General features: G+C 35.3%; 23 protein-coding genes, 3 long non-coding RNA genes and 1 pseudogene across 38 annotated transcripts; 12 read left to right on the top strand and 15 right to left on the bottom strand.

The window, feature by feature from the left end:
* The first annotated feature begins 2,118 nt into the window (after positions 1–2,118).
* On the top strand, positions 2,119–3,346 carry LOC124441292 (cystatin-A-like). The gene is made up of 3 exons (XM_046991740.1): positions 2,119–2,287; positions 2,674–2,793; positions 2,929–3,346. The coding sequence occupies exons 1-3, from the start codon at positions 2,285–2,287 to the stop codon at positions 3,055–3,057; spliced, it is 252 nt and encodes an 83-aa protein (XP_046847696.1). The 5' UTR covers positions 2,119–2,284; the 3' UTR covers positions 3,058–3,346.
* Positions 3,347–3,672: 326 nt separating this feature from the next.
* On the top strand, positions 3,673–16,044 carry LOC124441288. Its single transcript, XM_046991737.1, has 9 exons — positions 3,673–3,876; positions 12,603–12,788; positions 13,012–13,517; positions 13,604–13,704; positions 13,770–13,923; positions 13,989–14,052; positions 14,165–14,433; positions 15,175–15,331; positions 15,423–16,044. The coding sequence occupies exons 2-9, from the start codon at positions 12,605–12,607 to the stop codon at positions 15,767–15,769; spliced, it is 1,782 nt and encodes a 593-aa protein (XP_046847693.1). The 5' UTR covers positions 3,673–3,876; positions 12,603–12,604; the 3' UTR covers positions 15,770–16,044.
* A 3,234-nt stretch (positions 16,045–19,278) lies between these two features.
* On the top strand, positions 19,279–25,337 carry LOC124443176. Of its 2 annotated transcripts, XM_046993708.1 has the most exons (3): positions 19,279–19,891; positions 21,952–24,992; positions 25,069–25,337. In XM_046993708.1, the coding sequence occupies exons 2-3, from the start codon at positions 21,958–21,960 to the stop codon at positions 25,115–25,117; spliced, it is 3,084 nt and encodes a 1,027-aa protein (XP_046849664.1). In that variant the 5' UTR covers positions 19,279–19,891; positions 21,952–21,957; the 3' UTR covers positions 25,118–25,337. The 2 variants fall into 2 exon arrangements, with proteins under 2 accessions (XP_046849664.1, XP_046849665.1); XM_046993709.1 differs by lacking the exon at positions 19,279–19,891 and having other exon boundaries at positions 21,928–24,992.
* On the bottom strand, positions 25,153–27,163 carry LOC124443178 (protein misato homolog 1-like). Of its 2 annotated transcripts, XM_046993713.1 has the most exons (3): positions 26,526–27,163; positions 26,183–26,458; positions 25,153–26,046 (listed from the first exon to the last, which is right to left on the bottom strand). In XM_046993713.1, the coding sequence occupies exons 1-3, from the start codon at positions 27,117–27,119 to the stop codon at positions 25,345–25,347; spliced, it is 1,572 nt and encodes a 523-aa protein (XP_046849669.1). In that variant the 5' UTR covers positions 27,120–27,163; the 3' UTR covers positions 25,153–25,344. The 2 variants fall into 2 exon arrangements, with proteins under 2 accessions (XP_046849669.1, XP_046849670.1); XM_046993714.1 differs by lacking the exon at positions 26,183–26,458.
* On the top strand, positions 27,152–27,652 carry LOC124443181 (uncharacterized protein C119.18-like). Its single transcript, XM_046993719.1, has 2 exons — positions 27,152–27,336; positions 27,453–27,652. Exons 1-2 carry the CDS (start codon positions 27,190–27,192, stop codon positions 27,552–27,554), a joined length of 249 nt encoding a protein of 82 aa, XP_046849675.1. The 5' UTR covers positions 27,152–27,189; the 3' UTR covers positions 27,555–27,652.
* LOC124443180 (2Fe-2S ferredoxin-like) lies at positions 27,418–29,131 on the bottom strand. Of its 3 annotated transcripts, none has more exons than XM_046993716.1 (5): positions 28,876–29,131; positions 28,317–28,511; positions 28,137–28,243; positions 27,819–27,954; positions 27,418–27,754 (listed from the first exon to the last, which is right to left on the bottom strand). In XM_046993716.1, the coding sequence occupies exons 2-5, from the start codon at positions 28,484–28,486 to the stop codon at positions 27,661–27,663; spliced, it is 507 nt and encodes a 168-aa protein (XP_046849672.1). In that variant the 5' UTR covers positions 28,487–28,511; positions 28,876–29,131; the 3' UTR covers positions 27,418–27,660. The 3 variants fall into 3 exon arrangements, with proteins under 3 accessions (XP_046849672.1, XP_046849674.1, XP_046849673.1); XM_046993718.1 differs by having other exon boundaries at positions 27,819–27,882; XM_046993717.1 differs by lacking the exon at positions 28,876–29,131 and having other exon boundaries at positions 28,317–28,587.
* A 79-nt stretch (positions 29,132–29,210) lies between these two features.
* LOC124443182 lies at positions 29,211–30,215 on the top strand (the record flags this gene model as incomplete). Its single annotated transcript, XM_046993720.1, has 3 exons — positions 29,211–29,215; positions 29,375–29,588; positions 29,656–30,215. Coding segments are annotated over 3 exons (630 nt in total), but the record flags the coding sequence as incomplete, so codon positions are not given.
* Positions 30,046–35,457, bottom strand: LOC124443175. Of its 5 annotated transcripts, none has more exons than XM_046993706.1 (15): positions 35,235–35,359; positions 34,900–35,141; positions 34,725–34,834; positions 34,553–34,638; positions 34,181–34,358; positions 33,883–34,031; positions 33,691–33,821; positions 33,487–33,620; positions 32,192–33,397; positions 31,918–32,102; positions 31,633–31,848; positions 30,959–31,565; positions 30,458–30,751; positions 30,333–30,378; positions 30,046–30,266 (listed from the first exon to the last, which is right to left on the bottom strand). In XM_046993706.1, the coding sequence occupies exons 3-15, from the start codon at positions 34,789–34,791 to the stop codon at positions 30,209–30,211; spliced, it is 3,357 nt and encodes a 1,118-aa protein (XP_046849662.1). In that variant the 5' UTR covers positions 34,792–34,834; positions 34,900–35,141; positions 35,235–35,359; the 3' UTR covers positions 30,046–30,208. The 5 variants fall into 5 exon arrangements, with proteins under 5 accessions (XP_046849662.1, XP_046849663.1, XP_046849660.1 ...); XM_046993707.1 differs by having other exon boundaries at positions 35,003–35,141; XM_046993704.1 differs by having other exon boundaries at positions 34,725–35,109; positions 35,183–35,457.
* On the top strand, positions 35,239–35,673 carry LOC124443184. The gene is made up of 2 exons (XR_006947534.1): positions 35,239–35,326; positions 35,477–35,673. It is a non-coding gene; the product is annotated as an uncharacterized LOC124443184 (long non-coding RNA).
* LOC124443177 (cullin-5-like) lies at positions 35,453–40,937 on the bottom strand. Of its 2 annotated transcripts, none has more exons than XM_046993710.1 (20): positions 40,719–40,937; positions 40,551–40,650; positions 40,100–40,282; positions 39,887–40,028; positions 39,679–39,824; positions 39,522–39,602; positions 39,358–39,451; positions 39,105–39,235; positions 38,873–39,045; positions 38,266–38,395; positions 38,149–38,192; positions 37,863–37,950; positions 37,675–37,795; positions 37,519–37,598; positions 37,352–37,444; positions 36,740–36,855; positions 36,614–36,659; positions 36,425–36,543; positions 36,231–36,354; positions 35,453–35,740 (listed from the first exon to the last, which is right to left on the bottom strand). In XM_046993710.1, exons 1-20 carry the CDS (start codon positions 40,856–40,858, stop codon positions 35,546–35,548), a joined length of 2,346 nt encoding a protein of 781 aa, XP_046849666.1. In that variant the 5' UTR covers positions 40,859–40,937; the 3' UTR covers positions 35,453–35,545. The 2 variants fall into 2 exon arrangements, with proteins under 2 accessions (XP_046849666.1, XP_046849667.1); XM_046993711.1 differs by having other exon boundaries at positions 40,751–40,908.
* LOC124443179 lies at positions 40,937–42,975 on the top strand. The gene is made up of 9 exons (XM_046993715.1): positions 40,937–41,191; positions 41,263–41,367; positions 41,485–41,553; positions 41,632–41,767; positions 41,857–41,990; positions 42,060–42,195; positions 42,277–42,442; positions 42,503–42,555; positions 42,708–42,975. Exons 1-8 carry the CDS (start codon positions 40,937–40,939, stop codon positions 42,519–42,521), a joined length of 1,020 nt encoding a protein of 339 aa, XP_046849671.1. The 3' UTR covers positions 42,522–42,555; positions 42,708–42,975.
* Positions 42,976–46,288: 3,313 nt separating this feature from the next.
* LOC124443208 lies at positions 46,289–47,063 on the bottom strand. Its single transcript, XR_006947539.1, has 3 exons — positions 46,977–47,063; positions 46,690–46,761; positions 46,289–46,411 (listed from the first exon to the last, which is right to left on the bottom strand). It is a non-coding gene; the product is annotated as an uncharacterized LOC124443208 (long non-coding RNA).
* A 6,794-nt stretch (positions 47,064–53,857) lies between these two features.
* Positions 53,858–61,509, bottom strand: LOC124442402 (erythroid differentiation-related factor 1-like). Its single transcript, XM_046992898.1, has 22 exons — positions 61,404–61,509; positions 61,142–61,225; positions 60,961–61,067; positions 60,796–60,859; positions 60,698–60,729; positions 60,538–60,631; positions 60,402–60,467; positions 60,252–60,331; positions 60,067–60,190; positions 59,876–60,000; positions 59,378–59,489; positions 58,556–58,618; positions 58,337–58,421; positions 58,204–58,256; positions 58,041–58,096; positions 57,605–57,854; positions 57,463–57,519; positions 57,328–57,390; positions 56,641–57,215; positions 56,333–56,560; positions 55,109–55,538; positions 53,858–54,684 (listed from the first exon to the last, which is right to left on the bottom strand). Exons 1-22 carry the CDS (start codon positions 61,479–61,481, stop codon positions 54,010–54,012), a joined length of 3,501 nt encoding a protein of 1,166 aa, XP_046848854.1. The 5' UTR covers positions 61,482–61,509; the 3' UTR covers positions 53,858–54,009.
* A 95-nt stretch (positions 61,510–61,604) lies between these two features.
* LOC124442411 (membrane-bound transcription factor site-2 protease-like) lies at positions 61,605–63,974 on the top strand. Its single transcript, XM_046992906.1, has 9 exons — positions 61,605–61,716; positions 61,846–62,216; positions 62,293–62,539; positions 62,614–62,785; positions 62,906–63,003; positions 63,085–63,163; positions 63,234–63,350; positions 63,557–63,632; positions 63,718–63,974. Exons 1-9 carry the CDS (start codon positions 61,642–61,644, stop codon positions 63,941–63,943), a joined length of 1,461 nt encoding a protein of 486 aa, XP_046848862.1. The 5' UTR covers positions 61,605–61,641; the 3' UTR covers positions 63,944–63,974.
* Positions 63,954–66,391, bottom strand: LOC124442410 (radial spoke head protein 3 homolog B-like). The gene is made up of 8 exons (XM_046992905.1): positions 66,028–66,391; positions 65,842–65,929; positions 65,481–65,768; positions 65,118–65,405; positions 64,968–65,046; positions 64,801–64,887; positions 64,579–64,728; positions 63,954–64,512 (listed from the first exon to the last, which is right to left on the bottom strand). Exons 1-8 carry the CDS (start codon positions 66,135–66,137, stop codon positions 64,127–64,129), a joined length of 1,476 nt encoding a protein of 491 aa, XP_046848861.1. The 5' UTR covers positions 66,138–66,391; the 3' UTR covers positions 63,954–64,126.
* LOC124442412 lies at positions 66,309–67,110 on the top strand. Its single transcript, XM_046992908.1, has 2 exons — positions 66,309–66,544; positions 66,607–67,110. Exons 1-2 carry the CDS (start codon positions 66,309–66,311, stop codon positions 66,830–66,832), a joined length of 462 nt encoding a protein of 153 aa, XP_046848864.1. The 3' UTR covers positions 66,833–67,110.
* Positions 67,111–69,122: 2,012 nt separating this feature from the next.
* Positions 69,123–70,544, top strand: LOC124443167 (origin recognition complex subunit 6-like). The gene is made up of 6 exons (XM_046993698.1): positions 69,123–69,438; positions 69,520–69,683; positions 69,879–69,956; positions 70,038–70,150; positions 70,217–70,285; positions 70,363–70,544. Exons 1-6 carry the CDS (start codon positions 69,238–69,240, stop codon positions 70,455–70,457), a joined length of 720 nt encoding a protein of 239 aa, XP_046849654.1. The 5' UTR covers positions 69,123–69,237; the 3' UTR covers positions 70,458–70,544.
* On the bottom strand, positions 70,467–73,063 carry LOC124443164 (cysteine and histidine-rich domain-containing protein 1-like). 3 transcript variants are annotated; one of them, XM_046993692.1, is made up of 12 exons: positions 72,872–73,063; positions 72,671–72,720; positions 72,485–72,541; positions 72,280–72,416; positions 71,939–72,033; positions 71,806–71,867; positions 71,666–71,736; positions 71,255–71,360; positions 71,166–71,191; positions 70,999–71,095; positions 70,861–70,923; positions 70,467–70,780 (listed from the first exon to the last, which is right to left on the bottom strand). In XM_046993692.1, exons 1-12 carry the CDS (start codon positions 72,945–72,947, stop codon positions 70,655–70,657), a joined length of 966 nt encoding a protein of 321 aa, XP_046849648.1. In that variant the 5' UTR covers positions 72,948–73,063; the 3' UTR covers positions 70,467–70,654. The 3 variants fall into 3 exon arrangements, with proteins under 3 accessions (XP_046849648.1, XP_046849650.1, XP_046849651.1); XM_046993694.1 differs by lacking the exon at positions 72,872–73,063 and adding an exon at positions 72,798–72,842; XM_046993695.1 differs by lacking the exons at positions 72,671–72,720; positions 72,872–73,063 and adding an exon at positions 72,749–72,767.
* Positions 73,064–73,594: 531 nt separating this feature from the next.
* LOC124443173 lies at positions 73,595–75,127 on the bottom strand. The gene is made up of 2 exons (XR_006947532.1): positions 74,934–75,127; positions 73,595–73,926 (listed from the first exon to the last, which is right to left on the bottom strand). It is a non-coding gene; the product is annotated as an uncharacterized LOC124443173 (long non-coding RNA).
* Positions 75,128–75,210: 83 nt separating this feature from the next.
* On the top strand, positions 75,211–77,377 carry LOC124443161 (RING finger protein 207-like). The gene is given in 7 exon segments (XM_046993685.1): positions 75,211–75,458; positions 75,550–75,963; positions 76,116–76,418; positions 76,421–76,466; positions 76,518–76,753; positions 76,937–77,065; positions 77,134–77,377. Coding segments are annotated over 7 exon segments (1,473 nt in total). The 5' UTR covers positions 75,211–75,334; the 3' UTR covers positions 77,355–77,377.
* A 20-nt stretch (positions 77,378–77,397) lies between these two features.
* LOC124443157 (glutamate synthase [NADH]-like) lies at positions 77,398–92,201 on the bottom strand. The gene is given in 62 exon segments (XM_046993679.1): positions 77,398–77,757; positions 77,829–77,901; positions 78,009–78,140; positions 78,236–78,301; positions 78,369–78,419; positions 78,487–78,603; positions 78,678–78,778; positions 78,861–78,926; positions 78,992–79,151; positions 79,239–79,328; positions 79,393–79,476; positions 79,544–79,645; positions 79,752–79,838; positions 79,955–80,045; positions 80,990–81,109; positions 81,171–81,316; positions 81,380–81,436; positions 81,525–81,699; positions 81,766–81,881; positions 81,953–82,021; positions 82,098–82,214; positions 82,287–82,363; positions 82,433–82,456; positions 82,459–82,493; positions 82,837–82,961; positions 83,032–83,133; positions 83,216–83,320; positions 83,392–83,466; positions 83,545–83,678; positions 83,785–83,965; positions 84,037–84,135; positions 84,211–84,354; positions 84,514–84,685; positions 84,786–84,849; positions 84,921–85,029; positions 85,100–85,162; positions 85,224–85,292; positions 85,664–85,729; positions 85,818–85,889; positions 86,150–86,188; positions 86,258–86,376; positions 86,447–86,541; positions 86,905–86,997; positions 87,165–87,244; positions 87,322–87,402; positions 87,474–87,608; positions 87,685–87,735; positions 87,855–87,954; positions 88,045–88,349; positions 88,621–88,775; positions 89,119–89,230; positions 89,326–89,422; positions 89,501–89,608; positions 89,681–89,755; positions 89,825–89,886; positions 90,054–90,149; positions 90,223–90,270; positions 90,346–90,426; positions 90,496–90,549; positions 90,761–90,842; positions 90,928–91,058; positions 91,839–92,201. Coding segments are annotated over 62 exon segments (6,216 nt in total). The 5' UTR covers positions 91,962–92,201; the 3' UTR covers positions 77,398–77,599.
* Positions 92,202–92,252: 51 nt separating this feature from the next.
* Positions 92,253–96,531, top strand: LOC124443160 (macoilin-like). Its single transcript, XM_046993683.1, has 10 exons — positions 92,253–92,502; positions 92,626–92,767; positions 92,846–92,972; positions 93,074–93,203; positions 93,728–93,794; positions 93,867–93,957; positions 94,037–94,446; positions 94,512–94,591; positions 95,184–95,369; positions 95,718–96,531. Exons 1-10 carry the CDS (start codon positions 92,420–92,422, stop codon positions 96,397–96,399), a joined length of 1,998 nt encoding a protein of 665 aa, XP_046849639.1. The 5' UTR covers positions 92,253–92,419; the 3' UTR covers positions 96,400–96,531.
* LOC124443162 (E3 ubiquitin-protein ligase parkin-like) lies at positions 94,986–100,545 on the bottom strand. Of its 2 annotated transcripts, none has more exons than XM_046993687.1 (10): positions 99,684–100,545; positions 99,203–99,427; positions 99,040–99,126; positions 98,852–98,964; positions 98,630–98,775; positions 98,483–98,544; positions 97,837–97,974; positions 97,053–97,151; positions 96,863–96,986; positions 94,986–95,212 (listed from the first exon to the last, which is right to left on the bottom strand). In XM_046993687.1, the coding sequence occupies exons 1-10, from the start codon at positions 99,855–99,857 to the stop codon at positions 95,208–95,210; spliced, it is 1,173 nt and encodes a 390-aa protein (XP_046849643.1). In that variant the 5' UTR covers positions 99,858–100,545; the 3' UTR covers positions 94,986–95,207. The 2 variants fall into 2 exon arrangements, with proteins under 2 accessions (XP_046849643.1, XP_046849642.1); XM_046993686.1 differs by lacking the exon at positions 94,986–95,212 and adding an exon at positions 96,367–96,805.
* A 5-nt stretch (positions 100,546–100,550) lies between these two features.
* Positions 100,551–101,627, bottom strand: LOC124443169 (3-hydroxykynurenine transaminase-like). The gene is made up of 6 exons (XM_046993701.1): positions 101,532–101,627; positions 101,193–101,262; positions 101,032–101,127; positions 100,889–100,971; positions 100,769–100,814; positions 100,551–100,687 (listed from the first exon to the last, which is right to left on the bottom strand). The coding sequence occupies exons 3-6, from the start codon at positions 101,059–101,061 to the stop codon at positions 100,577–100,579; spliced, it is 270 nt and encodes an 89-aa protein (XP_046849657.1). The 5' UTR covers positions 101,062–101,127; positions 101,193–101,262; positions 101,532–101,627; the 3' UTR covers positions 100,551–100,576.
* Positions 101,220–102,647, bottom strand: LOC124441699 (serine--pyruvate aminotransferase-like). The gene is made up of 5 exons (XM_046992166.1): positions 102,302–102,647; positions 101,925–102,039; positions 101,701–101,856; positions 101,532–101,627; positions 101,220–101,262 (listed from the first exon to the last, which is right to left on the bottom strand). The coding sequence occupies exons 1-5, from the start codon at positions 102,645–102,647 to the stop codon at positions 101,220–101,222; spliced, it is 756 nt and encodes a 251-aa protein (XP_046848122.1).
* Positions 102,648–102,708: 61 nt separating this feature from the next.
* Positions 102,709–106,402, bottom strand: LOC124443171 (annotated as a pseudogene).
* Positions 106,403–106,674: 272 nt separating this feature from the next.
* Positions 106,675–108,328, bottom strand: LOC124443165. The gene is made up of 6 exons (XM_046993696.1): positions 108,081–108,328; positions 107,804–107,903; positions 107,583–107,731; positions 107,352–107,466; positions 107,210–107,277; positions 106,675–107,138 (listed from the first exon to the last, which is right to left on the bottom strand). Exons 1-6 carry the CDS (start codon positions 108,246–108,248, stop codon positions 106,890–106,892), a joined length of 849 nt encoding a protein of 282 aa, XP_046849652.1. The 5' UTR covers positions 108,249–108,328; the 3' UTR covers positions 106,675–106,889.
* Between the last annotated feature and the right edge of the window lie 4,729 nt (positions 108,329–113,057).

Here is a 113,057-nt window from a genome sequence, read left to right as displayed (position 1 = left end):
CTTGATGATGATGTTATGGAATTTTTAAGTAGCTATCAATGTTTTACCACTCCCAGTGAAAACAATATTGAAAATATTATTTGGCAGTTAGCTCATAAAGAAATCATCCAAAAGCCCCATTATATTGCAAACTGCTGGACCCCAATCTTATCCTTGCTAAAAAGATACATGCCATTTCAGTCACTTGAAAATTTGGTCTCGCTATATAATGAGAAAAAACCTAATGTGAAGAAAGTTGTGAAGCTTCTTGATGCCCATCCTTATACAGATGCAGAAAGGGCATGCTTAGATCACCTGAAAAGATTTATAAGGTCCATTGAAGGAAATATTGGTACTTTTTTGCAGTTTACAACTGGAAGTAATGTACTGGTTTGCGACAAAATAAGCATTTCTTTCAATAAATTGGAAGGCTTAGGCAGGATCCTGTTGCACATACATGCACTCCTACTCTTGAAATTCCCAGCACATATCAAAGCTATAATGAACTTTCAGAGGACTTCTCAAACTTGCTGAGTAATAAAAATGCTTGGGCTTTTGACATTGTTTAAAATATTAAGCATTACATTAAATGTTATTGCTCCATAAACTTAAAACTTGTTCTATTTTGTTATGTTAAAATTTATTTTATAAAGACCAGAATTTTATTCAGGACTGTTACAGAGGAAGACATTTTAAAATATTGTTGTATCTTATATATAAATGAACTTTATCAAACAGGCTGGTTTTTTCTTGTTCTTTTTCTTATGTTGTGTTTTCTAAGTTTCTGATCAACTTTTTTCTATCACCATCACAAAATGTCGGTAAGTGTTTGTAATGCTGCACAATAGAAATTGATACCATAATTACCATCATTTGCCACTGGATTTGGAACAGTATTGTGGACAATGGACCACTGTTCAGGTGACAAAATAATTCTGCCCTCTGGGACTACAATGTTGTTATCTGTTTCAATGTCAGGAATATCTCCATCGAAGTTCACTCCATAAAATGTAAAGTCTGTAACAAGCTCATCCACTTGGTTGGGAATATTGCCAGAGTACCACAGTGCCATTGGTGACCTATGACCCATTGTTCTAAGTCCATGGTAGTTCCACTGACTTTCAAATTCTCGGAGTGATGCATTTATTCTAGGCAAGAACACTATCTCAAGAGCCAACAAATGTGCTTCATTATCTACATCCAGTAAACCACTATTTTCCATTGTAATAAACAAGTCCTTGTATAAAGCTCCCAGTACTCTATTCACTTCTCACCACAACCGTTCAATACGTTGGTTGTGAACACTGGTACCTGCAATAAAGCTTCCTCTTCCTGTGCCTCGAGTTGTAATCATGAACTTTGCAATCTCAACGTTTTCCACTCCGCGGTCTGCTCGAACACGTGAAGGAACGCCAAATTTTTCATTACCTTCGATAAAGAACTGTACAGCAGTAGTTGCTAAGTTGTTAGTAGAACATTTTAAATAAATGATAGCTCGACTGTAGCCATCTATACAACCGTGAACTACAAACCTCCACTGTATAAGTTTGTGGTTGGTATCAACGTGCCATAACTCATTTGAAGCAGCCACATTGTACATTCTTCTTTGGATAGTAACACGCTTTCTTACAGCCCTTCCCACAGGATCAAGTAAACGAAGGCATTCTCTCACTCTGTTCCTTTGTACAAAAATTAGACGAGCAACTAAGTCTCCTCGAATATAAGTTTCGCCAGCATATGGAGTTTGCTGTAGTATACTTTTTATAACTGATTTCAATTCGGCGTCAGTGATTTCAGAAAATGTTTGCGATATGTTTAGCTCTTGGCGGTAGTTGTACAGTGTCCTTTCGTTTATGCCCAGCGTTTCTGCGATTGATTTCCAATTCGTACCCGTTTCTCGTAATGTTTCTATTTGCTCTTTAGAAACAACATATTTAGGCCTTCCCCCAGTGAACTGTCGACTCAAAGTTAACCTATTATATGGAAGTTGTTCACGACATTGCGACTGCACTTCACTAACAAGGATGTGTAACTCTCTGACTAAATTCTCAAATAAACTCTTTAACTCTTCGTGGCCAAATTTGAATTCAATAACTGATTGAAGAGCAAAAACAACATGAAAATGTCCCTCTAACTTTCTACATACATATTCTTTCGCGTTGGCATCTTCACTATCACGCGACGCAATAACTAAACAAGACTGTAGGGAAGTAAAAAACGCTATAATATCTTGAACATCCGCCATTACGCCATTCGTACTATATCAGAGCGCTGCTTAAAGTTGCAAAGAACAGAGCTATGAACCATGGTATAACTATAAATTATGTTGTTACGACTGGCATTTTATTTCTCGACCGAGATTTTTTTCTCGACCGGGATTTTTTCTCGACCGGGAATTTTTTCTCACAATATATTTGCTTTACTGAACTGCCATCTGCAAATTCTCAATGATAAACACGTGTTTCTCAACATCGGTTTGCTTTCTCAACGGAGATTTTTTTCTCGACCACCTTTTTTCCGAAATGGCTTGCCATAAAACACCTCTATCCTATTTTTTGTCATAGGATCTAATAACATACTTGTGCTTTGAAAAAGCATACAGAACTTTAATTTTTCTCTATTAGCGTTTCGTCTTCATAAAACCCAGGTAAAAAAGCCTTTCAATGACGTTTTCATTATATTAATAATGTTAAGGTTAGACCTGTCGCTGAATACACAGCAGAAAAGGCAAAAAAATGCAAAGTTCCATTTCCAAGATTTGTTGCAATTGAATATAAAACACAACTGGAACATGGGACGAAATACTTTGTTAAGGTAAAATGTCGGTCTTAAGTTTCTTTGTCACCTCAATTTCATTGAAAAATATTTAGATATGTCTTAGTTTTCATGTAGCTGGAAGAAAGACCTATGTGGCATAACTTAGCTACTAAAATTTTAAATTATATACAGGTTGATGCTGGAGTGTGTTTTGTTCATCTCTGCATTCATCAAGACTACGAATGTGGCGGAGGAAGGATAAAACTCGAAAAAATGTTAGTGAATTTAGACGAAGATCATCCATTGGAGTATTTCGATTAAAACTTTGCCACAATAGCTATAACAGCACTTAGCTGAAAATATCATCATTATCTTACACCTATTTGCTTTTAATACTTGGACCACCTAACGTCTTTTGTGCATTTTAAGCAGTTTGTCAAAGAAACGATCGATTCAGTGACATATATATGTTTCTCAGTTTTATACTTTTATTTCTAATCATAGTTGCGTGCTCTATATAAATAATATTATAGATAAATGTAAATTGTTTTGTGTCATTTTTACTTCTTTATGACTTGTTTTTCGTTATAAAAGATTTTTTCCTGCCCGAGTTTTGGATGTTTTTGATCTTTCTGTATTTCATTATGTATGCCAATATATTGAATGGTTAACGTTCATGGCCACTTGCCTTCAAATTACAGCTGGAAGATTTCTTACATTTAGTTACAGCAAAAGGAAAGCGACTAATTTATAAAATAAATTACAATAGCATATTTGCAGATAGTTTTTAGCAGTTTTTCGTCTTCGTTTTTTCAACATATGCCAGTTAGACTGCGGTGTTGTTTCCATCTAATCATTTCCAACTGCGACATAAAATAGTCAAAAGATGCCGATGAATCTAATATTTATTGGTTTAACTGCATGTCTTTCATGTTGGTTTGACTGTATTTCTATTTTATCAGTTATATGTGGTTCGTTGTCATTCTGTGTCATTTTCCTCAGAAACTGTCAAACTGACGACACGAGATTATTGTGTTTACGACAAAGATACTTCTAATCGTTAATAAACACAAGTATCATAACAAAAGGATTTAGTTAAACGTTGGAATCTTTACCGTGAATTCACATTTCAACTGAAAGGTATGTCAATACTAAATAGAGATGATTGAGGACTTATTTAATGAAAAGGAAATGAAGATTTAAATACAATATTTCAAAAGAAAGTTTATAATCATACAAGGTTATAGTAGTTCAAGAAAACTATACCAGATGACTTAGAGTTTTCTTTGTAAAAAGAAGATCTGATAAACAGAAGAATCAAACTTGTACTGTATACACTTTGAAAGCGGACAAAAACCAAACCCTGCGAGCTTTCTATCGCCATAAATCATGTAGATCAGAAAATAAATTTAACGCGTTGCTATGGACTCAAGCACAATTCAAACATCATGTGTTAGTAAATATATAGGACCTGTTTCATTCTTGACAAAATTCCAAAACTGTGCACGAAAGAAATTTTTAAGTAGCTAACTGCCAAAGAATACATCTATGTGTGAGTGCTGTACGGGAGAACTTCTACCAAATGAAATGTTTTATTTAATTTCCAATTTGAGGTCTTGAAACTAGCGAAAGGTTTAATGATAAATTGTATTATGTTTTTGATGATATTTTACGACGGAATCAAAAGGAATGCTCATTTATACTATATATACTGACGATAAATTTTACTTTTAAAGAGAAATAAAAAAGGTTTTTAACGTTTTTACCAGCATACAGTTGAAAGATAAGTTACTGTCTGTCCTACTGCAGAAATAATATGCTAATAATGAAAGTATTAAATGTATTCTAGAAATGATATAATAAATCGATAATATGGCTTTTAGACAATTTGGTGTATTACTTATCAATCATTAATTTTCCTCAAGTAGATGCCGTCTGTTCACAGTTAGAACAGTGTGACTTTTTCATTTCATTTTAAGAAGACAGGCAACCTGAATATGATTATGAAACTCAAAGGACTTACATGATTTGCAAGTTGGGATTCATTCTGATTAAATGTAAAGCAGAAGGCATAAAATAGTGTGAAGAATGGTGTTACTATCAAGTCGTCATACAACAAGAATAAACCAAATTACAAATTTATTAATTTCAAATTATTATCTTCAAATTACGGTTTTAAATTACTGTCTTCAAGTTACGTTAAGGACCGTTTGGTCCCACGTACAACTTCAACAACAACAATCTGTCTTTTTACTCTTATTAAATAACAACACCCTTTTTCAAACGTCACTTCCTGCTCCCCATTCCGTCCATAGCGGTAATTCATAGGGTAGCCATACCGGCCCCTAAATGGAAATTTCAACGTAGCAATCCATTTACAACTATATTAAGCTACCGTTAAATCTGGATAACACAACAAGAACATAACTCTCAAATTCTAAATTATTTAGATATGTAAACTTCAATTGTCCATCTCAAGTAGACATAATTTAGTCACGGGACGGATCAAGGTTACCGTGTTCATCTTGTAATCTCCCTTTCGTTGATGTTTGGCTCTGGTCGATACTGTTGAACTAGTTTTTACCTTCACTGTCCGCACATAACCGTCATTACTTGCTATTGCTTCTACAACGAGACCCAACGGCCATTGTCCCCTTGGGTAGTTTACGTCAGCTACAAGTACTAGATCTCCTTTTTTAAGATTCCGTCTCGGTGTGTACCATTTCTTTCTCTCCATTAATGTTGGTAAGTATTCTTTGAGCCATCTACGCAAAAAACATTTGCTAAGTATTGAGCCTGCTTCCAATTCTTCTTACAGCACAAATCATTCTTGTCAAATAATCCTGGGGGTAAACTAGTACTTGCTCGTAAATGCAATAAGTGGTTTGGAGTTAGAGGATCGTCATCTTCAGGACTGTCACTGTTGCGCGTGAGAGGTCTTGAATTCAGGATTAGAACCACCTCTGCAATCACGGTTTGCTGGACTTTGTCTGAAACTACTTGTTCCTTGAGAATTGCTTTGAGGATTTGTCTAACAGATCGTATCATTCTCTCCCATACGCCTCCCATATGGCTCGCTGAAGGCGGGTTAAAGTGCCGCTTAATTCTTCTTTGCGTACAAAATTTGTCCACTTTACCTTGATCCCATTCTTCAATTCCTTTATTCAATTCCTTGTTAGCACTCACAAAATTTGTTCCTCTATCACTCCTGATTTGCTCGGGACATCCTCGCATGCTAATAAATCTCCTGAGAGCGTTGATCATCGAGTCTGTATCCAAGGAATGAGCTATTTCTATATGGATTGCTCGGGTCGTGAAACATGTGAAAAGGCAACCATATCTTTTCACCAACGATCTACCTCTTTTCACCAGCATGGGTCCAAAATAATCGATTCCTACTATAGTAAAAGAAGGTTTTTGAGGTGTCACTCGGCTTTCTGGTAGATCTGACATTAGCTGCTCACCCAAACGAGCCTTTCTTCTTTGACAAGCTAGACAACTTCGTACTACGCGTCGAACTGCTGTTCTTCCTTTAATTATCCAGAATTCCTTTCTTAGTGATGATAAGACAGTTTCTTGACCCATGATGTTGACGAATTATCATATCTGTGACGGGATGCTTGAAGGGTAGAATAATAGAATGTTTTTATTTCCCGTTGATTAGCGCATCACCAAGCCTGCCTCCAACCTTTAGTAAGCCGTTCACCATCATTGGATTTAATTGTCGAATGGAGATTCCTGATTTTCTGAGTAGTGCCTTGTCAAGCTCCTTACTATTTCCTGGAACTGCAAACACTTTCAGTTCTTTAGAGAATGTGGTGTTCTGTTCATGTGCGAAGATCTCCCTTTCGGCGACATCCAATTCTTCTATTGTTAGTCATCCAACTTTAAATTCCGACTCCCAATGAGGACCAGAAATAACTTTCCTTTGTCTCGCCTTGCTAAACAGATAATCCTTAAAACGTAACAACCAAGGAACAGAACACCTCAACTTCCACCAAATGGAATGGCGTGAAATCAACATATCCAACAAGTGAGGCTGTTTTGCAGTCACGTAAATTTGGGCTTCCTTCCTTACCTCTTGGTATTCATCCTTTAGTTGAGGAATTGTTACCCCCTTCAGCCAATGGCTTTCATCCTCCCAAAGGAATGCAGGACCTTTTAACCATTGGCCTTTATTTCTCAACACGTCCAATTTAACGCCCTTGGAGCCTTCATCGGCGGGATTGTCGTCCCGGTTCACGTAATTCCACTCGGATGGGTGCGATCCACTACGAATCACTGACAAACGGTTGGACTCGAATGGGTGAAGTCTTTTGCTTTCGTTGTCAATACATTTCAGGACTGACATCGAATCTGTCCAGTAACAAACTCTTTGCACTACCATATCCAATTCTTCTCGAACAAAGTTCGAAAGTCTTACGGAAATGACGGCAACCGTTAATTCCAGTCTTGGTATAGAAATCTCCCTTAATGGAGCGAGTCTAGCCTTTCCAATTACAAATGAGCAGTGCATTTCGTTGTTTGCATTCTTTAGACGCAAATATGCCACCGCCGAATAGCCAAGTGGAGAGGCGTCGGAGAAAATATGTAGACTCACATTTTTAACTTCTTTTAATCCTGCAGGTTTAAAAGAGCGGCGAACCCGAATTTCTTGTAGCTTTGGGAGATCAGCTACCCAACGTTTCCATTGCGAAAGTTTGTTCGCCTGATTGTGATCATCCCATCCAAGTCCCTTTCTACAAAGCATTTGCAGTATTAACTACGCCTTCATAACAAACGGAGCAATAAAGTCTAAGGGATTGAAAAGCGAATATACTGCTGACACTATCTTCCGTCGATTGACGGGACCTTTGTTTTCTAACTGCAACCTTTTTCCGCAACAACCCACAAAAACATGTCCTATTCTGTGTTCCATTTTATTCCAAGAGTACTTTCTGTGAGAAGCTTATCCAATTTTAAATTCTTTACGGATTTTGTTCTCTCAGTTTTGGGAATCGTTGCTAGCGAGCTCCTACATGGCAGAGCAACTTGAAAATTATTATCCACTACTGTCAGCGTCTCTTCCATTATTTGAAGCGCTTTCTCGTCTTCAAGCAACGGACACACTTTAGTTTCAACTAGGGAGCCCTAAAAGTTGGTCTTCCACAGTCTTTCCAGTTGATACTTGAGGAATTCATTTTCTGCTTCATCAACTTCATTGTTAGTAGCATAGTCAGGGGCATCGAATTCCACTCGTGCAAGATTAGCCGACGCACACCGTTCATTTTGGTTCATTTGGACCAATCACTGTCCATCCTAAACTGTATTTAATTGCCACTGGATCCTTCTCCTCTCCAATTTATATTCCAAAGGTAGAAACAACTTAAAATTTTCGCACAGTCCGATAACCAGCATAACTTCACAAGTTTCTAACTCTTGCAACGGAAGATTGCGTAAGTGCGTCCATTTTCTTATATGACCTCTTTTTGCTACACAAGACTCTGAAATTGGTATTTGGTTCACCGTTCTGACATTTGGTAATTCAACCACTGTGCTGTCATCCATAGAACGTACTACGATATCCACTAATTCACTCTTTAGTTCAGTCGATCCAGTCATCCAAGTCAATGTGAAGTCAAGCTTTTGCCCAGTTATTCCAAGTTGATTTTGCAAACGTTTATGACAAAGTGTTACTTCTGAACCGCTATCAATTAGTGCGTAAGTCCTGACTGACGGTCGATGATTCCCCTTTGCTTTTACTTTCAGTGGGACAACGCTAAGGCACACGCGGTCTCCGGCCCCAGTTGCAACTGCTACCTTTACTTCATCTGGACTTCCCTCTTTGTACGGTTCCCTCTTCTTGTTTGTGTTATTTCCTTCACACAGTTTGTCCTTTGGATCCTCCTTGCTGGACGTATTCGTTTGTAGTGGATGTAACAACGTATTGTGGCCCTTTCCGCATCCTTCTACTCGACATTTGAGATCAATCTTGGGACAAGATCTGGCATAATGCCCTCTAGTAAGGCACCTGAAACAAAGTTCGTGTTCTTGAACAAACTTCATCTTTTCGTGATAAGGAAGTTTCTTAAACTTATCGCATTTCCATATCCTATGGCCTTCTTGACAAATGAGGCATTTCATGTTTGATGTTCTCCTTTCTTTAAAGTTTCCATCTCTACCGTTCTCTCGTTTGTACGCTCCAGCTGCAAACGAACTAGTTCTCGCACAGGGACCCTTTTCCCTTCTAATCTCCCTCCTGTTCCTTACCACGCCGGAACAGAGATCTTCTCAATTCATTGTTCACGAGTTTGGCTCTTTTCTTCACAAACAAAAGGAAATCTCTAAATTTAGGTCTAGAACCAGATTCGATAATAGAGCCCGCACATTCTGTCCACCTAACTCTCATAAATAGTGGTAGCTTACGATTTAATTTGCGTAGGGTGTTCATATGGTCCAGCTCGCTTTCATATTCTGGCCCCATACTAGCAAGGGTTCTGTTTGCCACTTCCAGATGTCGAGTTGACTCCAACAAACTTGGTCCATCTGCTTGCTTCAATAGCGGCAAATTCATCAACTTTAGAACGTGAGCCTTTGCAATTATGTGCGGTTTGCCAAATTTTTCATACAGTGTGTTCTTCGCGATATTATAACTTTCCTGGGCAGGTAAGTTAACACAACTCTCAATAGCATCACAAGCTTTACCAGTGCAATGTTGTATTAGGAGTTGAAGTCTAGTAGAATTATCTGGATTGTCCTTTTCTAAGCAAGTCTCGAAATTATGCATGAAGGAGGCATAATTTATTGCATCACCCTCAAAGTGCATATATTTGATTTTTGGCATGGAAACTACTTGTCTCAAGGCTTTTACTATCTCGTCTCCTCCTCCACCTTCCTTTAAATGGATCTGTTCGGCTTTTTGTTAAATTAAGTTCGTCATAGGAGCTGATTGTGTTATGTCTTCCGACGATCTTACAGTCTGATCTGGATTAGTTTGAGTTTTCTGCGTTGGTACCTCCGACTGTTTTATTTGTGGTTCGGATTGATCTACTTCAATAATTTTCTCCAAGTCCCCCACATTCCTTGGCTGGGAGGGCATGTCCTTTGTTTGTACTAGCGAACTTTGCGGAACATACTCCTTTGCAAACGGTGACAGGTTTTTTGTTATTTTTGATACCGTTACCCCTGTGGTCTTACCGTGGTCTTCTTCGAGTTCGATCTCTGCCTTTTTGCGGCAAGCGTTAAGGCTCACCAACGCTCGCTCTTCTTCCATTTTGGCTTCCATAGCCTCCTTTTCAAATCTTAATTCTGCCATTTTCCTTTCAAGTTCATGTTGTTTCGCTAACTGATCTCTCTTCAGCTGTGCAAGAGCTAACTTTTCTTTCCTTCTGGACACTGTTGAAGACTTGGAACTATGGCTCCATGACTTACTTGTTGAGCTTCTACTTGTTAGTTATGAAGGCGAACTAACCTCTTCTCCGCCTTGCTTTGCTTCTAATTTGGCATTCCTTTACCAAGATCTGACCATTTCGTCCAGATGCACCTTTTTTGCCATCTGTTCTTTGTAGCTACGATTTGCTATTTCTCTTTCTTCATCCTGGACGACTAATTCAAGGTATTGTTCGTGAATGTCAACGAACGTCTTCCAATTATCATCATATTGTTTTTTGCGTCTCTTGATTTCGCGCAATGTTGCACCAGCATGAATGCCTTCTTTTAACCATCCCTGATTGGTTATTAAAGTGTTTATTAACCCGATACGAGTCTTAAACAAAACGTTGATTGTTTCGTTTACGGTCTTTCCTATATTTGATTCCGATATTGGAGTATTTAGTTCATTGTCGAACACTGTGAAACCTACGTGTCTGAAGCCACTCTCAGATCTTGTTTTCTGTTCGACAATCCGCTCATCTTGCAACACTATCGGCCAAGATTTTACCGACATAATCGAACTCCCGAAATAGAAATGACTTCCCAAGCAGCCCTAGCAACTGTCAATCATTCCATGTGATAATCCCAAAGGTTTTGTTGCGATATCCCGTCCCGAATAAGCAAGTATATTCAGATAGCCGTTTCCTTCGAGCAATTAAATACGTCGACTGTAACGATCGAACATAAATGAAAAACACCGTCCCTGACGCAAGAATATAGTTGAGATACACGAATATGGATGAAATTCACCGTCCCTGACGCGAGAATATAGTTGAGATACACGAATATAGATGAGATTCACCGTCCCTGACGCGAGAATATAGTTGAGACACACGAATATAGATGAGATTCACCGTCCCTGACGCGAGAATATAGTTGAGATACACGAATATAGATGAGATTCACCGTCCCTGACAAGCGAATATAGATGAAATACACGAATATCAATGAGATTCACCGTCCCTGACGCGCGAATATATTGTTTACCAATTAACAATCGTGGTGTTTAGGTCCTTGTTAAGCCCGCCGCACACTAGCGTACTGGCCGCGCGTACTTGTTATTCGTGACAAGTTGGATCGACAAAAATTCCTAGTGTGCGCGGAAGTTTCGAACAACAGATATTTCAAATTTGTGACAGATATTTCAAATAACATGTTTGATATTTGAAATATCTGTCACGAATGACAAATGTTGTTCGAAACTCCGCACACTAGGAATTTTATCGATAACTGCCTAATACACGCAGCTCTAATTGTGCATCAAAGTCGTCATACAACAAGAATAAACCAAATTACAAATTTATTACTTTCAAATTATTATCTTCAAATTACGGTTTTAAATTACTGTCTTCAAGTTACGTTAAGGACCGTTTGGTCCCACGTACAACTTCAACAACAACAATCTATCTTTTTACTCTTATTAAATAACAACACCCTTTTTTAAACGATACTTCCTGCTCCCCATTCCGTCCAAAGCGGTAATTCATACGGTAGCCGCAAATGGTTTCATGTTTTTAACTCATAATTTGATTAAAACTGAGGGTTTGCTTCAAGGTTGCGGTATGTTAGTTTAATTAGCTATGTCAGTTGTCGAGTTAATATAGTTATAAATATTTACTAGTTGTAAATTGCTGGCGCAGTGTGCAAGCGTTGAGACGTATTGCACTTGCAGCGTTACTTTGCAAATTGCAATATGTTTTAATTCCTATTTCTCAACAACATAGCACCATACTATTTTTTAAGTAAATCAACTATGTTAGGTAAATGAAGCTTTGATTTGTAAATTGTTCATCAATCAAATCTATGGAGCAAAGAGATTCAGATATATATATATATATATATGTATTCAGTTCCTCGACAATTGGAGCAATATTCATATATGCATGTTATCATCGGCAGAAAGCAATTGGTTTGAAAGGAACTTAATATGCGGCAGGGCATGAAGTATGAATATTGCCCACCCTCCAATTATCGAGCCAACTAGTAGCTAAAGCCTTGGATTTTGGAAATATTAAGAAGGTGATGCCTTATATATATTATTGTATAAATAGCCTGTATAATATACTATAGTCAGAATAATATTATCTAGCTACTAATCAGTGTGATCACCATAGTTAAGAAATAAAAGATGTTTACTGTGTTTGCACAGGCTTATGCAAACCGAGGAGCCTTTTGGGGGGACTCAAGAACAGATCAGTGCAAGACAGTGATCGAAGATTGGGAGTTTCGCCAGTTCAAGAATTTTTACAAGTCACAAGCGTCACCAAAGTTTTCGTAAGCCAGTGCAAATACAAAAAAACATCTGTTATTACTTTTATAAAATAACAACAAAGCGAAACAGACAAATTGGTTGGATCGATTTAATGAAAACACGACTATCCACCAATAAGCGCACGCGTTTTACTGTATAATATTACAGATAACCACAATGAAAACGATTGCCTTTCATCTTTTAGAGATGAGAAATTTGGTGATTTTGCAGTTTGTACAATGGCTTTACTTTGTTGTTCATGTTGTTGCTGCCTTAAACACGCCATCTCTAAAAGAGGAAATTAGCAAAAATCATATACTGCTCGATTTGAACAATGTCCAAGCTGTAGAACAACCGGACGAATTTCAAGAATTGAATGTCAGTTTTACAGGTAAGATACATTTATAAAAATTCCATAATGAAAATTAAGTATAGTTGATCCATAAATATGATGAATTTTTCCGAAAAAGGCAATTAAGTCGATTTACATCATTGATATTCGGTCAACCTCAATTTTATTACTATCTAGAGTTACAAACCTACATCTTATTTGTCTTTTGTAGCTGGTAATGGTTTTGTAATTTTTTCGATGAACGTTTTTTTTCACATTTTAGGAAAAAGTTTTAATCCGACACTGTCTCTAGATGAGCGGTGTGAACAAGGTCTACCATTGTCGGTTCGTTGGACTAACTATGGACCTTATAGCTCTTTGGTAAACTGTTCCAACAATGGTTCCAACACAACTTCGTTAAAAGATGTGGCACTAATAGGAATAATCGCTGATGTCATTAATGATATGTTACCAACATGTTGTCACAAAGATTCTAAAGTAGTTTATGGTCGTTATATTCGAACGTTTGAAGAGCTCGTTAGTTTAGAATCGAAATACCAGCATGAAGACATAATGTTTCCAATCAGCTTTCAGAACACAGAAATTTCAGAATTCAAAGGACTTCCGGTGGTGCAATTACTGACAGCTCCTAAGACGACCTTGCTTGTACCAGAAATAAACAAAAAAGGAAAGACATTTGTTTTGTTTCGGACAGTTGCTCTAGCTTGGCCTATATTGATATTTATATTTCTTGCTGCCATAATATCTGGCATGTCAATGTGGCTTTTGGTATGTGCTCTATAAGTGATTGCCGGCCACCATATACATAAAGGGAATGACAGAAGGAAGTTAAGATACATTAATTTTTATTTAAGGATCTCATTCGATTTACAAGACCGCTTGAATTTCCAACAAAATTCACAGATGGCGTATGGGAAGGATTTTGGTGGGCAGTCTTTTCTATGATAACCGTGGGGTAAGAATTTGGATGATTATTGTAATAAACACCAAAGTGTTCGTTCTATATATTTGTTGCTTAAGGTACGGTGATCGCGCACCTCGCTTCTTCATTGGTCGAGTGTTCAGTATCATATGGATACTTACAGGAATGAGCATTATTGCAATCTTTACTTCTATGGTAACTTCATCTTTATATGCATCTATTCAGTATCAGCTAATCATACACGGATCAGTGGTAAGTCTGCTTACTGGCTTAAGAAGCTGTTTAACAAAAGATAAGATGAAATTCCGTGCATTTAGATGGGTGCTGTTGGTGGTAGCCAAGAGGAAATGATAGGGACAGGAATGAACGCCGAAGTAAAAAGTAAAAGCTTTCTGTACCATCCTACCATTTTTTAATAACTTTACCTTTTCTTTGCGGGACGTTACAAACTCAATACGCCAATATATTCAACCGTCAAGAATTTATATTTCAGGATTCAAAACACCAAACGAAGTCATCGAAACTCTAGTGGAGAAATCAGAACTGGATATGGTTATCATGGACAGCTATCTTTTGTCATTCTATCATGAAATTATAAAGGAAAAACCAGTGAGAATTAAGGATCGTCTGGAACAGCCAATCAACTACGGTTTTGTTTTAAGTAAAGGCTCCGAGAATTTTACACAATGTTTCAGGGCATACGTCAAAAACTATCCACAAAAAATATTCAAAAGCATACGAGATAACATTCACCCTCTGAAGGTAGGTTCATCAAGCCATCATTAGCATTAGTTTGTACAAGAGAGAAGAGTGGCTTTCTCGCCAGAGCCGTTCTTATAAAGTTTATCAGGGGTGTGTATAATCCTTTCAACAGAATGGCCAACGAACTTGTACCGAATACATTGGAGCATTTGGAGGACAAAACCTCAATAATTTTCAAGCTCTACTAAATGACACCTTTTAATTGAAATGCGTTAATTTATTAATGAAGATCGCAGTAATCTATTTCAACTACATAGAAGTAATATTATGAAGACAGTCATGAACTATCATGCATTATCTACTTCATGTTAGTCCCCAATTTTATATCACCGTACTGTGACACTGTTCAAACTGCGCATGTTTTACCGACTAACTGTCTTGCTCTTAATGTTACCCTTGATTTGTACCAAAATTTCAGTCTCTTAAGTCTTATTTAAGTTTAATCCAAACTATCCACAATGTTGTTGTTTAGTCGTCAAAATGCTTTTTTCTGCCGACTAATACAGTACTTTTACCGACTGCATTTCCAAAGAAAATTTTGTGGGTGTGACCCCGCCATACGTACGGCCTGGGCTCTCGCGACGTTTAGCTGCAATACAATGAAAAAGGAAGAACTTTGTGTGGCTCTTTCATAAAAATCCATGCATAGCATGCATAACAAATCGCACGAACCACTATGCATAGTTCATAATGTAAAATGGTTGAAATCAAACGAATCAAGTGTTATGAAATGTTGTGTAGAACCCGACAGACGAAACAAGTGAAGAACTCCTCGCATCTAAAGATTTACTTCGTGAAGGCACGTTCAAGAAAATCCTCGGCATCATGGCAGGAGTAACAGGCGCCATATTTATCGCTGGAATTGTTTGGGAGTTCATCATTTCTAAATTTTTATACAGTTAGTGAAGGGTCTTGTTTTTCTGGTGTTAGCATATGGACAATGACTTTCAAATGAAAAAAGTTAATTTTCATATTATTTTGATTAACAGAAAACGCGAATAATCAAAAGAAAAAAAACAGGTCTCGAATCCTTCAAGCATTGGTCGGTTTTCGTTTGGCACAATATACTAATAAACGGCGGGAAAATGAAATGCAACAAATTGAAGTGATAAGACAAAAAACGACAAAAATACGACAACTTATTGCAGACTTTGATGATTTTTACAAGACATGGGTCGAACAACTAAAAGAAGTAACAGAAGATGACGAAATAGAGTGGGGAGATTTGGGTGAAAAATCAAAAGATAGCAACATGTTAACGATCGCATATGATGGTAACAAAAACGGGTCTCCTTCAAGCGTATTGGTAAATAATGATGACGTAGAACTTGGCTAAGAATCACGTGACATAAAAACCGTAAATCCTTCTTTAAAAATTTGACTCTTAACTATTATGATAATACGATTTTGTAGACAGCGCCATAGGCAGCCAACACGTTTTGTCGGTGTTGACTTACAGTAAAGACAACACATTTCTAAGAAACAAGTTGTGCCAATGATCTTAAATAACATATCATTAACAGACTTGCACGCCGGCCATGTCATTGATTGTACATTGGTGAATTAAGATAAATGTGGCCATAAGATAAATAAAATTTTTAAAGAGGTAAATTACAATTGCAATCATTTGCTCAAATCATTTTGCACTGGCTAATGCAAATACGGCTATAGACCAATCGGCGCACGACTTTTATTGTTCTTATTTTATATATAGCAGTTATAGTTTATAGCAATTACCTGTGTTGGCCATCATGAATGCAAAATGCTTGCATCTTCAGATTGTCCGGATGTGCTGTGGTATAAGCGTTATGTGGATGACACCTTTTCTTTGTTTCATAACGATAAAAATCGTGAACTTTTTCTTAATAAACTTTGCTCTCTTCACCCTGCATTAAATTACACCTCTGAAAAAGAGTCAAACAATCTATTAGCTTTTTTAGATGTTCTTGTACACAAACGCAATGGTCAGCTCTTAACAAGCATCCATCGCAAAGCAACTTTCACTGGTCTGTACACACGCTTTGACTCTTTCCCTTCGCATAGAGAAAAGATTTCTTTAGTGAAGTGTTTGATAAAGCGAACGCATAGATTGTCCTCAAAAGAGTTTATTGATAGTGATCTTATCTCACTGAAGAATATTTTTGTGTTAAATGGATATCCGGAAAAGTTGCTCGGTTTTCTTATCCACTAACAATGAACGGAATAAACTTTTCGGACCGGCCAAGTGCCCTGTTTTCCTTAAACTTCCCTGGATGGGTAAGGCCTCTAATGGCATCGAGAAGGAGACTAAAAATATCACTGAGAGTTTGTTCTTTGCATGCAATGTGGTCTTTATATTCTCAAAAAGAACTATTCTTCCACCCACTTCCAAAGAGTCACTCCCTGCTCAAATATCAAGCAATGTAGTATACGAGTTTAAATGTGAGTGTGATGCTCGCTATGTAGGTAGGACTTCTCAAAGGTTGAGGGAAAGAATAAAACAGCATGTACCAGCTTCTGTCAGGAATAAAACTGTTCCTTTACGACAACTACCAAAACGTGGGTGTAAAAGTGAAAATCCGATTCTATGTGATTCAGCGATTGGAAAACATCTTTTAAGCAACACTCGCTGTGCCAATGCTTATTCTGATGAAAACTTTAAAATTATTAAATAATGTCGCTCGTTATTCCAGCTACGCGTCATGGAGTCGGTATTAATTAAATTGACTAATACTGTCCTTTGCCGACAAAAGGATTACGTGTTTAATCTGTCTCTGTTTTAAGTGTCATCTCTAAAAATAGGGGTGACATTGACCTTTTGTAACATTATAAGTATAGCATGATTTGGAGGTTCTCATTTACCAGACGTTGACACCTGACGAGTAGTCTGCCGAAATGCACAGTGTCTCTTTCTAGCTGTAAATAACGGTTCCTTTGAATTGTTGGGTTAGTGTTCTGGTTAAAACAGTTCTTTTAAGAACTATTACATTGTTATTATCACCATTCACCATGGTATTTGCTATTTTGAAATCCATCTTTAAGTTTGTCACCGCGACAAAGTCTCTGTTGACGTCACGGCGGCCACGCGAAATCACGACATCACGATCACAACATCACAACCTGTCTTTTGCAAAAATACTAGAAGCACCTGAATAAAACTTATAAAAGAGACTTTTTAAGGTGAAGAATAAAACAGGAATACGGAATAACAAAGAACAGAAGTAATAACAAAAACGATTCTATTTATATCAATTCTAAAACATCAGTTGGAGGTAAGTATCTCAGCTTTTCTAAAAGATAGCTCATGACATCTAAAAAAATTCTCAAAATTTCTTCAAAACAACGTCTGCCTTGTAATCGTAAATTGAAAAGTAGGCCATCGTGAAAAATAGGTAGCTTTTAGCTTATAAATGGATTAAAGCATTAAGATAAAAGGTCGGAGCCTCAGGCAGCTTTAAAAAATGCGTTTTTACTTCTGGTGATTATTGTCGTGGACATTTGCGAAACACGTGCTTCAATGACTTTTATTATTGCACTTAAAGGATTTACTTAATCCAATTTCAAAATATATGACTGAGATCAAACTGGTTATAACATACGATTGTTATAAATTACTATACACAAACAATTCAGTTCTTTCTGTCATTAAGAGTTTACGTAATTTATTACACAATAAGGTATCACTTATAGAAATGAGTATAAAGCTTTTTATCTCAAATGTTTGCGTGCAGACGCTGGCATTTTGGGCAAGCTTTGTTCGTTTGTTTACACCTTAAACATATAACATTCTTCTGCCTATAACCATTAAAGAAACATTCATTGCCTAACTATCATGAACAGCAAAATCACGAAACTTCAAACTTGCAGACTTGAAGGCATACAATCTCCAAGATGGCACCATTCATGTATTAAAAAAACATTTTTCATGTTTAGTAATAAAAACGTAATGATTCTCAGGATCGTATTGATAAGATTGTAATCATTAAAGCATGGTTAATTTCGTGGTGAGGATCGATATCAAATGGGTAATTTTTTGTGCATTTCTCTATGATCACTATGATGTTTGTTTTGATTGACTTACGAAATGACATGCATCATCACCCAAATTTTAATATGGTTATGCTAAGTTAAAATTCATAGCATAAATAAATGTAACGCTGGACTAAATTTTAATTTAAGATTGACAAACTGCCAGAGTTTCAAGCGCAATTGACGGGGCAGTAGCTTGGGAGGGGCTCAGGAGACGAATATTTCTAAATTCAGTTGATAGTTGTGCCAGACTTAGTTCTTCTTATATAGTTCTGCCGATTGTAATAGTAACGAAGCCGCTTTTTGTTCAAAAGGTATTACACGTGGAATGATGTATTCAAACCTTTAAATTTAGTCTTTTTATATGTATATATCAGTTACAAGTTTGACCAGCACCATAGAATAGATAACTATATATTATTATATAATAGACACAATATCTTATCGCAACACGCTATCTATTTTGTAACTGAACTATTGCCAATAATCCATACGATGTTCGATCGAAACATTGTAACTACAAGAAGGATGGACAGACATATTTAAGTAAGTTAAATGGGATGGAGCTACTTTGGTTGTTAAGAATGGGCTTAAGCTTAGATTGAGATTATTTAGAAGTCGTTCGTGGATAATTAACTTGCAAAGTGTCTGAGTACGAAAAGAGAGTTAAAAAATCATGAAAATCGGCAGCATGATAACGAGATGTGGTGTTTAGATGAGACATTAAGTAGAAATGAACGATTGGAAGACCATTTTTATAGAGAGACTTTCACGTGCTTCGATACCATTCTGTTGTGTAAATGACAAAGTAATTTGTTTGTAAGTGTTTGGTTTTGCCCTGTCACCCACATTTCCGACTTTAACACCTTTTATAAATGAATAATTAGCTTGCCTGCATTAGACGACTGATGTAAACATTTTAATCTGAAGATGTCTTCATTAAAAAAATTCGAGCATTTATTCAAAAAGCTTTATAAAAAATAACAAGTTCGAGTATGTGATATCCGCCGGGCAAATCATTCGCTAAAAATCTCGCCACGTGTTAATTCTTGTTGAATTTTAATTGTGCATTTGCATGAGGCCTGGAAATTATTGTTATAATGTGTAAATTACTGCAGTTATTCATGTGACTACACGCAACACTGACCATGAACTAAAACAAATGACAAAAAACGATATAATAGATAATTTAATTATTTACACAATGTTTAACTTTTTAATTTAGTTTGTAGTTTGTATTTCACAAGATATTTCATTTCTATGTGGCGTCATTTAACATGTAATGTAACATGGTGAATTGTCACACAATCTGACCAGTCATCAATCACCACGACTTTCCCGCCTCCTGAACTTTATAAAGGAGCAATTCTCCAGTTCATTCTAATCACGCATTAGCAGCATGGAGATCAGAGTTCATTTGTGAATCGCAGGTTTTGTACAATTATTTAAGGTAAGAATTAAGCTACATATGATTGTACTTATTAAAAAATCAACAAAAAAAAGAAAAGCTTGTCGAAGTAGCGAAAACCATACGACTTTAGAAATTGTTTGTTTAAAAGAGGAACAAGATACGTTGCGTCAGCTGGATGTTAGATACAACAGCTATATATATCCGGGAGGGAAATTCGAGAATTATTAGCCATCAGCTTTGTTGATGTTGTTTTCTTTTCATCTAAACTTGTTTAAGTGAGGATTGTCTAGCATTCTTTCGAGTTGTACTCATTACACAAGACATGCTGAGGAGATACGTGTAAATGTTTGTAATTTTTTTATATAAACAAACATTTCACTCGAAACATCACATGGCATTTGGTACTTCTTATCATCCTCCCAGAAATTGATTATGTTAAAATCGTAGTTTTCATCAGATTATTACATCAGATAAACCGAGTGAGTTTAAAAATAAAGAGGACGTCAATTAAACTTCCCCAAACAGCATCAGAATGGTGTGCTTAGCCAAATCTCCAAGTCGTTTGAAGAGCTCGAGGAACAAGCATAATCTCTTAGGAGTTTCAAAGTTTTTCAGTTTACTTTCGCGTCCGTATAACCGCTTACGGATGTCTTACTTAGGTAAACCATTATATAACTGTGAAATTAACGATCTAAGGGTTCAAGTTTTAAGGGGCAACTTGCATGATTCGGTATGAATAAAGATTAATTTATTGAGTATTTTGACATATGGACGTTTAATTTTGCCTGATTTCATTCTATGGAATGAACTAGAACCGTATGATTGGTTTACATTAGAATAATAAATCGGTCGAAGGATTGCGTCTATATGACTACAGTGGTTTTGAATTGATTTAGTTTGTCAAACTTAAGTGTTGCTTTTTTCCTGATGGCGATAAATTCTATGACCCTTAAAACTGAGAATTTAATTGTGATATTCGTTCACTTTTTTGATTTCTGGTTACACGGTGTTAATGAATATTGAATCCATCATTGGAAATATCTAATGTATATATATAATTTAGAATTAACGAACAATCCCAACAATTACTGCTAGGAATACTCAACAATGGGGCAATATCATGTTGGTGTATAATCTAGAGTCCACGTTAGCAGCAGTCATGTGAATCAATCTGTATCAAGTGATCGGGATAAATAAAATGCGGAAATCACTTGCGTAAACCGGCGGTTACTAAACTAGACAAGATGTTCTTACCTAAAACGTTTTATAGGTATTTGCAATCACATTTAAGTTGGGAAAACAGTGAAAGCTTATGAGGTGGTTTAAACGTTTGTTGTATGAAAATCATCCGCCAAGTCCCACCATACTATTTTACTACCTAAAATAAGTGGAAGGAAAGGCTAAGGCTTGTCTGACTAAACCACACTGATTACATATCGGGAACGAATGTAAATCGATAGCACAGAAAGGTTTTTGCCTTCTTAAAAGCATGTCTTTTAAACCAGATTTTGAAAGTACATAGGTAATATCACTGGGTTATTTAAGCATATTAACTCTTACTATTTAAACTAGTTTTCTGTTTGGTGGTGTTACTGGTGTAATGACAACATCACTGATCGAGGGTCGTCACAAGCGCATTAATGAAGTAGAATACCAGTGTTTTTATGCCTTCACTTTTTCCATATTACACCAATAAATATTTTTCATTTCTTTATCATCGACTTGCATTCGCCACTTCCATGAATCCGTTCCGCATACGTTTCCACTTGTTATGTGTATGCGTTATCCGCGTTTTTACTATGACCAATATACCGGATGTGCTTTTTCCGTTTATTTACAAGGAAAAGGGTAAAGCTCACAAGGTCATCGTGCAGACGCAACACTCGTGCACATTTCATGAGTCACGTCGCATTGACTGAGCTCTGGTGATTTGCATAAGTAAGCAATCAAGCATTATCCGCTATATAATGTCTTCTACACAAGTGCTTTGTCAACAAGCGTAAAATGTACTTTTTCACGAAAATAAGTTAACTGAACTGAATATTCTAAATTGTCTGATATTCGTGTGAATTAAGATTTGCATTCTCATTCATTTTTAGAAATAAATGATGAGTGAAAATCACGTAACAAACAATGTTGTATTGCGTCGCAGTAAGTCACAACCTTACGGGGAAAATATACAAGGCCTTGTCTTTGATCACCCTTCTTTGCCCAAGATAGTGACTGTCACTTCGGCAAAGTATGAGAAAAATGGTAAACAACAGGGAATACCTCGTAGAGAACATTACCCCATCAAAGGTCATCCCACTTTCGGAAGGTCTCATTCTGTTGAAGCTCCTGCAACCGGGAATCTGAACAATGATGAAACTTACTATAAACGCTATCATCGTCCTGCAATAACAATACACGAAGAACAAAACCAATCCAAAACTGGGTTCTGGTCCCCAACAGAATACATGTCTCCGGGTATGTTTCCAACTTCACAATTTTCGTCACGAAAGCAAAAAGAAATTGTCGAAGGATTCTCTCGTCATTACACAAATACAGCTCGCGTGATGTTGCCAACTAACTCAACCAGCAGGAATAAGAGCATTATCAGGCAACAAATACTTTCTAGACGAAACTCGACAGGAGCGCTTCGTCATTTTCCGGAAATAATCGACCATTTTTCGCCGAACCCTGGAGAACAACAAATTGCACATCAGAATAAAGACAATTTGCGCAGACAACATCAGAAAGATTTTTATCAATACCATCAAAAAATTATGCATTCACCTCCAACTCCAAGACACGAGGAGCTGGTTGGTATGCCTAGTTATCCAACACAGTCCCTGCGTCACAAGCCCATACCTCATAGCAATAGTTTGCCTCCACGACTCATATCCATTGACGAAGTTTTAGCTACTCAAGATGAAAAAATTCACCATAGTAATGACGTCTCAAGTTCGTCCTCCCATCAGAAAAAGAGACGATTTAGCACTGGCGAAATGGCCGCCATGACACCTTACTTCAGTCAATCTAAGTACGACCGGAGTCGTTCTGTTCCAGGTTCAGTAACGACAAAAGGAAAATCGAATCCACCTTTAATTGTAATCTCCGACTCTGATGATAATGATAGAAACAACGTCTTCACAGATGAAACACGCTATCCTAGAGACAACAGTCGTTTATGTCGATCATATGTCGGCGAAGGATGTGTTAACACAAGTGTAAGACCGCCTTCAAATGAAAGAAAATTTTCAAATGAACTTTTGTCAACGTGGACGAATGAAATACATGAACAGAAAGAGTTTGTTTACGTTAAGGATAAGACAGAAATGAAGAGATCAACGGATGATAAAGTGACACTATGCTTTAGGGATAAGAGAGGAATAAAGAGGACAGCGGACGATGAAGTGACAGTATTCTCTAATCAAAGAGAAGGAACGTATCTAGATCACAAGGTACAATGTAAAAAAGCTAAAACTAAAGAAATTTCGGACACGAAACTCGAGATTCGAGAAGGAAAAACCAAACTTTACGATAACATACCGAAGCTGGTCCGGCTGAACAACAATAATGAAATCAATATTCGTACTATAGACGATAAGTTATCTGCAAAGAACAAACAAATACTCAAAGAGCAGATACCAGAATCTCTTACTGAAGGCGTAAACAAGACACGTTTGACGTCGTTACGTGAAACTGCTAGCATTACATCACATTGTGACGTGTGTAAAGATGGCGAGTTATTAAAATTGAAAACTGATGGAAGTAAAATTGAGTTTTGCTTTGACATTCGTTGTAAAAACTGTGGTCGTAAAACGAGAGCTGGAGCAGCAGAAGACGATCCTATTGTCAGAGTACCTAAGCCAACTGGAGTTGTTTTTGGAGTGAAGAAATCTGCTTTGACTTTGCTTCATTCAAAAAGCACACCCATTGAAAATAACAAAGTTGAAGCAAACAACGATTTGAAAGCATCCTTGATTTCAAGTGATGTGAGCCCAACTACACGCATTGGTGGTACTACCAAAACTAGTACGCAGGGTATTACCACTAAAATTGTAATTGAAGACAATAGTAAATATAAAACTGTTTTGAATAGCCGTGATAGACACACGTGCAGTAATGATACACCAAAGAGCAAACTAGAAGATGTAGTTTTGAAAGATCACGTGCTCAATTCACACGAACATAAAACAAAGTCACAGGCGGATAGCGGTGAAAATAATCGCCGGGAGGTTCTTGTCTCTCGTTCCCATCGTAATTTTTATGAAGAAATGAAGACAATCAAAGGCAATAACGTACGTGATGACTCTTCATTATCAGCTAGAGTCGGAGATTACCAAAAAAGCGTAACATTGCAAGAGCATAGTAACGTCTCCTCTGATGAAAGAAATTCGTTGGCACAGCCCCAGATGACGATTAGAGAAAAAGCTTTGTACAAGAAAACAAATTCTGAACGAGAGGAGGAGAACAAAAGGAACAATTCAAACAGTGATTTTCAATCCATCGAAAGGATCGACACGCAGTTTACAGTGATTATCAATAACTCACGAAAGGAGACACCAGAAGATAAAATTACAACCACCGAAAACCTCACGCTCAGTCAAAAACGTCGTCAGTCATCTTTAGATATGTCAGTTAGTCTTCCTTCCATAACGCATAATTCCAATAACCAGACAACTCCATCTGAACATAATACTCAATCAAAAAAATGTTCTGGTGAATTATCTTTGGAAGATTGGACGGCGATTCTTCAAGGAAGAATTGCACAGGTGAATGAAAGTATAGAAGAAGAGATAGCGCCGTGGAAGACAAAGAATAAACGAAAAGTCTTAGACAAACTACAAAAATATTTGGACAAGATTAAAAACACCAGTACAGATCCCCCAAGTTTATTTGTCATTCAGAAATCGCAGTTTTTTCATACAATGAAAAATCAATATGAACTAATGAAGAAAGTGGAAACACAGAGAAAGACAATGAAAGATGACACCAGTGAAGTGGCAACAGTGGAAAATGTGAAGAGTATTGGAGCAAATGAAAAGGCAAACAAGACTAAAGTAAAGAATAAAACAATAAAAACTTTGGATGGCATCCAGAAGAAACCCATGTTGAAGAAACAAATAAGGAAAAAATCAACAAAAAACACTAATAGGTAGGGTCAGTAGCATATGTGTATACTTATTAACAAGTGCTTAATTCAATATAAACATTTTTTGATGTTTTTTTAGAATAAGACCAAAAAGTAATGTAAAAGGAACGAAGATCATGATGTCCTAAGATGAAATGTTTCTATAAATAAAACAAAACAGGTATAAAACTTTTTATAGAACTTGTTATATTTTGATTGTGTTTTAAAAACTATTTATGCATAAAACTAAACACTTTTTTCTAAATTTATTTTGTATTTTTTGGTTTGTTACTCTATTTTGTGCTGTAGCATACAAACATATTTTTAGCAAATAAAAGCATGTAAAACATGCAAGCATATTTTTACCAACTAAAGTTTAAATGTTATACAATGAATTATAGTTTTGAATCAATGAGTTAATATTTTCCCTGTAGCTCTCAATGTCTGTTTCTTCAACACTACCCTCAAAATACTGTGGATACCTTTTGACTTTTGGCTTATCAGTTCCTTTCAATAACACATTAAGTGGTTTAGCGATATCTTCTGTGTTTACTAAATTTGCCAATACTGATATCCTCTCAACATTTGTCTGCGAAGGTCTTATATAGTCTTCAATCACACAACCAACTTGAGTAACCATTGATTTGAAGATTTTAGGAAATGGATCACTTGTGAAACAAGGTGTTTGAGCTACATAACTAGGACAGTAATGCCCTAAAGAACTTTGATATTGTGTAATAGCAGACATTTTCTTAACCAGCAAAGAAGATTCCTCTGACTTAAGTAGATGGCTAGGAATTCCTCGTACAACAGTGGATTTACATAAATAATTATGATCGCTGGATATGTCAGGAGTTAGAGGGGTGACCAATTCCTTTTTTTGAAAGATGTCCACAAAAGGAGTAGTGCTGCTGAGAGGTATAGGTAGTGCAAGTGACAAAGAACTGACCTTTCGTCCACCACATGATAAGTGATGTAATAGCATGTGCATATCTGATTGACTGTGAGACAATCTGTATGCCAAGGTTGATGTGTCGATTGCAGAAGCAAGGATTGCACTTGTATCAAAATTGTTTGCCTAAATTATTTCAATTAAAATAAGAAAAGCAAACATGAATGTAAAAATTGCAAAGAGCTTTCAATGTCATTACCCAAGTTGGATTAGATGTGCCCCCAGTCAAACTTTTTTTTAACATGTAATAAGATAATCCTACCTTGTAGTGAAGATAAGAAAATTCTCTAGATTTATAACTGTACTCCAAACTATCTCTCATCATCAAAGGGACAACATGTGACCCATTGTCTATAAACTTTGCCAGACTTAGCAAGGTATTCAACATAGCTTGGTCTTTACCTTGTCTTGTTTCATCATTTATTATAGCTGGCATCAAAGAAAAACAAAGACAATTCTTTTTCTCAAAATCATCACATAATTCTTGCATCAAACAAGATGTTAACCCTCCAAAACCATCATTTACATGTGAAAAAATCTTAAAAAAAAAAAATCTCGCATGAAAACTCTATACAATACAGGAATTTTACAATTAACACACTTACTTGAAAACCTTGAAGTTGATCACATTCCTCAGCAAAATAATGGATTTTATCCTCAACCTCGTTTCGAAATTTGAGTGAACTAAACAGATTTTCCCCAACAGCAAATGCATCAAAGCTTCGATAGTATTCATTACTCAAATTTTCAACAGTTACTAAGGATTTTTCGTGAAATGTAGGGTGTATAAAATCAAGCCACGAATATCCCTTACACGCAACGACGCCATTTTCTTGTCCGGGCTTTTCTGTGAAAATATTTTCGTTACAGTAGGTATCAACTGCCCCATCCCATGCAATAGACTCTTCAGACATCTTTGCAGCGTTTTCGTCGGCCAAACGTGATATATTATCTTTCAAATCAAACGATATAACACGTGGTGTATAATTAACTTGTCCGTTACCATAATTGAGGCTGTTTCGGTGCAACATATCATGTCTTATCTCGTTGTAAAAAGAATCTCCTTTGAAGTTCTTCTCCTGCAAGTTCCAGAAATGCGCACCGACTTCATTACTGTAATTTCCAACTTGAAAAGTTATGATTTCTTTACTCCTAAAGCTCGCCGCCATTTTGAATTGTCTAATATTCCCATACTTCATATAAGGCAATCGAAATCATTTTATACAGCCATTCTATGATAGCAAGAAATCTCTATCTATATTAAAAACAATGAATAGCATTTCTGATGAATGTAATGATTTAAAGAAGAAATATGACACGTGCTTCAATTCATGGTACACAGAAAGCTTTCTACGAGGCGATACTCAATCGGAACCGTGTCGGGAACTGTTCGAGAGTTACCGTAGTTGTGTCATGGTAAGAAGTAATGAGCTTTGTATCAGCGGTAAATCAGCTTGGCCTGACTTTGTATATTAGGGATTGTAGTCATTCTTCAAATTTACCTCATTCAAACCATTGTCTTTGTATTTCAGAAAGCATTAAAAGCCAAAAACATTAGCATTGAGGAAGTACAAAAGGATGTTTTAGGGACAAGTAATGAGAAGAAAGCCCCACACATACAGGCATCTAAATAGAATATCTTATCAAATATTTAGATATAATAAATGAAATTAATTGTTTGACTTGATCAACAATAAATTGATGAAGACATTGTGTTATGTTCTCATCAAAACTGAGTTGCTATATATCTCTGGCATCATTTGTAGGTGCAGGTATTTTCAATTTGATTCCATTAAACTTTTCCGTAACCACAATCTGACATCCTAGTCTTGAGCTACAAGAGATTAGAGTAAACATGAATTTCAAGAATTTAAGGTCGAACCAACTTGCATACATACGTAGGAGTGAGACCATAGGCTAAGTCCAACATGTCCAACTCTTCATCTTCAGGTTCTGGGAGGCCTAAATTTTCAAAATCTCTGCTCTCAAACACAACATGACAGGTTGAACAGCTCAATGTCCCTTCACAGGCCCCTAGAAATTTGTAGCAAAAAGTCTTGCTGTTTTGTTAGTGTATTGGACAGTTGTACAGACTAGTTGTCTTGCACACAATACAGTTGTTTTTCAAGTTAGTAGTGTCAGGAACATGTGTGTGCTTTTAGCTGACAAAGTTGCACAGTAGTCTTCTGGTTAACATTGAAATTAAAATAACTTGCCCTCTAAATCAATATCGTTATTCTTTGCTACATCCAGTAGTGTATCACCACATTTGGCATTCACACTTTGCATATCACCATCGCGATCCTCATACGTTATAGTAACACTTAAACAGGAAAAATATGTACCTATTTATCAATAAAATTGTGATGAACAAAATCATTAACATTTATACTCACGTTTCTGCCTTTAGTTGCACATTATATGAGCTAAATTGCCTATCCAACATAAGCCCAACAGATCTCCAGTATGTAAAAATACTTGGACATTCAGGTGGTCGAGTGATATGAATTATCTTCTTAGAAAGTGTATGAATCACAACTGATGCTAATCTTTTTGTTTGGGCCATTTTGGATAAAAATAATCGAACACAGCTACATGAAATATTTTTTAAAAAAGTTAGCAGTTAAAAATTACACGAATAAATTACATAACCATAACATTTCATACGACATCGGACATTACAAGTCATGTTTTTGCCGTTGCGTGAAGCGAGGAAACACACTATTCCTCTGCAACGCATTCTTAACTGATGTTTATAAAAACAAAAGAGAAGATAGAATAGTGCTAATCTGACAATAAGATTTAAAGAGATCGAATTTAACACGAATAATTAAGACTGATGAAGACAATTTGCAGAAGCCATGGTTTAGGGGGTAAAATTCCTATTAGTAATTTTAGCAATTGTATCTACTGGTTTTAAATATATTACTAGCAAAACAGCACTGTCCAACGAACCTGTTTCATGTAATTGGATTAATGTTGTCAGAAACTACAGCAATTAGGAATCACCCTTACATCCCTTAGTGGCCAACGGTAGCAGTTTGTCAAAGACAAAAATTTCCAGTCATTTCACCTTATCGCAGGTTGTTGGTATAAAAATTAGACGAGAGTACATGTACACAACATACTGATTTCATGTACAACAATTTACGTTTAATAAGAGTTTGGCAGAACTACTTGTATTAAAGTTGTTTATATTTGCAAGAAATTTAGAGGAAAATTGCTCTGGCAAGTGGATGGAAACCGGCAAGGAATGCGTTGTCATCGCCATAACCTCGGATACCATTTGACCCTGGTATAGAATTTGTGACTAAAATATATTTTAACACGTTAACTTGCGAATTGGAATCTATACCACTGACCTGCAGTATAATAATTTAGTAATGATCTAAACTGATTGTGTTCTCATCAATTTCTATTGATCTAAACTGATTGTGTTCCCATCAATTTCTAGGTGTTGGGTTGGGAAACGTCATTTGGAAGAAGCAATACATAACTTATCAGAAGACGTTTCCTTTCAAATTAATTGGTGTCCCTTCTTTCTCAACCCTGACACAACAGATGAAGGTATTCCAGTGCTTGACTATCTAGCAAGAAAATATGGTCGACAGGCAGCAGAAGCTGCACGCACGGGCACAAGTTCTCTAGCACAGCTTGGGGAGAAAATGGTTAGTTCATTCAAGTAAGTAAACCAGTAGTATTCAATAAAAACTCACTCTTATTACTTTTCCTCAGGGTTTAAAATTTAATATGAACAGAATGATAGTGAACACACTCAAGTCTCATTGCCTTCTTGATTATGCTAAAACAATTGGCAAACAAAATGAACTTGCAGAAGTTCTTTTCAACAACTATTTTCGTCATGCCAAAAGAATAGATAAGTTCAATGTTCTCCGGGAAGCTACTGAAGCATGCAATATTGATTGGTCAGCAGCATCAAATCATATGACAAAGGATGATGTTGTGCAACACGTGAAACAAGAGGCTGCCACTGCAAGGGAAAGTGGCATTCACAGTGTACCACACTATCAAATATATCTTAAGTCCAATCCGGAGAATGTCATACAATTTTCAGGAGCTCAGCCGGCAGCAACAATGTTAAGTGTCATAAAGAAAGTGCTGCCATTTAAAAAGTCCAAGGTTTAAGATTTCATTTATTTACTACATGCTTATGTTTTAATGAAAACTTGTTTTGTAAAACTTTCAATCAAGTTCGATGACATGTAAACATAATATTTAGTTTCCTTAATGTTTTTGAATAAATAAAAGATGTTTATGACACATGTCACTACCTATATGCCATAATAACTTTATCATATTTTACAAAAATGCCATGACCAGGTTTACTAAAACAAATAAAGCAAATGATAAAAATTCAAGAATAACATTTTAACATGAAAAAAAACACTTACCACTCAAAAAGTCTTTTACCATTGAAAATACCATCATGTTTTCCATCTGGTAGATTTAACAAATAGAGACAAACAAAGGATTGTCAAATAAACTGCTATTTTAAGAAACAATGATTAAAAATTACCTGGTTGATGAAGTTCCACACCTACATAGATCTTTTCTTCTTTACCAGGAAGCCTTCCAATATAGCGTAAAACTCCTTGAGCACTATTTCCACCAGTTCTACTTACTAAAATTTTCATTCCTTTGTGGAGCTCCTGTGGATGATTAGGTGCAAATGGTGATCCTTTGCCAGGACTTCGTTTTGGACTTGTTGAAGAACTAGGAAAGTTGTACTTTATTTTATTGTAATCATCAAGAGAAAAATCTTCGAACTGTTTTGGTGTTGTGGATTTAGATGGAAGCACTTCATGAGAACCTAAATGAAAAGGGATAATCAACATTAATCATTCTAACTGTGTAAATAAAAATGGCTAAAGATAAGCAAAAAGCCAATGAGAGATTCTATTGATGTTGTATTTTTGACAGCCCATGCCCTTATACTCAAACCAGATTGACTGGAGATTGTCTTTGGATTTATTAGAAATCATATGTTTAGACATAGTATTTATTATCAGTCGAATACCTGCACGGTTTAAATGATGCGATTTTTGAGAACTACTTCTCTCCCAATCATTTTTTATCACAGACTCAGAACTGTGACTTCGTTTTGGAATGGAATATCCCCTGAGGCCATCACCACTGGCCATAAAGCGTCGACGACTTCGAGATTCTCGCGACGATCTAGGCGAATCATGAGGATCTGAAGGAACATACTTCGTCCTTTCGTAGCCATTTTGATATGCACGATAATAATCTTCAGAAAACAAGAGAACGTCACTATTCCGGTAATTGTCTTTTGTGTAGGGAGAGTCGTTATCATATCGATGGTTACTGTTAAATGTACTCCTACTCGTCATATCACGTGGCTGTGTAGTTTGCGGCCAGTACGCGTCATGTCTTTTGATATCATGACGATGAGATGAGGTAATATTATCTTCTTCAAGAGAAAAACGTGACGTAAAAGCATCAATTTTCTCATCACGCTTTCTTATCTCTTCTTCAAGTTGTTTCACGCGATTTTTCATACTGGCAGATAAGGCAATTGAATGTTCGTAATCCCGCAAGAGTTTCTTGTATTTCTCAGAATATCTAGGAGAGTTTCTCGTAGATTGCTCACGAACAACTTTAATCTATTAAAATAAAATGACTAAGTAACCACATGACTTTTGAAAGCGACACTCATTTAACAATACTCACCTCTTCCTGTAAAGATAAAATAAGTTTCTGTGATTTGAAAAGGCTTTTCTCGTATTCATTAATTGTTTCTTCCATTTCTCTCCTCTTTAGCCTTTGATCTTTTTTCAATACAAGATTTTCTGTCTCAAGTTCCGAATATTCCTTGTCTTTTATACTAAGAGCGGTCGTTAATTCATTAGTTAAATCTTCTTGTTCTTTCAAAGCGTCCTCTTTCGTCTGTTGACAAAGTGGAACGATATATATATTTTTCACAACAATAAAATGAAATGCAAACACTTAATTTACCTTCACCAAGGATAAAGCTTCCCTTAACTTATCTTCAAGTTCATGATTCTTCTTTCTATATTCTGCGTTCTCAGTCTGTAATTTCTTCGCAATATCTTCCCGATCTGCCAGTTTTGATGGAGTCGCCATCTCTAGGTAAGTCGGAGATCGTCGAGAATATCGGAACTCAAGACTGTCTAACATTTCTAAACAAAGATGTGGTTGAAACAATGACACTTTAGAGAAAAGAGGTGATACAGGAAAGTGAAATCAAAATCCTTTTTTTAAAAATCACCTCGAATTTTTTCGTCTGAAAATTGTTTGCAATCTCTTAATGCCTCATCTTTAGTCACAGATCCAGAGATATCCATCGCACCAGCTCCGGTAGCGAAAGGTTTGTCACCAGTCTCCAAGACGTAACTCAAACGAGGAGCAGATACAGTATTGGTAATAATACCTCTGGGAGAAGACAGTGGGGATATCGCTGTGTGAGAGCGGTTTACTGATGATGAGTAGGATTGAGTTTGGTAACTAATGGGATAACGGATATCTTGCAGGAAAGATTCGTTTGTAGTACGAGTGGTTAATGGAGAGTAACTGGCACGACTATGAGAGACAGATACAAATTCTGTAAAATTATCTCCATGGTTTTGAGCACTTGGTGCACTAAAACTGGTAATCATACTATCTTTCAAATGTTCATAAGTTTCTTTCGGTGTTATTTTTTCTTCATTAGCGATAGAATCTCCAACTTTAGAAACATATCTTTTTTGATCACTCTCAAAAAAGCTACTTGAGAACGTTCCATGTACGTCATCAAGACTACCATCATTGAGGCTTTCAATAGATGTATTACGGTGTAATTGATCTTTGCTAACGTTCATTTCAAATGCGGTAGTGACAGGAACAACATTGCTACGGAGGTCACTACCCTTTTCAAGATCTTCAAGTCTATTTTTATCAGATTTTGCACTAAAGGGTATAAATTCGGCATCAGGAATGAGCGAATAATCCTTTACTGAACTCTTATTCCCCTTGCTATCACCGATTGACACAAGCGATGGGAGTAAGTCTCCGCTAAAATAGCTTGAGACAGCGGTACTTTGGTTTTTTGAGTTTTCCATGATATGTTGAGCTGATGGTGTGATTGGTAGAGAGAGAAACTGAGTGTTATCTGTAAAAGAGACAACATCTCTCGGTGCTGCTATATTATGAGCAGTTTGAAAGTCCTCAGTAACTTGTACTCTCGTGTTACCAACAGTTGTCTGAATCAGGTGTCCAGTGAATAAATCATCTCCATTTGAGACCTTTGTCACAGTACCAATATCTGATGCAACTCTATCTACAAAATTTTCATTTCCAGTCTCTGTGTCTTCTTCAAAACAGTTGCTTTGAATACATCCATCAACACTGCCATCATCTACAGATTCCCCATTTGATTCCCCAACTATTTCTGGTCTGCTTTTAAATTCACCAGGTGGAGAATCACTGTCAGATGGTTCTATAAAACAATTAAAGTAAATATAAGAATATTATAATAATATTATATGCAAATGTATCTAGCAATAGACTTTAAGGGTAATTCCACACCTTCATTATCTGAATCAAGCGACTGTTTTTCGTCTCTAGATATATTCCTTTTCTCATGTGATTTTGCGCTTTGTAAAATGCCACTCAATTCATCAGTATGACATGATTGGGTAGGAAGGTCCGGTAGAGTTGATCTTAAAACAAGGATACAAACAACCGTCTTTCAATAAATACTACATTTATGATTAAAATAATTTTAGGCACCTTTCTTTATTTAGGGTTCCAGTATCTTGTGATGAAACACCATCATATGATGTATAGCTGTCATTTATGTCTCTTGAATTACCTCTCGCTGCATGACCGCTCATCCTCTCAAAAGAATCACCATACAGTATCTAAAGAGGAAAAAATTCTGTAATTTTTGTAAACCTTTATAAATATTAAGCGAAGTTGTACCTGATGCTTGATGAGTTCATCATACAAAGTGCCTTTAGAATAAATGTTATTGGATGAGACTCCATCTTTGGACTTTTCTTTTGACGATATTGCATTCAAATGAGTTGCATCATCAGATAAATTATTACTAGAGCTAGCCGAGGTATTATCTGAAAACATGTCAAGAAACACCTTACTGTAGTTAACTATTGATCTTTACTGATAGGATTTTTATTAACACTAACACAATGAAATAAGGTCAATAATTGGGGTAGGATAGGTGTACTTAAGTATACACAGTGCATAAATGTCAACATACCACCTGCAAAGAAGATTTCAACAGTCTTTGGAGTATTATTATTGACCATAAAGCTCTTAGTCGGCAATACATCTCCATCTAACACCAGTTGACATTCATGAAACCCACATGGAACTTTAACATTCTCAGACATAAAACATTCTTCAATTTCATTCCATTTCAAAAGAACAGAATCGGTCTAAATATTACAACAAGTGTTACAACTTATTTCTGCAGCTTCTAATTTAAGACAAGCTTCTTCTCAGTTCTCACAAACTTAGCAGCTTAACCTTAACATGCAATTCATTGAAAGAGAAAAACAACATAATTGAAACTGTTAACAAAAATCAGTTTTCTTTAACTGCCATATAGCATGAGTATATTTATACTTACAAGTGAGCTGAGTAAATGTGCTTCGCGCGCCAAAGTTGGTTTCGATTTCAACCATTTGAACTGTACAAGTTTCTCGCTTGAGTGAGCTATGCACAGTTAACGGACGAAGATAATGTATTTATCAACTTATAAAATGAGTTACTACGATTAGTATTTAGTTAAAGGTAGTCACCTGACGTTTCTTGCATTTCTTGACTGTTTGTAGTATTTGACGACGTAACGTATCCAGTACAATCCATTAAATAGTGAACGTGCAAAGCATTTTCATCTGCAACCTTTTCTCTGCATAACGGGCATTGCATTGTAAAATATGAATCATAATTTTGAATGCTACATTGAATTCTTACACATGCTGTTGTTTTTTGGAGAGACAATCAAAAAAACGCTTGTTAATGTACGACTTCCATTGTTTACCCTCTCTTTGTTTACATTTGAATTAACTCCACCTGCCTGATTGCGGGTTGAACATCTGCCTACGAACTATACGAACCAGTGGATGAATTTAGTGAATCCACCACTGGAAATCTGGAATCCACTGCAAATGAATCCAAGTGAATCTAGAAGCAATATCTAGTGAACATAATCCATTCTAAATGAAAGCATCAAAGTAGGAGTAGAAAAGGAATTAACCTTGAAGATGTCTACAACTCATAAACCTGATAAGCACTTGCTACTTACGTACCATCAGTCAACCGTCGACGATGAGTCTCAGATGGACCAAGAATTTGTTCACCCACGATTGTTCAACCAGAGAAAGAATTTGACACGCGGAAGGTTAGTAAAAATATGAGAATAAAAAACACCATTGATAAAGTAACAAGAAGATATTTGTCACACTTGACCAATAAAACCAAGACTAATAAAAACCAAACTTGACCAAAACCTAAAATTGAAACAAAATTGCAATTTTGTATGTATTTATAGTTGATGCTACCAATATCCATCGTGATCCTACGATGGACATAGATAACAGTATTACAAAAGTTCGAGATTTTAAGCTAAGTAAATGAATTTGTTAATGTTATTCTCGTCCCGTTTCATATACTTATGGTCAATAAGTAATTCAATTTGTTCTTTTATCATTTTTTTCTGTGGAATAAACATGTTCTTTAAAATTTCAACAAGTTCTGTATGAAGTTGGGCATTCGATATCGTCTTTCTCATCTTCATTATACGTACAATACCCTCCTAAAGTATTGAAAGCAATGAAATTAAATTACAACATGCACGTAAGGATAATTCATAGTAAATAAATTTGAAATTTGAGATACGAGCATGGGAGGGCTCACAGTAAAAGAAATAAAAGTGGCCCCATCAATAACCATTTTAATAAACCCTTATTGACTAAGCGCAAGTTCGATCTTTACGGAGAAAAGTTGGACCGACGAATTTTTGTACAGAATGTACCTTTATGGGCGAGGTTTGTACTTAAGAAAGGAATTCGCAGAATATTCCTCAAAGTGAAGAGTTCTTGAATTCTCGTAAGATTTTCCGTGTAAACTTTGAATTTTATTTTCTATGCAGAAGACTACTGTGCAAATGTTACTTGTTCAACAGTATACTCTAAACAGTTGCCTCCTTATGCCATGGGGCCTCTGGATTCGGCAAGTCTGAACCCTTATTGGTTACGCCACTGGACTAGCAAGGGAGGATTTATGAACAAGAGAGTTAGTTTTACCTGAATTCTTAGTATTCTAAGAGCGACAATAGCTTCATTATCTTCTTCACGATGCTTTTCCGTAGAAAGTTGGAGTCGACCAATAAAGTTAACCTTGCCTCGCTTCTGTACTTTACCGCTCTTACTGTGTAAAAAAATTTAGACGTGAGAGAACAAGAAACTACAAAATTGCAAAGTATTCCGTTTTAACCTACATTATAGCAAAATTGTGATTAACACAAAACGAGGAGTTTTCGTGAAGTTCTTTCGAAGACTGTACTGCGGGCTCACATAACAATATTTGACGTTTTAACTTGGGAAATGCGATTAGAGACTAAAAAAACAATAAAACCGGTCAAGAGAATTGCATCATTCCGTCTGTCCTTAGTTCACAAAACATATACCCATAACGTACGACGAAGTTCAGACTCTGGTAATTCAGTCGCCAACCTAAAAAAAATATAAAACGGTGCAGATGAAGACTGTATCAATATTTCTCATAAACATAGGAACAGTAAAGGTTCAGCTACCGTAAATCATGAAAGGATAATTTGTCGTTTCGACGTTCATTCCAAGCAAAGAGAACGGCCATTTGAAAAGTCGTTACTTCAATGTCGTATTTTCCTAGTTCGCTCACAAACGTTAACTGAAATAAACCAATCACAAATAACATAAGTTGAAATAAATCAGTTGATCGCAAACATTCGTGATAGTTACAAACGTTATCTGAAAAAAACCATGACCAGCCGACAATTTAAAGAAGTATAATATAAAACAAATTCCGAAGAAACAAGACATCTTGAGATTGCAAAATATGAATCAAAACAAGACGAGAAGTAAACTGTAAATTTTCGACTTTATTTGAAAGTCATCCTCAGACAGAAGTGGAAGAGTTCTGAAATTTACAGTTTAGTTCTGATTCATATTTTGATGTTTTCTTCGGAATTTGTTTTATATTATATTATCTGAAAAAAGTCAATCACAAACAAACATTGGTGTTAGTTAAAACGTTAGCTGAAGTCAACCTGTCACTCAATTTGAGTCTATTTACTTACAGGGGAGGATCCAGCTATAGGCGAAATAAACTAGATTCCATTAAAACAAACTATCTCATTTTCAAAATTAACAAGATGTTTTCTTACCACACCATTAGACATTAAATGAATCCATTGAAGTTTTCTCCCACTATGCTTACCACGATAAAATTCTTCCACTTCAGGAATTAGATCCTCCAGCTATTACATAATGATGCTTATTATTCAACAATCAAATGACATGATACTATGAATAACTTAATTAAAGAACTAACGGTAGGAGGAAGAGAGACCGCTACCCTCTCTGAACTTCGCGCCCAGGCTCCAGCATTGAGGATTTTTATAGAAATATTGTCTATAGAAAACGAGCATCACAGATTTATTGACTTAATCACTAGTATAAAGATTACGCTAAGTTTGCAATGACATACCTGTCATAGTAGAACGCATTTTATTAATATCTTTAAATTCTTGGTTTAAATCTTCACTAACTTTAATATCTTGAAACATTCTTGCCAATTTATTTATATAATCTGCAGGCATGCCTACATCCTGCCAATAATAGACAAAAGATTATGAAAGATAAACACAGTTGAGCATAACAAGCTAAACAGCTTACTCTTAACCATTCTACCATATTTTCTTCAAGATCACTGTCTGTGGAACAATCCAGGATCAATCGTCTTGTTAGATGAGCTTTATGGTATCTGAAATTAATGTTCTGAAATTAATGTGCTATAATTAATATCTTCAGCAAGGAAAGGAAAAACCTTGTGGAAATCACCGTTCCGATAATATCGATAAACTCTCAGTCCCCCATCGTGGTCACGTGTAGGGAAAGGACCTTGTTAACCTCCAATGGGCACGGTAATATATGTACCAATAGAAACGATCAGAATAATTACCTCATAAATACATCTTTGTTATCAACATACTTTAACACAAGAAGCTATAAATACGTGGAAAAAAACCTAACAGCATTTCACGAATGAAATATACAATGGCACATCCAACACACTTACAACTTCTTTCAATTTAGCCTCAATTTCATCCGACGTCAGTTTTTTACTAAATACACTTTTTCTTAACAACATGTCACAAAAATTAGCAAGTAACTCTGGGCATTTAGACTCAGGAGCTGTCTTGCTCGAGCTACAAAATATAGAGAATGTCCCAATAAAGCTCATAAAAATCCCTTAGAGTACTTTCCAAGCTACATACATACATGTACATCGAAATAAAGTGTAAGAATATGTTTCACTTGAGAAATAGAAGTTATTTACTGTGTTTAAACCAAAGATACCTTTGGGAGAACTCAAGAGCTGTTGAGCGCAAGCCAAGACTGAAGGTTGAGGGTTTACAACTGCTCGAGATTTCTCACAAATGTCTCTCAGGTTTGCATCAGCCAGTGCAAACACAAAAAAATCTAATTTTTTTAAAAAACAATAATGCTAAACAAATAAATATAAGTCAAACATTTTCATTTTTCCCTAACGTGTATTTATAGTTGATTTAATTGATTGATCTCAAATCAGATCAGTTTGCACAGGCTAAAACAAACTCAGCTCTAGGGTAATCAGTGCAGGCATTCAATTGTGGTTACTTCATAAAGTTAGATCAAAGACTCACGATTTATTGTTTGTCGACAAATCAAGATTAAATATTGTTGTATCATTAATGACTTTCTTGAAAGATTTATCTCGAGCGGTAAGGAATCGAGGATCATCATCAAAAGCTTCTTTCACCAAGACACTGTAGCGTCTATACAACATCAACAGTCTCTCAACATACTTTTCTGAATCCTAAAAATCACATAGAATGTAAGCAAAAGGTTTTGTTCAATATAAATTAAGTCACATACTGTTGTTATGGTTGCAGCTGCATCCATCATTTCCATCAATCCTGTAGCTATGACATGATCCTCCAAGTGAGTAATCATTGGCTCAACACCATTTGCTACACGATCCACAAGATGAAACATTTTTAACAACTCTAGATAACACAACTTAGATTTTAGGTATAAAATATGTATGAAATATGCACTCACAAAAATCTTCATCTAACTACCAATTTGATTTGCAGCTGTAAATGTACTTAAAAAAATTTCATCTTACTGTCAGTTTGATTTGCAGCTATAAATCCTGGACAATCTTCCAAAATTGACACTTTTACATCACTTACAAGACTTTTAACACAAACTTCACTCAACTAAACCAAATGAAAGCAAAAGAAATTCATAAAATTTTAAATCAATGAAAAGACTTGCATGCCTACACACCAAGTGACAGGAATTGCATTCTTTTGATGTTTCAAGGTATCTTAAAGCTCTTTCTTCCTCTTCTATGATCTTACTATGAGCCTAAAAGTTAAACAACCATACAACTTTAAACAGACTCTATCATAATATGTATGTAGTGTCATGTCATCCAGCTCACATAATCCATGTACTTTTCAACTCCATTATCATCCAAATATTGTGATGCAATACTTATGTAGAAGTGTCTTGTTGCCTCAAGATAAGCCTTCTCAAAGTTATCGCAATAGATCCTCAATTTGTCTGCTTCATTATAACAGAGATTTACTGCAACAAAAGAAATCATAAGCAAATACAAATAGTTTGCTCAAAATGCACTATGAATCTACCGTAAGACTCTCTCACTCCTATCACTAGTTGCGGATCGAATGATTCCCCAATACGTTCCTCATAGACAAGCTTCATTGCGCTAGATTGAAGTTTATGATTGATATTTGAAAATATTATTTCATTCCATGTATCCAACATAAGCTGAAAATATAAAAAAGTAAGTCATTATTTTTGCCAAATGACATTCAACTTGTATATATTTCTACAAACACCTTCTTTACTGATACTGATTCAGTAACTTTGACAGCATCAGCCTTGCCACTATTATTTTGAGCACTATGACTTTCAAGGGATTTGAATGGCTTGGAAATATACGGACATTGAGCAAAGAATTTAGTCCATTCCATAACATATGTTTTTAGTAATACAGAGTCATCATTTTCTTTCATTATGATCTATAATCACAAAAAGACTTAAGAATTTAAGAATTGGGTACACATTGCACTTTATCATCCATTTCAACTATCTGTCAACTGTAATGTTATAAAGTTTTTAATGTTTAAAAAGTTGTGTAGAAATTCAGAAACAAGTTCAGTAAGGATTGTCTGTGATTTTTTTGCACATCAAATTATTTAAATTCATTTTAAACACATCACTGAAATTTTATTTTCTCAAAAGTTGTCTGATTGAAGATAAAATGAGTGACAATGTCACAAAACAGACCTGTTTTACTGCTTTTATGTATTCAGACACAACACACTTGAGTGCCTCAAATATCTTCAAAACTCCTTTTTCATCCCATAGCGTCACCTTGTGTACATCCCTAACAATATAAGTTATAATAAAATTCAAAAAGTTTGAGTTACTATCTAATTATGAAATAGCAATTACCAAAATAAATCTTGCCATTCTACTGTGCTTACTCCTAATTGCTTTAAAATTTTTACTACAGTTGGTTTCATTCCCGGCCATTTGTCATCAAATTGCTGTCTTGCTTGATGTTTTTTGTCGAGTAGTAATGGAGATGCCATTTATTATAGACGTTACAGTCAAAAGGTCAAAACTCAGTAGACACTTTCACTGTTTTGACTTTTGACTTTTATTTTATTATGACAGGCGCGAACGAAGGCCTGGGAACAAAGAATAATCATAACATAATCATAATCATTAAGATCTTAGGATGGAAATTTTTGTACTTAAAAAATAGTAAATTTGAAGTATTTTTCAAAACTATGACTGACGTCAAAAATGAACAATTTGACAATCCCAACGACACGGCCTGCGATGAATTGAAATCAAATGAAGAGCGCGAAGAGGAAATGAGATACTGTAAATATTGCGATTACCAAGCTCCTGAGTGGCCGGTATATTATTCAAAACCTCGCAACTTTAAAAGAATAGTGTGAAGAATACATTATTAAACTTTCTTGCATAGATGTTTGCAGTTCATGTTCTTAAACCTTCACATGTGAAGAAATTTGCCGAAGCAATAAAAGTTCGTGTACAAGTGGATCCAGGTCTTTTAAACATAACGTGTGAGGTGAGTGACTGAGATCAAATTTCTTACAATGATACAAGGATAGAATACACACCATCCAACACTACCCTGATCATTTTTCTACTTCAATTGTATTCACCAAGTCAGACCACATTGTAGGTCTGTAACGTGACTTGTAGTGGGCATATTCCTTGGAATGCTCATTTAATGGGAGCAAAACATAGAAAGGTAATGTTTCAATTTGTAATCTTAATAGTTTCAAAGTGAGCACTGCAGGGTTAGTGAGACAACGGTAAACATTTCTAGGCGAAACAAGGTATAGACCAAAGAAAAACTACCTCACAACGGACAAACATGCATAACTCAAAACCATATGACAGACACATTATGAATCAATCAGTGACAAATGATGAATTTGAAGCATATCCAGAACCGCTCATTGGTATTAATATATTGGTGATATGTTCTATTATTCAGTGGTTAGGTGTAAATACACATACGTTGTTAATCACATAAATATCTATTATTTAGGGTTGGAATATGTTAGTAAAGATGAAATTCGTGGAAAACTTGTTTGGTATAGTTGCTCCATTTGTCAAGTCCATTTTGACTCTAATCTCAAATTTGCACACTTGGTTGGACAGAAACATCGCATTAATGTTTTAGTATGCTCAGATATTTAATGCCTGCAGCCAGATTTATTTTTTGATGCGTACTTTTTATGAATTTTAAAGAGTGTTAAAAGGCCAGAACTTATGCAGACTATTAAAATCAATGAAAAGAAGAGATCAGATGCAACCCAAATTCTTCTGATTGAAGCACAAAAACTAGAAGCTGAAGAAGGAAGGCAAAAAATTGTGTCATACATTGGTAAGTTTGTATGGAGAGTTTGACACAGAAGAGTGTTTATTGCAGGTAGTAAAATATCTTTTTATGTTTTGTGGACTGTAGGGGCTGGAAGAGGAAATGGAAGGAAGTCAGTAGGTGCTGGTAGAGGTGCATTAACAAGTTCTGCAGTAGGAGGTACCCAAGAAAGAAGAGTAATAAGTCAACCTGTTCCAGCAACATTGGATTACAATCAGCCGTTCGGAAATCCTTACGTTAGGGAACCAATAAAGTAATGAATTTTTGGTAGAGCCCTGTTATAAACCTTTATTAACCTTGTTTTTTGCCGTAGTGATGGAAGAATGTGGTGAAGAAGTCAACAGGAAGACAAAACATCTTTTCAATGTGCGTAAATAACTTTCCACAACGGCTTTTCTTCAGTTTCCCTTTTATCATGATTTATTGCAACCAACGCCATTATTAACATCAAAATGCTCAGATTGGATTACGTACTTAATTCTTTTTTGTATAACATCACTTGTTTGCTTTACCATTAGAAGATTTGCTGCTTCTTTTTTTCGATTGCACTTTCGTTGATGGTCCAGGAGTAAGCTCATTACGCTGTCGATCGACGTACTTTTAATCAGAAAATTCTGCTTCAGGAGTACCCACTTCAACAAAAATGAAAATGTTGAGATGAATAAATTAAGTGAAACCTATAAATTGCATCAAACATTGTGAACTTGTACTTAACACATACCATCGTTGCCATGCTTGAAGTTATTTGTAAGGTGAAATTTAGCATTATACGCACAGAAAATCTTACGTCTTGATTTATCTTTGAGTGGATCGGGAATACAACCCGATAACCGTACAATACTCGTAGTGTAGGTTCCAGACTTGGCCACCCTTTTTTTTTTGATGAGGGAAACCGGCGTATCGAACAAGTGTTCAATATTTCACCGGAGGAAAACCCTCAGTGGCACATGATTTCGATCATCTTGTCTATTTTTACCAACTATCTTTACAAAAACCAACATTTTAGTAGTCTAAGTCACATTTACAGAGTATCATAGACTGACTTTATCTTTACAAGTTTGTCGAAAGAGGTGACCGAAACAATATGCGTCCTTGAAATTTTCAAAAAAATAAAATAAAAAATAACAAGCCTTATATCGCCATCTTTGTCGATTTGTTCCCCCCAAAACGTTTTAGCGCACTTTAATGAACGATAGACGAGACAATAGACACCAATATTTTGCTGCGTTATATCCGCCTAGACCCCTTCTCAAAAATACACGAAGATATTTGAGCTTATTTGGAGACGAGTACAACCATAAAAAAAAATAGCCTAACAATCTTCCAAACTAAATCTTCGCACGATGCACCCGCCTTGCCCTGGCTAGTACCGAATTTTTTATGCATTCACACGATTTTTAACCTTTAGTTGTGGACACTATTATTTTGCGAAATTTTTGCGAAATTTTAAGCGTGCTTGCTCCGTATTAGTAGCATTTCGATTTTTAACGTTTTGCAATGAAGATATGATCTCGCCAAATTTTTACGAAATTTTTAGGCATGCTCACGATTTGTAACGTTTTGCAATGGAGACATGATCTCGCCATTTTTTCATGCCAAATTTTTACGAAATTTTTAGGCATGCTCACGATTTGTAACCTTTAGTTGTGGACACCATTATTTTGCCATCTGTACCGAACTTTTGCGAAATTTTAAGCGTGCTTGCTCCGTATTAGTAGCATTTCGATTTTTAACGTTTTGCAATGAAGATATGATCTCGCCATTTTTTCATGCCAAATTTTTACGAAATTTTCAGGCATGCTCACGATTTGTAACGTTTTGCAATGGAGACATGATCTCGCCATTTTTTCATGCCAAATTTTTACGAAATTTTTAGGCATGCTCACGATTTGTAACGTTTAGTTGTGGACACCATTATTTTGCCATCTGTACCGAATTTTTGCGAAATTTTAAGCGTGCTTGCTCCGTATTAGTAGCATTTCGATTTTTAACGTTTTGCAATGAAGATATGATCTCGCCATTTTTTCATGCCAAATTTTTACGAAATTTTTAGGCATACTCACGATTTGTAACCTTTAGTTGTGGACACCATTATTTTGCCATCCGTACCGAATTTTTGCGAAATTTTAAGCGTGCTTGCTCCGTATTAGTAGCATTTCGATTTTTAACGTTTTGCAATGAAGATATGATCTCGCCATTTTTTCATGCCAAATTTTTACGAAATTTTTAGGCATGCTCACGATTTGTAACGTTTAGTTGTGGACACCATTATTTTGCCATCTGTACCGAATTTTTGCGAAATTTTAAGCGTGCTTGCTCCGTATTAGTAGCATTTCGATTTTTAACGTTTTGCAATGAAGATATGATCTCGCCATTTTTTCATGCCAAATTTTTACGAAATTTTTAGGCATGCTCACGATTTGTAACCTTTAGTTGTGGACACCATTATTTTGCCATCTGTACCGAATTTTTGCGAAATTTTAAGCGTGCTTGCTCCGTATTAGTAGCATTTCGATTTTTAACGTTTTGCAATGAACATATGATCTCGCCATTTTTTCATGCCAAATTTTTACGAAATTTTCAGGCATGCTCACGATTTGTAACCTTTAGTTGTGGACACCATTATTTTGCCATCCGTACCGAATTTTTGCGAAATTTTAAGCGTGCTTGCTCCGTATTAGTAGCATTTCGATTTTTAACGTTTTGCAATGAACATATGATCTCGCCATTTTTTCATGCCAAATTTTTACGAAATTTTCAGGCATGCTCACGATTTGTAACGTTTAGTTGTGGACACCATTATTTTGCCATCCGTACCGAATTTTGCGAAATTTTAAGCGTGCTTGCTCCGTATTAGTAGCATTTCGATTTTTAACGTTTTGCAATGAACATATGATCTCGCCATTTTTTCATGCCAAATTTTTACGAAATTTTTAGGCATGCTCACGATTTGTAACGTTTAGTTGTGGACACCATTATTTTGCCATCTGTACCGAATTTTTGCGAAATTTTAAGCGTGCTTGCTCCGTATTAGTAGCATTTCGATTTTTAACGTTTTGCAATGAAGATATGATCTCGCCATTTTTCATGCCAAATTTTACGAAATTTTAGGCATGCTCACGATTTGTAACGTTTAGTTGTGGACACCATTATTTTGCCATCTGTACCGAATTTTGCGAAATTTTAAGCGTGCTTGCTCCGTATTAGTAGCATTTCGATTTTTAACGTTTTGCAATGAAGATATGATCTCGCCATTTTTTCATGCCAAATTTTTACGAAATTTTTAGGCATGCTCACGATTTGTAACGTTTAGTTGTGGACACCATTATTTTGCCATCTGTACCGAATTTTTGCGAAATTTTAAGCGTGCTTGCTCCGTATTAGTAGCATTTCGATTTTTAACGTTTTGCAATGAACATATGATCTCGCCATTTTTTCATGCCAAATTTTTACGAAATTTTCAGGCATGCTCACGATTTGTAACCTTTAGTTGTGGACACCATTATTTTGCCATCCGTACCGAATTTTTGCGAAATTTTAAGCGTGCTTGCTCCGTATTAGTAGCATTTCGATTTTTAACGTTTTGCAATGAAGATATGATCTCGCCATTTTTTCATGCCAAATTTTTACGAAATTTTTAGGCATGCTCACGATTTGTAACGTTTAGTTGTGGACACCATTATTTTGCCATCCGTACCAAATTTTTGCGAAATTTCAAGCGTGCTTGCTCCGTATTAGTAGCATTTCGATTTTTACCGTTTTGCAGTGAAGACATGATCTCGCCATCCTTCATACTGAATTTTTGCGAAATTTCAAGCGTGCTTGCTTTGTATAAGTAGCATTTTGATTTTTAACGTTTTGCAGTGGATACATAATCTCGCCATACTTCATACCGAACTTTTACGAAATTTTTAAGTTTTGTAATTTTTAAGTCATGTATTCTGGTGATCAATAGAATGAGTTTTTTAAAAAATCAACGCTAATAAGCTCTGCGTTTCGCTGCAATCAATAAAATATGAAAACCAATGTTCAATCCTCCTTTTGTTAGTGTTGATCACCAGGATATTAACTAAAACAATATAAAACGCTGCACCTGAAACTTTGTCTTTCGTTTTCATTCGTAGTTTACAAAATCCATGACAACCGCAAAGAAAACGCGATAAGCACGACGTAAACCAAGATAGCCATTTATAATCCAGGACAGTCATACATAATGGTCGATCTAATGCAAAACAATAAAAAAATTGAGATTGCACAAACGTCATTCAAACTATAACAAAAATAATGTTGATTGACAATAAAAGAACTTCTAATCAAATTCCATTTATATTGCTGATAAGATTTTTGTGTGAACTTACAGTTATCATCCCAATCAAATAGATTAACATGCAGATTATTTCCACAAATTTGCTCAGTTCTTGCCCTCAATTCTCTACTTCCGGACATCCCTACATTTGTTGGTTTGTGAAAATGCAAACAATGGTCAAAACAATTAAGTACCTCATATTCCACGACAACTAGGATATGAATGATCCACGACAATCATGATGTGATCCACTTCAATGATTTAAACTGCAAATTTCGAAAATTCAATACAAAACAATTGTGAAAATATAATAGCAATTTTTTATAACATTTTCCAAAAAAAATTTACGTAATCATGTCAACACTTTCATGCTTTTTGGCAAATCCGTTCTGACAATATCGTCTACATTTAATTTTAAAAGCTCTAGAGAAACAGCTCAAAATGTCTATTAGGAAATATTTTTATAAGATAAGAACTGTACCTTTAGGTTAGTCGTCATTAGCAACCAGCGGATTCTTCTAAATATTCAGCAGTAGTGAAGATGGTTTAGTTTGTGAAGGAAAACATCTAAAATTTAAGGGATGGAAACAATAAGAATTTCAATCAAAACAAAGTGTGTAAAATAGTCGTAGGATTCATATATCATATTCGTAGATTAAGGTAATTCTAAATCAAAATATATACATCTTACAATCACACTTATATTATGTATCAACTTCTTTTGAGACTAGTGTTGAGAAAATTCAAGGAATGGCAAAAAAAAACTATAATAGTTAGTCAGAAAAAAATTCATACAAAAACTTGAGCACCTACAGATTTGTCGTCTTAAACAACAAACTGCTTTTCATAAACTTTTAGCAGTTGGCTTATTTAGTTGAATTATTTAGTTTGTTAAGTGAAAGTTTCCGATGTTAAAAATGATAAAACTATTGTGTCTTCATGCACTAGCTCTGTTTGCAAATTAAAAAATTTTGAACACATCAACATCATTTACCTTTATTTTAATGTTCACATGAGGTAAAAATCTTTACTAATTGATTTTCTTTAGCATATCCGTGATGCAGATTAACAGAAGCGTTGATCCATGATTGGAGAAAGCTCATATATCTATGCCATTAACCACATTCTTTAGGTAGATAATCGTGTTGCGTTAGTCTGTGCATCATTTTAGCTGTTTTAGTGTTCCATCTTAATTCTTGCGCCGACAACAGCAGTATTTTTAGAGGTTTACTTGTGCACTTTGGGTCAAAAAATTACATGCAAGTCGTATGGTCAAAAACAATGAAAAAGAAAAACCTTTTAACTTTATGATATCTGTTTGAGTTAAAGCTGTGTTAGACAATGCAGCTTTATATATCATAATTAGTCATCCAAGACAAGGCTATACCTCATCATAGTAGGGCATATAAACACATGTATGGACACAAAACATGTTAACACCAGCTTATAGAAGCCTACAGGAAAAATATTGTCATGCAAGGAGTAATGTATCGTGCAATATTTACAAAATTTCTCCTACAGTTCCTAAGATCTTAGTCTTAATTAAATTGATATTATTCCTCAAAAAGGATTGTTCTGCAATCTTTGCTTTCAAATTTCTTGCTTTTCTTTTCACTTTTCTTCGTGTTTTTTTTTCAAATTTGGCTATGTGAAACATGTCTTCCAGCTTGCAACTCACTCTCAATGAAAAGAAGATGGTGTACCAAAGAACTGAAAACGCTGCCCTTGCAAAACGATGAGCAACCTCTCACAACCGAAAACGCTGCCCTTGCAAATCGATGAGCAACCACTCATAACAGAGAACGCTGCACTTGCAAAACGATGAGTAACCACTCACAACAGAGAACGCTGCGCTTGCAAAACGACGAGCTACCACTCACAGCAGAGAACGCTGCGCTTGCAAAACGATGAGCTACCACTCACAACAGAGAACGCTGCGCTTGCAAAACGATGAGCAACCACTCACAACCGAGAACGCTGCGTTTGCAAAACGACGAGCTACCACTCACAGCAGAGAACGCTGCGCTTGCAAAACAATGAGCAACCACTCACAACAGAAAACGCTGCGCTTGCAAAACGATGAGCAACCACTCACAACAGAGAACGCTGCACTTGCAAAACGATGAGCAACCACTCACAACAGAGAACGCTGCACTTGCAAAACGATGAGCAACCACTCATAACAGAGAACGCTGCACTTGCAAAACGATGAGCAACCACTCACAACAGAGAACGCTGCGCTTGCAAAACGATGAGCTACCACTCACAACAGAGAACGCTGCGCTTGCAAAACGATGAGCAACCACTAACAACTGAAACGCTGCCCTTGCAAAACAATGAGCTACCACTCACAACAGAGAACGCTGCGCTTGCAAAACGACGAGCTACCACTCACAACAGAGAACGCTGCGCTTGCAAAACGATGAGCCACTTACAACTGAAAATGCTGCCCTTGCAAAACGATGAGCAACCACTAACAACATTAACTTGTAAGATTTCGTTGTTTTAAACCATTGGCTATAAGTTTATTTTACTTGAGTTGTCTCTCTTCATGAATGTTCCTCTTTAGATGCTTTTGTGAGTGTTACAGACGTCTTGGTGATTTGTATTCTTCATCATCAGTTTCATTTGGATCGTTTGAAAAAATTATAATAATTTACATTCTATTCGTGCAATTAAGATGGGAATTATTAGGGAAAAATACGACTTTAAGTTGCTGGTGTATGGACAAGTACAACATCGACCATGCATTCATATTTCTTTCGATATCATATAGATTTCAAGAGAACAAAGTCATAAAGACTTCATTACTATGCTCTTCAAGTTTGGCTTCCAATCTTCATATATCTTGTTCATTATACGTTGCACTTAATTTTACTCCCTTTTATATACGTGAGAGTATGTACTGGACTATGTCTTATTAAAATACTTTATTATGCTATTAACTGTTAAAAGAAATTTGGTTTTTGCAATATTTTGCGGACAAAATATGTTTTGAATGTGTGCACAAGTAAATCAAGAAAAATACTCTGTATTTGATCGTCTCTTTGAATTGACCAATCAAGTCAAGTTGAACATCATGGATACAGCATTTTGAATTTAGTATACTCAGCTAACGATGTGAAATAACTAATTCAAATTCGCTAAGTAGCTACGCATTTGTTTTTTATACATGTAACATGAAGCAAATAGCAAATAATAAATAAATAAAGTAATGAAGTTTATTATAATGAAAAATCATTTGAATTTTCTTACCGTATTTATCTGATACCAATGTACTCCTTTTCTTTGCATATTTATATCTTTTTCCACGATTGGGAGCGGGCTGGCTTTGGCGACATTCCTCTTATTTCGTTTCTGAGAAAAATTGAAAATGTTAATCTAAAAATTTCTCAAAAATGGTATATCTCGCCCATGAATGCGTAAAATATTGTGGGCTATAGGTGCAAACCAGTGCAAACATAAACATTCGGCTTCCGAGAATTTCACTATAATAATGCATCCGTGGATTTAGCATAGGATGCGGTGAAATTTAAACAATTAACCAAGATCCGAAAAACTTTTTGCTTCTTTTGTACTCAAACAAACGATTTTTTAGAGGGGTTGTTTTTCTAGGTTTAGCACATCGACTTTGCCTAATTAATGTCAATCATCTAGTGAGAGAAAAAGAGCGCGAAATTTGCATGATGCGTTGGTAAACATGTCATGCGACATGTCATGCGACAATTATATTTCCGATATTTTTGCTTAAAAGTTCAGTTTTTTGCAATAAATAAACAGCCAACGGTGTTAGACATGACCTTTTTAATCCTCATTTCGCTTTTTTGTAGAATATGACTGAGAATTCTTTTAAATTTTTGCGTTTAAGAGTGAAACCATGTCGGTCGTGCGAGCTCGTCGCTTAAAGCATATTGACCACCAAAGGCTCAAAATCATGTTAAAAGTGAAATGTTAGACAAAACTTTACTTCAAAATTTTCCAAAAGCTAACTGTAGGCAAAAAACAAGTAAAAACACAGCGAAATTATTATTTTTCTAACGCTGAACTCCTCGCGCAAGGCGAAACGTAGTCGGAGAAACGCTGTCAAACAGCAAATTGCACCAAAAACCACCCAAAAAACGTTTCAAAGTAAGCTAGAACAGAACCATCCATGAAATGACATGTTTATCGTCGAATTTATAGGAATTTGAAGTATTTTTATTAATTATAAATGAAACTTTTACGAACTTACCTTTCTCTTGTAAGGTGGTGTCACATCTGGATGTGAATGAATTGTGAAAGATTTATTTGATGATATCATGGGTATGATTTGATTGGTTGTTCGGATGATGTTTCTAGCATTGTTATTGGACGTACTTTTTCGAGTTCTGATTGGTCAAAAACAAGAAAATTTTGATCCGATTTGAATGAAAGCTTTTATGTGTATTTTTATCACGTCTTCTATTGGAATTATAAGAGTTAAAAAAAGCAAAAATGTTTCGGATTTCCTTACAAACAGTTAAGGTAATGTGAGTAAATAAAGACAAGAGTGTTTTTTTGTGGTATTTGTGCAAAAGTAAATGAGCATATTGAACATTAATGGTTCCTTTCGCATGTATAGGACGTGTTTTTTGTTGTTGTTGGAGCATGACTAAATGGCAATAAAGCATAGCAATAAGTAAGAAAAATCTTAAAACTTTGGTTTAGCTTAAGTGTTCAAAGTTTTCTCAAGAATGGTTGGAATTACAAGAGTTAGAAAAAGAGAAAATGTTTCCTTACAAACAGTTAAGGTAATGCGAGTTAAGAAAGACACAAGTGTTTTTAAGGTATTTGTGTAAAAGTAGATGAACACATTGAGCATTAGATAATGGTTCCTTTTGAACATATACAAACATTTCATGGAATGCTGACTAAACGGAAATTTAGCATTGCAATTAATAAGCAAGGTAAAATCTCAAAACTTCAGATTAATTTAAGTGGTCAAGTTTGAAGATTGAATTACCGAAGTGAAGATGAAATTCATTGAAACTAGTTTAGTCTAAGTGTTCCATGTTTATTTTGAATTTTGTGATCTTATCTTTCTCTTATCGACTCTAATTTTTGCATCCCGATATGGTAAAAAAGTCATGTCACAAAGAAAAACAACATTAACAACTTTTACTAAAGTTAATTTTAATTTTCATGTTTCGTGATTTGTTGCTTATCGTAGTTTATCAATCAACGTCATTACTAACATCAAATACTCAGAATAGATTACGTAATACTTCTTTTGCGCATGACATCACTAAGTTACGTCACAAACTGCTTCTTCTGGCTCCACGCAATTTCTTTGACGGCCCAGGAGACAAACCCATCGCGCTATCGACAGATTTTTTTCTAGTTGAAGATCTCGCTTCAGCATCAACAGAAACACTTTCTTGCACAATCTTATCAAAAAGTGACATCCTCCTTTTCTTATTTGTTCCCTCCTGTCGACTCTTTCGTCGTCTTTTGCCAATAGCAATAATTGATTTGCTATCTTCTAACTGGGCGTCATTTTCCGACACGGATGAAACACTAGAAACATTACTCTCCATTATTTTTTTCGAGCTTGTCTCAATAGCTTTATTCTCATCTGAGGCACTCATGTTGTTTTCTGTTTTCTCAAAAGCAGTCTCTATGTTTTTCGTCTTCTTTATATCAGTGACGATATTTTCTATTTCCGAGCCTGCCACACTGCTTTTCTTGTTCTTTGAATTAATAGCAATGCTCTCTCTCTTCCCTGTACTTGTCGACATGATTTCACTTTTCTTTGAATCATTCAGAATGCGATTCGTGTTTTCTGTATCATTCACAATAGAATTCCTCTTCTCTGAAACATTCGCGATCGTGTCCATCTTTTCTGATCCACTTACAGTGATATCCGCAACCTTTGAACCAGAAACAATGTTTTTAGTCTTTTCACGGTTCTTAATGGCTTCCATTAGTGCTGATCCATCTTTCGTTTTGTCTAATCTCTCCAAGTCATTCAAAATGGTGTCCATCTTCTCTGAATTACTTACAATGACTTCCATCTTCTCTGAACTTATGTTGGAGTCTATCTTCTTCAAAAATGCCTCACTGAGACAAACCTTTTCTGAGCCATTCACGACGGTGTCTACATTCTCTAATCCATTAAAAATGTTGTCCATCTTCGCTGAACCATGTACAACAGTGTGGAGTTTGTCTGAACCGCTCACAGTGGTATCCATCTTCTCTGAAACATCAACATTGGTTTCTATTGAACCAGTCATAATGGTGTCCATATTTTCTGAGACATTTACAATGGTATCCATTTTCTCTGAAGTAGAAGCAATGGTATCCTCTGACCCATTCACAACGGTGTCCATCTTTTCCGAAACAACTGCATTAGTGTCCATTTTTTCTGAATCGTCCACAATAGTTTCCACTTTCTCCGAAACACTCATCAAGCTTTCAGTGTTTTCTGTAGTATTCAGTGGAGTGCCGGCCTTCTCGAAGCCAGCAACAATGCTTTTTCTCATCTCTGAACCAATATTGCCTTTTAATCCCTCTGAACTAGCAACATTGGTGTCCACATGCAACAAACTAGACTGACATGCAGTGAGTGGCAAATTTTCCGTTAAAGGTACAAATGAACTATGTCTGTTTTTCCTGACAAGAAGGGATGAAAGTTCGACAGGGTGTTTATGCATGTTTGTCAAGTCAACATTCTCTTTAGAACTCGTAAGTAGCGACGTTGTTTTTGATGTTTCATGATTATGAATCTGGGTGATTGTACTCATGGTCGTTAGAAGACTGGCCGACTTACGTGGAAGACACGAGACGACTTCACTAACAGTGGATTGCTGAAATCAACATGAACTCGATAAATTGTGTCACAAAAACAAATTGACATAAATATCAATAAATACATACGCTGCCAGACAAAGTTCGGGTAAACTCCGTTGTTTCATCAGTATGTGATCTTGTAGAGGATGGCAATGAAAATATTGAAGTAGATTCTGTATCCATTTCAGGAGCAACCAATGAATGACGATTTCTCTCGGAAACCAAACTTTCTGAAGGCCCTGGGGCAGAAGACTTTCTCACAGATGGTGCACTATCTTCTACTGCATCGTTGTTGGACAGAAAGATCTCATCAAGCTCTTCCTCGTTAACCTTAGAAAGAAATTATAAGCCAGCATACGTTGCATTTATAAATACAATGTTTATTTCGTAGTTTAAGATATATACTTGTGTTTGAGCATCGCGGAAGAAATCTTCCCAACGAAGATCTTGATTAAGTGGATTTGTAACAATACTGCAAAAAGTTCAACAGAAGGTTACTCATGCTAGAACAATTTTTTTCAAAACAAAAACAAAAGGAACTTACAACATTGTCTATTAGTTATTTTTTCACCGTATAATCACGAGCAATTTTTTTTCACCAATAGCAATTACATTTGTGACGTGGTAAACGAGTCTCTTGTTGCAATTACTGACGTCATTAATTAAAAAATTACATTAATGGAGCAAAGACAGTATATGTTTTAGATTTATTTAAGATTATCGTATATTTTCTCTACAGAAATGATAGTCTCTACGATGAAACAGGACAATTGAATAACGTCATTTGTTTTCAGCTTAACGCTCGCACGTAACATGAGTTCAAACATTCGCTTTAACACGTCCTCGCGTTCTTTTTGTTGTTTGCTCACAGAGTTTTTCATATTCGAACAATATTTGATGTATTGTTGCAAACAGTGTTTTAGTCTTGTTTCGAAAATTTTTGCAAGAGTGATGAATTCTTCATTCACATTCAATGTACAGTCATTGCTGTTATCTTCATCAACTGTCGAACAATTTCTGATTTCTTTATTCAACACTCTACAATCTCTGCTTTTTTCAACCTCTGGCGTACTACTACCGCTATCCTCCTCTCCCGTAAGACCGAAGAAGCTCACATGTTCATCAGCGGATAGCCCACCACCTTCTCCAAAAACTACGAAAACTTTCTTTAAGGAAAACAATATTTTCAAAATGGCTTCGTAGATTTTGTTCGTCTCTTTGCCTCGCGTCACACTCAGTTGGTGTTCCATCAAAGCTACTCGTTCCAGATTCAATCTTAGCCACTCCATCGGATACAAAGTGACGTCAATATATTCATTGGCTTTACCGTAATGATATTCCGCTAAATGGCGCTTTTTTTTAGAGTTCGATTCAAACGTATTCTGGTGGAAAAGAAAGAAAAAAATAACAGAATCAAGAACCGAAACAGCTTCACTGCTAAAACACAAAAACACAAATCAAGCACACCCAAAGTCCTGGGTCCCAGGAATGAAATTTCAACAATATAGAATTTATATAGTAAATTATGCATTGTCATAGAGCTTTTTACTATATAGGCCTAGTTTAAAACTGTTCAAACTCTGCGCAGGTACAAAAGGTATACTGTAAAATAATTTCCACATATGTATTCATGGGTTCCAGTTCTCCAGTTTTGCTGCTTTTTTCCTAAAATATGTAGTCGAGCGGTTGCAAATCTGGAAATACACATTTTACCCAAACACTAATTTACGAGTTGTCATACAACTTATTGAGTTTAATCAGAATCAATAAAAACCCAAAATATGGTCATATGCACTTTAAACTCACAATCATACGGTAGGAGTTGTGATAAAGAGATGCAAGGCGAAAGTGAATTGATCCGATTCTGTGCTGAACATATCTTTGAAGATCTTCATTTGGAAATACCAATCCCTCGCAATACTTCAAAGACTTGAACAAAACGTCTGATATTTCCCTCTCGGCTTCAGTCTCTTCCTTAGTACAGTAGTCTTGAGCCAAAGTTCCCACAGTGAAATAAGTCCCGGATAACTCCCACGAGATTCGGTCCCATACCTCAGGAAAATGCTTCCGCTCTCTCAACGCACCAAGTGATTTGTTGTAATGTTCAAGAGCAGAAGCGTAATACTGTCTTTCAGTTATGGTGAACTTGCCTCGTTTTTCAGTGGCGTTGAATAATATTTGAGCATGCGCACGCTTTAATCTGCCACAGTTCGAGTGAAGCAACGCTGTATTTGCTCTGAAATAATAACAAATTGGTGTGTAATGTTTAGTCTAAGGTCGACATTCTCTTTAACATACCTATACAAGTGACACTGACAGCACAGAATAATTATCATAAAGAATTGTCACTCAGATGTGCAACATGTCCTCACGCCCGACATTATTCCAGTCAATAGATTTGGGTTTGTCATCAGTTGCTAACCACTAAAATAACATGACGTCATTTCTGAGCAATGAGTTTGAGAATATTTCGACGTAAGAAATGACTTCATGTTATTTCAGTGGTTGGGAACATATTAAAAACTCTCATCAATTAGCTGGAATAATGGCAGCCGAAACATAAAAGGTTCTGACGCGAGTGACCCTTCTGTATGCTCTTATGCTGACAGTCTTATAAAATACCCTCTTAACAAAGACACGGCCAACGAATTTCCAAGCACTAAATCTTATCAAACAAATATTGAAATTTATATAAGACTGTGGTAATTTCCATTGACTGACGCTACATCAACCACCTGCTAGAAGAACACACTCACATTCACTGAGAGCGATATAAAAATCGCGCTGGCAAAGTAATTTCTCTTGCAAAAGCAAGATTTTTGCCAAAACATATCAAATCATGCAATCAGTGAAGTGAAAATGCCGTCTTCGAAGAACATTTTGAAACCTCACTTAGTGTGTGTCTGAGTGAACTTTAAGTTAGAACAGAGGCGCTAGTGTGGAAGACATTAGAGAAGCCTTATTCATTTAACATATTTCGTCAACAAGAAAACACAACCATGATACTGGTAACAACTACAGCCATATTACCTGTCATCCACAGCCTCGAAAGCTCGGATGCCGGCAGTAAACGCGTCTAAACTTTTTTTCAAAATCGCTTGAATTTCGTTCGAGGCTACGGTAGTGTTGACAGCGGTATTCATATGAAACAAACCAAGTTCGTTTCTAACATAACCTAGTTTCCTGGTAACGGACACCAGATACTCTACGTCATCAGAACTAGTAGAGACATCCAAGACTCGCTCATATAAGCGTTCACTGTAATAGATTGAAAAAAGATTAAAGTTTTGCTGCACAATAGAGGGTTAATGCAAAATACTAAACAAAATCATCCTTACCTTTCCTCTAATAACTCAACAACGCTTGTCGTTAAATCAACTTTCAAATCATACACCGCTTTATCAGCAGTTTGATAATTGGTTGCAAAATAATGCTCGTGTTCTAAACTCTTGCTATAATTCTCTTCGCAAGTCGACAGATAGACATCACGAGTCTTCGCTACAGACATATACATATCAGCACATTTGCAAAGCACTATGGGTAGCAAATCAGTTTCTTTATTAACGTTGACCCATTCCAGACTACGTATGGAAGTAAGTAATAGTAAAGAAAGGCGCAGAAACCGAAGAGCAGCATTATTAGCACCATCTTCGAGGGCGAGAGATGCAAGTTCAGAAAACAGTTCAGTAGCTTTACGTAGAAGAACAGACTCAAAAGTCCCTTTCCACTGGCGGAAGTTAAAATTCAAAGGTGTCATCTCTTTTTGCACGTGCTGTGCACGATCGTCCCCATTTCTCGCCATAAACGTCGAGTCAGGAAGGGCAAGAAGGTAAGGTCTACGACTAGGCAAGATTTGGTGACGTTTACTAGATTCCTTGGGGTCTTGAACTGTTCTGTGCAAATTTTGCAAAGCCTGAGCACAATAGTGAAAGACATAATAACATTCACTTTCATACAGTAAAACATTTTTACTATCCATTAATGTACCTGAACAATGAAAACATTCTTATTATCCACTAATGTACCTGAACAACATGAGACAGAGATAACTGAAGTCTTTTATGTGGTGGACCTTTGACATTTTTGACCTTGTATGAAAAAAACACACAATGAAGTCTTTAGCTAATAAAATACAAAAGTTGCCTTCTCTACACACGTACCTCTTTATAAGGCTCTTCAAAGCTTTCTGATTTTGAGAATTCATTTAAAGTCATTGTCTAAAATAGCAATGTTAGTAATAAGACATATAATGCAAGGATTATAATTTACAGACATCTATGACAAATGAAAGCGAGTACTTACTTTGGGCCATTGTAACTCATCCTCATCTGACACAAGATCAGGACTCTCACAACAATCTCCATCTTCGCACTTCAGATTGGTCATCGAATACATTTCAGCCAATAGGAAATGAGAGGATGTGATGATCTCAAGATGATCATCTGGATGTATTGCGTTATTCAAAAGATCAAGACAATTTATCAACAACACTTGAACCATGTTGGAGTCTCGTTCGCTCATCTCTGATTGATTCATCATACTTTTAGCAACTCTTAAAATAGGAAAAAAGAAAACGTCGTAACCTTAAGGAATATTCCATTATCCAGTCATATCCACTGTTATATCCATATGCCATATCCAATTATCCTGCCATGCAACCTCTCCAGCCATGAACTCACTTTCTATTAGTTCAAACTAAAAATTAATTAGAAAACAACGGAGAGTATAAAACACTGACCTATACAACAACATTGCCACTGGAATGCTGAAAGGATTGTCCGAATCTTCTGACGCCTATGGTTAAATATCAAACACATTAAGAAAAAGAAAAAGTTGCTAAAAAGACAAACAAAAATTGCGTTGGTTTTTCCTACAAAAACTAAAGGGGAAATTCACATTACTTTATCACATAAAGATGTGAGATCATAGAGCTTTACAACGTCGCTACCATTGCCTTGAAAAGAGAACAAACAATCCCGTGAGAAAAACAGCTCAATTATCATCTCCCATGAAAATCACGCTGCAGATCGTTACCTTTAAACAACCAATACGTGTGTCCTTCCAACGTGCAGTTGGACTTCAAAAATGACAGGATATTTCGAGCGACATCTTTTATGACCTAAAAAGTACACGGTTATGAAGATTGAAAGACTAAGACTACAAAAAAATTTAAAAGACTAAAAAAGGCACGAAGATTAGTTATGAAGATTATGAAGGAGACACGTGACAAAGAAATTTAATGTACATTTAAACCTTAGGAGAAAACTGGCTTCCTTCAATATTTGGTAAATCTTCTGTTTTGTAATGCTCATATTTCTAGAAAGAAGAAATTTCCACATCACCATGACACTGACTTTATTGTACGATACGTATTCTGAATAGCATTTATTTTAACAGGATGAAAACCTTATCAGTTCAATCAAGTACTGCTATAATTATGGATCCTGCATCATATTGTCAGTGGCGTAGCTATTGGCGTCAATCCAACTTTATGTTGGGGGTTTACATATTCATATATTCAGTAATGCCTGGCTAATTTCTTTTGAAACTGATTTCATTTTCAAAAATAGGTCAGCTTGGCGTATGAGAACGTATATGAATACAGTTCCCTCAATTAACGTTTGAAAACGTCCAATTACGCCCTTGGACGTACGTAGCCAGCTCGCATATTCGGTCCGGTTATGTAAAATTTTCTCTGTTCACATACTGCAAAAACAACAGACTTCTATTGAAATTAGTAATGATTAAATTTACAGAGCAAGAGCAAAACCTGCAGGCTGGTAACGCTACAGCTTATTGTATACAAATAATCAATTATGTACAATTACTAAAACTACTTGTTATCCTAATTATTTAACTGTTGAAAGCTTTAACATTTAGCTTCAACTTTCAAAAACACAATCAAAACAAGCACACATTGGTTCACGCAGAACTTTGCAAGTTCAGGACGCTTCGCATTAACATAATTAAACTTAGTGCAATTAGATTGTTCTTTTTTTTAAAAGAACCAAACAGCAGTTATTTCTCCTCCAAACAAACTGAAATCAAGATAATATTGAAGTTATTAGATCATACCTGAACTATTCCATCCATATGAAAACACATGACCACTTCGGGAACGTTGCACATTAAATTATCTAACCAATAATCCAAACCAGTCAAGACATTTATGGGCTTGCTACAGTCACTACAATCAATCAATCAACATGTTTAAGGGCAGCAGAGCATATTTATATTGCATGTGAAGTTTGAGGGGGGGAGGGGGCTACTGACTGACAAAGTTGGGTGCTAGTAGGCGATTTTGAGAAAAATTTCAAGACAGTAATCGAAGCTCAGAAGTATTGTCACATGTTTATAGATTTTGATCATTCAGGTTAGAGCTGCTTTAAACAACTACACATTTACAGTTTTTTTACAAACAGCTTTGTGACATATATGAACCATTCAATACACAGAGCCAACCTGATAGTCACTCTATATACCAGTAATGAATTTAAAGGTAATTACCCCAAAGGATGTCAAAACCCAGTTCGACACACCTTTACTAAACACTTTCTGATAAATTTTGCTTACTTTAATCTCAAACTCACAGATGGATATTTTCCACCCCCAAATATGGGCATGTTGGAGCCAATCAACATCTTCGTATCTTCAAACTTCCAGAGAACATTTCGTTGAAACTGAGACTTTTCTTGGGGCTGAAACAAAGAATCGTCATTGTCATAACTTCTCAACAGAAAGAAACTTTAAAATTGAAAATTTACCTTCAGAACTGGTTCTGGTAGGAAAGGAACCAGATCTCTACATAAACTGGATTGTTCAATTTCTGTAATTGGTCCAGTGGCAATACACGACGATGGACCTTCATCTAAATTTCCTTCAGGAGAACTGACAACAAAGAAGAAGGATAAGAGATAGAGTAGATGAGTATAACAGAAAAATATTATACCTATAGCAAAGAAACTTTGACATCATGTTACGTTCTCGACTATTTTCAGGATTTTTTTTCCTCCGTTGAACTGTTTGATTCTAAATGAAAATTATTGCAATAAATTAACTTTGAATGAAATATGAATCAAATGCCATAAATTAAACAAACTTTCGACATATTCGCCTCCGTTGAGAACACATCTTGAAGCCAACTTAAACTGTCAAGTTTTTCTTTCTAAAATTTAACATTACATTCCCTAAAATGATGATTGGTTCTTCGAAAATTATTCAAAAGGCATCTTTACCTTGACAGCCTGGCTAAGAGTATTTTGAATATCAAATTCATCAAGAAGTAAAGTTTTACCAATCTTGTTCACACTCAAACTCAAGCTTCTCTTGCTGGAAAAAATAACATTTTTAAAGAAAGCCAGTAACTTTTACTATACAAAAAAATAATCCTTTCACCTGAATGGCATTTTCAATAACTTCTTGATGTTCTGGAAAATACCCAAAGTATTTTTTGAAAAGTATGAAAAAAATGACACAAATACAAATATATTAACCTCGGCATCAGAAATAATGTCAACATCATCAACATTCTCGAGGAATGAATGTGCTAGGTTAAAACTGTAAAAAGAGACAGCAAAATAGATGTAGCAAGTTTTCATTAAGTGCTGTTACAATTAAAACAAAAACAAAAACTAGAAACATGTCGCATTTATAATCACCTTGATAAGTCAGTTGGAGTATCATGTCTTGAGGAAGTCCACTCGCTAAACCTTCCTTGAAGATTGTCATGAAGCCAGTTATGTGGTGGTTGATTGATGTCTGTATTCTGCGAAAAACAATTTACATTAAATTAAGACTCGTAGCTTCTGGCACATGAATTATGTACAAAGTTAAACTTACAAGTTCCAATGTGGAGTAAGTCTCTATTGGTCCCATCTTAGCATATTTAACTACAGCACTTGACTTAACCGCAATCAATTCATTCTAAAAATATGATAGAAAATCTCTTTCAGTTTCTGCAAAAACAATGGATTGGAATACTTAACAAAGTCAAACACTAAAAAATAATATACCTGTGTAGGAGAAGCTTAAGTTACACAAAATAAAAAAATACTAAAACAGCCTTAAACAAAAGTTGATGAATTACAAATCATGATCATACCGATGTTTGTTTGCTCTCATTTAAATCATTTATTTCAGTACTGTTTTCTTGTCGTTCTTCCTCTTCCTTGTTCTCCATGTTGATAATCGGTCTACGACCGCGCCGACAATACCTGTAGTCAGCAGTAATAACTCCGCCAAATTCATTATTCGCACCGGTCGGTCCCCTGTACTTCTTGACATCATTTTTCTCAGGGGATGGGGGAGAAATGGGGCATGAGGTTAAATAAGTAAACAACATGCAAGATGTACCGATTATTTTTAGCGTTATATTATTTTGGACAATTATTTACTTGGTGGATTTCATTCTTAAGGTAAATAACTCTTATTCACTTTTTACATGAAGGAAATTTCGTGACCTTCCCTGACGCTCATCTATTCTTAACCTTGTGCAGTAAGAAACTGTAATATATACTACAATATTTAACTTTGTATTTTCATAGAAGTATCGTAAACTATCCCAGACCTATATTCATCTGCTCAAGGAAAATGGCGTAACCTTCAGTTTTGGTCACATTCGATGGTATACAACCAAACTGAACCGTTGTTTCTATCGCTGGGGTAAATATTACCCCAATTTCAACATCCTATGGTTCACAGTTGGTGCCTGTTTTGGTGTGGTTGCTATGGTGATGTCCACAATTGTATTATCTGGCATGTTGATAAATGCACTACACCAAACATCACCCAAACAACTTCTAATTCCAGTTATGCCAGGAATTAATCTTCCATTGAGCCATATTCTTTATTATTTTTCAACATTATTCATGGCAGGCATAGTGCATGAAATTGGTCATGCATTAGCAGCAGTAAGGTAACCATGTCAAAAGAGTTTATGTTTCAAATTTTTAATTGTACATACCGTCATTATTAACTGTGATTTCTTTCAGAGAACAAGTACGAGTTAATGGTTTTGGTATATTCTTTATGGTTCTCTATCCTGGTGCATTTGTTGATCTTTTCACTGAACATCTGATGGTGATCACTCCAATGCGACAGCTACGTATTTATTGTGCTGGAATATGGCATAACTTCATTCTTGCTCTGTTTTTTTATGGCTTTTTGCAAATGCTTCCCTGGCTTCTTTCTCTTGGATATGTTACAGGTCGTGGAGCTGTTATCTTACAGTCAATCAAGGTATATATCAATGTTCAATTTGTGTTTGCTTACAAACTTGAAATTTTAACTTGAAACTTGAAGTTTTCCCTTAGGGTTCGGCAGTTGAGGAAAGTCTTTCAGTGGGTGACTATATTACCTCTGTTCATAAGTGCCATGTGACACAAGCTGAGGATTGGCATTCATGTTTAAAGCAAATTATTTTGAAAAAACAACATGGATATTGTACAGATATGTTGACAATGACAAGGAAAAATTCATTTCTTGGTAATGCTTCTATTTGAGAAATTATCCTTCAATCAGAAACGTCCTTGTACATTAATAAATTGTGATCAATGTATCATGTCACTTCATTATGTCATTATATCAACATTCATCCTTATGTAGACAAGGAGAATTACGAATCAAAGAAAATGGAAGATTGTTGTGGTAACCTTACTGCCTCAAGGTTTTGTTTTTCTTACCATTCAAGCCTTGGACAACATGTAGGCAGAAAAATCTTTTAATGATTTATCTCAAACATGTGGTATTAATGAACAAAATGACACCAGAAATATTTCTTCTAGGGTTATTCGTGTCTTCCTGTGAGAACTATGATGTCAGACAATATCTGCAGTCATCCAAGTGAATGCCCAGATGCAGGAGGTGATTGATTTGTTTTGTCATCAGGGAAACCAATAACATATAAGGTTTAATATGAAGTTATTCCTGACAGGTGACAAAGTTTGCATTCATCCTTTGCTGGATAATTCCAGTCGTCTCATCAAAATATCTCATCATAAAGGACAGGATGTTTTGTTTGTTGGTGATCCAAAATTATTATTTCTTTCAGGTAAGCTTTTTAACTACTGAACGATAATTATTGCCAATGTGCGAGCATATGTAACTTTAAATCATTGCCGTAATCATTCATTTTTGAGAAATCAATTAAATATTGTTAAAGTCAGTGAACAATAAAATATTTACATTTTGGAATTAAATTTAGGTGGTTAAGTTAGCTGTTTTATTTGATTGTCATAACAAGATATGATTTATTAGTTTATACAGGTGATTATCTACCAGTTTGGAAGTATTTTCCTCTGAAATTACCAATGGTCTTAGAAACATTTTCAATGTATCCTTTGTTTTTGGGAATTTTAGAATTTTTTTGTTAATTTTTGGTAATTGTTGGAGATCTTTCTTAACTTCATTTAACTTAGGTATATGATATCATTGTCAGGGGCTCTAGCTCTCCTCAATGCCACTCCATGCTATTGGCTTGATGGACAATGGATTCTTTATGCTTTTGTTGATTTTAGTTTAAGTAAATATCTACCAGATATACGAACAAGAAATGCATTATGTGGCATTATTTTAGCTATTGGCACATTCCTTTTGGCAACTAATATAATGATAGCTGTTTATGCTTTGGGCAAAGTCACGTGACATTAATAAATAAAAGAATATAGATTTATAATTTATGTAGTGTGTTTGGTTGACAGCATATTATGCAATGTTTCTTTCCTCATACACAATTGTCCCTAACAACTCAATGAAAGCTATTTACATCTGTCTATTGCCTGGAGTGAGGTCAACATTTTTATGTGAAATTGTTATGTATATTTATAGTTACTGCTCTTCCTCAACATCCTCGTTCACTTGAGCATTATCTGCTTGTTCGTTCACTTGAGCATTATCTGCTTGTTCGTTCACTTGAGCATTATCTGCTTGTTCGTTCACTTGAGCATTATCTGCTTGTTCGTTCACTTGAGCATTATCCACTTGTTCGTTCACTTGAGCATTATCTGCTTGTTCGTTCACTTGAGCATTATCTGCTTGTTCGTTCACTTGAGCATTATCTGCTTGTTCGTTCACTTGAGCATTATCTGCTTGTTCCTCTGTTGCATTAACAGTCTCTTCTTTCGCCTGTTGCATACCATCATCCTCAGTAACTTCACCCTTTGTTTTTTCCTCAAGCCCCTTATCTTTATTATCCTCAACTCCTTCACTGTCACCTAATAATTGCAATTCTCTGTAAATGATAGTGAAACAATAACTGTCAACAAAAAGGTTTAACAGACCTTGTCCAACTTCCACATCGGTGGAATTTTTTTCCTCCTGCTTTCCTTCAGCATTAAACATCGAAGAGCTTTCTTCTATTGATTTCATTATCAACTGCTCTAAATTACTATAAGAGTCAAGTCTTCCTTTAACCACCTTCCTGATCATTGCTACATAAACAAAATATGTAGTTGTTAAGAGTTTATAGTGTAATATTAACTGTCAAGTTTGAGATAACTTACAATCCAACATGAGACAAGCCACTTGATAACGATCCAAATTTTTTTGTATTTGTTCTTCTAACCATGGCATGAAGTATGTTTCAACATCTGCAATTATTTACAATTAACCACCCATAAGAATGCATTAATATTGATAAGAAGAATCAATTTATAATGCTTATAAATACCTCGCTCAACTGGGTCATAAAAATATCCATGCTCATTTAGTGAACCAAACACAGAGGGTATCATATCAGCCAAATAACTCTAGAATGAAAAAAATATTTCATTATTTCATTGAATGTAAAGAGATAAGTCATAATGTGAAAGTGTCACACCTGAGCAAAGGCTCTGGCTGCAATCTTTTCAGCTGTTTCTTTTTCCTTCTTCAGAACATCAATTTGTTGTTTTATTCTTCTTTCTTTCTCTTCATGATGACGTCTTTCTTGCTCCTCTAATCTTTGTGTCTCAACAAGCTCAGCATTCCTAAGCTCCTCAAATCGACGTTGTTGGGAGCGAAGATTCGCCAATTCCTCTTCTTCCATGACCTCTATTAGGGCTTGTTCCATTGTCTTGCCAACCAATACTTCAAGAATGGGCTTCACTTCGATGTCAAAGTCAAAAAGCTACAGGAATAGATGAATTTATTTGCTTATATGTGTTACCATTCATAAGTAAAATCTTAAGTTGTAATAATTTACCTCTCCTTGTAATATTTGAGTGGAAACATCAATACCAGTCTTGGCTGGAATATATAAAGGTGATGGAGGTCTGTCAAGAAAGGCATCTGTCTGAGTTTCAACATCAGCTTCTTCGACACGGTCAGTCAGTTCTTCCAGATATAGTTCTGTTTGTACATCAACATGTCTACGACCTTCAACTGCTTCAGGGGATTTGGGAGCCAATTGTTTCTTAGCACGTTTTCTTGCTATAGCGCGACGCCTTGCCTCCTGCTGACGTTGGATCTCGATGGGATCTGGTTGAGCACTCTATATATACGATATTTCAAACAAAATGTAAGATTATGGTAAAACATTAGAAAGAAATATTACATAAACTTACAACAGGTAACGTATGTTGAGCGTAAGTATTTCCACGGATAATTCTTCTATCATACATGATATTGCCATACGGCAATGGACCTTCATTTCTAAATTAGTTAATCAGAATCACAACGCATACAAAAGAAGAAACGGCTGTATAAATATTATCTGAAACAATAAAGTCGATTACTAGAACCACGCGTACTCGTATGCTTCTGGATCTCTATACTTTTTTCTTTGCTTTACAGGTCGCGGCTGGCTAGCAAATGTGTACGTTCTTGTGCCGTCATTATTTTGCGAAATGACTTGAGTCATTTCTAACGCTTTTTATAAAGTAATCTTCAAAAAGTTATCCTTGTTTTGTCAATAAAATCAATGGAGCCTCTCGAGGAAAAAGAAAAACAAACGATGAATTGGTAGCTAGGCAACAACTTTCACAACGTATATCCATCCAGACTTGATTGAGAGATCAGAACATAAACAAAAATGACAAGTGATGAACTAAGTCACCCTGAGATTTTGTCTCCAGAAAAACTTCGTGAAATTTTATGCTCGCGAGGATTATTACCGCAGGATCTGAAGGATAAGGAAAAGGATGAGCTTGTGACGCTGTGTCATCAGTTTGTCGTCCCTCTTCCTCAGCGAGATAAGCAATTAAGACGAGCGAGACGAAAAGAGACCATGAGACTTCCTCGAGATCGTGTGTCGACGGGAACCAAAAGGTATTTCTGCAATAATTCTACATCAACAAGAGCACAGAAAAAATTTCACTTTATTTCTTCAGGAAAAGCATGTCGGATGAAGCAGTAGGTGAAATCTCGAATGAACCATACGAAGGAAGAGTAACATTGAAAAGCCCAACGACAGATTGTCTTAACAAAATAACAAAGTTAGACGTCACGTGTTTCCAAAAACCTATGAATGAGCATGCTATATCGCATTACTCAAGTAATGATAGTTATTCTAGTCGACCAAAGAAATTTAAAAGGACAACAATAACTTGGCCGTAAAAATTAACAACACCCGTGGACATGTCACATGCCCAGCATTCCACTGTACTATAATACAGCTACGTGCTCGTCAATTTAGAATTAGATTTGATGTCCAGCGAGGGTTTTCAGTCAGAGTATTAGCTAGCATTTCAATCACTGTAGAAACAAGATCATTCTTTTGTATGGGCTACTATTTGCGATGAACGTCTTCCTCGTGATAAGCCAACCGCAGAGCGCCTATATACAGACCTCTATTTTTTTATTATGAATAAAAAAGATTGTTGTGCATAAATTAAGACATTAGTTACATTTAATTGGGGGGAAAGTAGTCGTATAATAATAAAAAGTTGGGTGAAAAAATCATTAAAAACATAAAATTACAATTAGTGCGGAAGTAAGTCCATGTTCTATGGTTCCATGTATCGTTATCGTCCTCTGTAACCCATCGTCGTCCATTGTCATTAAGTCATTTTATGTACCTTCTGTTATCCACTGTTGATTACTGTTAACTACCCTTATCAAATGTCACCCTGTTGTCACCAAATGTATGTTAATTATCTCTCTCTCATAAACGGCACCCAGAGCTGTAAATAACTTCGTTACAATTAATGGTAACTTTTCATGATAACTTCATGAGTGACTAGTTACAAGTTTGCAATTGAGTGATTTTAACTACAACCGGTTAAAGTAATTTTCTCTAAAAACGTAACTGTAACGCCTTATTACTTAAGCGTGCATCGCTCACGTTATTTTCTCGTTATTTTTTATGATAGTTTTATCGCTTGAGTGTCGAAAAGGACTGATACTTCACTTACAAGTATTTTCATTTCTTGTTACTAAAAGCTTCGTCTCATTCCTCTTGATCCGCTGATAATAATTTATTGTTGAAAAAAATATGAAGTTATCGGTAAAATTTTATTAACCCATCTGTAGGCTATCTTATCTGTTTCATCCACAGTAAAGTATGATTGCAGTAGACTTGTAATTAAAAATTACTTTGTAACTATTTACCAATTTTTTAGTATAATGTTGTTGCGGTAACGAGTTACAATTGCTCACTGTAACTAGTTCCAAAAAAGGCAACTTTTTCTGCTCTGACTGCATCTCGTTAAGCTAAAATATGTATGCCTCATTTTAAAAGTGTAAATGGAGCAGTACTCACTAATTGTGCAAATAAAATAACTTTTTGGCTCATGAAAATAACGTATTAGCGTTCCAGTATTGACTTTCACTTGCCTTGGACCTGATATTAACGAAATATACAACGCTAAATTGTTACCTAGCGTGACTTACCATCATCTCTTCTCATCTGTCGTCACCCGCTTTCAACTACCGTCATTTACTACTGTCATTTCCGTCATCTGCCGTCAACTAACGTCACCCACTTACTATCAACTACTGTCACCAACTGTAACTTACTATCAACAACTGCCGCCCAACGTCACTTACTATCACTTAATGACATCTTCCGTCACACATCGTCACTTGAACAATAAACAACGATTTTGTCAAGGCAGTATTTGCAGAAAGTCATTCATTGTAGTGTTATGTGATATGCATATGGAAATGTGCAAAAGTAAAAAAAAACAAAATTGGATAAAGACTTTGTGTGGAGAAAATGCAAATAGCAAGCCAAATGATTAATAATTCATTGCAATAGCTGGATAAAAGTTGGAAACCTTGAGAGGCTTCTTTTATTCGGATGTCGAAAGGTTGCTTTGACAACAAGAGTAACAATTGGCTTGAAGATATTAAGATGGGCGGAGATCCTGAACTCAAGTGATCTTGCCAAAACTGGAAGAAGTGGTTATTTAGAGTTAGTAAAACATGGTATCCAATTCAAAATGAAATGGCAATCTTGAGAAAAAATGAGAGAAAAATGGTGACAATAATGTGTGGTGCAAAAAGATAGATAGACGATGACTAAGAGCTCATTAATGAGATTGAAAGACTCATTGCTTCAAATAGAGAAAGCAAATAGAGGAAGAGACCAAGAAATTAAATGGCTTGTTTTGAGAAAAGACAATTGGTATATTCAGGTTCTTGAAGAATTAGAGTCTGGAGTTAAGAGCAAGATGAAGCAAGATCGACTCGAGAAAACAAGATAGAAGCTGAAGGGAAAGGATCAGCGTGGGTTTTGAGAAAAAGTACGACATGTAAATCTGTCCATCCTCGTGCACGGGGATAAACCCTGATATAAACAACTATAAATCATATATCTTCCGTCACGTGTAAGATGCGTATCTGCGGCGCTTATTCAAGAATCGTGTGTATTTCGTACAAATGGAAACACAAACTAATTGGCGGAACTGGCGGGAATCTTGCAGCAATGTGATGTTATGTGATAAAATATTTTTACTCATCAAAATACTTGTCAAAATACACAATAATTTTGGAAGAATCTTTATTTGCTAGTGTTTAAAATGAGCAACAGCATACTTGCAATCTTCAGTCGTAAAATGAATATAGTCTGTGATGATGTACTGAGAAAAGCAGACGAGTTTCAACGTATCGTTGAAGTAAGATGTGGGTCCAGTCTGTCATCTCTGAATTTGACTAGTACAGCCATTGTTGTAATATGTTTGGAAATAGCAGCAAATTCTTCTGGATTATCAACTTCACGGGTTCGTTTTTTTAGGAAAGCAAAACGTTCAATATTAGTATCTTCGTGTGATCGTGTTGAAATCATTCATTTTATTTGACAGGACACTTCAATTCAGTTATCGGGATTAACAAAGAAATTTTATTGCAATGCCTATAAGACTGTTGAAAGTATCCTTGGTCAAGAAAAACGTATTTCGTTACAAGATCTTGCAGTGATGTTTGGATGTTTAAGTGCTGCACCTTATGCAAAGAAAGTTTTTGAAAAGTAAGTGAAATTATAGAATATCTTAATTACTTGTTCATAGCCTAATTTTTTGTCATGCTATGCAAACTGTTTATTGTAACTATTTTTTTACAAAATTGAAGAGTAATTGTGCTTGAGCTTTGCAAATCACCACTAAAAATGTAGGTTGTGTTTATTGCCATTGCAAAAAGACAATTTAGTATGCTTTATTTCCAGATTCAAGTCCACTCAGAATAGTGGCATAGATTTGGACCAACCATTATTTGTGGCTGCTACATTTTATATTGTTTGCAGGTTATATTACATCAATGATTTTCATTTATAAGGTTGTGATGATTGGTTATTATTGGCATTAAAAACTGCTTTGCCTTTTAGAAGTAAAAAAGTGCGTATAGATAAGACAAAGCTGATGAATAAAATCAATGTGAAAAGGTCCCTGTTTGACAAAGTGTGTAAGCAAATAAAACCAGTTATGGAAAAGATGTCAGGTTTGTTATCACATTCGAAGAACAATAAAAAAACGTGAACTTAACTATTTCAAATCTTACGTATAGAAACTGGAAAAAAGTTTAAACGTCCGTACAGTTGGCTTGAAGAAAGTTGTGAAAAGAGTACAAACAGTGGTGAGTTCAACTGAAAGGTTCTGCATTTGGATATATCTGTTATCATTTATTATTTAACTCTTTCCATGCTTCCACAGAGTCATCAAATAAAAGAATTCGAGTTCTTGAAACAGAGAAAAAACAGAAGGAAATGGAAGACTACATAAATTGGAAGAGAAAATTATTAGAATAGAAGAAAATCTTAAAAGCAATTTTTTGTTTCATTTTCAAGCAACTTACGTATATTTACATTAGGCAAAATTAAAGCTTTACAAAAAGATACAATTATTTATTGCTAATACATATAAGGAATAGCTGATATTTAGCTTGGATTGTGTTTGGCTGGACTCCATTTTTGACCATCTGCTCGGACAATTCTTTACATAGCCATCAGCTTGATTTTTTTTGATCACTCTTCAATTCAAGACTTGGCCATTTGGAAGCATGCTTTTTCTTCAGTTTTATTTCAACCTTCGTTGGTGAGAATGTCACTAAGCTCTTTTCAGGATCAATGACCTAAACAAACATGACAAGACAATTTTTATTTTTTAACATATGTAGAGATGAGAAAATGTAAAACTTTACAGTCAACCTACCCCATGTAATTTGATGTCTATATTAAATGTAGATGAACCACCAAACACTAGAGAAGCTTTGAGCTAGAGAAGAAATTTTGTCATGCCGCATTTTGTATTGAGAACTTTTTCCTCCTTATTAATATTATCGTTACTTACACCCGTTAAATTGGTTTCAACTAAAGATTTCTTAGGATTACAAAGCTTTGCATAAACTGTAATCACCACAAAGCCTCCCATTTGATAGTGGTCAAATCTAAAGTGATCAAAGCTCATGATGTAGACATGTACATTGCTTTTGTATTTTTGTTAGTGTCATCATTAACCTGCAGTTGACTGCTTTCTTCTTTTGCTGAAAGTAAAAATTATATTGTTTTGAATTACATTCATACAACAAGGAAGAGTTTCTTCTCACCTCGTCTGTTTGAAACCAGAGATGTGAGCCAGTAGTGCAACCTTCTTGTTTTAAAAATTCATCAAAGTCACTAGTCTTTCGTAGGCAACAACTCCAAAATTTGTATCTATAATTTGTATAAATGATAATCATTTGACAATGTTGATCATTTATCATCAAACACTTGTATTGATCATTAATAACATTTATTAACAATACTACTTAACATCATCATTTAACACTCTTCATTTAACACCATTCCTTTAACATGATTCAACATCATTGTTTAACACAATCTATTTAAAAATCTTTCATTTCACACCATTTGACAACACTTATGATTGCTCATTTAACACCATTCACTGACCATTCTTTAAACCATTTACTTAACATCATCATTTAACACCTTTCTAAAAGATTTATTTTCTTTACCCTTCATGAAAGACAGGTACACCGGGATGATAGATGCAAATTTCACTGTTAGATTTTTCAGACGTATAAACCTATAAATGAAAAAAACTGAATTTTTATAAGACATGAATAAGATTAAACAAAAAATCCCTGGCACTTACACTGTTGCATCCATTATTTTTGCATACAGTTCCTATCTTTATCACTCCAGGTTCCAAATTTTCTGAAATGATGTCAAAAAAACAATGAACAAAACATAGAAAGTCAATTGATAATGATCACAGGTAAAAGCACCTTCATTTTCAACAATTTCTTCATCCTGTTTCTCCAACAATTTCTTTAGTGAATCAGTAATCTTATATTTTACTCTTTGAAATGGAAGATCATCACTACAAATATTAATTTGTGCTATTTAGTTAACAAAAATCAAGCCCATAAACCAAACCCTCCTTAACAGCATTTATTAATACAAATAGGAATGGTACAAAGAAACTTTAATCAACATAAGACAAGGTCACAACTTGGCAACCTATGATGGCTAAAACTACATAGGTTTAAAATAATCTCAAGATCTTAAATGCAAAAGATTAAGTCTTTGGTAACTTTACTTCAGAAGAACCATACTATAACAGTACCGTGGTCGAGGTTCACTTTCTTGTGGTTGGGCTTTACGATGTGTTGTTGTTGAGCATTTAGGTGAAACTTTTACAGGTGATAGCTTTACTTCAGGGTCTATTGGCTTGATGTTGGAGTGTCTAGACTTGGTGCATCCCTAAACAAAGGAATTTATCTCAGTTGAAATGTCAGACCATAACAGAATTTCACCCTTATTTATCATACAGCCATGTTGAGAAATTCAGTAAAATCTGTAACTCTTCTTGAGCAGCAAGACCAACCCTGCAATGAAAACATTATCCCAAAAAATGAATCAGTTATTTGGGCTGACAGGTGGGTCTGCGATCCGACCCTTTGATCGTACAGAAAGATTTGACTTTTCGCCGTAAATAATCAAAAAGACTCACTAACTTTTAAGGCATCGTGAAAGACAGGCACTCCTGTATGATGAAGGCACGCATCTTAAGATAGAAAGCCAATAAAAAATACCTGAGATTGTGGCTAAAGTGAATGCCAGGAGTCATAAAAGTTTGCTAACTTGACATGATTGATGTCTTGTCTTTATGAAAAAAAAGTACTCTTGTACAAATGGACTGTGGATTTCAAATGTACCTTCGAAATTTTCACTTTCTATGTACTGCTTTCCACAGCCACGGTTATAACATAATAATTTATCTCCTTTAGACATTTTGAAAAAAAGCGTTTTGATAAGTTTTAAGAAACGCTTCGAACAATTTTAAGCCAAATTTGAAGAAGAAGAAGTAAGCAAGTAACAACAATCAAGTTGTTATTGTGTGGCTTTAACATTGACGTAAGTTACGTCACACGTAAGTTAACTGATCTAAGTTTTCTCAGTTTTATTTGGCAAATCTGGAGTAATTTCCAGGTAAAAACCACTGGTGAAATCTAGTTATATTCATTCAATGATAAGGATTCCGGTCTCCCCGGATAACTGCTCGATTTTCTGCAAGGCCAAATTTCCAGAGGATTTCACCCTTCTATCAGGGAGTATGTGCTACCCGGACGTATGTGTAACTAAAGCCTGGTTCTCATATAGTCCTCGAAGTCCTTTCAGTCTTGCCAAAATTTCACAGACGACCCGTGCGACTGTATAAGAACATTTCAAATAGAATTTTTCTCTATCCGGACAACTGAAACGACCGTTGAGAAATACAAGCGACCTCTTTATCGCGCAAGACGATTTGAAGAAGCAAATAACAAGCCAAAAGACTTTGTCTTTGATAAACAGCAGCTGCCATTTCTAAATGTTTCGCGAAAAAAGTCAACTAATGTCAAGGAAAAAGAGTTTGGTTTTTGGATGAATTGAAAAGCTCGTTTAGGACTTCTAAGTTCCTTTTTATTGAATGGCATTGTCATAAAGGAAGTTATTATTCTAGGAATATGTATTTGTCAATATGATAGCCATGCTAAAAAACTTCCACTCAAGGCTTTAACTTGAATAGATGAAGATCATGAAGAAAAACAAGAACTAAAGTGGCGAAGAATTTATAGCTACTGTCTTTTAATGTCATATATTTTGTATAGACGTCTACATCCGAAGAACAGCAACCAATGCTCAGCACAGCAACTTCTTGGACATCCTTTTGTCTCTCCAAATCCCATGTCGCACGGCTTAAGCAACAACATCACTTCAGATAAGCTTGACGCTGAAAAAGATCAAGGGAGAAATCAGAATGGCTGTGAGAAGAGTCTCAAAGTGTCAAATAAGTAGAGTCATGGAGTCTTCTGATTTGATGCTAATTCCTTTCGGCTACGCTTCAAGAAATTCAAGAATTCGTAATGAATTTGAGGTGTTGCAAATGCTTGAAAAAAGGAGGGTTTGCTTCAGTTGTTTAGGGTAACTTCTTATTACATACATCGTTTAAATAGACGGTAATTTGATCGTGTGAAGGAAATTTTGTACGTGATTTGGAAATGCTTTATATACGCTTAGATACGTAACAAATTGGACGGTTGTCTCTTTGCGATCAAAAGAATTCCTTTGAATCCGAAAAGTGTACCGTTTAATCGCAAAATTACTCGAAAAGAGAAGTTACTTTCTAGATTGAATCATAAAAATATTGTGAGGTAAAAAAATTACTATCCAACATGAATAAAAATTTTATAACATAAGAATTGAAAGCGAGATTCAATTTAGACCATACAAATTGCTTGGCTTATCAAAGGTTATCTTTGTAGAAATTATTATAAAAAATTAGATAATCTCTTTTTTCCATGAAAGCCATGGATGCTTTCGTTCATGATGAGAGAGTTATATTGTATAAGGAGGCTGTCGTTCGTCACGAGAGAGTTATGAGAAAGTTACATAGTAAAACGTAACAAGTAAAAAACGTATAAATATGCCTAGAGTTGGTTTAAATTATAAGTCAAAAAGTCAGAAGTTGTTTGAACCTTTGCAGTATACTTGGATGTTTTAGTTTCTTTTATGAGAAGAAATCGTGTAAACGAAAAGATAAACTTCGAAAGCAAAAAACCCCGTTTTCGGTCCATGCTTCCCGATACCTTCTTAAGCGTAAGGCACTAGAACGTCGCATGTTAACGTTTCGGTAGGAGATTTCGGTCTTTCACGACAAATGTTCCATATATGGCAAGAATCACGTAATATGGCGTGTCTGCCCGACTACTCGTCGTGTGTAAAGCGGTGTAAACGTACCTTGAGTGGTTGTACCCTTCATTCTCCTAGGGATATTCCTAGCATGTTTTCTGTTCTGAATTAGGTGTAGTTTTGAGAAATTTCGTCCCCCGTCTGGCTAAGTAGCTAACATGAGCAGGCAGTAAAATACAAATAATTCCTTCAATTAATTAAACTGCATTGAGCTATTCTAACAAAGTAATAATAAAACTACATAATTTCTTTGTTGCCTATAGAAAATTTATTTGAAACATTTTTATTGTTGAGTGTCATATTTCAGGAATGTTACCATGGTGGCATGCAACAACAAGCAAGATAATCTAGATACTTTACCTTGCTGTGATTTGAATATTTGCTTTTAAACGCTTCACTTAAACAAAGAATTAAAGTATTAACAGTCGTTTAGAAAAGCGTCATTAACAATGAACGAGGAGTTGATAAAAGCAGACAGGAATTTATTTTGTCTAATCTGTTACAAAAAGTTTGCATCGAAACCTCCTGAACGTATTCCTCGCTCCTTAAATTGTGCTCACTCATTTTGTACAGGTTTGTAGAAACGCATTGACGTGAAATTAAAAACTGCATCTTCGTTGGCCTTCAGATGAAACTAAGCATTTTCCTCTTAAATCTTTCAAAGGTTGTTTGCTAAAACTCGAGGAGTACCAGGGCGCTGTTATAGAATGCACTCGATGTAAAGTACGTTCTATTCTACCTGCTAACGGAGTGCTGGGTTTGAAGAAGAACTATGATTTATTAATGGAAGCTATGAAGACTAACGAAGATGATCGGGAGCTTTGTAATTTTTGCATAAGGAAACTCGTTTATCCTCCAAGGACAGTAACACTCATCTGCAGTGATTGCCAAGTAATGTTCTGTGGCTTGTGTTCAGACGAGATACATGAACAGTTAGAGTTTCGAATGCATAACATACGTTTAATAACCGCAGATTTGAATAACAACGAAATTGTAGCGAGGCAAGAATTCTCTGGTTTTATAAGAAAAGGACGACCGACGTTAAAACGATACAACAGTTCGCTTGACGCGTTACCAGGTCAATTAATCATTCTTGTCACTTGATTACATCATCACGAGTTTAATCCTGTTAGAAAAACAATGACAAACCAATCTACTCACTAAAATATTAAATCGTCATAAGTTTGTCATGCTTTTCACTTACATAATGATCTTTCTTGTTTCAAACAGACTGCAAAATACACGGGGAGAAACTGAAATTGTACTGCATTGACTGTAAGACAGTTTGCTGTACGTTCTGTCAAATGGAAGCATCACATGAACGGCACAAAATAGTACACATTCATCATGCAGAGGATATAGATAAACGCAGTTTATCTCGATTGCAAGAAAAGGTTGATGAGTATGGAGAAAAGTACATCAAATGTCGCAGTGACATTCAAAAGGCAATAGAAACAGTGAAAAAGAATGATATAGAAACTGAAGATTTGATCAGTAGATACTTTCGTCAGTTGAGGACGATTGACGATGAAGAGGTGAAAAACGAAATAAAATATCATTGAGTGTCTCAATGCAACTGAGGTATAGAAATGCCCATCGAAATTTGTAGTTTTATATCAGTGTGTTCTATAGTTCTATGATAGAAATATCTAGTCAAGCAAAGACGGCAAGTAGAAAATGTGACGAGGCGTTGAGTCTGGACTATTTTGACATGACGGAAGTGAAAGATAGTGTTGAAAAAGATGTCAAAAGTGTTCTCACCTTGGACTGTCCAAGCGATCCTTGTATCTCAAAAAAACTGTCTTGTCAGTTTCCCACACATGAAACATTACTGAATGAACTAAGAACATGCGCGAAGATAGTCACTGGTAAGACCTTAGAGGCTAACTTAACACTACTTTTCCGTTTCTTATACGTCAGAACATACAATACGAAATACATTTAAAGTTCTTTCAATACTCGTGAAAATAAAATAAAATTTTCACGAGTACTGAAACTAGCTTAGTATAAATGACGATTTATATTTATGAGCTAAAAACCGTCTTTTACAGTAACAGATCCACCAGATCATCTGTTCTGCAAATCAATTGATCCTAACACCATCTCCATTGAATGGACACCACCTCTTGCTTGTCCATTCATTTATCCCGGCAAAGAATTTCTTTTGCAGATAAAACCAGGTAATATTCAGCTTTCATCGCCTCTCACGTGACTATAAAATTTTAACTTTATCTAAATGTGTGAACAGGAAAGGATAGTGAATATTATGACGTGTACAAAGGCAGCGCAACCTCTGTATTACTTAACATTCAAGATGGTTCAGTGATGAACGATAAGAGATGCAACCCTTTCCACACCCAAAAAAGCGACAAGAAATTGGAAAATCGAATTCAGTTTCGCGTGGCTGCCGTTAATATCATTGGACAAAGTGAATGGAGTTCTTCGTTTGCCCTTCAACTTCCTTGTTAATAAAAAACTACAACATGGAATTAATCGGGAACGAATGCACAAGTTAAAGCTAAAATCACGTTTAATATACACATCCCAGCAAGTTTAAAATCCACTAAATTTAAAATTATTAACATTCATACCATATAGTTTCCCCGTTTCCGTTATTCTATATATAAGTATTAATACGCCCGCCCTTATCAGCAATGTTTTGAAAGCTAGCTAAATCTTGCAATTTAGAAGTCTGCTGTGTTGTCACAGATAAATCAGTTGGATCTCACTTTATTTTGATCGTCGTGGTTGATGATAACGCCACCAGGACCAGCCAATGACGTTGTACCCATGAGCTCAAGATCAATCTGTCTAGCTGCTTGTCTTCCCTCAGCAATGGCGGTCACAACCAATGATTGACCGAATCGGCAATCTGTTAGCAAAAAAATCAACTCGTCATCCTTCCAAATCAAAAACAAAATCGTTTCAATTTTTCGTTTCTACCTCCAGCTGCATAGACATGTTCTAAATTGGTTTTAAAACTTTTCCTTTCAGTTGCAAAGTTTGATCGCATGTCCTAAACAATTGTGTAGTCACAAATTCATTATAAACGAAGGAAATGATAAAAAGTTTTGATAACCCAAATGTTTCGTGGAATCAAAATGTATTACGTCCAAAACGTACAATTTTCAGGCCAAGTTGTTTCGAAAGAGTCTTTGAAGGACCCGTAAAACCAAGAGCTATCAAAACTAGATCGGCTTTGACAATTTGTTCGGAGTTAGGTATTTCCATCATCTCCCATCGACCATAAGCATTCTGTTAACCAATTAAGAAAAAACGATGACGTCATTATAAATAAATTATGACCAAGTTTGCAATGGTCATAAATAAATCATCAATCTTCAATGTACCTTAACCCATTCAACTTTCACGGTTCTTATTCCAGAAATATTTCCTTTGCCATCTCCTAGAAACTCCTGATATAACACATATTAATACACCAACGTCCCAACAACACAGCGAAATGAAAACATTACTAATTACCTTGCTAAGGGTATTGTAAAGCCTCGGGTCTTTTCCATACTTTATGGCAACCTAATTTCAATTCCAATTTACAATATCATCATTATCAAGAAAGGCAAAGGTCACGAATTATGTTTACCTCCTCGTGCCCATACTCTATTCTGAAGACGCGCGGCCACTGAGGCCAAGGATTGTACGCACCGCGATCCTTTGGAGGTTCACTCAACAATTCAAACGTCATAATCTTTCTTGCATTCTGAGCATTAAAAAAATCCTCACGATAAAACAAGTCTTCTTTAAATATTACATCACATGAAAGAATATACGTACCTGTCTGACACATGTTGCCACACAGTCGACCCCAGTATCTCCTCCGCCAATGACAATCACGTTCTTGTCATGCGCATCAACAACGTCTCCTTTGAGATATCCTGTAAACGAAATAGAGAGAGAGAGAGTGGTAAAATTATTGATATTTCTTAACGGAAAACAACGTTCACTTCATTATTGTACCAAATTGCTTCTTCTGATTTTGTTCGAGGAAATCCATCGCAAATAAAATGCCTTTGAGTTCACGACCTAAACAAAGCAGTAAGGTCGCTCAATGAAAGAAAGCAAAGAGGAGCTCAAGCAAAGAAACTTACCTGGGATTTGCAGATCACGTGGTACAGTTGAACCAATGGCAAGGAGGACAGCGTTGTATGAAGCGAGTAGCTTTTTGCCAGAAATATCCTTACCAATCTCCGTGTTAGGAAGGAACTGTATTCCTTCGTCAGACATAAGTTTAATGCGCCTGTCGACAATCTAAATGGTAAACATTCTTAATCAATAGATTGTGGGAACACCAAGGGAAGCAAATAAAATAACGACAGTTATGTATAAAATAAAAACCTGTTTTTCGATCTTCATTGAAGGAATACCATACATCATTAATCCTCCGCATTTATCGTTTTTCTCGTACACTGTAACCAGATGACCGGCCTGGAACATGAATTACTTCATGTAATTAAATGCATCGCGTCGGTGCTTGCAGCAAATTTCATACCTTGTTGAGCTGAGCTGCCGCAGCCAATCCTGCAGGACCACTGCCTATAATTGCGACTGTTTTACTAGTGCGTGACTGAGGAGGCTGGAGGGACAAAAATATCACAAAATGAGAACGCCAAACGCAAACTGTTATTATAGTCTAACTTCACCTGTGGTTTCATCCATCCTTTCTCAAAGGCAACATCAATTATTTTGCATTCAATACTCTTGATCGTCACAGGTTTAGAGTTTATACTCAATACACAAGCACCCTACAACACAAGATAACCATGGTCAACATCAATGTACAACAGGCGATAAATAGGGTCACGATGAATGTAGAACATATAACAGTTGACGAAGAACAATAAGTGTTACCTCGCAAGGAGCCGGACAAACTCTTCCAGTAAACTCAGGAAAATTATTAGTCTGCAACAATCTGTCTAATGCATCTTGCCATTGACCCTTGAAACAAAAACATATCTTTATGTGATGTATTACAAATATACGTGTAGTTTTTCAGGTCATATATTATAGACACATGCCAATTGCAAAACTACTAAGTTAATATCATTACTAACATGGAAGACAAGGTCGTTCCATCTGGGAATAACATTTCCAAGAGGACAACCAGTTTTTGATTGACAGAATGGAACGCCACAATCCATGCACCTTAATGAAAGATACATCTACACGTCAATCAATGCACCTTTCTTTAAAAATTTTATCCTTCCCGAAGTGTAGGAATATGTTGTTATAAATGAAGAAACGTAATATCTTCTTAAGTAAAGATAAGGTTATCTAAAGATAAGTTATCTAAAGAGGGACTACGTATGTCTAACGTGGTCTAAGTATAGGTAAGTATAGCTAAGTATGGCTAAGGTGTCTTACGTATGGGTAAGTATGACTAAGGTGACTTACGTATGGCAAAGTATGGTTAAGGTGTCCTACGTATGGCTAAGTATGGTTAAGATGTCCTACGTATGGTTAAGATGTCCTACGTATGGGTAAGGTGTCCTACGTATGGCTAAGTATGGTTAAGGTGTCCTACGTATGGCTAAGTATGGTTAAGGTGTCCTACGTATGGCTAAGTATGGTTAAGGTGTCCAAAGTATGGCTAAGTATGGTTAAGATGTCCTACGTATGGTTAAGACGTCCACGTATGGGTAAGGTGTCCTACGTATGGCTAAGTATGGTTAAGGTGTCCTACGTATGGCTAAGTATGGTTAAGGTGTCCTACGTATGGCTAAGTATGGTTAAGGTGTCCAAAGTATGGCTAAGTATGGTTAAGGTGTCCTACGTATTGCTAAGTATGGTTAAGGTGTCCAAAGTATGGCTAAGTATGGTTAAGGTGTCCTACGTATGGCTAAGTATGGTTAAGGTGTCCAACGTATGGCTAAGTATGGTTAAGGTGTCCAACGTATGGCTAAGTATGGTTAAGGTGTCCTACGTATGGGTAAGTATGGTTAAGGTGTCCTACGTATGGCTAAGTATGGTTAAGATTAAGTAGGAAGGTATTACGTGTGTTCCCTTATAACAACATATTGATAAACTTCAGGAAGGGTCAGATAAAGTAACTACCTAAAATTCAATCGACAAAAAAGAATACCGCTGACCTTGCTGTCTGAACCTTTAATTCTTTATTCTTAGGGTGATTATAGATCTCTTTCCAATCTTCTAACCGTTTCTTTGCAGGTCTATATGCGTTCGCTCGTCTCTTGTATTGAACGAAACCTCTGAAATGAAAATTTATGAAGGCATCAAATGAGCAAAAATGGTTTTTAGAGGAAGAAAAACCTTTGCTTGTCGATGTTCTTGTTTTCTTCGCCAATCAAAACTGCTTCTTCAATATCAGCTATTTCATTTCCTCCATCGTTTTTCAAAGGTGGCATCTCATCTTTTATCTCAAGTGAAATCTTCTCATTTTTTTCATTCTTTTCTTTCTACATACAAAAAATTAACATTAAAGTGTATTTATTTCTATACCAATGACAACGATATCTTACCTCGTATTTCTCTTTATTTTGACGTTCTAAAGCCAATTTATACTCGCGTGGAATGACCTAAAGGTTTATTACATCACGAGAATGACGTCATCATTTTGTTTTCTCCTTGAAAAGTACACCATGTTTAAATACACAAAATTTTTACCTTCACGAAGTAGCGTAAAGAATCATTCCAGTTTTGTAACAGATTCTTGGCCACTTCGGATCGAGTGTAATGAAAATGATCCTGAACGATGTTTTTAAGAGTGGTCTGGTTTTCTTCTGATAGCGGGTCAAGGTCAACTTTCTCTGTGTTACAAAGATTTGAAAATTTCCCTAAACTAAACGCAAAGCAAACGTTTATGACTTGAGATTATTGAAGAACAGATATTCACAGGCTCCAATACCGGTCGTATATAAAAGCAACGCCGCCAGACATTCCAGCAGCAAAATTGCGTCCAGTTGGTCCCAAAATCACGACTGTTCCCCCTGTCATGTACTCGCATCCATGATCACCACAACCCTAGAGAATATACAATCCTCGTGCTCATTAAATGCATAACTTTGACATACCTTCACTTGAAAGACTCATACCTCGCATACAGCAAGTGCGCCCGAGTTACGAACACAAAATCTCTCAGCGGTAACTCCTCTGAAGTACGCCTTCCCAAGAAAAACAACATATTCATTAGTTAGATGTGGATACAATTCACTTTAAAACATAGTTAAGATCATTTACTTTTCCCGATGTTGCACCATACAAGCAGACATTGCCTGCAATAATGTTTTCCTCGGCTTTGAATCCTTCGGGTAATTTTTTGCTAGGATAGAGTATTATCTTCCCACCAGAAAGTCCCTAAAAGATAAAAGTCACTACCAATAAGATTTTTCTCTTATCTAAAGCCTGTCATGTCGATGTGAGAATTACTTTTCCAACGTAATCATTTGCATCTCCTTCAAGTTCAAGCGTGATGCCTTTGCAGATGAACGCACCAAAACTCTGACCTTAAAAACGATTTTAAGATGGTATTATATAGTTGAGAACAAAGAATACCTAGAAATATGATCATGCACCTGCTGAGCCATTGAGCTTCACAAAATAGTGTCTTCAGAAAGACCTGTGTCCATGAGCTTTCTAAGAGAAATACGAACGAAAACATCATAGATCGTAGCTATTAACCACATGGTTCTGTCTACAGATGATCAAACATCATAGATCGTAGCTATTAACCACATGGTTCTGTCTACAGATGATCAAACATCATAGATCGTAGCTATTAACCATATGGTTCTGTCTACAGATGATCAAACATCATAGATCGTAGCTATTAACCATATGGTTCTGTCTACAGATGATCAAACATCATAGATCGTAGCTATTAACCACATGGTTCTGTCTACAGATGATATGTGAACGTATCATCGTGCAAACTTAGGTACACTATCTCCTAGCAACTCATTATTACAAGATATCTTACTTGGCAATATGATAACTTGTTGTGGTACCAAAGCTTCTGTCTTCGTTACCAATATTCATCTCCATGGTAACATTCTTTCTTCTTCCTTCGAGAACTTCGAGGACGGCCGACTCAAGTTTATTTTCCTAGAATTGATCAATATAGTAATAAATAATAGGTCAATATCTTCAAAAGTTGAGGTTCTCTAAACTCTACCATTCGATCAAATAAACCAAACTCCTGTTCTTCAGTTCCACCATAATGATCACCTTCGTTTAATGTAGAAGCAGGAACCAAAATTTTTCCAAAGTCTAGAAGCTATAAATAAATGTGAATTTCAGGAAGATAAATTCCACAATGTGAATTTAAGGAAGATGTTTGCTATAAAACCATGGCTTACCTTAGTTTTCATATTTAGAGGATCACTACTCTCTCTTAAACATTGCGTTTGACCAATCATTTCTTTCATTGTCTTAAATCCCAATTGCGCCATATACTCCCTTATCTAGAGAGAATAATTTAGTATTGTAATCCTACGAAGTCCCTCAAATACACTGTTATCATAAACATCATTACCTCTTCAGCAATCATGAAGAAATAGTTGATTACATACTCTGGTTTCCCGTCGAATTTCTTTCTCAAAACTGGATCCTTAAGAAACAGAAAAAAACAGCAAAATAAATAAAGAAGCTATTCTGTAATATCATCAGTTAATAAATTAAGTTATACCTGGGTTGCTATGCCAACAGGACAAGTATTCAAGTGGCATTTTCTCATCATCGTACATCCTAAACTGATCAAAGGAGCAGTAGAAAATGCATATTCATCAGCTCCAAGTAACGCAGCAATGGTAACATCTCTTCCTACAAGCAAAATAAAAACACATGTTGTCGTACGACATAACAAAATAAAAACACATGTTGTCATACGACATAACAAAACAAAAACACATGTTGTCATACGACATACCTGTCCTCAACTGACCATCGGTTTGCAAGACCACACGACGTCGTAAATTATTCAACACTAAAGTTTGATGAGTCTCACTCAAACCCAGTTCCCAAGGTAATCCAGCGTGCTTGATACCAGTCCAAGAGCTCGCACCAGTTCCCCCATCATGACCTGATATTACGATGTGTTCGGCGTGACCCTAAAAGGACATAAATCTCCATTGCAAGGTATTGAAGATGTTTTGCTTAGCAACGGCAGCTGGTGATGTACCTTAGCAACACCAGCGGCAATGACGCCAACACCCACTTCAGAGACAAGTTTTACACTGATTCTTGACTTAGGATTTGAACATTTCAAATTGAAGATTAACTAAAACAAAAAGAACAAAACCATATTTGTTATTTCATTAAAAAAGTTAAAAATTTAAGATACGTAAGAGCAAACCTCAGCAAGATCTTCGATGGAGTAAATATCGTGGTGAGGTGGTGGACTAATTAGCGCAACACCTGGAGTTGATAATCGTGTTTTAGCTATTTCCGGTGTAACCTTATGTCCCGGAAGTTCACCCCCTTCACCGGGTTTGGCACCCTAAGAAAAATAACAGCAAGTTAAAAGAAGAATAACAACAGAAATGAAAGTAGTGTCGAGGAAAGACAGTGTACACATGAGTCTCCATTTCTTTTGTATAACAAATGGAGAAGTACTTGAGACAATGGAAGAAATATAATATTTCAAACAAAAAAAAACCTGAGCCATTTTAATTTGCAGGTCATCAGCGTGAGCAAGATATGCGCTGTTTACACCAAATCTACCAGAAGCAATTTGTTTGATGGCAGATCTTGTATTGTGTAACTCATCAGTAATTGTTAGACGTTCTGGAGTTTCGCCACCTTCACCTGTATTACTTTTGCCTCCCATTCTAGGTTAAAAAATCACAAAGTCAAAAGTGACGTCTACAATGACGTATGGTAATGACGTCAAAAATGACGTATATAACAACGTATCATAATTTGCTGCACCTGTTCATCGCAACAGCAAGAGTCTCGTGTGTTTCTATTGATATTGAACCAAAACTCATGGCCCCTGTAAAAATGACATTATCCTGGGTATTTAGAATAATTAAGTATTGAAGAAAATGGGTTGTGATAGCGCACCTGTACAAAATCGTTTGACAATCTCTGAAGCAGGTTCGACTTCATTCAAGTCAAGAGGTTTATTGGCAAAATTAAATTCCATCTGTCCACGAAGTGTGCAAGCTTTAACCTAAAATAAAGAAAGACCATACATATCAACCTCATTACGTCATAAAACAAAACGATATTAAATTCATTACCATTCTCCAAGTAGACTCGACAAACTTCTTGAATGTTTTCGTGTTGTTTCCTCTTGAAGCATCCTGGACGATGGAAAGGAATAAGCACATACAAACCAAAGAAACGTTCACAACAAAAAAATACCTGCAATAATCCAATACTCCGAGGATCGTTGACATGTTTCTCTCCCCCATCTCTCCAGTGGTATTCACCCTGCAAAGAAAGTACTCCATAATACCACAATAACATAGACAGTTTACTAGTTGAAAGTAATTGCTTTCAATGAACCTGTGACCATCAGTAAATCTACAAGCTACAACGTTAAAATATTATAATTCTAATAATATTTCAGATCTTCTCCGGCAATGTTCACAGCCCCAATGACTACATAAAGATAAAACTGTCATCAGTAGTCAACTTTCTGTAAGCGTTACAGTAATTTTATCCTATTTGAGGTCTCTAAGCAAACTGAGGTCAGCTTTCATTTTAACATTTGGTTATATAAAAACGGCTGCCGTCCAAAATGCAATTTCTTATGCTACGATGCATACAAGTAACAAGATTAAATTTTTGCTGTTACCAACCCAGTTGTTAACCAATACGTTGTCTGTATCACGATCTGCATAAGCAATCCTGTGGCGATCCATTGCCTACGGGGAGCAGGACATAGTTCACATTCATATTTCAGTTGTTGAACATGACCAATAGAGAAAAGTATTATATTCCTAAGTAAGTTACCTCTTGAGCCAAAACTTTAAATGTTACTCCAGAGATTCTAGATGCCGTTCCAGTAAAACATTTTTCAATCACCTGGAGACAGAGGGAGCAAAACCATTTATGAAGCTCTACAAACATCCCCTTACAAGTTGGCAAAAGCTTCAGTAAAATTTATCATCGTTTCAAATTTCGTGAGGATTCTCTAAGTCGCAGCAGGAATGAAAAATCCACGACCAAAAGTAATACAGTTCAATCAAATGCTGCATTACCTCACGTTGCCAAACACAAGACCACCGAGAACATAATCATTCCTAACCCTCCCCCCCCTCCCCATAGGGTAGTTAGACACGTACCTCTTCATTCAGACCAACAGCTTCAAATATTTGTGCTGCCTGAATAATAACTAGAATTAGTAGGATCTGTAATAATTCGAATGGTTCACAATGCTATCTGCAACTTACTTTGTAACTTTGTAAGGTTGAAATGCCCATTTTAGCCATAACTTTAGAAATACCAGTGAACGAAGCGGTTTGAAGATTTTTATAAACTTCTTTGTCGGATAAAGGAGGATCGAGCAAACCTAAACATTACATCAAAATTTTTTTAAAATAAAGTTTCCTAAAAAAATCTCACATCTTCATTCATCACACCTTCGCGTCTCAATATCTGAACAACTTCAAACACCAAATACGGACAGATTGCGTCTGCACCGTAACCAAGCAACAGACAAAAGTGATGAATCTCTCTATGTAGGAAACAAGAAAGTCAGCAGACATTGCATACGTCGAAAGAAATAACCGAGAGAGCCATACCTCAGAAAAAATACACTCCAAAAAACATCATCTTGTAAACTCAAGATTCGAGTTACAAAAGCAAGAGACAAGATTTAAAGCAATATTTCGACTTTATTTCAAAGTCATTATCAAGGTAGACAAGGTAGACATAGTCTTTATCTAGGTAAGACTTTGAAATAAAGTCGAAATATTGCTTGAAATCTTGTCTCCTGCTTTTATAATTCGAATCTTGAGTTTACAAGATGATGTTTTATGGAGTGTGTTTTTTCTTTTATTTTTTGAAATAGTCGACTGGAAAAGGATTTATGCAATACCTCGCTTCAGCAGTTTCAACGATTATGCTAACTCTTGGTCTTTGTTTTGTCTTCAACAGATAGTGATGAACAGCACCAAGAGCCAACAACGAACTAACAAAAAAAATAAAAAATTTGTACGTAACAATTACATGTGGGTAGCTTGACTAATGCAAAGCTACAAAAAAAAGTAAATTACAAGCATAGGTCAAACAGTTCATACCAGAAGAACAAAACCCAATAATATTTAGTAAAGTGAAGAGTATATACAATATTTATACCTCACGGGAACTCTACTTTTACTGGCGAGGCGATCCGATAAAATGATAAAGGCGTTCTTGTTTTTGATTGCATCAGAAGCCTGGTAACAAACAAACAAACAATGTGATACAAATCATGAAAATAAAATTTCTTTAAACACATTTAAGTAATAACTACTTGTTGACAGAAGCTATCTAAAGCTGGAACTAGACCATCCGTTCCTTCTTGAACATCGTAGACAGTGTCAATGACTTGAGCCTGGGGAAACAAGTTGATCATTAATATGAAAATAGTGCCACCAATAAAAAACACTATGTCACAAAGGATACCTTCCATTTTGGTAAACTACATTCTTTTATTACTTCAAGATCACCGAGCGAAATGATTGGATGATCAAGATATAATCTCTCACATTGCCGAAGACCTGGGTCTAGTAAGTTACTCTCAGGGCCAATAGGACATGCCTAAATTAAAACTTCACTTTAACTAAACAGCAAATTTTACGTGGAACCTTGGATTGTAGGAAAGTTGAAAACTTACCAGTGATATGACAATGGTTTCTCGGAAGGGATCAATTGGAGGATTAGTGACCTTAAGAACAGACAAGTTAGAATGATGTTTGACTGATTAGTTCATTGAAAATGATCAAAGAGTTACTGTAGATGACAAGTAAGAGATGTTAATGGGGTCTCGTTAACAACCAATTCTACCTGAGCGAAAAGTTGTTTGAAATAATCGAAAAGTAACTGTGGATGCATTGTCAGACATGCTAGAGGAGTGTCATTGCCCATGGAACCGATTGCCTCCTTCCTAAATACAAAATTATAGTTACAATTAAGCAACGAATGGTCGACAATGATTGGTCGACATGCCAAAAGTAACAAAATTCTAATGTTATACTTGTTGCGAATCATTGGTAGCACCAACATACTAATATCCTCTACAGAATAGCCGAATGTTGGTAGACGGCGATCATAATGAATTGATATTTCCAAAGGATTCTCTTTAGAGACAAGAGTATGTCCTTCGGGTAATCCTTTGTCCTTGTTGTAAGCATTGTGAAGATGTTGCAAAGTAAATAATCCTTCTTTCAGCCATTTTGTCACTGGTCTTCGCGTTGAAATACTGTATTTTAATTCTTCATCGTTGATAACCTCTCCGCGCTGTGTATCAACAAGTAATAGTCTCCCGGGCATCAAACGACCCTGAAATGCAGAAATAATAAATTACAAATGATGGAATTCATCTACCGAGGTAATCCATAGAAATGGAAGGAAAAACAACTGGAAGGAAACTTTGTCATGGGTATAGAGTGCAAACATAACTTTCACTATATTTTTAAATTAACTTTGTAGATTCTACATCATGGCTATAGTATCCTACAATGTTCCTTCCACCAGCTTCTCTATGGTAATTTTCAATATTGTTCGCGTCAGCCTCATCATCCTGATGTTGACGTCATTATAATTACATTACCTTTCGTTGGACAATTTCTTCAGAAACAGAAGATACGCCTACTTCACTGGCCATAATCATTCGACCATCCGTGGTGATGTAATAACGAGATGGTCTCAGACCATTTCTGTCCAAAACTGCTCCGACATAACGACCATCGGAGAAAGTAAACAACGCTAATCAAAGATAAAAACAGAAATCAAATTTATCACATTGTATTTCAATTTAACAATGCTAAACATCTTCACCAACGTAAAATCTTCAATGAACTTATAGATATCATCTTTATTGATCTACGTCACTCAGAAAAACTTTTTGACAAAAGTGTTTCTTTCATTCAAATCGATATTACGTTAACTATTATCTAATTGCTAAATTAATCTTTCAAACGTGAACAAATTCATATGATTTACGACATTCGTCATCTGCAATTGTTTCTCTCTAAAACTGCAAATTCATTCGTTAATTCTACGTATATAGTTGTTCTCTTATTCTTCACAGGTTGTCATGGTTACAAACCTGGTCCATCCCAAGGTTCCATTGCGCACGAACTCCATTTATAATAGTCTCGTTTTTCCGACGACATGGTTCCATCATTCTGCCAAGCTTCAGGTACCATTGTCATGATGGCCTGGAAGGACAAGTGAATGAGTGAAATCCAGACCACAAAATTTATGAAGATATTCAATGAAGATATTCAATGAAGATATATGTTGCATATCACACCTCTGGTAATGATCTCTTCCCTGCCATCACTAAGAACTCAACAGCATTATCAACACAGCCCGAATCTGACATTCCAGGTTCAATAACTGGAAACAGTCTTCATCAAAATAATAAATGCTTTGATGAGATCTGAGCAATATTTATAAATCACTTGGAAGTTCACTTCATTACTCACTTTTGGAGATTATCTTTGTAATAAGGGCAGTCCATCATGCCTTCTCTTGCTCTCATATTGTTTATGTTACCCTTGAGAGTGTTTATTTCACCATTATGTGCAAGGAAACTATAACAAATGAATGAAATGATGAGGTACATAGGGATGAATGGGGAATAATGAGGAATAAAGTATACACACCGTTGTGGATGAGCACGTTCCCAGCTTGGAAATGTGTTTGTAGAAAATCGATTATGAATAATGGCAAAGTGACTCCTTGAGAATGAGAGCATGAATATTTTAAAGAATTATTCCAAAGTGCATAATACAATGTATGTACTTTACTTGAATTCCTTCTGTCCAAGATCAAGGAAAAACTCTGCTAATTGTGTAACATTAAGCATTCCCTTTAAAAAAAATGTGTTACCGGTATGAAAATACATCCTCAGAAAACACTTAAACACTATGTCCTAAAATTGTCACCCAATTCATTGTATACCACCGTACCTACTTATATCATGCTAGACTATCCTATAACATATCCAAATATCATCAAGATTTATATCATACATACCTTGTACACAATGGTTTCTGTTGACAAACTGCAAATATAAAATCTTTCACACTTTGATGGAATAATGCGGCTGGCCATCTTTCTCAACATAAACACCTGGAAAGAAGAAATGCAAAAACACTGAGTTAGAAAAAAAATTTTGATGCATATAAGGCAAACAAAAACATACTTGCTTTCGAAATCTATCCACATCATTAAAACTGCTTGACACAAACACCTAAATACAAGAAAATTTAGATGGTATTTACTATTTAGCACTTACTATATAGACATGGTGAAAATAGGCAAATACCTGTTCAATTGCTGGTTTTTTCAAATGAGAATATGGTCCAGGGACTTTCCAGTTTACAGCAACTTTTCGCCAACCAAGGACCTTTAACAACAGTATGAACTTTAATGCAAACTATATCATGACAACCTTTTGCAGCATTTTAGTTTTTACCTTAATCTCACAATCATCGGCTAATTCCTCAAAATAATTCTTGCAGATGGCAATCTAATCAAGTGTATTTAATAAGACTTAAAATGTAATGATTCCAATTTAACAAAAATCAATTAAATGTTTCCATGAACATTTAAAATAAAATAGTGCCATAGAATAAATTTATGATGAAAAAATGTATAAAAATATTTTGTCAATGAGCGCCATTTTAATGACATTTATTATCATTAAATGTTAAAGTCAGAAGCCTTACTTAGTTTGATACCTGTGATTCATCATTTTGCATGAAAAACAAGCCAGTGGCATAGTATCCAGGTTTAGGGAGAACAAAACTCATCCCTTCTTCACTAAAAGAAAGTCACCATCTTCCAGTATCACATTGTTCTATTCTAGTCCATTCAATTAATATTCCTACATTAAATCATAACTTACGGCAGAATCTTGAGATAAAGTTCATGAGGAATTGCTGTCATTATTCCTGTGCCATCACCACTAAATTGATCACATCCACATCCCCCACGGTGGCTCATGTGACGCAAAATTACCAATGACTCTGCAATTATCTAGATAACAATTTTTAATTCACACAAATTAAATAATTAGGGTTTCCTCATATGATTGCCAAATCACCAATGACTCTTGAATTATTTACATTCAATGGTTTCTTATTCACTCAATTTAACAAATTAAATTTCGTAAAAGAAGAATACTTATTTTTATCTCAAGTGGAACAGTACTGGGCAATTGAATAGGATCTTGTTTTTCATGTAACTCATACTGCAAAATGACTTTGCTTATCAAAGTACATGTTTCATTCTAAATTTTTTGAAATTGTCAGTTGGAAAGGATTTTACTTTATCCACAAACAAACTATCTGTTGAAATATACTGGCATAAAAAGACTTTGATCAAGACTCTCAGTTCAGAGTAGAGGAGTTGTTTTTAATATGAAAACGTGATGTAACACATATTACAAAGGCAGAGGGAACATTAAAGGAGTTCCAAATACGCAGCTAGGTATCTACAAACAATTGAATCTCACGTAACATTTTTTGACCATCTTACACAATTGACACAGTAGGGGAGACTTTCACAATAATTGTGGGAAATCACTTTCACGAGTTTCGAAAAACAATTCATATCTAGCGCATAAAATAGATTAAAGCCGAAGTAAACACATATAATTTCCAACGTACATAATTCATAATCGATTTTGCAATTATCAACACAATAAAAAGTAAGTAAATTACAATTTAGAAACAATGAAAAATCCACCGACAAATGGACAAATATCAAATGTCGAAATTTCGCATGCCAACAAAAATTTCATAAAAAACAGAATACCTTGTTGTTCCTTTCTCCGTTAATATTGACAATAAAGCCAACACCACAAGCATCCTTTTCCAGTTCAGGATTGTATAAGCCCACTGATTTTGGACGTCCAAACTCGTCCGTATGAGAAGCCATGTGTATTGTTTTGTACAGTAAACGAGGCCCAATATATAAATAATAAACGCGGTAACATGGGAAAAATTCTTCTTTTCAAGGTACAAATTTCTTATGACCTGCTGAACGCCCAAAACACAACGCAAATGATACACAACAGGAATAAATGTAATGAGTGTAACGACGATTGAAGAGTATAAAGTTCATTTAGTTATCTATATAGATCAGTGTTTTTGGTAATATAAACCGTCGTGCACACAACGATCCTTTGAAGGTCACGCGAATACTGATCTATAAATATATTTGTACCGTTTGTACATGGCATGTACACGAGACAAGTATTTACTCCACATCCTCCACCTGAATCCTGTCATATGATAATGCGCACGCGCGAACATTAGAAGAGACAATTCATTTCTGTGGGATTTGTACTTTCCTTTAAAAAAATCTGTTGTATTTTGTCATTACATGCATGAATCATGACCATAAAACGGAGGATTGATACATCTAAATTGCGTAGACCATTAAAAAGGTCTAAAATAACGGAATCTGTTTATGGCAGGTAGGATTAAATGGCGATAGTTTGCGAAGAATTCACTTCTTGAAAATATATTATTTACTCATTTTTCACAGCAGGTCCTCTCCTTGTCATTTGATAATTGATAGTATTTCTCTTTTCTTTCAGCTTATTTATTTATGTGAAATTCTTCATTGTCTGGATTATGGTTCTGACTGCGGACTTTTTGCTTGAGTTTCGTTTCGAATATTTGTGGCCGTTTTGGCTTCTCATGAGAAGTACATACGATTCCTTTAAATACCAAGGATTGGTAATGAATTTTCCTCTTATGTCTTTATTCTTATTTTGAATAGTTGTTTTACATTATTTGCTATTGTATCCATTGAAGGTCTTCTCTGTCCTATTTCTAATCCTGGCACTGTGTTCAGACGTTGTGTTTTTAATGGTGCTACCAATTCATTGGCTATTTTTTGCTGCTAGTACCTATGTCTGGGTTCAGTTTGTCTGGCATACAGGTAAAGGAGATAGTAAATTCATGCTCACTTGTACAAGGTCTAGAATAATTACACCCTTTATTGTAATTATTTAATAGAATGATTGTGTCCCTGTTTTTTAGATCGTGGTCTTGGTCTACCAACTATATCCATGTGGTTATTGTTCATATATGTTGAGGCCTCTGTTCGATTAAAGGAGTTAAAAAATTTACCATTCCACTTGGATTTGTGTCGGCCTTTTGCTGCTCATTGGTGATTGTTTGTCATACGTTTTAAATATAAACCCCCAAAGAAACATTCACATTCTCATAGACTTTTTGCAAGAATAACTACACTATTCATTAAGGATAACATTGGATTGCTTGTCATATGCTTAAAACACAAACCCTCAAATTACAAACCTTCATATTCACAAAAGACTTTTGATTAGAATAATTATATGATTAACTTAGGATAACATTGGAAGTCATGTTTAATATCAACAAAAACAACATTTTTTTATTCACTGTAGCCTTTTCTAATGGCAACAAAATGTCAACATAGTTATATTGCTCTTCCAGTGTGTTAACTTGTGAAATAACTTTAAAAGATTGTTTTTTTAACTTAATGTTAACTACAAGAATGTCTGGTTAAGGAAATTAATAATCTCATGTTTGTGCACATGCTTTTGAAAGGCAACAAATTTGTCTAGAAAATCCCTGTTATCCACTTGTTGATTGTGTTACATTACAAACAGTCTCGTTACCCTTTTGATGCCAACAATTTTCTTATTTTAGTATTGGTTATCCAGTTGTGACATTGGGCTATGGTGTAAAGAGTTATGTCGGTTATAAAATTAGACAGGTTTGTTTACAACATGACAATACAATAATTATGTTATATTTATAATAATGTAGCAACTATTTCCCATGCTAGAGAAAAATTCATCAAGTTAGCAAAGAAAATGATTTTTATATGGAGCTGATCAACCAGTCATTACCATCAGATAACTTAGATATTATGAAAGGTTAGTTTGATAAATAATGTTTCCACTTTGGAGTAGTGCTTTCAATGATTTCTATTGATTATTTTTTTGATGAATTTAGGAAATGTGATTGATAAAGTTCCAGAGGAAGCGGCTAAAAAGAGTGTTCAAGTTTATAACCAAAGTGTTGGCAATAGCAAGTCACCTATTGAACTTCTAAATGGCAATTGTCATGAGAATGCAAAGACTTTAAACAACGAGAAAATAAGTCGAAACAAGGCAACCTTAGGAAAAAAAATAAATGAAGATCATAACTTGAACGAACTTGAAAATAAACTAGAACAAGATAATCGTGCAGGTGATAATCCTACTGGACGTTCTCTGTTTGGTGGAGCTAAAAGAACGAGTTCCGCCAAGGCTAATGGAGTACGTTGTGATGAAGAATCTGATAGTGGTGATTCATCAAATACGTCAACAAACAGTTGTCATGGTGGAAGTAAAAGAGATACTCATCAGAAGACGTTGGCGATGGTATGAACTAGACGAGTTGAATGAAAGATAGATGTATCACATTAATTGTTGCTTTTCTCATTAAGGATTCCAAGTCTCGTTCTTCTCTTACCGCAGATGTCAATCATTCATTAGTGATACAACTAAAAGAAGAAAAAAATTCCAGGTATAATACATTTTTCTGTCAAATCTCCAAGTCTTCTATTCTCTATTTTCATCATTTTCTAACCTTTGTCGTTGTTTATTTTCATTATGTCCTTATCATCTTTTACCATTTTATCGTTCTTCACCATCCTTCTTTAACGTTCTTTACCATCCTTCCCTCTTTACCATCCTTCTTTCGTTCTTATAACGTTCTTCATCCTTCCGTTCTTTAACGTTCTTTACCATCCTTCAACGTTCTTTACCATCCTTCCGTTCTTTACCACGTTCTTTACCATTCTTTAAACGTTCTTTACATCATCCTTCTTTAACGTTCTTTACCATCCTTCTTTACCATCCTTCTTCTTTTCCTTTTATCCTTCTTTTATCCTTCTTTGTTCTTACCATCCTTCCTTAACCATCCTTCTTTAACGTTCTTTACCATCCTTCTTTGACGTTCTTTACCATCCTTCTTTAACGTTCTTTACTATCCTTCTTTAACGTTCTTTACCATCCTTCTTTAGCGTTCTTTTCCATTCTTCTTTAACGTGCTTTATCATTCTTCTATTCTCATTTTTTGTCATTTGTATTTTGATCTTCCTTCTGTTTATATCCAGACGACGCATAGAGAGCACACTCAGTCACACTGAAAACGAGTTGAAGCGAGTAAAGCAAGACTTGCAAAGCAGTCGTCACAACGAACAGGATATTCGTTCACAACTTCAATCTCTCATTTCCAATGAAAGATCTCTCAAGTCGGAAGTCAATCAATTGAAGAATGATAACGAAATTTACCAACAGAAGTATGCTTGCATTATGTTTCGCAATTTATTTTTATATATACATGAAGACAAAGCTGGTCTATTTATCCTAACATTTTTATCATGTTCCGCATGGTGTATAAAAAAGGCAACAGCTGTTCATCTTTTATTACATGACGTATGGTGTTTGGTACCGGGGATTTGAGAATCTTGTAATCTTGACTTTTAGCAGTTCAACGAAAAGCCGTTTGAATTCTCAGAGGCCAATAATCCATTGCAATATCTAGTTGTTACCTTTATTTTGATACACAATGTGTAGAAAAACATTTTTGATAAACTAATTGATGTACATTGCTTTCTATTATATTGCCAATACATTTATTTGTTTAGACTACAAACGTTGACATCCTCCCGTCAACAGGATCGCAATAATATTGCAAGTTTAGAACGAAAGCTGAAGTCGGAACGCGAGTCAAAGCAATTACTGGAAGGACAACTTCGTGAAGAACGGAAGAAATGGAAGGAAGACGAGTTACGCCAGTCAAGAGAAGACACTGCTATTCAAGAAAATTGCAACGCACAAAGAGTGGAATTCGAGGAAGAAATAAGGCAATTACAGGTGACGATAAACGAGAAAGACGAACGAATTAAATGTCTTGAAAAGGATGTGGAAAATCTTAAACTAAAGACGAACGAGAACGATAGTATTCAGCTGAAAAAGGAGACGGAATCGTTGATGTCAACTCTGGCTGCCATTCAAGGAAAGAACACACATTTAGAGAATAGCCTGAGCTCAGAAACCCGTCTTAAGCTTGATCTTTTCTCAGCCCTTGGAGAGACCCGTCGACGACTCGAGATCGCTCAAGGACAATTAATGAATAAAGAACAGGAAATCATAAATCTTAGAGGAAAGATTGCAGAAGTCATGGCCGTTATGCCCCTTGCGACAGCTAATGGTGATTCCCATCAAGTTTACACTTCTCATCATTCACCCCCACCACCGCTGACCAGTCATGATGATGTCACAAGCGGGACTGTCTTTATACCAAAAGCAAAAAATTGTTTATTGTAAGAAATGGTACATTGTTACCGAACATTAGTTGTTATTTTCACAACTGGTTTGAAAGGACATTATTTCATTGGAAAGTAGATGTACACAATTCTATGTTGTCGCATTCATAAAAGAAATAAATTTGAGTTTAAACGTTGTAGTAATCTGTTTCATTTTCGGTAGAGTGTTTTCTTGTGACGTCAGAGCGGCCATGTTGGTAGGTTACTTCAAAGTGCCGACGCTTGCTCAACAGAACTTGAAATCAACAAAATTTCTTTTAAAAACATAGATTTAATATCAACATGGAGGAAAGTGAAAACACTCTATTGAAACCAATGATTGCTTTGACATTCTGGTCCCCAAGGAGTACGACATATCCAACACCACTCAAAACGACATATGAAACACGTCATGTGATTGCAACCACCTACAATATAACCCCATTAACGCCGAGTAGAACAAATACTAACATTGTGTAACTTACCATTTTTTTCCGTCGGAGCTTTGCAATTAATATTTGGACAACGTTTTGTGGTCCGTTGGATTTGCTGCTCGGATTGTTCATTCCATATGGCTCGTTCATTACTAAACTCCGTGACTTGAAATCTCTAGAAAATAAACTTTGGTTGAACTACATGAAATGTGCTGACAGGCGGTTATGTGTAAAAACTTACATCTAATTCAGTATTTTCTAATGCAGTTGCGCCAATGACGTCATCAACTGGACATTCGCCTTCATGATAGTTTCGTAAACAAAGTCGACAAAACACGAGCTGTAAGAATGAGCTAATATATAAATTCGAAACGTAAAACACGAAACACAAAGACACATTTACAATGTATAATTAACATTCAGACTTCGCAATAACATTTTCAGATTCCGAGGGTTCTGCAAATCATTTCTTCAACATTTACAAAATAATACAAGAACGAAAACAAATACATATGTCATAATAAAATGATCACTTTCAGATCACTTTCATCAATTATCCACATATAAGGGGTGGGCCCCAGGTTAAGAGATCCATCGCGCGCATCAGTTCATATGATCTCTTCTATGGAGCAAAACTGTCGAGAAAGGAGAGAGAAAAAAGGGATGACGCTGTAAGAACTATAGATCTGACATTATGTACTATAGACGTGAGATTTTGACACGACCATCTCTCTGTTCAAGACTGCAAGATGAATTAAATATTGGGTGAAAAAATTACGTCATCTTCATGTAGTTTTGACGATGTTTGAAGCGCATTTAGCGCTGTTCGGTCATTAAGTGCAGCGCACTGCGCACGCAACACATTTTAGCGCGCGATCGATCCCTCTAAAAAACAAATTTTCTGCGTGCTGTGTACAAATAAAACATATAAACTATTTAAAAGATTTCGTATGTTGTCGTTACATTAATGCACTAGTTATATGAACGGCAGGGTTTATAATTACATTGATAACAAAACTTTTTACCCCACATCCATATTCACAAACGACACGACGTGTTGCAGTTGACGCAAATATACCCTGACCACAATCTGGGCGAGGACAAAATATTCCTCCTTCACTGCGAAGAAATTCCTCAGCTGCAAACCGTTGATAACGTTCATACTAAATAAACAATATAACGAACACACTAATGAAATACTACGACACAGAGGATGGTTGGCAATTTTGACATAAAGATATATTTGCAAGAAAATTTATGGCACTGAATGCGTAATGGCAAACGTAAATTGACAAATCATCATGCTAAATGACATCATGAATGACATCACAAAGTGGGATACAAATTTTCTTTTTCTGGTACAACATCACCAGTGTGCAAATTAACGGTGTGCAATGTGCAATTTGCACATCGTTTTAGCTAAAATGAAAACAATTGCACATCACTTTTTCAAACGATGTGCAAAAATTAGCGGTTCTAACGAAAAACACTGTCGTAAATCATATGAATTTGTTCACGTTTAAAAATATTAATTTAGCAATTAGCGATGTAAAATAATTAACATAATATCGATTTGATTATGCCTCTAAAGAAACACTTTTGTCAAAAAAATTGCACATCATTTTTTCCGAACTAATTTGCACACTGAACATCACACCATTTAACATTTACCTGGTCATCGCCCATTAATCTGAAATGATGTGGGTCTTTGATGAAAGCAGTTTGACAATCATCTGTAAAAGATTACAATTATTAACATTGTGTGTGTGACATCAGAGACCAAAGACCAGCAAGTCACAAACTCGTTTAACTGTTTACCAAAATTCCCAGGGCAGGCAATAGAGTAACCGTGTTCTTCTGTTTGTATAAATCGTCTTTCATTGAGGTAAACAGAACAATACCTCACAAAACAATCAACACAAATGGTATGTTGGATTTGACAAGGAAATACTAACACAAGGTCCCTAGGTATAGATGAAATTAAACATCAAATAAAATCACCGAGCTATGTCATTATTTTCAATTACAGAGTTGACATACGCATTGTCTGTGTCACAAATGATACAAGGAATATTTCTTGTATTTGCCTTTAACATTGGCAATGGTGATTGTTCATCTTCACTTTGATGTTCACCACATTTGAAATAGAATTTCTAAAAAACAAAAAAAGGCAACCAATTGATATAGTGCAAACCAACATCATGCAAGTGTTAATCAACAAAGCTTACGGCTATGGTGTTATGGCAATCATTGTTTGATTGACAGCGACCAGACATTCTTTCTTTGATCAATACGTCATCCCAGCAACTTGGTCCCTTAAGACAAGAAATATCACAAGATAAATTTTGAGTGGGGTGAATAAGAAATCATACCAAACTAAAAAATTACAACCTGCAAGAGAATAAAAGATCCTTGTCCACATCGAGAACATTTACATCGTAGCTTTCCCCGTGTCACTTTATTGCAATGTTTGCAAAACACAAAGAAACTGCTTTGAGTTTCATTATAATGTGAAAGTGATATATTTGTCAACGAATTTCCTTCTATTAACGTAGGATCTTGATATCCATTCTCATTTCTTACAGCATGAACCACACTGTGGTTCAATTGACAATTCTGGGAAAAATTATAGAATAACCATCAAATAAAAGTTCATGATGTAAATAGTAATGTTTATAATTATGTGATTACTAATGAAGCAATTAATGTTCATATGAGTTGCTAAATAACGTTGTGTTTATGCTGTCATTAATGTTAATTTGATTACTAATGATGTAATTAGTAATAATGAATTACAAATGTCAACTAGATGTAACTACTAACTAGCAACCAATTAAAATCAGAACAGTTTACATTATATTCATATACCTACTTGTAGAGTGAAGTGATTGGGCAATTCCTCTCCAGCAAATATAATTCTGATTTGACCAGGAGAGACATTTCTATTGCGAGCAATCGACTCCTTGAATCGAGCAACAGTCCATGTTGGTCGAAAAGGAAGAGAAAAACTTTTGTTATCAAACTTTACTGTTACGTAGTAAGACATGTCGAAAATTGGTTGAAAAAATGTGAAACATTTTCTTAAAAAACGAAAGCGAAACTGGTATTTGTTTCTTACTGTATTTTTGAATGACAACTAACTTCGACCGCCTGCGACCTCAGAAGACAATGCCCGCAGCCCAGACCCAGCCTTTACATGACATAAATTGACTTATTCACGACCCCTTACGACAGTCTACGAGGAATGAGGAACAAATCAGCGATCACCGATGGCATTTGAGAAATTCTAACCCTAATTTTAATTTATGAAACATAATTATTCAGCACATACGCACAAACACCTCATTTAAAATATTTAATGCAATTTTTTGTTCAAAGAAACAAGAAACTGGCTAAAGTCTGCAAAGGTGAGTACATTAAATTTACAGTCGAAAGTTCGTTCTATACTATAACACTGAGACAGGGACCTCCCTTTTTTTTTCATTTAAATTCAGTAAATTGAGAGGACAAATCAATGGCGACAGACCAGTGCTGTAGAACTAAATTTAACAGAGGGGGGCTCTCTTGACGAAGCTGAAGCCATGAAATTATGAAAAATTACCCATTTTAAAGGTAGAAGGGGGGTTCCTCCCCAAGCGCCTCCCACTTCTACAGCACTGCAACAGACTGTTAGTACAACCAGCTATCATTGCACCAAGTAAAACTTGTCACAACAGCTACCATCGGTGACTCACGTATCTAGAAATCACTGTATTGCATTTTAATTTATAATTGGTTTTGAAATTGTATATTGTTTAAAGCATCTTTGAATGCTGTCAGGACAAGGTTGACATTTTCTTCAGTGCTATTTACACCCATCAAACCAACTCGCCATATCTAGAAGATGATATCATTTAATAATACTTGTAAATATAATATCCTTCCATGGTGAACAAGCATGCAAATTTTTCTTGTTACCTTGCCAGCAGATTTTCCCAAACCTCCAGAAATATCCATTTTGTACCTGAAAAATGGCAAAAATGCAAATGAAAAAGATACATACAAGATGGACATTATTCCAAACATATCACAACTAACTTTTGTCCAATGTATGCAGAGACTTTTTTCCAGTTTACTCCCTGTGGAACAACGACACCTACTATGGTTGGAAGGCGATGATCCTGAAAAAAATTCATTTTATGCCCAATTTCAATGGAAGTGAATAGTAGGTTAAAAGATACCTTGTTTTCAACAAACATTTGAAAGCCCATGTTTTCAAGTCCTTCACATAGCAGTTTGGAAGAATTTTGATGTCTGTCAATGAACTTTTCAAGTCCCTAAAACAACCAAACATTTATAAAAAAAACAATTCCAAATATGATGGAAATTGCATGACTCTCACCTCAGCCACAACTACTGAAAGAGCTTCTCATAAAGCATATACTGAATTGATGGGTCCAGTATGATGGTATCTGAAGGATTTATGGGAACATTTCAGCATAAAATAAGCAATTTCTGTGGGGTTAAAAGATGGAACACTTTGCAATTATTATCATTATAATTATATGAATTTTGTAAATTGTTGCTGTCGGGGGAACTGTGCAGATATTTATGGCACATTTGTACACATCCAAAATATGTACTTGTTGTTTTGCTTAATAGAAACCTTTTCGATTTACAATAATCTCTGCTCATAATACTTAATAGACATTTAATCAAAACATATAATGAAATAGCTTACTTTCGTGGTTCATCATCACATCCCCAATAATTTGCAATCATATTGAAATCAAAGTAAAATGAAGGAACCTTGGTTTTCCTTGATAATAATTTCTTCCTAATGTACATCAAAATATGAAGAAAAAATTTGGGGACAAATATAAATAATTCTCATGTTAACAACATCGTACCATGCTCTAGGGCTAAGTGATATTGGACTCAAGCCTGGTGGAGCACTTAGGCATTTTTGTGAACCACTATAGGCAACATCAATCTGAAGATCATCAATATTTAGTGGTGACCCACCAAGTGATGCAACACTATCCACAATTAGTATACAATCGTTCCTATAAAGAAAGAATAAGTGTATATTTTTTTGTCACTTCTACATGCTATCTAACTCACAATTGTTTACTTTTGACACAGCTTTCCAAAACCTTCCAGTGGCTGACAAGTTGTTCCAGATGACTCTCCATGAGTTATAAACACAACTTTTGGTTTGTTCTCCAAAATACCCTTTAGAAACACAACTACACGTTAAAAGCATAATTACATTTTATCATTACATTATTTACAGTTTGTGACAATTGTTTATTCTAAAAATTAACAAATTAGCAAAGTTTGGTAACTATTAAAGTAAAAACTTTAATTGTCAGAAATTGCAACCTTTTCCAAGTCTTGAAGAGAGAAAACTTGTCCTATTGGCTTTTCAATTCTCCGAACATCGCATCCTTAATCCACATAAGAAATCAGAAATTGAAGTCTGGACAAGTCATAAACTAACACTTTTACCTATTCTTTCAGCCATATCCGACGCACGCTCTCCCCAAATACCGTTAACGCAGATCAAAATCTTTTCACCACGTTCGGTCATGTTCATAATAGACGCTTCTATTCCACAATGTCCAGTCCCACTAAGCGCAAATGTATGAGTGTTTGTGGTCTGCCATATGTATTGTAAACCCATCTTAACTTCATCCATTATGGCACAAAATCTCGGATCTAAATGCCCCAAAATTGGCTGCGCGCAAGCATTTAGAACTCTCTGATGTGCATTCGACGGTCCAGGACCCATTAACAACCTTTCTTCTACTTCTAAAGGAATCAAAAGTTGTTGAGGAGGTTTTACTATTGCCATTCTTCTGGCAACAAGAAGACGATGTGTCACAGTAGACAAAAACAAAGCGCGTGAACGCATGTTCGTGAAGACAAAAGAATATAGTTGTATTGAAATCACAACACTTCGCTCCAATTGCTTTATGACACGCAATACTATGATACACACGGAAGTACTTCCAATAATAATTATTAAGTTCATTGTTCAGTAACTCGTAATACAGGATACATAGTTATTCTTATAAAAAGGTATTTTGTTCCGATATACAGCTATTTATTTGGTTTACAGAAAAAGTACATAAAATTTTAATGTCCACCGTCCTTGATGGTGATTCCACGTCTTATTTGTCCCCAACCAATAAGTCTAAAAAATAAACAGTTTCATCAAAACCTGCTTTGTCTAAACCATAGAAGAAAAAAGGTATCGTGTACCGCCAATGTTTTCAACTCTTCTGCTCAAAGCAATCTTTTCTCCAATCTCAGTACAAACTGGTGTTGTCAACACAATTTTTGCCAGATCAACTTTAACAGCAAGAACGCGGCCACCTGTTGATAAAGAACCAATGTTCACCATTAAGACTTCATTCTTTGATAACTTTTGAACCTAAACAAAGGATGACAGTTCTTTTGTTGATATCCATACAACAAAGAGATGACATGCTCTCAAATTTATATCAAACAGGAGAGAATATACAAACCTTGGCTGCCTTTTTATCACCTTCTGTCCTTACCCCCAACAGTCGTCTTAATAAGAAATAACTGATCTCAAGCTCGGTGTAGATTTCAGGCAAGGCATCCGCTGCACCAAGAACCTTTTTAACAGATTAAACATAATATACTAGTGTTTAAACACAAGTTCACTAACAATGATTATCATCCTTACATGGCCAACCATTCTATCAGCTCTACACAGAGTTGGGTCAATTTTTGTTCCAACACCTGGATAATTGTGACAAGGTTATATGTATCAAACAAGTACATCAGACAGAACAAAAAAAATTCACTGGTAAACCATACCGATAAGACCTCCAGGTACTGCATACTGAAGATCATTTTGTTCAGCAAATAAAGAAACAATCACAGAACATATTGGTTCCCACGAAGCTTCCTTTTTCATCCTTTGAAACAATTCCAGGGCACTTCAATGACCTGACCAACCTGTGAATGAAGTGAAATATTTTCAGAATCAAACTCACAAGAAAAGAAGAAATCACTTCAGTAAAAGGTTTTATTAATACAAAACAAGTTTCAGTACCTTCAGCACACACGAAGAATGCTACCTCCAGCTACTCCTCCTTTCAAATCGTTAACTTCACATCCAGGTTTGTTTACATCAAAAGAGCGTATGACTAAAAAGAAAGGACACAAAATAAATCAATCGAAAGAACTGATTGAACTCCCATGTTCAATCCAGCTAAACACACATTTCAAAGACAAAAGTAACTATGAAGCATAGTATAAACATTGTGAGTTTCAAAGCAACCAGTAACAATTATCTGTTAAGACACTCATGCATATATATGAATTGTATTTTAGGTTACTTACCAATAAGTCTGGGCTGGGATGTAAAATCTCGCAAAGGAATTGGAATTTTCTTGCAAATGTACTCACAAATGACCTCAATATTGTACTTTAACTGTGCAGAAATTGGAACAACTGGAGCTCCTTCAGCTATTGTTCCTGAAATAGAAAAATAAATGATGTTCAATGAAATGCATGAATATGGATAAGTTAAAAAAGATGATGTAATACATCACCTTCAACAAATTTCTTTATCTGTTGATATTGTTCCTTGGCCTGATTTTCTCGAACAAGATCAATTTTGTTCTGTAGTATAATTATATGCTTCAACTTCATTATTTCAATTGCAGCCAAATGTTCTGATGTCTGTGGTTGTGGACATGACTCATTCCCAGCTGAAACATATTGAAAATATGAATATATAAAAGTTGATTTTAAAGAAATGTGTTTTGGAAAACAAGTAACTACATTACCAATAAGTAAGAGCGGCATCCATTACAGCTGCTCCATTCAACATTGTTGCCATAAGAATATCATGACCAGGACAGTCAACAAATGACACATGCCTACATAAAATATCTCATTAATTTTTTATCATTAATTGTAAAGAAGTCACAACTTATGTGCAGAATATAGAAATATCACGTCAGAAAGATGAAAAGCTGTAGATAATTTAAGGTTTAATAGTAAAACTGAAACTTATGGTCCAACTTGATAATGACAAAATCAAATCACGGTGAAAATTAAAGATGAAAACATGCGTTGCAATTTTAGTGAAAAACATTATACCCCCAGCTCAAAAACCCTCAAAAGTGATATCTTGTTCCATTTGACACTAGCATATGTAACTAAAAACACACATATGACAAAGTGTAATATATATTATAATTGATGAATGATAAAGTATTATGTCTTATTGTTTGTAACTACAGGGTGCATATGAAGAACAAATTCCTCTTGAAATCACTTGATGTTAAGAATTTGCATGATTGAGCAGAAATCAACCCACAACAAGAAATAAAAATGCTTGAAAGAATTTCATGCTTCGCATTTGCAATGGGCAATGGATGCAATTCTATTGTTCTGTAAATATTTTTTTACATATAAAGATGGTTTTTTATAAGTCATGGTGGCAAGTTGAACTGAAAATTTGTGCTTTCATTGGTTCAAAGTTACAATAGTGTATCAGACATGAAAATGAAATACAATTATGGAATGTTGAAAAGATTTTAAAATCTATTTCAAAAAGCTAAGTCATCTAACTTTGTGTATTGAATTTTTTTCATTTTACTGTGCAAATTTAGTGCATCACAAGTCATTAAGAGTGCATCACAAGTCATTAAGAGTGTATCACATCCTGATAAATGCAACATGTTGATTTGCAACGCATTAAATATTTTCAATTGCTAAACAATAATGTACCTCACAAGTTGCATTTTCCCTGAACAACCCGATCTTTCACATTGTAGTGTGTTGCTGCTTGCACTACCAGCTGACCGATAACAACTTGGTCGTGGGCAGTTGGCATTAGAGCATTTAAAGATCTATAAAACATTTGTTTTATACGCAATACAAGTAGGAGTTTTCGAAATATAATGAAAAACCACATACCTTTGCATTGGCGTATCCAAGTTTGATAGTGATGTTTCTTTCGAGTTCATTTTTAAATCTAACAGTCTGAAAATTACAAATGAAAATATGACAACGTAGTCAATACATCATACTGCATCGACAATATATTTACTTGAACACCAGATAGTGCTTTCACAACGGTAGATTTGCCATGAGCCACATGACCAATTGTTCCTGAAGAAAACAATTCCAATCTTTCATATCCCAAACTTCAATACTAAATACTAACTATGGACATGATGATGTAAAACGAACCAATATTTATTGTTGCTTGTCTGCTGATTACTTCTGGAGTTAATGGAGAAAGTTCATTCACGTTCTATATGAAAAGATAAAAAAGTGGCGATAAACATACTACATTGTTAAACCATTAAAATTCTTTTTCATCTGAGCATCGACTGCCATCGACAACAAACTAATCCAGCCAAGCCATCGTGTTTATTTCGTAAAATATACATCTTTCTTAGTTGAATGGCAGATCCAACTTACTAATGTTGTTAGATCTTGCTTTAAAAGATTTCCATCTGCACTCATTGTGCTTCAAAAAGATGATTTTACACAGTCAGTATGACTCAGCAAAGTTTGCGAACTGTTCGACTTCAACCATGAAACATTTTACCTGGATGATGCAACAACTGAACGTTGATCTATAATAGATCTACACTCATCTGGAGCGAGTATTATTTGCAGTGTCATCATAACTCGCGTGTCGTCATTTTGACGGAGGGGCGCAGCAGAAATTTGTTTTTGTTTTATGGGTTGTAAATTAAACATTCCTATTGCCGTAGACGATGACGAAAAGCTCCTGCTTGGTAGCTCTTAGTCGAGAGGAAAGAATTATCAATACAATTCAAATTGCACAACATTTTGTAGTTCTTGCAATGAAAGTAGACAAATTTTTGAGACATATTGATTTTAATGAGAAAACTGCGATATCACACTTAAATTATAATGTTTCAAGTTAAGAGAATAATAATTAGGTAAATGCAACGAAATACAGCCTAAATATTAAATACGTATGTAATGTTCCAAGAAATGGGACTATGTAGCTTAAGTAATGTTACATGAACGAGATTAAAAATTTTTCTTGATGCATTTACATTGGTTGAAATTAAGCAATAACTACTTCCTTGTCATCAAATGACAAATTTTCAGGTAAAGGCTCAGCTTCATCCTCTGCATTCAAATCAGGTTTGAAATCATCTTCTTTACCAACATTACAGGTTGTAGATTTCTTGCGACAACAGAACATTGTGAAACTCCCCACAAATATTAAAATGAAGACGATGAAAGCAACAAAAATAGCAATTCTTGCACCAAGTGGTAACTTGTCGAATCGTGAATGCCAACTTTGGTGTTTCTAAAGAATTAAAAATACATTTCCCCTTTATATCACTAATACACAGATGCTAAATTTTTAGAGGAACTCACATGCTTGTGGCCATAAAAATGTTCTTCAGGTAATTCTGGTCCGAGCCATCTTCTTGGTTTTTCATCCCCTAAAGTTTAAAAAAAATTGACTTTTAAGTCTTCAAACTGAATTTAACAGAATGCTTGTAAGCATCTTGCATACCATGACCGCAATATCTTGTGACATCTGTCCTTGCCAAACGAGATTCTTTGAATGCCACAGTCTCTACAGTGCGTTCATATTCTTTTCCATTAACATCCATATGAACTTTTAATACCTGAATAAAAATAAATTTAATACATAATATAAGTTTTATCAGAATAATGTGTACAATATAAAATCAATATAATTGTTTGAACTTTGAACTGGTTATAAATAATATGAGGTTAGCACCTTCAATTCCAGCTGTTCAACTTTCTTGCCATCAATTTTTGTGACTTTTTCTTCAATCAAGTATCGATGACCTTTTCCAAATTTCTCTCTTGATACCATAACATGGACAAAAATTGGAGCAAAATGCTTCTCATTACGATCTGGATACTCTAAAAAAAAAACAAGACGGGGCTTAAATAAGAAAAGCAATCATACAACATACTATCCATAAACATACATACCTATCTCAGCCTTGAGTTCATACACAATGCGAACATCCAATTCAGTTGACTTTCCATTCACTTTTACAGCATCTTCTTCAATGTTGATGTTCAAATTGACCTGCCATTAATGATTAAAATTATGGCAATTTCAATTACGCCATCCTTACATCATTAAACGAACAACGTCAAAGATAATAAACTAAAACCAAGTTAAAAAGTTGGGGAAGACAACAAATGCGATTTTAAAAATGTTCACCCGTACATTCTACTGCTACAAGTTTTTTGTATTTATTACCTTGACGCTGGATTTGCGAACGCTGAGGCCTTTGTCGTCTTCTTCCTCAGTTATATCGACAGCGATGGAGAATTTTTCTTCGCGTCGACCTGATAAATCGTTTTCATGCGACTTTATCAATTGAATGAACAATAAAAGAAAAGCCAAACGCAAAATAGCAACCGTCATGATGTATTTCCAATAAAATACTTTCAGAAAAGAGAGACCGGCTTCCTAGTGTACAACGAACTTCGAAATGTGAGCACAGCTTGTAGGAGGTTTGTTTTGTATGTACATATGGTATTTTACGGTGGCCTATATCCGCCATGGCAAAATATTTCAATTACAAATCTAAAACATTAGTAACTGCGTCACAAAGTTAATACTCACGGCAAAACATATATACTCACGGCAAAACATATATACTCACGGCAAAACATATATACTCACGGCAAAACATATATACTCACGGCAAAACATATATACTCACGGCAAAACTTTATTCCTTTATATTAGTACTGCCGATTGCTTTCTTTTACAATATGGCGACTACCGTGAAATTGGCACCACATTGGGCACCACATTCAACACAACATTCATCACAACATTCATCACCACATTCAACTAAAATTTATCATTCAAAATGATAAATCAAAAAATCGTCTTTAAAACACGTTTTCCATCAAATACAACAGTAAAAAATAATTCTTAACTGTTTATTACTATTTTACAGTCCTTAAACATCACAAAAAATGTATAAAAGTCAAGAAATTGAAGAAAACACTAAGATTTATATTACAGTGTACTTTCCATTTCTCTTAAATAGCCTATAATTTAAAAACTACACGGTAGAATTTTTTTAAACTTGGCCATATTGTAGATATTCTTATTGTCAATTATTATCCAAAATCTGGATTGGCACAAAAATAAAGGAATAATATTCCTTGAGAATGTACTTTCTAGTATTAACCGTGAAGTTGGCACCACATTTGACAAACAACTCTATAGCTAAAAAACTACACGGTAGAATTTTTAAACTTGGCCATATTGTGATATTCTTATTGTCTATGACATATCCAAAATCTGGAGTGGCACAAAATAAATGATAGAAAATCATCGACAAAGTCGGATGACACAAATGCATGTAATATGATCTTATATAATTACGTTTGAATTCCGGTTCTAAAACAAACAAAATAAATAAAGAAACTACACACGGTAGAATTTTTTAAACTTGGCCAGAATATAGATAATTATATTGTCTAAAATATATCAAAATCTGGAGTGGCACAAAAAATAAATGATAGAAATCATCGACAAAGTCGGATGACACGAATACGCGTAATATAATCTTATATAATTAACTTCCTATATCCATTATATTAATTTTTCAAAACAAAGGCCTATAAATAAAAACTACACGGTAGAATTTTTAAACTTGGCCAGAATATAGATAATTATATTGTCTAAAATATATCAAAATCTAGGTGGCACAAAATAAATGATAGAAAATCATCGACAAAGTCGGATGACACGAATGCGCGTAATATAATCTTATATAATTCCTATATCCATGTAATTTTTCAAACAAAGGCCTATAAATAAAAAAACTACGCGGTAGAATTTTTTAAACTTAGCCAGAATATATAGATAATTATATTGTCTAAAATATATCCAAAATCTGGAGGTGGCACAAAAATTAATGATAGAAAATCATCGACAAAGTCGGATGACACGATACGCGTAATATAATCTTATATAATTAACTTCCTATATCCATGTAATTTTTTCAAAGAAAGGCCTATAAATAAAAAACTACACGATAGAAATTTTAAACTTGGCCAGAATATAGATAATTATATTATCTAAAATATATCAAAATCTGGAGGTGGCACAAAAATAAGTTGTAGAAAATCATCGGCAAAGTCGGATGACACGAATACGCGTAATATAATATTTAATAATTAACTTCCTATGTCCAGGTAACTTTGCAAACAAAGGCCTATAAATAAAAACTACACGGTAGAATTTTTAAACTTGGCCATATTGTAGATATTTTTATTGTCTATAACATATCCAAAATCTGGAGGTGCCACAAAATAAGTTGAAAATCATCAGCAAGTCGGATGACACGAATACGCGTAATATAATATTATATAATTAACTTCCTATATCAAGGTATCTTTACAAACAAAGGCCTGTAAATAAAAAACTACACGGTAGAATTTTTTAAACTTGGCCATATTGTGATATTTTTATTGTCTATAACATATCAAAATCTGAGTGCACAAAAATAATTGATAGAAAATCATCGATAAAGTCGGATGACACGAATGCGCGTAATATAATCTTATATATTTAAGTTAAGAATTTCAGTTCTTTAACAAACAAAGCCTTATAAATAAAACTACACGGTAGAATTTTTTAAACTTGGCCATATTGTAGATATTTTTATCGTCTATAACATATCCAAAATCTGAGGTGCACAAAAATATAAAGGGAATAGTATTTTCCTTGAGAATAAACCGTGAAGTTGGCACCACATTCGACAAACAGCTCTATAGCTAAAACTACAGGTAGAATTTTTTAAACTCAAAATTATATTATAGAATTTATATTGTACAAATATCAAAAATTTGGAAAGTGCACAAATATAAATGGTAGAAAAATATCGACAAAGTTGGATGAACTCAAATGCGCGTAATATAATCTTATATAAATAAGTTAAAATTCCGGTTCTTTAACAAACAAAGGCCTATAAATAAAAAACTACACGGTAGAATTTTAAACTTGCCATATTGTAGATATTCTTATTGTCTATTAATATCAAAATCTGGAGGTGGCACAAAAAATTAATGATAGAAAATCATCGACAAAGTCGGATGACACGAATGCGCGTAATATAATCTTATATAATTAACTTCCTATATCCATGTAATTTTCAAACAAAGGCCTATAAATAAAAACTACACGGTAGAAATTTTTTTAAACTTGGCCAGAATATAGATAATTATATTGTCTAAAATATATCCAAAATCTGGAGGTGGCACAAAAAAATAAGTTGTAGAAAATCATCGGCAAAGTCGGATGACACGAATACGCGTAATATAATATTATATAATTAACTTCCTATATCAAGTATCTTTTTAAACAAAGGCCTGTAAATAAAAACTACACGGTAGAATTTTTAAACTTGGCCATATTGTAGATATTTTATTGTCTATAACATATCCAAAATCTGGAGTGCACAAAATATAAAGAAAAGGAATAGTATTCCTGAGATAAATAAATGAAGTTGGCACCACATTCGACAAACAGCTCTATAGCTAAAACTACACGGTAGAATTTTTAAACTTGGCCAGAATATAGATAATTATATTGTCTAAAATATATCCAAAATCTGGAGGTGGCACAAAAAAATAAGTTGTAGAAAATCATCGACAAAGTCGGATGACACGAATGCGCGTAATATAATATTTAATAATTAACTTCCTATGTCCAGGTAACTTTGCAAACAAAGGCCTATAAATAAAAAACTACACGGTAGAATTTTTTAAACTTGGCCATATTGTAGATATTTTTATTGTCTATAACATATCCAAAATCTGGAGGTGCACAAAAAATGTATGTAGAAAATCATCGCAAAGTCGGATGACACGAATACGCGTAATATAATCTTATATAATTAACTTCTATATCAAGGTATCTTTGCAAACAAAGGCCTATAAATAAAAACTACACGGTAAATTTTTTTAAACTTGGCCATATTGTAGATATTTTATTGTCTATAACATATCAAAATCTGGAGGTGCACAAAAATATAAAAGGATAAAGTATTCCTTTAGAATAAACCGTAAAGTTGGCACCATTCGACAAACAGCTCTATAGCTAAAACTACACGGTAGAATTTTTAAAACTCAAGTATATTATAAATTTTATATTGTCTAAAATATATCAAAATTTGGAAAGTGCACAAAATATAAATGATAGAAAAACATCAGCAAAGTTGGATGACTCAAATTGCGTAATATAATATTGCATAAATAAGTTAAAATTCCGGTTCTTTAACAAACAAAGACCTATAAATAAAAACTACACGGTAGAATTTTTTAAACTTGGCCATATTGTAGATATTCTTATTGTCTATGACATATCAAAAATCTGGAGGTGGCACAAAAATAAATGATAGAAAATCATCGACAAAGTCGGATGACACGAATGCATGTAATATAATCTTATATAATTACGTTTATAATTCCAGGTTTAAAACAAACAAAGCCTATAAATAAAAACTACACGGTAGATTTTTTAAACTTGGCCAGAATATAGATAATTATATTGTCTAAAATATATCAAAAATCTGGAGGTGGCACAAAAATAAATGATAGAAAATCATCGACAAAGTCGGATGACACGAATGCGCGTAATATAATCTTATATAATTAACTTCCTATATCCATGTAATTTTTCAAACAAAGGCCTATAAATAAAAACTACACGGTAGAATTTTTTAAACTTGGCCAGAATATAGATAATTATATTGTCTAAAATATATCAAAATCTGGAGGTGGCACAAAAATAAATGATAGAAAATCATCGATAAAGTCGGATGACACGAATGCGCGTAATATAATCTTATATATTTAAGTTAAAATTCCGGTTCTTTAACAAACAAAGCCTTATATAAATAAACTACACGGTAGAAATTTTTTAAACTTGGCCATATTGTAGATATTCTTATTGTCTATAATATATCCAAAATCTAGGTGGCACAAAAAAAAAGAAGTAATATTCCTTGAGAATGTACTCTGGTATAAACCGTGAAGTTGGCACCACATTCGACAAACAGCTCTATAAGCTAAAAACTACAGGTAGAATTTTTTAAACTTGGCCAGAATATAGATAATTATATTGCCTAAAATATATCAAAAATGGAGGTGGCACAAAAATAAATGATAGAAAATCATCGACAAAGTCGGATGACACGAATACGCGTAA

The sequence above is a fragment of the Xenia sp. Carnegie-2017 genome, unplaced genomic scaffold, assembly GCF_021976095.1.
Source record: "Xenia sp. Carnegie-2017 unplaced genomic scaffold, XeniaSp_v1 HiC_scaffold_20, whole genome shotgun sequence".
Lineage (NCBI taxonomy): Eukaryota > Metazoa > Cnidaria > Anthozoa > Malacalcyonacea > Xeniidae > Xenia > Xenia sp. Carnegie-2017.
This window is presented reverse-complemented; position numbering and strand designations above follow the sequence as displayed.

Excerpts from the sequence above, each read along its gene's own strand:
- LOC124441292 (XM_046991740.1), top strand. Across the intron at positions 2,794-2,928 it reads GGACGAAATACTTTGTTAAG|GTTGATGCTGGAGTGTGTTT; the intron begins GTAAAATGTCGG and ends AATTATATACAG.
- LOC124441288 (XM_046991737.1), top strand. The coding sequence starts at position 12,605 with ATGAGAAATTTGGTGATTTTGCAGTTTGTACAATGGCTTTACTTTGTT. Across the intron at positions 14,053-14,164 it reads AATGAACGCCGAAGTAAAAA|GATTCAAAACACCAAACGAA; the intron begins GTAAAAGCTTTC and ends TTTATATTTCAG. Across the intron at positions 14,434-15,174 it reads ATAACATTCACCCTCTGAAG|AACCCGACAGACGAAACAAG; the intron begins GTAGGTTCATCA and ends AATGTTGTGTAG.
- LOC124443176 (XM_046993708.1), top strand. The coding sequence starts at position 21,958 with ATGATGAGTGAAAATCACGTAACAAACAATGTTGTATTGCGTCGCAGT. Across the intron at positions 24,993-25,068 it reads TCAACAAAAAACACTAATAG|AATAAGACCAAAAAGTAATG; the intron begins GTAGGGTCAGTA and ends ATGTTTTTTTAG.
- LOC124443178 (XM_046993713.1), bottom strand. The coding sequence starts at position 27,119 with ATGAAGTATGGGAATATTAGACAATTCAAAATGGCGGCGAGCTTTAGG. Across the intron at positions 26,459-26,525 it reads ATCAACTTCAAGGTTTTCAA|ATTTTTTCACATGTAAATGA; the intron begins GTAAGTGTGTTA and ends TTTTTTTTTAAG. Across the intron at positions 26,047-26,182 it reads TTTCTTATCTTCACTACAAG|GCAAACAATTTTGATACAAG; the intron begins GTAGGATTATCT and ends GAAATAATTTAG.
- LOC124443181 (XM_046993719.1), top strand. The coding sequence starts at position 27,190 with ATGAATAGCATTTCTGATGAATGTAATGATTTAAAGAAGAAATATGAC. Across the intron at positions 27,337-27,452 it reads GTTACCGTAGTTGTGTCATG|AAAGCATTAAAAGCCAAAAA; the intron begins GTAAGAAGTAAT and ends TTTGTATTTCAG.
- LOC124443180 (XM_046993716.1), bottom strand. The coding sequence starts at position 28,486 with ATGGCCCAAACAAAAAGATTAGCATCAGTTGTGATTCATACACTTTCT. Across the intron at positions 28,244-28,316 it reads GTGCAACTAAAGGCAGAAAC|TGTTACTATAACGTATGAGG; the intron begins GTGAGTATAAAT and ends TTCCTGTTTAAG. Across the intron at positions 27,755-27,818 it reads GCCTATGGTCTCACTCCTAC|CTCAAGACTAGGATGTCAGA; the intron begins GTATGTATGCAA and ends AATCTCTTGTAG.
- LOC124443175 (XM_046993704.1), bottom strand. The coding sequence starts at position 34,854 with ATGCAATGCCCGTTATGCAGAGAAAAGGTTGCAGATGAAAATGCTTTG. Across the intron at positions 33,822-33,882 it reads ATGAACTCATCAAGCATCAG|ATACTGTATGGTGATTCTTT; the intron begins GTACAACTTCGC and ends TTTCCTCTTTAG. Across the intron at positions 33,398-33,486 it reads GCTTGATTCAGATAATGAAG|AACCATCTGACAGTGATTCT; the intron begins GTGTGGAATTAC and ends ATTGTTTTATAG.
- LOC124443177 (XM_046993710.1), bottom strand. The coding sequence starts at position 40,858 with ATGGCATCTCCATTACTACTCGACAAAAAACATCAAGCAAGACAGCAA. Across the intron at positions 40,029-40,099 it reads AATCAGTATCAGTAAAGAAG|CTTATGTTGGATACATGGAA; the intron begins GTGTTTGTAGAA and ends TTATATTTTCAG. Across the intron at positions 39,603-39,678 it reads TTGAAAAGTACATGGATTAT|GCTCATAGTAAGATCATAGA; the intron begins GTGAGCTGGATG and ends TTTAACTTTTAG.
- LOC124443179 (XM_046993715.1), top strand. The coding sequence starts at position 40,937 with ATGACAGGCGCGAACGAAGGCCTGGGAACAAAGAATAATCATAACATA. Across the intron at positions 41,768-41,856 it reads ATATCCAGAACCGCTCATTG|GGTTGGAATATGTTAGTAAA; the intron begins GTATTAATATAT and ends TCTATTATTTAG. Across the intron at positions 41,991-42,059 it reads AACATCGCATTAATGTTTTA|AGTGTTAAAAGGCCAGAACT; the intron begins GTATGCTCAGAT and ends TGAATTTTAAAG.
- LOC124442402 (XM_046992898.1), bottom strand. The coding sequence starts at position 61,481 with ATGGAGAACAAGGAAGAGGAAGAACGACAAGAAAACAGTACTGAAATA. Across the intron at positions 60,468-60,537 it reads CTCTTAGCCAGGCTGTCAAG|AAAGAAAAACTTGACAGTTT; the intron begins GTAAAGATGCCT and ends GTTAAATTTTAG. Across the intron at positions 58,619-59,377 it reads ATATGGATGGAATAGTTCAG|AAATATGAGCATTACAAAAC; the intron begins GTATGATCTAAT and ends TCTTCTTTCTAG.
- LOC124442411 (XM_046992906.1), top strand. The coding sequence starts at position 61,642 with ATGCAAGATGTACCGATTATTTTTAGCGTTATATTATTTTGGACAATT. Across the intron at positions 62,217-62,292 it reads CATGCATTAGCAGCAGTAAG|AGAACAAGTACGAGTTAATG; the intron begins GTAACCATGTCA and ends GATTTCTTTCAG. Across the intron at positions 62,540-62,613 it reads TTATCTTACAGTCAATCAAG|GGTTCGGCAGTTGAGGAAAG; the intron begins GTATATATCAAT and ends GTTTTCCCTTAG.
- LOC124442410 (XM_046992905.1), bottom strand. The coding sequence starts at position 66,137 with ATGACTCAAGTCATTTCGCAAAATAATGACGGCACAAGAACGTACACA. Across the intron at positions 64,888-64,967 it reads TTATGACCCAGTTGAGCGAG|ATGTTGAAACATACTTCATG; the intron begins GTATTTATAAGC and ends AAATAATTGCAG. Across the intron at positions 64,513-64,578 it reads CGATGTGGAAGTTGGACAAG|GTGACAGTGAAGGAGTTGAG; the intron begins GTCTGTTAAACC and ends TGCAATTATTAG.
- LOC124442412 (XM_046992908.1), top strand. The coding sequence starts at position 66,309 with ATGACAAGTGATGAACTAAGTCACCCTGAGATTTTGTCTCCAGAAAAA. Across the intron at positions 66,545-66,606 it reads GTGTCGACGGGAACCAAAAG|GAAAAGCATGTCGGATGAAG; the intron begins GTATTTCTGCAA and ends TTATTTCTTCAG.
- LOC124443167 (XM_046993698.1), top strand. The coding sequence starts at position 69,238 with ATGAGCAACAGCATACTTGCAATCTTCAGTCGTAAAATGAATATAGTC. Across the intron at positions 69,684-69,878 it reads GCAAAGAAAGTTTTTGAAAA|ATTCAAGTCCACTCAGAATA; the intron begins GTAAGTGAAATT and ends CTTTATTTCCAG. Across the intron at positions 69,957-70,037 it reads ACATTTTATATTGTTTGCAG|AAGTAAAAAAGTGCGTATAG; the intron begins GTTATATTACAT and ends TTTGCCTTTTAG.
- LOC124443164 (XM_046993692.1), bottom strand. The coding sequence starts at position 72,947 with ATGTCTAAAGGAGATAAATTATTATGTTATAACCGTGGCTGTGGAAAG. Across the intron at positions 72,721-72,871 it reads AGAAAGTGAAAATTTCGAAG|ATGCGTGCCTTCATCATACA; the intron begins GTACATTTGAAA and ends TTCTATCTTAAG. Across the intron at positions 71,737-71,805 it reads AAAATAATGGATGCAACAGT|GTTTATACGTCTGAAAAATC; the intron begins GTAAGTGCCAGG and ends TTTCATTTATAG.
- LOC124443160 (XM_046993683.1), top strand. The coding sequence starts at position 92,420 with ATGACCATAAAACGGAGGATTGATACATCTAAATTGCGTAGACCATTA. Across the intron at positions 92,768-92,845 it reads CCTTTAAATACCAAGGATTG|GTCTTCTCTGTCCTATTTCT; the intron begins GTAATGAATTTT and ends TATCCATTGAAG. Across the intron at positions 93,204-93,727 it reads CGGCCTTTTGCTGCTCATTG|TATTGGTTATCCAGTTGTGA; the intron begins GTGATTGTTTGT and ends TTCTTATTTTAG.
- LOC124443162 (XM_046993686.1), bottom strand. The coding sequence starts at position 99,857 with ATGTCTTACTACGTAACAGTAAAGTTTGATAACAAAAGTTTTTCTCTT. Across the intron at positions 98,545-98,629 it reads TGCCTGCCCTGGGAATTTTG|ATGATTGTCAAACTGCTTTC; the intron begins GTAAACAGTTAA and ends AATCTTTTACAG. Across the intron at positions 96,987-97,052 it reads TAGAAAATACTGAATTAGAT|AGATTTCAAGTCACGGAGTT; the intron begins GTAAGTTTTTAC and ends TTTATTTTCTAG.
- LOC124443169 (XM_046993701.1), bottom strand. The coding sequence starts at position 101,061 with ATGGGCTTTCAAATGTTTGTTGAAAACAAG. Across the intron at positions 100,972-101,031 it reads AAATGTTTGTTGAAAACAAG|GATCATCGCCTTCCAACCAT; the intron begins GTATCTTTTAAC and ends AATTTTTTTCAG. Across the intron at positions 100,815-100,888 it reads TCTGCATACATTGGACAAAA|GTACAAAATGGATATTTCTG; the intron begins GTTAGTTGTGAT and ends GCCATTTTTCAG.
- LOC124441699 (XM_046992166.1), bottom strand. The coding sequence starts at position 102,647 with ATGGCAATAGTAAAACCTCCTCAACAACTTTTGATTCCTTTAGAAGTA. Across the intron at positions 102,040-102,301 it reads GGATATGGCTGAAAGAATAG|TTGTGTTTCTAAAGGGTATT; the intron begins GTAAAAGTGTTA and ends TTTAACGTGTAG. Across the intron at positions 101,628-101,700 it reads TCACTTAGCCCTAGAGCATG|GAAGAAATTATTATCAAGGA; the intron begins GTACGATGTTGT and ends GATGTACATTAG.
- LOC124443165 (XM_046993696.1), bottom strand. The coding sequence starts at position 108,248 with ATGACGGTTGCTATTTTGCGTTTGGCTTTTCTTTTATTGTTCATTCAA. Across the intron at positions 107,904-108,080 it reads TTCGCAAATCCAGCGTCAAG|GTCAATTTGAACATCAACAT; the intron begins GTAATAAATACA and ends CATTAATGGCAG. Across the intron at positions 107,139-107,209 it reads ATTTTTATGGCCACAAGCAT|AAACACCAAAGTTGGCATTC; the intron begins GTGAGTTCCTCT and ends TTAATTCTTTAG.